The 144,179-nt window shown below is 35.9% G+C and overlaps 5 protein-coding genes and 1 pseudogene across 5 annotated transcripts in view; 4 read left to right on the forward strand and 2 right to left on the reverse strand.

Moving 5' to 3' along the window:
• The window catches only part of LOC142353326 (ras-like protein), an 11,938-nt gene extending 1,100 nt beyond the window's left edge, over positions 1 to 10,838 (forward strand). Inside the window, exons 1-3 of the mRNA XM_075405558.1 lie at positions 1 to 866; positions 3,112 to 3,192; positions 9,719 to 10,838. The exon at positions 1 to 866 is cut by the window's left edge and continues 1,100 nt beyond it. Coding sequence (XP_075261673.1) covers positions 735 to 866; positions 3,112 to 3,192; positions 9,719 to 10,078 — 573 coding nt within the window. The 5' untranslated portion in view covers positions 1 to 734 and the 3' untranslated portion in view covers positions 10,079 to 10,838. The remainder of the gene's footprint in view (positions 867 to 3,111; positions 3,193 to 9,718) is intronic.
• A 7,485-nt stretch (positions 10,839 to 18,323) lies between these two features.
• Positions 18,324 to 26,315, forward strand: LOC142353518 (GTPase KRas-like). The gene is made up of 3 exons (XM_075405774.1): positions 18,324 to 20,320; positions 24,576 to 24,796; positions 26,035 to 26,315. The coding sequence occupies exons 1-3, from the start codon at positions 20,021 to 20,023 to the stop codon at positions 26,246 to 26,248; spliced, it is 735 nt and encodes a 244-aa protein (XP_075261889.1). The 5' UTR covers positions 18,324 to 20,020; the 3' UTR covers positions 26,249 to 26,315.
• Positions 26,316 to 59,728: 33,413 nt separating this feature from the next.
• Positions 59,729 to 74,660, forward strand: LOC142353702 (uncharacterized). The gene is made up of 3 exons (XM_075406025.1): positions 59,729 to 60,056; positions 68,614 to 70,443; positions 73,268 to 74,660. Exons 1-3 carry the CDS (start codon positions 59,904 to 59,906, stop codon positions 74,585 to 74,587), a joined length of 3,303 nt encoding a protein of 1,100 aa, XP_075262140.1. The 5' UTR covers positions 59,729 to 59,903; the 3' UTR covers positions 74,588 to 74,660.
• A 1,509-nt stretch (positions 74,661 to 76,169) lies between these two features.
• On the reverse strand, positions 76,170 to 85,193 carry LOC142353579 (polypeptide N-acetylgalactosaminyltransferase 1-like). Its single transcript, XM_075405858.1, has 10 exons — positions 84,962 to 85,193; positions 84,235 to 84,333; positions 83,856 to 84,040; positions 83,116 to 83,266; positions 82,436 to 82,633; positions 81,415 to 81,554; positions 80,754 to 80,922; positions 80,253 to 80,386; positions 79,813 to 80,017; positions 76,170 to 76,699 (listed from the first exon to the last, which is right to left on the reverse strand). Exons 1-10 carry the CDS (start codon positions 85,145 to 85,147, stop codon positions 76,421 to 76,423), a joined length of 1,746 nt encoding a protein of 581 aa, XP_075261973.1. The 5' UTR covers positions 85,148 to 85,193; the 3' UTR covers positions 76,170 to 76,420.
• A 489-nt stretch (positions 85,194 to 85,682) lies between these two features.
• On the forward strand, positions 85,683 to 97,181 carry LOC142353265 (brefeldin A-inhibited guanine nucleotide-exchange protein 1-like). The gene is made up of 3 exons (XM_075405496.1): positions 85,683 to 88,509; positions 93,697 to 94,506; positions 94,893 to 97,181. The coding sequence occupies exons 1-3, from the start codon at positions 85,788 to 85,790 to the stop codon at positions 96,920 to 96,922; spliced, it is 5,562 nt and encodes a 1,853-aa protein (XP_075261611.1). The 5' UTR covers positions 85,683 to 85,787; the 3' UTR covers positions 96,923 to 97,181.
• A 37,828-nt stretch (positions 97,182 to 135,009) lies between these two features.
• LOC142352973 (sodium- and chloride-dependent GABA transporter 1 pseudogene) lies at positions 135,010 to 137,066 on the reverse strand (annotated as a pseudogene).
• Positions 137,067 to 144,179: the final 7,113 nt, after the last annotated feature.

Genomic DNA, 144,179 nt, shown 5'->3' on the forward strand with positions numbered 1-144,179 from the left:
TCGAACTCAAAATTTATTTTTCTCAATTTTTATTGCTATTAAAATTGTTGAAAGTGTTTATCAATTCGATTGGTACAAATCTGTTTTCAATTTGTAACAAATATCAACTGCCTGGCACAAAAAATAATCGGTTTTCTGCAATTACAAAAATTTACCTCGCTATTATTTGTCCGATTTTTTGGCAAACGTGAACTGGTTTATAAACTACACATAATTACCTAAATTCGGAGTTTTTAAAACTGGTGTAGATTACTAATGTACCATTAATTTGGTAACCTTGTGCTGTTTGCTAATTCAGTTTGGACTGTTAAATTGACATTGAAAGTGAAAAAGATACCAGTGCCTTCCTTGTTTCCGTTTTCCCAGTTCCTTCGATTCAAGTTCACCTCATTCGCTTACTTAGTGTTCTTTAATATATCCTGCCTCTGTACAACATTTGATACTTAAAACGATTCTTCCCTCTCTAATTCCATGTCCCCTACGTGCCTAGATCTGAAACGATTGTCATCTTTTTTCAATGACGATTAGTAAGTATTGCAAAAACGAAGCATTCTTTATAACAGAAAATTAACGACATCAAGGTTTTTGCAGTAAGTTATATTTCTTAGATTTGTCAATTTTTATTGACATAGTAACTCTCTTTATCCCGACAAAGTTTAGAAATTGCCTATTTTTCTTGATCATACTGGAACGTTACTCCGTTAGCACTGATTGGTTATTACTGGTTGTAAGTTATGACCGTGGAGTATAAACTGGTGGTCGTGGGTAGTGGTGGTGTGGGCAAAAGTGCCCTCACAATCCAGTTTATCCAGCATCATTTTGTGGACGAGTATGACCCCACGATAGAGGACAGTTATCTCAAACAGGTTATTGTAATAATAAATCTCTATACTTATTATTGGACAAAGTTTTGGTATTTCTGTCCTTATGTTCTCAGGGGAATCTACTGAGAAAGTCTTAATTCTAATTTCTGAGAATCGGTCAATTTTGGGTCCGTAAGAGTAATCGGTTGAAATGAAAACCGGGGTTCTCTCCCCCAACAAAATTATACCCCCCCCCCCCCCTCGAAACTAGAGATTATAGCCCCCCACACGAAAGTATAGCCCCTCCACCTCCGCAATTAAAAATTATATTCCCCATTGTGGTATGTTTACTATGATTGGGGGGCTATAGGTTATCTGACCACTAAGCTGGGGGCTATAATGGGAAAGATCCGAAAAACGTAGTAATAGATGTAGAAGAATTTTAAAAATGAGAAATTGTCTGAACTGAGTTTGTACGGAGTGGAATTTAAAAAAATGGACAATTATGTATCTACTTCCGTTGCATATCTTCATTTATTCAGCTTTTTAGAGGCGTTTCTTTATATTGTTTTTGCGTTTAAGTCTACTCCAATGATATGAATTTTTAAAAGCTCGTGCAAAATATTTGATAAAATGTATGTTGATAATAAGTGATTAATAGCCGCCCTCATCTTCTCAGCCGGCTATTATAGCGCTTCTATTACAATTCAAAGAATTTGAATTGTATTGGGGCGCTGTCTTTTTTTTTTAAGATCTGTTCACACATTTTCATGATTTTTGAAGTCAAATTGGAGTAGTGATTTTGGTCACGCCGAAACAGGAAGTGGAGCGAAAAAGCGATTGGTTTTGCGGTGTGAAATTTTTTCGCTCCAAATTTAAAGTAGAGTGAGAAAACTGTGCTTGAACAAAAATTCGCTTTCTCGCTAGGGGTTTTTTGTTCACATGCGGCAATTTCACTCTGATTTTTACTCTTTTTTCGATTTTTCGGATCAGATTTTTTAAAATGGTTTTTCGCAATCCATTCACAGCTCATTATAGGCCTAGTTTTTTGTTTGAATTAAATTTTCATTTCTCCCTAGTGGTTTTTTTGTTCACATGCGGCATTTTGACATTGATTTTTTGTTTTCTTATTTTTTGATCTGATTTTTTTAAAAAAATGGTTTTCTCAATTCACTTATTGTCCATTCTAGGTCTAGTTTTTCTGTTTAGTCAATGAAAATTCTTTGAATTGTACGTCAGGACTTGTCCTGTTATGTTTTTTTTACGTCGTCGAACTTTTTTTGCTTTACCCATTTTGCCGCTTTTTCGAGTGTGAAATCTTTTTGACTTCTCTAGGCTAGTTTCACTCTTCTGTCATTCTGCTCAAAGTCCTTTTAAACAGCAGCTGCTCAGCAAAGCAATTCAAAATGAAGAGAGTCAGTATAAAAAATCAAAGTCAGAAAAAGAAACGGGATAAACCCATAAAGCCCATTTTTAGATGCCCGGTACTTGAACTTTGTTATTAATTGCTCTCAAACGAAGTTTGTAGCAATTATATTAGTCCTGTCGGTCTTTTTTTAAGCGATTTTTCGCTTGACCATTTTTTCGTCTGACGCTTTTGACTTTTCGTCCTCAAAAACGGGATAAACAGGTAGCGCCCAGCGGGCATTATGTGCTCTTAGAGCCTTTCAGGTCTGTTTCAGCTCAAACTGTCTTGGAGACTTATACTTATACTTATGGTGTGAGGGGCGGTTCTTTGAGGTTGACACCCCCCCCCCCCCCACTATTGGCTCCACCCCCCCCCCCCCACTATTGGCTCCACCCCCCCCCCCACTATTGGCTCCACCCCCTCACCGCGCTTTTGCCCCCCCCACCCAGTGCTGCCCCCATCAGCCCCCGGTGCACCCCCCCCCCCCCCCGTGGCTAGCTACTGACCAAGCCAACCGCTCGCCGGTCGTTTGAGAGCAATTCGCCCGACGTTAGTCGGTTATGTTCATAAGTTTTAGTTACTATCTGTAATGCTTATTGGTGTTGATACCTTGTAGCCTCTCATTGAGAGACAGGAGTATGTTCAATTACGAAATGACATCAAAATAAATCGCACTTAAAAATGTTTTTATACAAAAATCAATTTTTGTGGATATTTTTTTTCTTTCAATCCCAATAGAGTTATGGGAATCAACGGCGGCTATTTTCCGGCAATCTGCCGGGTATGTTTAGATTTCAAGCAATTAAAATTCGTCGTCTTATCAGGTTTTTTTAGGATATAAATTGTGATATCAAAGGGTAATTTGACCAATCAGAGTTTGATTTTTGATGTTGAAAACAGGTTGTGATTGACGGGGAGACTTGTGTGCTAGATATTCTGGACACGGCTGGGCAAGAGGAGTATTCAGCTATGCGGGATCAGGTTAGTCTTTCCATTTTCTCACTTTGTTTTAATTTCAAATTATGACATGATTTGGCTAATGTCACTTTAGTTGGCAAGTCGTAAAAATGGTTACCGTTTAAGCGAAAACATTAAAATTATCACAGCAGAAAAGAGATTCGGAAAGGATATGGAACGGGAATATACAGCCCTTATAATGTCTGCCGTAAGCACTCTTAATTAACGACAATAAACATTCCAACAATTTGATATAAAATAGATAGAAGGCCACATTTTTAGCTCATTTAAAATTTTTGCGCTTGTCTATATTTTAACGAGGGATCTCCTGGGTCTCCTCTTTACATTTTTAAAACTATTTGTAGGAAAAGTTATACTGATGGTCAAGCACAACCAGTCTCTTTCATTCTGCCTTGGCTACTCCAATGATGCTTGAGAAGAAATTTTCTTGCGAAGAATTTTTTCAGTTTAAACAAAAAATTGCGATCTCTCGTCTTCAGAGTTTGCTGGAGTGGCAAATTTAAGAGCCAAAATCAGGACTATTTTTGGTAGCCTATTCGCATGCAGGCAAGGGTGACGCGAATTTAAATAACTATTGTTCCGATCCCACTTGGGGGGGGGGGGGACTATATACTCAAATGGTTTTTTTGTTCAGACAATTTTGGCCGATCAATATATTCATCGTAGAGAAATGTGAGTGGTGTCATTAAAAAGCTAGTCCTGCGTAGAACTCGAAACTAAAAAGATTTTTTTTTGAATTTCGTTCCGTTTTCGAGGAGTTATCGAGGATTGAAGTTTTGTGTGAACACGGGATATTTGGCATGATTGTTCACTTTTAGTGTAATTTTTCTTCAGATTAAGATATTTTTTATTAAAATGTTCATTCAAAATTACATTTCAGGCCACAAAATGAAACAATTCGATGTTCCTAATAGACGAAAGGCGATAAAAAGAATAGTTCTAGTCTCATAGGGAAGTTAACTAAAAGAAAAAAAATTGAATTCTATTTCAGAGCTCTTTTTTTTAGAAAACTTTTCATATTTTTTTTGGGTCACCTAGCGACTAGTCACTTTTAATATCTAGGTTCCGTTACTGACAAACCTGGTTTACGGTCAAAGCCTAATGAACAAACAATTCGTTTCCAAGTAATTGCTCGTGCTTTTTTTTCGCTTCGACTCTGAGTTTTCGTAATTTTAAATAAAATTTTGATTTTCTTTTTGAGCTTTACTATCTTTTGGAGTCCTATGCCATTGTCTCGTTGATTAAAAGTGCAATAGGTTTTGTTATAAGCATTAAATGAACCTATCTAGAGCTTTCAGTGGTCAGCTAATGGCTGTTAAGCCTTTAAAAATGATTTTTCGAGAAATTTTAAACCGATCATAAACTTATTTTCGTGAAATGTAAGTCAGTCTCTGTAGACAGGTCCCCATTCCTTTCTACTGCAACACAAAATAACCTGGTTAACAGTTTTCTATTTTAAGTATTTGTTTTCTGAATTCGATGCGACAAGTTTTAAAAATTTTAAAAAATATTCAAAATTTTTTAGATATTTTATTATTGGTTCCTCTTGAAATCTTATCACATTGTCCTGATTTTGGTCTCCCATTGTTTTAGAAAAGACGTTCACTGGATGATGGATAAGATTTTCAGAGAAAATCTTCTCGTTTAAATGGCTTCGACACTTTCTTCTTGCACTTTTCTACTGAATTTTTGGTTTTTGCCTATATTTGTTGCTGTTTCCATAGTCATAAAACTTATTGTCATGTCTTTTTGGTTACCTATGCATGCCAAATATCCCTGTCCTTGAATTGAGGCTTGCGCTGCAAATGAGTGTATTTGGTGACTTCTGTTGAAAGCTATTGAATTTAATGGCTGTTAAGTCTTTTAAAATAATTTTTCGAAAAAATTTCTGAAAATTAACCCATCTTAAACTTATTTTCGTGAACTGCAAGTCAGTCTCAGTAATGATTGGATGATTGGACCCCCTTTTCCAATTCAACCAAAATTAATTTATCCAGCGATTTTATCTTCTAAATATTGGTGTTATGACTTCGATGCACGGGTTTTCCTACATTTTTTTAGTTTTCGGTTTTTCGTAATTTTGTTTCCTTTTGGAATCTTAACACATTATCATAATATTGACAGCTGCATTGACTTCGAGATGACGCTTAAAGTTTCATATACAAAGTTTTTAGGGAAATACTTTTGGTTTAAATTGCTTCGACACTTTCTTCTTGCTTTTTTCTACTTAATTTTAGGATTTCTGTATTTTTTTGTTTTCTTTATCTATGGCTTATTGTAATGTCCTATTGATGACTCACTAATGACAAACAGCCTTGTTGTCTCATCGAGGCATAACTTAGCGAATTTATTAGCTTCTGTTGAAAGCTATTCACTCTAATGGCGTTGATACTACGGGTTTTCTCAAACAATTCGTGGTTTTAATGTATTTGTTCATCTTTTTTGATCTTTTGGAGTCAAATTAAAAAAATTGCTATTGCTGTTAAAAAATTATTTAAAAGTAGAAAAGTTCCTATCGAAAAAATCAATTTGCAATAGTTTTGACACTTTTCTCGCTTAATTTTTTTTGAACTTGCTCTTTTTTTGCTTTTCATTCTTTAGGTAGCAATAAAAAGTTTACCCCATCACATAAAAAGGTGCCATTAGCTTATTTATGAGGATTGAATGAATGATGTTACTCGAAGCAGTCAGTTTACTGCAAATAGTCTCAAAGTTTTTGATATACATTTCTATGATTTTTAAAGGATTTTTCAGGTTTTTCAGTTTTGTTGTTCTTTTCGTCAACTTGTAACTTAATCTCATCATTGGTTAGATTACAATTCCTTGTATTTTAAAAATTAACATGTTTACTGATATTATGACGTAACTGATGTTTTGGTTATTGACCAATATGCGTCTTTTTGCGTTTTTATAAAAGTTATGTGAGTGGTATGTTTTTGTTTCTTTCTCTTCTTTTAGCACAATTGCGTAATAACAGATCCGAATGATTTTCAAATATGGTCTAATTAAACTTACTTTTTCATTCAGTATAATGTTATCTGAATTAGTATAAATAGAAAATGAAATAAAAACACGTAATTTTCATATAATAGCTAATGATTTTAATGGCTTCATTAATTTGTGTTTTCGCAATGTTTGTAATTTTTTGTTCGCAATTTTTTGAGTTTTTTTCATTTTTAGTCCGTTCCTATGGCTTAGTCTAAACAGAGACCGGTGCTATTGGCTTCATTATGACTAATTTATCAAGAATTATTTTGTCAAAAGCTAATTATTTCAAGACTTTTGAAATTATTTGGTTTTAAAAATGTTGATTTTTGTTTCGCCTCCTTATTTCTTTTTTTTCGCCTAGATACCTAGTCTGAATAATCCCATCTGAGGTGTCGTTAGGAAAAATAATTTTGTGTAGTTAAGATTTTGTCTGATTGTAATTTGACGTTGTTACTAGGTGCCTTAAAATTAGGATGTTGAGTTTTTGCCGTGAAGTGTTGTTTTTGTTGCTTTTTGTTGTTGTTTCTTTTCTTGTAGACTTTTTAGTGGAAATTTTTTTGTAATGAGGCATGGCATTATTTAATTCAATTATCATCTTGGTTGTATAACAATTTTGTAAAACTCAAACATCTTGTTTTGATATCTGTCAAAAATGTAAGTCAAAAGACAGTTAAGTCAAAAATGTAGATAGGCGCGGGTCGGAACATCATGTGCGAACACAAATTAACAAGCCTCCTTGTTCATTAAAAATCTTTAAAAAGTTTGCATCTGTCTTCGGTTGCCAATGTTTGCGATCTTTAATGTGGAGAGTTCTTAAAAAATAAAGTTGCTTTTCAGTTCATTGAACTTTTACAACGAAAATTACTTTGTCAACTTTTACTCAAAATTTTTTTTATGAGGTAGTCTGCTTAATGGCTCTCAAACAAAGTTTGTAGCAAGTAACTTAGTTCTGTGGTATTATGCAATTTTTCGCTTGACCGATTTTGGTCAACTCTCCGCCCACCTCGAACCCCCCTCCACCCCAACTCCCTTCTTCCACCCACCTCCGCCCCGGCGATTTAGACTCCCTCTCGTCCTGCTCTTCCTCAATCCTACTCCCCACTCGCTTTAACCCCATCACTTGACCCTCCCCTTCAGATCGCTTGAACCCCAACCCCTGTTTCTACTCACACCCACCTGATGCATCCCTAAGCCCCAGCTGGCTACTACCGAAGGCCACCGCTCGCCAGTCAATTGAGAGCAATTCGTATGAGGTTAGTCAGTTATGTTTTTGATAGCCTCGAAGCGATAGCGGCTATTATTGGGGACATCATGGTTTTTACAATTCAAAGAATTTGAATTGTATTGGGGCGCTGTCTTTTTTTTAAGATCTGTTCACACATTTTCATTATTTTTGAAGTCATATTGGAGTAGTGATTTTGGTCACGCCGAAACAGGAAGTGGAGCGAAAAAGCGATTGGTTTTGCGGTGTGAAATTTTTTCGCTCCAAATTTAAAGTAGAGTGAGAAAACGGTGTTTGAACAAAGATTCGCTTTCTCGCTAGTGGTTTTTTGTTCACATGCGGCAATTTCACTTTAATTTTTACTGTTTTTTCTGGGTATAGTTTTCTGTCTAGTCAATGAAAATTCTTTGAATTGTACGTTAGGACTTGTCCTGCTATGTTTTTTAAATTCGTCGTCTCCATCGATGATTCTTACGACCTGACTTCTTGGAATTGACTTTTTCACTAACTTCTATTGCTTTGCAGTTAAAATGTGTGTGCGTGACGTCATTTCTGTTATTAGGCGAATAGCGTGGCTTACCTCACTCAAAAAAATGACTTCTGAACTCATTTATGGAACTATAAATTTTATGAACATTTTAGTTAAAGGTCGATAGTGTGCATCTAAGTAGTGCCAAACTTATACGCCCTAATTCTTGAGTATTAGTCTTCAGTTTTTGATTTCGTATATCAATTTTGAAAAAGCTCTGAGCACTTGGAAAGCCACAGGCGTCTATCGCGGCTATTTTCCGGCAATCTGCCGGCTATGTTTCCTTTTTTTAGCCGATTGTGTTTGCTTCTGTTTATAAAAATGATGCAGCATTTTTCGAAGGTTTTTGCTGAAGTTCGTTGCTTGTGAAATTCGCAAGAAAACCTGTCGCCACCTAATTTTGCTTTAATTTCCAACGTTTATCGTAATTTTTGAATTCAAGGTTTTTCGAAACGTTTGACGGAACTGTCATGGCATCCTTCGGCTTAGCAACTGGATTAAAACCAGATTATAGACTCTCTTCGATTCTTTACAATTTCTTTAATTTTACGTATTTTCGAAATTGGGTGAATTGGTTGACATCATCATCATCTTTTGTACAATAGAATGAATGTGGATTGTACTGGTCTATCTGAAATGTGTTCACTTTTTTTTTGAGGACTTTGAGTTTTAAAACGAGATGAGCATGTAAAGCCCTCGGCATTAACTGGATTAGTGACTCTCAGCAGGCTTTTAAGTGAGTGGAGCGTGTGTTGAAGCTACTGTAGAGCATAAATGTAAGGTGAAAAGGTCACTTTGAAGTTCTTTTTAGCCCAGAATGCTGTTTTTTGTTTTTATCCGTTTCAAGTTTTTTGTTTACAAATTGATCTTCAGTAGACGTTGGTGGAATTGAATAGTACTTTCTGCAAGTAAAGATGTCTGCTTTGTGAGTTATATCTATTGGTAATGCTAAATTTTTGAATTTTTTAGTTTTAGGAGCCAATGAAATTTTGACATTTGGCTTTGAAAACATCAGGTACAAGAATTTTAGGTACGTTTAATGTTTTGCCATTTTATACAATTTTTGCCTCTTTGTCTATTATATGTGCAGACAGGCTTCCGCTATCCTGCAAGCTAGTTAATCTGTAGATGTTGGCTGGTATAATTGGGTTTTTGAGAACATAGTTTTACAAACTACAATTTTTTTATTTTGCTGTTAATTATATTTTGCCTATTTGTCTATTGTATGTGCAGCCAGTATTTTGCTAGCCTGTATATTAGTTGTGGCTAAGGAGGAATTAGGTTCGAAAACATAAAAAATGAAAGCTCAAACAAATTAGGAATGGTTTTTTGCAAATTTCTCAGGTTTTTTTTAGGTTTTGTTTTTGAATGGACGTTGTAAGAGAATCTTTTCTTGAGGTGGCAGCTAATTGTGCGTTGTTTCTTAAATTTGAGTGTTTGTATCGTAAATACACTCTAAGAACCTTTTGTGAATCTTTAGTCAGAAAGTCCGAGTTGACTTCCTTTCAAATTGACTTTTACTCACTTCAATAGGACGATTTGAAATCATAACAATTTATCACTCGATGTAAAGGCTATCTATGTTCACCGTTTCCGTGCATAACTAATTAATCAGAAAACATCGCATCTATTTTCTGGCAGTATGCCAGCTGTTGAATTCACCTAGCAAGCTTATCGCTTGGCTGCTGCCCCGGCTGAAGCGGGCTACAATAAAGCGGGTCCGCCTTGTCTAGACAGATTTTTCGTACTTTATTCGGTTGTTTTTTTTAATACTGAACTTAATGTTTTAGTATATGCGAACGGGAGAAGGCTTTCTCGTCATGTTTGCCCTGGACAATTACCCCTCATTCGAATCGGTCTCAATCTACCGAGATCAAATCAGAAGAGTCAAAGATGCAGATGATGTACCAACAGTCCTAGTCGGCAACAAGCAGGACCTTCCGACACGCGATGTCGACTATGAGAACGCATCTCTCCTCGCTCGACAGTTTTCTATTCCTTATGTTGAGACGTCGGCCAAAACGCGTGTCGGAGTTGACGACGCATTTTACACGCTTGTGAGAGAGATCAGAAAAGCGAAATCGTCCAAGAATTCAAAGAGTGGCCGGGGATCGGGTGATGGCAAGAAAACGAAATGTACCATCTTATAGAAACATTTTTGCCGACACCACCATGACTGCTGCGCTCGAAAGGTTGATGATCAATTTTGAAGTCTTCATTGTGAATGTTGAGACTGTTTCCACAACCATTAAAAACAAGTTTTTAATTCGGTGCCCTTTTGAGTATTACATGGACGAAAATGGCTAGCAGTGTCCTGAAAGTGGCTGACTATGAAATTGTTCCCAAGTTTTGCGCAAGTTCTTAACTCTTTCCCGGCGCCTCAGCACAAAAATCTCTGCTTGTCTTGAGACCTAAACAGAAAACCAGTGGAACCCATGGAGAATGTACCTTAAGCGAATTTTCCATCAGCTCAACCAAATTTTCTGTTCACCTGGACGTTTGGAGGAGGAATGAATGTTCTGATATGCTGAAATATTTTTGCTTGGATCAGTTTCTTTTCCTAGAAATAGCATACATGATAAAGATAACATTAAAAAAGCGTGTGAATAATCTAAAGTGTATCCTTTTGCGTTGATAATGGTTGAAGCAACCAATATTTACGGTTAAAAAACTAACTATAACTATTTGTGTTCAATTTTGAGTTGATGGTAATAAGTGGTATTAAATTCCACTGATGGTTATAATTTATTGGGGGAAAAGGAACAGTTCCAAATTTTGTACATTTGTGCAATTTACAAGACAACTGCTATTGGCTGCCTTGAATTGTTTTCTGCTTATTAAGATGATCCAATGGAGTGAATGCAAAAAAAAATAAATTCATAAATTTGTGGGTTGGTATAGTGTTTGATAAGAAATGATCACAATTAAATCATGCACTTTAATCAAGGTGACACAATTTATCATTCTATATGACCTCTCTCTTCTTTTCTAAAAATACAATATTACCCCCTTGTTTTGCCCCAGTTACCCTCAGTGTGTAGATGAAGTGGAATAATTATTGAAAGCAACTTGACTTGGCTCTCAAGTTTTCTCGAATCTATTTTCAAACAACGCTGAAAACTCGCTAATATAAGATCAGACGTTTGATGTATTTCGGTTTAAATCGTGAAATTAATTCGAATACATTTTTTGTTGCAGAATTGAGTTGAATTGGTTTTTTTTTCAAATATGAGATGTGTGAGCCAAGCAAGATGATGATTAATTTGTATATTGATATTTGAATTAAACTTTTCCTTTTATAGTGGTTGTAGATTTAGATGAACTGACATGCTTTAATTTATCTTTCAATACGTCACCAGCAAATATGACGTCACTAGCAGTCATAAAGTGAATACAACTCACGTCGGCACATGGTTAATGAGTAGACTCCAGAAGTCTGTAGAAAATCTTTGTTTTGCGCCAACTGTTTTCCGATGTTGGTAGGAGGAACAGATAAGGATATTGCTTGTTTTCTTGGCGTCTGGATGTTGCAGGATCTAAATTGCAATAAAGGACTTAAATCGCGGGTTTCCGAATTTTCCGCCTTTGCTGTTCCGAAGAAAAGGATTTACAAAGACAAAGCCCCTCAAGTGTAGAGTTATTTAGTGCACGTTTTTGTCATAGAAAGATAGAGGTTTAGGACTGCCGGTCGAATTAGGACTCAAAAGTGAGTTCTGGTTCTCTAGAAGTATGTTGCCTTAGATTACCGGTTTCAGATCGTTTTGTAAGCACTCGAAGAAGAGTCTGTTTTTGCTCCGGTTTTCGCGTGATCTAAGTTGCTCTCTTCAGAATTTCGAGCAGCTGAAGTGTGACGGCAGTTTTGTTTTTAAGAGTCAAATGAAAAGCAGATACTGGTTTTATTTTTTATCACTCTAAACGGTTACCTACCCCGTCAGTGATTAATTGCTATCAAACGAAGTTTGTAGCAATTATATTTGTTCAGCTGGTCAGCGGGACAACCATCTGCGTTAGACGTAACCATAACTTCCCCACTGCAGCCCAGTCTAATTTCAGATGCGGCGAAGAGGTGTGGTTTTGATTTGACAAATGCTGAAGATAGGAAATATGAACAATATGCCCAAAAATGTGCCGAAATAGGTATCCAGTTTGTACCACTCGCGTTTGAATCTTTCGGGGGCTTCTCAGATTTGGTTCGGAAAACTTTGAAGCGTATAGCCTTGCTTGCCGATAACCGAAACTTCCAACCAGCTGGTTTATCAATTGCCTACAATCGGTTAGCTCAAGGAGTCTCAGTGACTCTAATGAGACGTTCAGCCACAATGCTGATTGCCAGAGATCCCCTGTTATGAGACTCATTCCTGCGACAACACCCTCAGCCCCACAATGGTTAATTTACAGTCTTGGCTCACCCAATTTTAGTTGCCCAGTTATTGCTGTGCGCGAATTTGTTTGTCACCCAATGAGTGGGGACAATGCTCATTTCTTCCGTTCAACCCGATTGTGTGGGTTGATGATGACGAAATTTTGAAGACCCGATTGTAAGGGTTTCTTGGAACAATTAAACGGCAAATACTCAATTGCGTGGGCACCGTGGTGATATGTGGGCACAAGGCTGATCGCAAGAAAACCTTCCGAGAATTGACTGAACTTAGAAATGATTTCAACCATGATTTCCCCAACCAAGCATACCTTAAATTTATGTTATGAGTAAAAAGATATATTTGTCCTTTGGTTTTTATGCAATTTTTCGCTTGACCGATTTTTCGTCTGACACATTTGACTTTGTCCTCAAATAAACAGGTAGCGCTCGGAGGGCAATAAGTGGCCGAGCAGCTCTCTTAGAGCCTGACTAGTATCTTACATAATAGTAATTACAAGTATGTAAATCACTGTTTTGAAACTGTTTCCAAACTGTTTTGAGGAACAATTTCAATGTGTGAGGAGAAACCCTCACCCCCAGTCCACCTTCTTCCAACCTGTCAATTTGGTCCCCTCTCCAGCTCTTCCCTACATCCCCCCATCAATCGCCCCCACCCCACTCTACTCCGCTCACATCCACTCTAATTCTAGCATCCAAACCCCAGCTGGCTATTACCGAAGGCAACCACTCACCAGTCGTTTGAGAGCAATTCACTCGTCGGTTATCTTTTGAGAAAGTAATTTGTCGGACATGCTTTATTTGGTTTTGCTTTAAGATTTGGTTTTTGCAGTAAGAGTTGATGCGGTTTTTAGAGGTTGATAGGCAGTTATTCAAATCATTGTATGCACTCTCACTTTTTTTAATAACTTTCTGCGTTTAATTCAGTTGGTTTGCTTTTTCTCTGGAGAATTCGTCTATTATAATTTGCCTAAATCTTTTGAAGCGATGTATGGGTTTTATTGGTCCGCTCAGCTCTTAGGAAGGTTCCAATGCAATGTTTTATTTGTCATCTCTTCGCTAATTTGTATTTTGTGCTAATTTTTATAGTTTGTAATTTTGCTTACTCTTTCCTTTTCAACATTGATACAGTTTCAGTAGCTATGTGAGTTTTGCGCTTTATTCCAAATTTTATTATATGCAGATTTGTTTGGTTTTGAAGTTCTAATGGTTTGTGATTAGTGAAGCTTTATTGTTTTTTGTGCTCTTTTTTACCTACATTTTTTGTACTGCTCGCTTCTATTATAGTTAATCGTTCTGCGTTGTTTTGCTTATCCTGCTGCTAGTCACTATTTGGGCAAACAAGGGATTAAAATTTTCAGTAGGATTTAGTGATTCCAAATTGCATCTTGTGGAGGGTTTTGGATTTTTTTCATATGGGTAATATGGGAAAATTTTAAGGCTTCAGTGAGTTCCGACATATGCTTCACGTATTCGGAGTAACCATACTCTTCCGATCTATATCTACCCTCATTCTTCCATCCCCTCCCCGCATTTATATTGAGTTCTTCTGCGCCCCTATTACTTAGGCTATCCTGCTTATTCTTCCTTGGCTACATCAAGGCCAGCTCTAATCAAAATTTTGCTAATTTGTATTCTGACATGGGTTCGATTATTTCAAACCAGCTTCGTACGTCGAGTTGTTTGCGGAATTTTTTCGGCTATGTTGTTTTGATCGACAAATTTGTTGACGTATTTACAAAAGAAAATGCTGCACGTGAAATTAAGTGTATTTAGGTCAATTTGCTAAACAAAATTGAATATAATAGAGAAGAGTGTGGTTTTTATGTTTATATCGCTTTTATATATATATATATATATATATATATATATATATATATATATATATATATATATATATATATAGAGAGAGAGAGAGAGAGAGAGCGCAAGGAAAGTATGTGTAAAAAAGTTTCGCAAAAAGTGCTAAAAATTTCTTGCGGCATTTTTGAGGAATCTGTTTATATTTAGCTCATTTTAGGTTCTCATGTGCAGTTTTTAAGTGCTCTCAAACGAAGTTCGTTGCAATTATATTAGTCCTGTCGGACTTTTTAATGCGATTTTTCGCTTGGCCGATTTTTCGTCCGACACTTGACTTTTCGTCCTCGACAACGGGATAAACAGGTAGTACCCAGCGTGTATTAAGTGCTCTTAGAGCCTTTCAGCTCACTAGTCTCTAAATATGCGATTCACAGAAACTGTTTTGGAGACCTATACTTATGCTGTGAAGGGCTTTTCTTTTTCATGCGGCATTTTGAGGAATCTTTTATATTTAGCTCATTTTAAGTTCTCATGTAAAGTTTTTTAATTGCTCTCAAACGAAGTTGTAGCAATTATATTAGTCCTGTCGGTCTTTTCTAGTGCGATTTTTGCTTGACCGATTTTTTGTCTGACCCATTCGACTTTTCGCCCCCCCCCCCCCCCCGCCCCACAACACCCCTCACATCAGCCACTCCCCACTTCACCCTCCATCCCCACCCTGCACATCGTTCATGCCGTAAGGGCACAGTGCAGCCAAGAACCGCCCTCCCCGCTGTTACCCTCAACACTCCCCCCCGCTGTTGCCCCCACCACCCCCCTCACCTCCGCTGTTGCTACAACCCCCCCCCCCCATCAGCCCCCGGTGCGCCCCCTCCCCCCGCTGCGCTCACAGCACGTCTCTTCAATTAAGCTAAAGCTAGCCTCACTAAACCCTGGTTAGCTACTGACGAAGACAACCGCTCGCGGGTCGTTTTTGACCGAAGTTAGTCGGGGATGTTCTAGTATTTTTGATCTAATAATAGATGTCCTCTGTTACCAATTCTTACGTTTGTCTTCTATGATAGTTTTGTCACGTTTCAATCCAATCTTTTCCGTTTTTATACGTGAATTGGACTGAGTGCCGTTGTACATCCTTGGTACTAGAGTGTTAGTGTTGTGCAGTTTGAGGAGTTTTGATTTTGTTTTCCATATCAGTCCGAACTTGTATTTAAATTCGATTGAGTTGCAAGCGTATATTTGATCTTTTATGTTGCGGATTTTTCTGTATTGTTATCTCTGGTAATAACCATTTAACAGCTTTTTTTCAAAAGAATGCTTTGTAAACATTTTCAAGGTTTTTGTTTACGATTTTTTCTATTTTGCAGTTCTTTGTTGCAGTAAGAGGATCTCTTGAGCTTTTATGATATTTTCATCACCAGTTAAAGCGACTATAGTTAAGTTTAGTTGCCGAGAAGAAATTGGTGACAAAATTGGACTGCTGTTGTTTTTCTATTTTTGTTCTAGTTTCCATAAGTTTATACTGTTTCCTGTACATTTTGTCTACTGCAGGTTTACTGTCCGGAGACAATTTAAGTTCGTAACTATGGAGATGGGGCAGATTTTCAGGTATATTCTCTGTGTTTAGGTATTTTGGCTTTGTTCACTACCTGTCTAGGATCCTTTTCCTTTGGGTGATTAATTGCGACATCAAAATTAGTTCGGGATGGATTTTTTTGCTCTGTTCGGTATCAAGTTCAATCGTTTATCTGGACCTTCGAAAATTATTTTTCATATCAGAACTTGTGGTTACTCTTAATAGCTTTTTCTGCGGAAAATTAAGAGAAGATTGTTTGATTCTGATTTTTTGAGTTAGTTTGCCGTTGTACTTCCTTGGTACAAGAGTGTTAGTGTTGTGCAGCTTGTGGAGTTTTGATTTTGTTTTCCATATCAGTCTGAACTTGAGTTTAATCATTTTGTAACAGGTTTTTTTTCTGTCGAGGTTGATTCTTCAAAAAACTACTGGAGATTTTGGTTTCTGTAAGCTATTTATACAAAATAGACTAGATATCTTAGCAATAGACAATTATACAAATTAAATTGTTACTGTTTATTTTTGATGTTGTTAGAAGTAATTTGGTCTCGCCGAAAAAGGACATCGAGTGAAAGTTCGAGTGGTTTTTGCGGCGTAGAATTGTTTTTCCAGATTTTATCAGGTTTTTTAGATGGTTTTCCAAATCCATCGTTAGTTATTTCTCGGTCGGTTTTTATTAATTCGATGAAAATTCTTCGAATTCTAGTTCAGAAGTTGTTCTGCTGCTTTAAAAAAAATTTTGTCATGTTGCTGAAATCGCATTCAGAGAACGCTTACTTACCAATTTGGCATCTGCTGTAGCTAATGTTTGATGGTGACGAGTTTAATAGTTTGCCTCTAATATTTCATATAAGTCGAGGATCTTTTCGATGAAAAGTTTGCCTCTTATATTGCATGTAAGTCGAGGCTTTTTTCGATCGAGATTTTTGTTCTGTGGACCCAATTGATTGCAGTTTAATCAATTTTTGTGCCCATGATTGCATGGCTCACCCTCTTCCTCTTGAGTCATTCCTCCTTTTTCATTGCATTCTTTTGTTTTTCATTCGGCCGTTAATTTTTGGGAAAAAATGGCCATCTCTTTTAGATTGAAGCGTTATTTTGTTGGGCAAATTGCTCTCTGAAAACTAACTTCTCTTATTTTAATTTTATATCGTAAAAGATTGTAGTTAAGGCTTCGCGTGTTGGATTCCACAAAGCAGCGTATCGATTGCATCATTCGTTGAAAGTTTCCGTCAAGCCGGTAAAATGGTAAAAATGATATGCGAAACGAAGAGATGCCCAGCTATGCAAAGTTAGGGATTTTGAAGTATTGTCGGAGCTTTCGAAACGGATTCAATCATAACGGTTGTAGCAAGATAGCTTCGTAACTTGTCAAGGGTATCTTTACAATAGCATATTGAGTTTACGCTGATAGCAGCTTTGAACGAGTCCCTTAAACGGATCGTCGAAATGTCTGAGATGCTTCCCAGCGAGTCTTAGGTTACGTTTTTCTTGACTGAGATAACGTTTGTTCTCGAAATGTTTTCGCGAATATGAGAAGCTTGCTTTCATTTTTAGTTCTATTGTCCCATTTTGAGTCAATAGAACGGCTAAAAAGCTATTTTATGACTTTTAAAATTTTATAATATGTTGTTTTAAAGGATATTGTCGTGTAGTCAGGAGGTTCTCTTACTTTGACGCTACTGACTCCCAAAGATGTTCTGATTTTTGCCTATTTGTTTAGTTTTTGTCTGCCATTGATTCCCACAATCTTGTATTGTGTACACAATCGAAGGATGAGTAAAATCATTATTTCCATATTTATAATTCCATGGTAGATCAAATTATTGATATATTTTGACTGCATTACATCACTGGGTTCTTATATTTGTATGTGAGTTCTTGAAAACCAGTGCCCTTGTGTAATTTTCGAGGAATTTCATACTTTACTTCAAACTGTACCGCAGAAATAGTTTTAATTGCTTTGAAACATTCATTTGGGCCAAGTTTTGACGTTGTTTTTCTCCTATTATTGTGTGGAGATTTCTCAGAAACGTCTTATTGGCTACAGTTTTTTAAATGTCCAATCCAAAGCGAGCCTACAATAGTTTTATTAGAATAATTTAATTTGACCGAAATACAGCATATTACTTTATGGACTAGTTGAATGCTACAATGTGAAGGAACAATTTTCGCCCGTTATGAGTTGGGTGATGTATAGGACGCCTATGGCGATTTTTAATGTCTGAAACACTCATGAGCATGTATGCAAATGTCTGAAGCGTGGATCGTCGTAATCGACAACGTGGTTATGTTGATAAGAAGAGTTATTAGCTCTGAATCCAGGTATTTAGTTCAAATGTTGACATTGGGATAGTTTCAATTTGTCACAATGTAATTTGTGTTTGTACTCTGTGGTCAAATCAGGCCATTTAGATGCCTTTGAACTTGCACGCGACAACTTTTAAACTACTCCTGATGACAATTGTAACAATTCCACCAATTGGTTCGGTTTGAGCGAAATTTCATCTCCAAGTTGGTGTAATTTGTAGTATTGCATAATGTTTGTGTGACCCTTATTTTGGTCCCGTGTTATTTGGTATTTAATAACTAGCTAGTTAGTTTGTTAGTTAGTGGTAGTTGGTTTAACTTCTAGGAGTTCTAGTAGCTGTGACCAAAATCAGATGATTTTATTCTCTTTCTCTTCAAGCTGTGATGTCTTGAAAGTTTGTTACCATTTGACTTTGACGCAAATATTGTTTGAAATTGGTGATATTTTGCAGCAGATTTGCGTGTATGCTTCCATTTTGCACCACAGATCGAGGTCTCAACTAGTATTTCAGCATTAACTAACAAGCAGACGTCTCTTTGAAAGATAGACGACTCATCTCTAGTTAAAGTTAGTTAGTTAACTAGGCGAGCGAACTTCGCTATTATCTCAGGTTGATTTAGATAATTTTGTTAAAGCATCGTACGTAATTAGCATTATCGCAGTATACTTTGTGTCCTGCTCAAAAACTGAGATCGATAATTGTTATTAGCTAATAAGAGAGCTTAGTACTAGGTGGTATTGTAATTAAATATTACATCCTTTGTTATAATTTAATTAGTCAGTACTTTCCCAGGAACCTGGATTTTGTGGTTTTCAAAAATTATTTTGCTCTTTTTCTAATAATAGTTCCTTATCTTATCGCCTGATTGTCCATTTGTTCCTGCTCATAATTGACATTAATTCGAAGAAATCGAATTCTGCTCAAATTGTCCTATCCTCTTAAATTTACCGATAAAAGCAAGTCGAATTGTTATAATCTTTATTGTTATTTCAGATAGAAACCTAAATATGACACAATTATTGTAACATTTGCTGCGAAATTATTGAAAATATGTCGAAATTGCTGTTTATAAAAAGCTGCATTGCAAATTATATCACAACAGCTTTTCGAAGAAAGTCAAAGCTCGTTTGAATAACACACGCGAGCATTTTCTGCGCAAACAGCTGAAAACTACGCATCATAAACAGCAATAACCTCAAAATTTAATATTTTCACTTTGGTGTCTGCAAGTTTCAGCATCGAGAGAATACGTATAAAGTATTACTTATCTATTGCAATTACCAGTTAAATTATTACTCATCGTTTAGTCACTCGATTTCGGGACATCAGACAATTAGTAAATATCGATTTGAATCAAGAAATCAACTTGAAATTGAGGTGGTCGATTCGACCGTTTTAGAACAAGTCATTCTCTGACCGTATTTGGAGCCGATTTGGTGCTCGATTGTACGGTTTGAACAAGAGAAAGCGCAAATTTGGATAAGGGCTATTTGGTTAGCTATCTACGCGTTCTCTCAGCTTTGATTGGAACCCTTTGATAGCCGGTTTGAAACCCGATAATTAGCCGCCTCCTAAGCAACTCGCCCCCGAGTTGGTGAACGTCAAAGGGTTAAAGGTTAACTATCAGTTCCTCGTGACGTATTATCCAAAAGTTTACACAACTTTGTTCTGATTAATTAGCAGATTAATCGCCTCCCATTAATCGTTCGTTTGAAGTTACTACAAATCTTTTTGTTTCATTTTGTCCGTCCAGGTACAGAAACGTAACAGTTCGTGTCAAGTAGCGAATACCCAAACAAATCGCGCCCAAAAGTCGACCTTCGTTTGGTGCTAAGTAAAATAAAACTGTTAACCAAAGTTTCCGGTTTCTTTTTGGGCGCAACTTCAGACCTTCGAAAAACCCTAAAAAACAACGATCCGGAATTGAACGTTAATCCGAGTCCGGAATTGCTGACGGTCGTGTATACACGATTCCCAATTTTTCCCTTTTACCCCCGATTGGTGACCTCGTTTGAAGAGGTGTGAAGCGTTGATGGGCGAAAACAAGATGCAAAGTAGTGGTCCTTACGGTGGTACCTCAATGGGGGGTGGTGCTAGTAACAACAGTGGTGCTAAGAAACAACAGGAGATGAAGTTAGTCCTGATTGGTCGACAGGGAGTGGGTAAAAGTTGCCTCATGATGCAGTATATCAGCCACTGTTTCGAGGAGAACCATGAACCCACTTTTGTAGAGGAGACCAGTTTTACCCAGAGAGTTGTGGATGGACAGCCGTGGAGATTGCAAATCATAGACACGGCTGGTCAGGAGGAATTCCAGTACCTCGTAGAACAGGTTAGCTATCTATCTCATTAGACGATCACACAATACAATCTAATAATTGAGACATATTTTAAATCCCAACTGCCTCTTACAAAACAGGTCAAAACTTAAGACACAATTTAGCAAAACATCCAACCAATGAGCTCATGTAATAAATGGGCTGGTTTGAAGAGTGGCAATATATTGAATATGTTTAATAGCCGCACAGCGATAGCTGGGGCTATTATTGGCCTTCTATTGGTTTTTTTCCTTGTCGCGATTTTCGTTACGATCATATGACGTCACAACCACTTCAAATCAGCTTTTTGTTCATTCGTTCATGCAATTTCAACTGAATTGCGTGCGTGACGTCATTTTTCGCTCTTAGCGGAGCGAGTTTTTTCATTCGCGTGATTAATTTTTTGGTCACACTTGACTTACCTCACTCTGAAAAATGACTTCCTCACTTTAAAATTGACTTTTATTTACTTTAATTCAAAGAAATAAGGTCAAATGGGTGTGTGTCACTCTAAATGAAGGTTATTTGAGAGCAGCTAATAGAGGCAGCAAAAACTTATACAGGTATTTAATCAAAATTCAACATATCAGCCTTCAATGAAAAGACTAATTCAACATATCAGCCTTCATTGAAAAGACGAATGAAAAGCCTTCAATGAAAAGACGAATGAAAAGACGACAATCTGCTAGCTATGTTTATTTAATTAATAGCCGCGATAGCGGCTATTATTTGGGACATCGTGGTTTTTGTTACGACTCGAAGAGGAGTATTGGTTTTCTATCGGTCTTTTGTTTTTTTTTTACAGGAAGTAGTTTTGTTCACGCGGCATTTTGACCCAAAAGCGAAAGTGAGAAAAGCTGTCATGGTGAACAGATTTTTGGTAAGCGGGAGAAGTTTTTTGATCATACGCTACGTTCAGTAAATGACTTTTTGACTCAAAATTGTTGTTGAGAGAACTGTGCATATAGATTACCGTTTTTAGCCTGTTTTTCGTCCATTTGGCTCAATTTTTTTTACATGTTATTTAGTTTTTTTGTAGAAATGGTTTTAGATCGATAATGCATTAATATATGAGTTTCTGAAAAGGATGCCACAAGGTTTTACAGTGCCTAATAATACTTTTCAGGTGTAAAACGGGGCTCAGTTCTCAATTTTAAAGTAGATTTTTGGATTTTTTCATTAATTTCGTCCTTTCGAAACGTTGAGTGGACTTTTTTTCTGAAAAAAATCAGTTTATATGGCAACGTTCGATTGGCAGTTCGTGCAGTGAACAACACTTTTGAGCGTCAGTTCTTTTTTGTTTTATCAAACTACACACGCTAAACCATTTTTTGCATATTTTGTCCGATTTTTCTTCAATTTTCGTCTTTTATTGTTATTAGTAGAAAAATTCTTTCTGTGCACAGCCAGAGGTGTAATATTGTGTTATTAATGACTGATTTGTTTTTTGACGCCTAATCTTTACAATTCATTCAATTTTGATTTCTTAATTAACAATTTTAATATATTTTTGTATATAGTTTTAATATTTGTAAAGTATTATTCTTTACGAATTTTGGTTGCCTTTCGTTTTTGTTTAGACATAAGTGAGGCTGTGTAATGTTTTTGAGCCATGATTGCTAAATAAATATACGTAATTAATTTTGGATCGATATTTTTTGGAGTGTATTTAAAATAGAATGTAAAAGTCAATGCTGCATGTGTCAAAGCTAAGTGTTTAGGTCAAACGGAAGAACGAATCGAAAAGCTGAGGAGAGTGATTTTTTGTTCACATCGCTGAAGACCTCTTTATATATTAAGAGAGCGAGAGAGATATGTAGGCCTGAATTATCTGAACTCGTGTGTTTGAAAGCACTTTTAACCATCTAATGCAAATATTTCACATTTAGTTCCAATCCTCATCTGTTTTAAGGTTTTTCTAGCATTTTTTGTTTTCTTCTTCAGTTTTTATAGATTTTGTGACTGATATGGCAGAAAAAGTTATGATTTTTTTGGGCGAATAAAAGTTGAGAAGAACCTCGAAGAATGCTTAACAGGGCACATTTCACTTAAATCAAATAAAATCTTATTATTTTAGGTTGTTTTGGTCTTACTAAATTTTAATTGTTTTTTACTTCTTCGTCAAATTGTGTTTGAGTGATTGATGTACGAGAGATTCTACGTGGTTCGGAAATTGTATTTACCGTTTGCACAGGGTTTTAGAGAGTATTAATTTTTGGTTTTGTCGGTCATCTCCTTTCCCTTTCGAGTTTCTCTTTATAAACTTATTTTATTGGATTTTATGTCAATTGTTAATATTTTGTTTTAAGCTATCTGTGTATGAGGTTTCTTTACCAATAGGTTCTCTAAGATTGCCACTAAATTTGAATTTTTGTTTAAGCGAGTTTGAAGGACTTCTGAACTCGCTTAATGAACTTTAAATTTTATAAATATTTACTTGTTAAAGGTCAATAGTGTGCATCTAAGTAGTGCAGAACGTATTCGCCCTAATTCTTGAGTATTGATCTTTGATTTCGAATATTAATTTTGAAAAACCTCCGTTAGCTTTTTTCCCTTATAGAGCGTATGTGTCTCATAAAAATGACAGCCCGAATCTAACCACAAAGTCTAGTGGTCTGTTAAAGGACTGGTGGCCAATCTGTCTATCTTATTTCTTTAGTTGTCTCAATTCAAGGCCACAAGCGTCTATCGGGCCTATTTTCCGGCAGTCTGCCGGCTTTGTTTATATAGTCGGCTAAATAATCTTTCTAGTAATTTCAATAATAGGCTAAATGAAGTCGGCATTGGGTAAAATGGCATCGGGTAAAATGGCAGGTTGGTGTAATTGCATTAGGTAAATTGTCCTGACACCATTTTGAAGTCATGATGGACGTTTTTAGAAGTGTTCAAACATACTTCAAGATTGTTTTTTTTTGGGTAGTAAATTTGAGCAAATAACAGCGAAATTCGTGGAAAAATCCTTAGACTTTCTTAGGCTTTTGAAATATTTATGGGCAGCCGTGTTGCATTTTAGGAAACATTTTTTCTAAAGTTTTAAGTCAAATTCTAAAGCAGTCTAGTTTAATTGAAAGGTTAAAAAAACATGGTGCATGAATCCACGATTGCCTTTTTATATATCGTTCTGCAATATAGATTTGAGCGAGAACTTTGCGGAAAGTAAAATTTTTTTGCAGAGATCTTTGCAGAAATTAAGTTTTTTTGCACACTGCTCAAAAAGGACCTCAACGCCGACGACCATCAAACAAATTTCCCTACTATTTTAAATATCGCTCTGCAGTTCACCGGAACAAAACTGAGTTACGATCGATTTTCGTTTCTTTCTGAATATCAATTTTAAGGCAATTGCTCAAGATTCTTTTTTTGAGTCAAAAAAGCCAAATTTGGGTCTGAATAAGTTAAAGTATAGTAGGCGTAGGTAATTGGAGCTCGGAAATGGGAGCAAGTAGCTTCGGCTCTGAGCTCTCTAATTGCATTATGTTTCTCAGATCTATACTCAAATATAAATAGTTTGATTACTGTACAAAGCCCTGTGAATAGCGGATATCTGACGTTCAAAAGGCAAGATCATTTATTGTCTTTTTTTCTGACAGCATCTGATGATGAAAACTTTGGGGTTGATTGGGATTGTTGGTATTGAATTCGCGACCCCCTTTTTGACAGAAAAATGGTAACCCGTACCTAATCCTCAGAGATCATCAGTACTGAATCAGAACAATTTCAGAGAAATTTAGGTTTTCAGTACTGAATCAGAGATAATTCAGATAATTAATCGGGAGCTTGCGATCACAAGTGAAACAAGGCGTTTATTTTCATTCTTTTTGTTTCATGAAAGAATCCATAGCTGCCAACTCCGAATGCTCTATATGATCTTTTCTTTGGCCGGCTGTTTTTTAGTTGCTTAGCCGATTATACAATCTACCAGCATATCTTCAGATGCAATTTTTTTCTTCACTTTCTGCGTTTTCTTTTTTTCCTGCCGATAATTCAAAAATAGCAATCTTGTGTTTTATGGATTTGAAAAAGGTAGGTTGAAATGTTTATCATTTTGCATTTGTTTTCTATTTCTGAGCTAATAATTGAGGCGCCTTGTTTTTAATGTTTATGATTTAGAGAAATGAACTCTTAATTGGATTTGATATCGAAAAAAGTACCCTAATTTTTTCCCTGCTTGAACATTTATTTTAAAAAGTGATTGCTACAATATATTCCTTTTAAGTATTGTTGTCTTCATTTCTATCATCAGTTTGATTTGTTTTATTCTGATTGCAGTACTTCCAAAGTGGCCATGGCTTCCTGGCCGTGTTCGACCTGTGCAATAGAGAGAGTCTAGAGGAGCTGCAGTCTGTGTTCAAGAGGGTGGCCAGGAGCAAAGACCTGTTAGACGAACCCTCGATGCACATGCACGTGCCCTGTGTCATCGTGGGAAACAAGAACGACCTCCCCTCTGACCTCTGGCAAGTCACCCTCGAGGAGGAGGTACACACATTCGTGTAAGTCTTCTTCGATTGTTATCAACTAGTAGTGTGAAAGGCTCCGTATTTTCAGACAGATATAGACAAATATAATTAGACAAATCTAAAGATAGTCTTTTTTCACCCATTTTTGAATGGAAGTTTACAAAATTGACGCCGCTATTGTCTCAATGAACATATATGTTACTTGGCTTGATTTCTTGTTGTAATGATTAATACCGCAATATTAGGTTGAGTGCAGTTCTTATACCTGACTAGATTGTGTCCGTTTGGGTTAAAACGAACTGAGATAAATAATCACAATCGAGTTCAATGATTAAGAAAGAAGTTTTCACCGTTGTTGCAGAACTTTGCTGAAATAGTATTTTCGGGTATCTCAGATCAGAACTACCGTATTTTTTTTTCAGTTTGAAGATGTTGAAACAGTTCTTGATGGAGGGTCTTGAGGAGGGGGAGAGGGGGCATTTTTGTTAATCAGGAAAGGCATAAACGTTATTCATGTTATGAATATCGTTTCAGAAGTAATAATTATTAATAGATTTCTCAAAATTTTGGGTAAAGTGTTTTGATTACTATTGAGCTCGAATGTGATCAATTACTTTCTTGGGAAAAACAACAATGCTATTGATTATCTGACCGCAGGCTTAAATCTGAATATTCTGTACATGTATGTCTAAAATATTCTGGTTTTATAAAAATTAATCTGGTCATAAATTTTTCATAGGGTTTGTCACCGTTTCTTTTTTTTTTATCAACTTCGGCCTGTGACAACAGAAGAACGGGCAACAGACTTCGAAAGGTTTCTGTTACTATGTGAAATATTTACCTTTATTTTCTATTCTGCAAGTGAACAAAGCTTTGGTAAGCGACGTACGGCTACAATTTCCTAAAAATATAAATACGTAAGAACAAAGAAATACTTCAGAATACATATAAAATACATAAGCATAAAGTTATCATTTCCAACTATGATCTCTATTGGATTTTTTGACTTAATCGTTTTTTCTTTCGATTTCTTTTTCGAAAATTTTAAGCTCCTTTCTGGTTTCTTGGCCGCGAGACTGTTTTTGGAAAACATTGTGTACATACCTGTTGTATTTTGATCCAAGAAAATCCCCCCTCTTAAATCGAATTTGATTTTTTAGCACATAAGAACGTGCTCTATAGTAGCACATATTTTGTCACTGCGCTCAATACCCATTGAGCGACTAGAGATCCCATTTTTAAAAAAATTAAGGGAATATTGTATATTTCAGACGCCAGTACGAGTTTCCATTCTTCCAGACCTCAGCCAAAACTCCATACAACGTCGAAGAGGCCTTCGAGTGTCTTATCAGGGAAACAGCGCGAAAGGTATTCAAAACCAACTCAGACTCAGAAAAGGACGGGTGTGGGGGGAGCAAAGGCAGCAAAAGGAAGAGCAAAGACCATAAAGGGAACCAGAATAAACCACAATGCGTGATCTCCTAAAACAATCAATCAATCAATTAATCCAATCTATCAACCTCTCTTAATTGTAATATATTATCCAATGTTAGATCTGCATTTTCAATCAACCAATCAAGTCTACTCTTACTACTACTACTATTCCTCTTTTACAAGTAACAAAAAAATACTACTACTACCACTCTTCTTTTCAATATCAAAACAAGCTTTCAATGTAATCATTCAAAACATTCGATTGATAGCCGCCCAAAGAAATCAACAATGCGATGCTAAATAGCCAAGATTAGATAGCGGAGAAGTGTTGAGCGATGCGCAAATTGTAGAAATACAAAACTATTTCATCTATTTGGAAACTTTGCCTACCAGTCGATATTAAAATAACAACTTTTATTCGTAATGTGGTCGCGAGGATTCTAAGAGCGACATTTTCTATAAAATAGCGATTCGATTGCCGTACTTTTGTGACGTTTTCAAATGGTTACTTAACGCAAGTTTACACAGTCGTGGACTTGAATCAATTAATCGAAGATATGCGACCAGAATAAATCTCTCGTGTACTCGACTCTGTTCGGTATCCTGCAATTGAAAACACCAAACCAAGTTCAAGAATGCGAAGACAAGAACAAATCGGACGTTGATGGAATTTCTGGTCGCTGAATTAACAACTATCAAGGTTTAGAATTTGACGACGGCCTAAGAAAAGTCGTACAAATGATAACATTTTTCTACTTGGGACGTTTTCCATATTTTGCTGATAATTTTGATTGACTTACAAACAGTGGCTCCCAAATGTCGTCTCAAAAAGTCCATTTTCCGCTTCGAATTGCACGCCAGGAGTCGAATTTCCGGCATTTCGAATTTTCAGGTGGCGAATCAATTTTCAGGCCTTCTCATAACCTAAAGCTGAGGTGTTTGTCTGGGCCTAAAATGGCGGACCGCTGACAAATTGTATTGGGAAAAAGGCGGTTATTGTTCGGCGCCAAGTTTACAGTTGAAGAAAACGAAACTAGATGCTGTCGTGAATGAGACGTTTTCGCGCTGAAGATGTTGTGAAATCATTAATTTTGAACACAGCAAAGAAAGCAACAAAGAGGTGTTTCAAAGTTTTGACTAATAAATTTCTAATATTTACGATGTTGGTCAACCGAGCGATAATGAAGGGAGGGATTTTTGATCTACAGACGTTGTCGAAATACCTGTCTGATAAATTTGTGATGATTATTTCTCAATTTTGCCATCTATCGCTTATAGATAAATTTGAATGTTAATTTACTGTTGAAACTGATAACAAGTGTAATTGTACCAAATGTGTATGACCTATTGAGGAAAAGCGGGTTTGAAAACCAGAGCGACTGAAAATTAATTTGACAGAATACAGAGAACAGAAATTATTTTGCTATTTTTATGACACGACCTTCAATCGGCAAAGTTTTTGCCTGATCTTTTGTCTTGAAAATAAGAGCAAACTGAGTTGAACTTTTCAGCCATCAATTCCATGGGGAACTTTGACTGGTTCACAACTGTTTTCTGCGATGTTGAGTGACCGATTGTTCTTTTTTTTAAATCTTTTTAACGGCCTCGTTTTAAATAACCTAGCAGAACAAGGATTCTCAGTAATGTGCATTTGCACGTAAGGTTGATCCGTAGCTCCCAATTTTTTGTCATGAGATCGCTACAATAGAACATAAGATTTCCTTTAGCAGAAATGGTATAGACAACAACCTTTTTTTTGGCATATAACCCCATTGTCGCCTTCGTCAGGAATGCGAATGCCAATTTCTCTAGATTAGGAAATTTTTCAAAAAAGTAAATTTTTCTATGCTTTGTTTAAGTGTTCGTTGTTTAAATATAGAAGTAGACCGGGAGGCTCAGAAATGTGCGTTCGCACATAATGTTCCTACTCCACCAAACCACGTTTTTGACTTTATTATCCGCCAAATGAGGAAGAGATGGAAAACTTTCTTAAAAATCACACTGTTCGGAAATAATTGGTGTATCCATTTAAAAAATCGCTTTAAGCTCAAACCGCTATACCCGTTAAACAAAAACGCATTAGAGCGCCATTGATGCCTGGCATGGAAGGAGAGCAAGAGACAAGACAAACAACAAAAACAACAAGCATTACTTACGACCAAGACTCTAAACCAAGTCTATTTTTTTTAAATTTAATGAAAAGATCAAAATTGCATCAGAAAAACTACACTAAACCAAGTGACTTAATTTTCACCCGAAAAGAAATGGGACCTGGGTAGAAATAGAGGCTGACTAGAGGAACAACGGGGGGACGAACATTTTTTGTTCCTCTAAACAGCCTCTTACTACTGACATGTTTTCATTGAAACTAATTAAAAAATAGATAGAAAACAAAAACGGGCAAACTCAGAACATACTTACTTTTTGAAAACGATTAAATTCAAAGTCATTAAGGCCTTAGCTATCAACTGAAATCATTCAATCGCTTTTATGCTTTCATACAAAATCGTTGAAGTGTTTCAGTACCCAGATTAACATTCGGCTACAAAAAAAAACAAATATAGGCAAACAACATTCAGGTTTCTAACGACATTAATGTGCTATGAATTTTTTCATTAATGTGCCATTACTTTGATGATCGGCGAGAGAGCAAAGGAGAACCTCAAAAACAGGAAATTGTCTAAAAAGTTTTTTAAAAAGTAAAAGAAATCGTATGTCAACACCAAAAACTATTATTTTAATAAGAGGATTGAAGACAACATTTTAATTTATTGAAATGATTGTAAGTCCTCTCTTTGCTGAGGATACGCTAAAAATTGGGAGAAATAAGATTGAATGTGCCGAATCTCGCAAAAATATTTCAAACAAGTTTTTTAAAACAATATGACAAAACTGAGATTCCCAAGAATTCTAAATCGAATAACTGTTTGATGTTTAGGAAGCCAATTGTACATGTTAGTGAGACTAAGTCAAAAGTCTACAGATTAACAATGAATACAGAGAACTCAAAATTTTAACAATTTTACGCAACTGTGTTGAAGCCGAAAAACATATGCTTTTAAGAGGAACTACCATGTTTGCTCATTGGCCTTCAATTTCATGTAAATTCGAATTCTGAATATTTGATTTTGATTTGAAATCATTCTGATCTGTAACTAAAAACATTAATAAAACAAAAATGCAAAACTAGTTCAGTAAAAAGTATATAGCTCGACATTACAATCGGAGTAATTTTTGAACTATAGAATACAACAATTGGACGAAAACTAGTCCTGCTCTTGCTGCTTCTCCATCTTCATCATTAAAGCCACCAACGTTCCAAATTTAACCGAAATAGCTCATTTGACTAAGAAGTCAATATATCAAAAAGATGAATTTGGTTGCTTATCGAATAATATTACTGAAAGAACTAGACAGTTTGTATGAGATCCTGTAATGCCGATTTAACCATTTGATTAATTGATTCAGTTGTCATAAATTTAAAAAAATGACTGCAAAAAGGACAAACATTCGGGCAAAACAAAAAATAATTTTAAATGAAAAATAATTTTAATTTTTTATATATCTGTCTAAATTAACAAAAGTCCGCTAAATTGTTATTTTCAGAAAACTTTCTGAGAAACCGGAGGTGCAATAAGCCAATCTGAGCAAAGAAAGTTTTTATGTCTGCACTAATGGTTAAACTGATAAAGCTGTACAAAAAGGCATATTTGATGCCTTTTTTAATGATTAGATAAAATGCTGAATTTTCAAAATTTCAGCTGGGAAATATAGAAAAGTTTAGTTGGTGGAAAGATTTCACCAGCTCTCTTTTATCTTTAAACGTAAAACCAATGAGACTATCGTTAACAATTTTATCATATTTTTAGCGAACATTGAGGAAAATTACGAAAAAGGTAAACAGAACAACGGAAGTTAGGCCAACGTTCACACAACTCTTAACCCCTCGGAAAAACGAAATTCAAAAGAATGCTTTGTTTGAATTTCTACGCTTGAACAGCTTTCTGATGATACAGCTAACAACCCTGTAAGACCAAAAGATCGATCGGCAAAAATTGACTCAACAATAAAACAGTTGAATGTATTTGTTCCCCCCACTAAAGTGGTTCGTAAATTAAAAATCTTACCGTGAGCTTTCTAAGAACATAAGAAAATCGAGAGCTACGTGATGAGTTCTGTAAAATTTAATGAGAAAATTGAGTCAATTTTTGACCAATTCCAACGTAGCCATTCTTAGTCAAAATTTTGATCACATTTTAAGACCAATTGGTCTGTTGCTTGTGTGTCCGATATAAACTTTTTTAATACTTTCTATAAATCAAGTGTTTGAAATTGTATTTTTGGTTCCTGTTTGCTGAATCCCAAAAAACCTCTAAAAAATCTCTAGGAGTCAAATTGATCAATGATTTTTTTGATGAAAGACAAATTTGGTTTGAGAAAATTTTTAAAAGCCATAATGAGTTATGTTCGGAAAAAGTTCACAAGGGTGCTGCAATACTTAAAATCTGTTAAATCATCTATTACATGTTTAAACTTGTTTATCTTGCTGAGAAAGGAAAGCAGCTAAAGCCTACGATTCAAGCAGCAGTTTAAGTGATTTTTTATCCTCATGATAGTTAGGACAATAATTTAGCCTTACTTTCATCCTAATAAAAAAGTGCCACTGTGGTTAACCACCAGTTTCAATTTTCCAGTGTTTCAAATTTTTATAGTCGACTTTTGCGACCCAAACTTTTGAAACGACACAAAAATGTCAGCTGCAATTTAATTGCTGAAGTGCAATATCCTTGTTTAGTGTGTTACTTTTCTTTTTAACATGTCAAGTTAACAAGATAGCCTAGAAATGGTTAAATACTTTTTTTGGTTGTTAAATGCTCTAAGAAATATGAGCTTATATTCCCAACTAGAAGGCGAGTATAAATTTGTGCGACCAGTGGTGAGGCTCACTCAAGGTTAAAGACTTTAACTTTTGTTTTTAACTTATATATCATCTGTTGCGAGGCAAACACTTAGGAAAATATTTCAATTTGTCTCAATTCTATGTTCTGACTTAGAAGTTGATCTTAAAATTTTATGTTTTCGATTCTATGTTGAATTTGTATCAGCTACTTCTGAACAATGCTATCTCTCGTCAGTTATCTGACTTGAACAAAAGACTTAGAAATAATTCTAAGTTAAATAAAAATAAACTGTAACCTGAGAACGTAATTCTTAGACTATCTAAAGTCGTCTCTGGCTCTTCCAAAAAGATTTAATTTATAGAAGGTAAATTGGCAACGCTCAAGTTGTTTAAATAAAAATGGCTGATGCTCCTATTTCTTCGTGTAATGTATCTTTAACTACATTTTCACGTAACAATCCAAGTCCGAGTGCTTTTGACTTCTGAAATTCTATTGATCAAAAATTGAATTTTTCGCTATGAGTTGTTCCTACTGATGCTGATAAGAAAGAGTTATTGAAGTAGCGAAAGATCACCATTTGGGCCCCTTTTAACTGATACTGAATTAGAATGGCTTAACTCTATTGATGAGACTAAAGTTTTAACTGATTTAGAAGACGACTTCCTTGATTGATTTACTGACGATCGTGATAAATTTAAGCATAGATTAGAAGTAGAAAATGCTCCTAGACAAGAAGGCGGATTAATAAAAAAATTATTTCACTAGATTCAAGCACGCTGTTGATAAAGTTTGGACAGAAAATTTAACATAGGTAGCTAATGCTAATCGAGCGCAAGAGGCAGAAATGCAATCTAGACAAGGAGAGCAAAAGTGTATTGATTTTGCTATTAGGGGATTACAACCCCCTCACTCAAGTGGAGGGCTCACGAACGACGTATTAAGAAACCTAGCGAAGATTGGGATTATTTAAAAGAACATTTAATAACACAAGACTTAACTTGCATAGTTATTAATGAAAATTCGGCTAAAGAACCATTGGACAAAATATCGTCTTTGGAAAAAATCTTTAAACTCCTTCTTTAAACTCCTTCTTCAACAAGACCCTCCTTTACACTAATAAAGTCGCCGAAGAATAGGATTAGCACATCAAACCCGAAAGCTCAAATGTTCTCAATTCTGTCACTTTGCTACCGGAGACAATAAAAAACATAGTGGCTTAGAAATAGAGTTTATGATAAACCCAGGATCAACGTGCACTAATAAATTTATTAAACTTAACCAATTGGGACAACAAATAAATATTAAAACTTCAGACAATAAAACAAGAACTTATAAGGGCTCCAAAATACGTATGATAGGTTACACTATACTAACGTCATACTTTGACACAGATTGGAAACATAAAGCAAATCAGAGTATGAGTTACTGAGAAAACTTCTAATTTATTAGTAGATATCTGTCATAGTTTTCTTTGAGAACCATACTTTGATATCCCAGCAGTAGAACTGAAAGCTAGCGCTAAAGGAGTTCTTACATGTGGCTCACTAAATAATGAAAAGAAATGTCCGAAAGTCTCTAAAGTAAACGCAGTTATATTACTGTACTACATCAACCTCTATATATTTCACCTAAGTCTACATTTCTCTACAACCATTAAGCAAGCTATCTTTCCGTAAGGCAGTTCTTTTCTACCCAATAGGACTACAGTAAAAACCGAATTGTGCTTTATAAGTACTATTTTTACTAAGAAGGGAAAACCAAATCCCTTGCTTATTGAAAACCATAAAAATCATCAAGTTATACTAAATAAAGGTATTATTGGATTTATTATAGGTGAAATTTCAAACAATGCGCAAAAATATAGTATTCGCGACTGTAACGAATTTACTTAGTTATCAACAAATACGAAGAACTCGATAGCTGTTTCATGCTTAATACAACTGCAAATACTGTATCCGAGTCAACGACCTAACAGCTGAGTGCATTAGGTATATTAATTTTGTCGAGCAATTCAATATTCGACAGTAATATGCCCATTGTTCATACTATCTCCAGAGACTTAGTATTAGAGACATGCTTCACTGCCTCCTTCTTGAAAAGATACCCCAACTTATAGAAAAATATTGTACAATATTGTAAAATGTTGGATCGGAGAATGTAGCTAATCACAAGCTAATACATTTTCAAGATGAGTATGGTCAGCAAATAATATACAGTCTTATAATGAAGGAATATTATAACTCTTCTCCATACGAAGCAAGCAAAACTTGTTCTTTATTTTGAGAATTACAAAAGACACTTATGCTGGACGGAATAAGATGTGTTGCTATGCCTAAGATAGCATGTGGCGGCAACCCCAGATTATGGAAAAGAATAGCCCAAGAGTTAGAGGAACATTTCAGACATACAAGAATAACAATTTATGTATGCGTCAGTGGCAAAGAGCTGAAGTTTATAAATAAAATAGGAAATCGTCCTCCTAAGGACGAACATATTGCCGAAATAATGGAGCTATCTGCAGGAAAAATAGTAGAGAAATGTTAAAGCGAGTATGAAAACGCAACAGACTTTTCTAAAGAGGCATAAAAAGTTAGGCCTACCCAAGTCGAAAGAATTTCCAATGTTTCCCTCGGCTTATCAAGTAAAAGTATTTATAGATAAATTGACCACGAGTTTGCATGCTGGACAAAGTACTCATTTCAATAAAACGGAATTTCTACAATAATTTGCTTTCACAAAAACAGATTTAACTGAGAACTAATTCTTCCGACTTGCAGATATAGTACCCACAGATAACGATGTAATTTATATCATAAATATGACATTGGTCGTACTAATTAACAGTTCAATATATCCCTTATTGAAAATGCGAATTCAAAAAACAAAGACCTAATAAATGCCTCTCCATTTAAGGGACAAACTCGAATCACTAATGGACGAATTAAAACAAGCAAGGATTATAAAAGATTTATATGAACACGTCGATATGAATAGCTGGTTCGTCAAACCAATCACAATTCTTCCAAAGAAGGATTACGTGAAACTATTAATAGATGCCCGCTATCTGAGTTCTATTACTGATACTAGTAATTCGAGTTGGCGGTTAGAACCATTACAAGTTCTAATAACCCGAGTAAATAGCTCATACTCAAAACACAAAAGTACCTTAAGCACTTTAAAGTACTTTAAGCACTTTAAAGTACTTTAAGCACCGGACTTTTAATAGGAGGAAGACAGTATACATATCCAGTCGGCTTTTACGGATTAAAACCACTACCCAACTTATGTGTTTAATGCATTTACTTTAATGCGTTATGCATTTGGACACCATATAAAAGAAAAGAAGGTTATCACATATATCGACGACACCCTACTACAATCTAATATTAAAGAAGTGTTTGATATAATAGAAGAATAACATTCTCTATTAAGAAAGGCGAAGTAAAAATTCTCGGACACATTATATCGGAATTTACTCCAGTGATATCGCGTATTGAAGATATAAAAGGTTCAAAAACCCCGGAATCAACGTTTGACGTTCTTAGCGTATTAGGGGCTCAAATTATGTTAGAAGTTCTCGTAAAGATGGGAAGATTAAGAGAAAGTATTTATTATACTAACAGAAAAATTTGCGCATATATCTTTAGCAATTCCAAATGCGAACTACTCCTTTCATATACACGGTGACTCGTCTAACTTGAAAGTACTGGTTGTATACTTATACAACAATTCCCCGATAGAAGGAGGATTGTATCAGCGAACTCTCGAGTATTCGACAAAGCTGAACAGAAAATGTCCCTACAGCATAGAAAATTATGCGGAATAGTATCCGCACTACAAGCATACGAATTCTATTTAATAGGCTCCCCATTCCTATATATCTCTTTCGCGACCATAGACCAATACTATTCCCGTGGTTCAGGCGTGGACAACTTTTGCATAGATTCTTCAAGTTTAAAGTCGTTCTAACTTAATTTCAGAACTTGAAAATTATATACAACGAAGGCAATAACCTAGCATTTTCTGATTTACTGAGTAGATAAGTCACAATAGAGGAGGCAAAGAGATTTCAGATTGAACATAAACCAATACCTAAAGATATAAATTTATAAACTTCGGAATTAAAACCTGTCTCTTATTCTGTTACACAAAAGAAGATAAGACAAACTCGTCTAACGTTTATCCTGTACTAGCACAAGGACAATGTGTGACCTGAAAAGTAATATATCGGATAACGATTTTAGTATATCGACGCACCCGATGGATTCACAGACTCTTGTGATGCTATACACAATGTAGCCGACTGTTTCAAATTTGGCAAAAATATAAGCCAAATAGTTAAACTTACAGATAATAAACAATCAGATACATATTGTGAGATACAAGAAGTAAACTATGTACAGTTGGACGACTCAGGATATAATGAGGACGAATTTAATGACGTCTTAGATAACTTTGTCGATTCATCTTTAATACATGCACTAGAGAAATCAAAAGAAGTCTACAAAGAGCGTACAAAGAACTACCATCATAGAGTCGACAGCACTGCATAATGAGAATGTCAAATCAGATTGCTGTGATTTTTTTTAACGAAGTTAACTTAATTTGCTAACTAGATTTTGGCGCAACTAGATTTTGACACAATTCTACAAGAACAAAATAAAGACCCTGTATTACATAGTACCGAAATGGATAGATTTAGGCAAGGAACCTGAACGCTACTTTATGACTCGACAGCGCGATGCACTAAATTCTCACAAGTGTGTATATATATAAGTTACTACTACTAGATGAGAGCTATTAACGACCATGTTACAAAAAATTATTTCGAACGGTTCGTTCGAACTAAAGATATGTAGTCCTATCGAACTTTTTCTTGCGCGTTTTGATCTAGCACATAGTAATCCTATGAGCGGCCAACGTGATGATGCCAATACCTTAAATAATATATCCAGATTATTTTGGCCTTTAATGTATAAATGGGTTACAATGTTAATTCACGATTGCTTAGATTGTCAGAGAAATAAAAGTAAGACACGATTTAAACGAATCACCCTTACATCAATGGGGCGAATTAGAAACACCGCCTTTCCACATATTGTCTATAACGGACCCTCCCGGTCTTCTAGCAATAAGGAGCCCTACTGTCTTGTAGTATTAGATTCATTCTCCAGATATGTACAAGTAAATGCTGTAAAATCCGCAAATTCGGACGAGTCTAAAACAAATGGAGAAATTCATAACTAGCTTTGGAATACCCAACATATAATGCATGATAACGGTACTGCTTTTGAGTAGTGATTTTGTAAACTGGACTTTCGAGCTTAGAATTACACTGAGGCCACGAACAGCATATTCCCCTTGAACTAATGGGAAAGTAGAAATTCAAAATAAGCATCTTAGAAACTACCTTAGGCACTTTCTAAATAGTACTGGAAACAATTGAGCAAAATTGGTTGACAAATTTGCATTTGCGCATAACACAGCAGTAAATTATAGTACTGGTTATAAACCGTACGAGATCATATTTGGAATAAAGCAACAAATACCTATTTCAATTAGACTCAGATTGCTGCGAGATATTAAGAAGAATTGTATATCTCAATATTGTCAGGACCTGCCTTCACATACACGATGTAAAAATTCCTGTAAAAACAAAATGTACATAATTTACTGCAAAATAGATTATCTAATACTGTATTACAACACGAGACAGATTTTAAGAATGTATTGTAATACTTATACCCGTTGTCGTCAAGTTACAAGTAAAGTCCATGAATATAGAAATAGATTTAAGGTCGGATGACCAATCAGCATTGGGAGCAAAGTTTTACTGGAGAATCATTTTACAAGTTTACTTATATCTAATAAACTACAGTCACTTCCGGCCGGTCCATACATTGTTACAAAATGTAACTAATACAACATATGAAATAAAAGGCGACCAGACTCAACAAGAAAGAGTAGTGCATAGAGTTCAAATTTTGGAATACTTTCCAAAGGAGAAAGAAATACAACGCTTAACTGCCGATTATACTACTGTATATGCTGAACCTGAACAATTTTATGATAACTATAATAGACAAATTTAACACTGCTCAACATACTAATAATATGCACTATATGACTTGGCTACTAATCAATAATGTTGAAACGCCGCCGCAACTCACAATTAGTAGACCTACTATTACTGCTACTGCTGATACTACTACTACTACTAGATGTAGTAGCGATAATCCCTCGGTTGATTCTGGCATGGAGACAGTAGGCCTCCGAAGATTATTTAACACGTCGCAACAAGTTACCTCACCTAGTAAAACATTTTGACCCCGGCATAAATCCACCCCGTATCCAAGAGGGCCTCTAAGTTAGCCACAAGCACCTCATTCCCCTCCAACCATTGGCATTTGATATAAGTCCCTTTAAAGTAGTTCACAAGTTATTACTACACAACCTACAACCCCACTAGCTAATAAATCGGTAAATGAAAAATTTTATCCTTCTGAACCTAGAAGGTCAGGAAGACAAGCAGTTGCCTATCGTTGTTTGGTTATTCATTAATTCATGTCGCTCTTTTCCCAACGCAGAGTTGGAATATAAGATTCCGATTTGGCCACCAGACGTAGCCGAATTAATCAACTGTAGATTTCTTGTCGAATGCTGCTAACTGCAAATGAGCAGACGTAGCTTAAATAAGTATAATATCTCAGCCCCGATCTTCTCATACTAAAACAATAAATAATTAAATATAGATATGAACATATAGAGCAATTTTAGTGTATTTGAATAAACTCTTGTTGTTAACCATTAAAGCGCTTTTGTCTCTTGGTTAATACATGACGTATTCATTATGTCAGGACTTTTTTCAAATTTGAATCGTTCACGAGGAAAAATGATGCTTTCCATCATTCTTATGCAGAATGTTTTGTCCGTAGTATAGCTGGCGCTCATAAACATCTGTATTCCATCAGTTGTTAGCTCCTGTTGCCCAACCTCAGCTCTTCTGAACGTGTCCGTATATGTGTTCATCTTGGGACAGAACAAAGTAATTTTATTATAAGCAATTCAAGTTCTAGTATTTACAAAAAAAAAGAAAAATCTCTAATTCTGAAAACCAATAAAAAATAGAAATTTGAAAAGAAAAATGGAAATATTCCCAATTAATGAAAAGCAGTCAAGTTAAAACAGCCAAGTGCGATAAAACAGCCCATTTTCTACACTATAAATAGGAAAACAAAAAGTAGAAAATCATTCTTCCTTCTTCATCGATTAAATGCTTATCAGAATAAACGGCATATTAGCCAAACTGAAATCTACTTTCTTCCCCGCGTACGAATTGAGCACTATTCACGCTTCTTTCCTTTTTGCTGATCTATCAACAGAAACATTCCTAGTTATAGACACTTTTTGAAATTTTTGAAATTATTCGCTTTTTGAAATTTGCCTTCGAACATAAAATTTCTTCACACTTCCTCAATTTAATTGAATTTTAAAATGAGTTCAGAACAGAGCACAAGCGAACTAACCAACTTTGAGTTTCCGAGGCAAATCCAGAAGTGTTGGACAAAATAATTGAAGAAAGTTAATTTATAATTCTCCTCTTTTCTCTTTCAGCAAATTTGTATCCTTTTAATTTAAGAGTACCTGTAATTGTACCCCTAATAATTTCCACATTACTCTAGATAAAAGGAGCACACGCAGACTCTGAATGTAGCAATGCTCTAAAGCAAGTAAAAGTAGGACGCTTTGATTTTTCTAAAATGGATTCTAATAAAGTATTCAGTAAACAAAATAGCTCCGTGTGATATAGAACCCAAGAAAATGAAACGAAGTAGAGCAACTGCTACTATTATGCAGCTTAATTGTAAGACTAAATTGGAAGCCACGATATGTAAAGCTGCACATTAACGACTAAAGTGGTTTTGTGATACTTTTGACGATAGTGGTTTATCCGCTACACAAGCAACTATTAGCTCAGATATTAAATTGACCGCCGAGCAATGCCTCGACGCTAAGAAAACAGGCTCTGCAACTATAAACACTCACAAATTTCCATTTACTAAAACTGTAAGGAAACTAACAGTTTTAAATAAGGAGGACGTTAGTGACAAATATAGTAATGACTGCACAGAAACAGGATGTATTTATCACGATACTTATGAGACATATACGCAAGATATTAAATTGCTTGTGAATTTAGAAGATGGAACTGTTAATCACTAAACATTCCTCTGTCTTGTAGCCTAAATAAAATTGGCTGTGATAGCGGATCAACTGATCCCTACGCATATACATGGGAAAATAGAGAAAATTGTTTAGTGGAAGAATTACACTCAGCTCCAGTAAAAATGATACAAATAGATGAAGAATATTATATATGGTAAGAGATTATGAAACTGAGCCTGATTCACACGAAACCGTTGTGAGACTGTGCAACCGTTCAAGGGGGCGCGAAACACTTTTTGAGATTTTTTAAAATCCACAGTCAATTTTTGACAAACAAAATGGTTTATCCTACTCCTTTTAGTGCTCTATACATACATTATGAAGGAGGATTTGATATGGATACAGGAAATGCAAAAAAGCCAATTCCGAATGATTTCAAAAATACTTATATAAATAGTACAAACGTGAAAAGGCTTGTAAAACAAACTTCATATTTAAATTGAGAACCAAATGTTGATATGCAATCGGGAATAAACTTTGAAGCTCATATGGAAACAAAATTTGACTATTACGAGAATACTTATATACCGAGACTAGTTTTTGGATTTACAAATGATAAAAACTGGTTGTGAGTTAGAACGTGCCATTAAGAGAACAACTTTAGTCTACTCACATAGGAATCTACGTATGGTTAGATTCCTAATGAATAACCGCTCAATGTTCTTAGAGACAAATGCTAACGTTCCGTGGCTGTATCACAGCCCACATTATTTTTCACCATTACAAATAATAGACAAATGTTATAAAAGAATTCTAATCATGTATCAAAATCAAATACACTTTGTTGATCCAGTAACTAAAAAAACGTATAATTGCGCTCGTTTGTAGATAAAAACGATAATTTTTTTCAATGAGGTATTGAAGATAATAACTCCTGGGCTGAATTATTACCAGGCATAACTAGTGTCAAAGGACCTCACATTTTTGAGCCTAGAGTTGCTCCACAAAGATTGAAAAAATACAAGTTCAAAATAGTGATGAACTATTTTTATTCACTGACAAAGAATTAAAGAAATTCTGGCGCGAAATTGATTTAATAACGAAATGAAAAGTTCTATACAAACTTTCTCTAAAGCACTTGTTGTTTAACAAGATAATTTAAAAAATGAGGAAGGGCCTTGTCTAAACTATCCAATGAGAACAGTCTGTTTAGACTCTTATTTCTCCTAAGTTCTTTGATAACTGCTAAATAGAATATTTCGGTTTCACAATGTTTATCTTAGAGCAATGCGAAATCTAATTTCCGCTTTTCTTTTCTTGAAGTGTATTATTCAAATTGTTGTAACAGTTATTAAAGCCCTACAAATACCTAGAATAACCGGAGCTTTGTTAATTTGGGCAAAATCTTTTTATTTGCCACTTATTCAATTCTTTTGTGAACATTTGTTTCACTTCTATTATGACTTCTATCTTTAAAAATGAGACAGCCAATGAAAAACAGCCAAATGATGTTTAACATTGAGTTACTCAGCTAAAAGAAACGCACTTCAATCTATACCCTCATATTCGAATATTCGGCGCCCATTGTATAGTCCAATTAGTAATGAAAACAATGCTGCAAGAGACGAGAATGGAGATAATCCAATTTTTCTCGTCTAAACGAACTATACATAACACAAATAACTGTATATAGAACAAAAATACAAATAATTAGTTTGTTTTATATACACATCCGATCTATAATACGTATGTTGTTTTGTTTTTTTAAAAAAAGATAGGTTACGACGCAGACGACATGCCTGATTTAGAAGAATTTATCCTACCAGACACATTCGAGGAACTGATGGCAACCCAAACAGCGGAATCTCAATGACAGCCAACCAACGGGAGAGGAAAACAAATTGAAAATTTAATTTCTTCAGGGAAACAGATCGAAAATCTTGCTGAGATGGCTGAAACACCAACCAACAGACAGCAAGAGTCCAACCAATTTAATCACGATTTCTCACCATGAACCAACGCCTGGAACGACAAAAACTTGGTGAGGAGAAAGCAAGAAGCAGACCATTCCGTTTGCACCCTAATTACGGCTGGGGACTGCAGTACAGGATCCTATCCGAAGGGAATGTGTACAAAGTACAGTCATATAATCTGAAGCTGAAAACCTATCGCTTGAAGAACATCCCATTGGACAACCAAAACCTCCCAGTTCACTGCCAGTTCATCACAACGGATCGTAACAACGAGCGAGACACTTACACTTTTGGCCTCGAACAAAATTTTTTGCATGAAACAGAAGAACGCAAATCTGCAGAACAAAATCAAATTCTTACAAAAAAGATAAACGAACTAGGAGGAGTACAGAATTAGTAAAATTTCAAATTTTGATTGTTCTGCCCTTCAACTCTTATTGTCGTTAATCCTATCTAAAATTCTTCAGTATATTAACATCATATAAGATTTTTATAATAATTGTTAAAAAGTAAACAAAATATCTAACCTGTTTGTCAGCTTTACAAATTTCTATCTAACTAGTTTCGATTACATAGTCGAGGCCGCCGGATAAGATGTACTTAAAAGGAATAATAAAAATGGGAACTTTTATCCCCAAATGGAAATTTGGAACTATGACGTAGCTCATTCAGTTCAAACTTTGACCTTTTATTGTTATTTAACTAACTCTTATTATGCCAGCATTTTGTTCAAACTTTGTTACATAATTGAACTTTATTAAGGAATTCCAATCATTTATGGAAAAATATGTCTAAGATTTGCCTATATTTGAATGCAAATAACGAGATAATAAAATTGTAACACACAAAATAGTTGCTCGCTGATTAACAGTTGATCTACTGAATTAGTTTTTTTTACCGGAGGAGTTCTTCAGTTGTAAAAGTGATTGTCGACTCACCCATTCCAAGACCCAAACCGCTAGAGCCATCCAACAGTTGATAATGAAACAGCAAAAATCGTTTAATTGTAATAGGTGCTCAGCACAATTTCGTTCGCTAAATTGTTCAAGCGGCATTGCTTTAGAATCAACCATAGTAATTTCAGTAATATATTCTTCTTGCAAGAAACCTTTGTTGTTCGAGATTGTTTACTCGAGTAAACAAACCAATTTGGTCAATTAGAATTGCTTTCAACCAAAACGAACAATTACTAGCGTTTACACATTAATTGAGCGCATGAACCTAGACTATGGGGGTATCGCACCCAGACCGAATTATCATTGCCATAGTCAAAGTAGACGCAGAAGTCTGCATCCATCAGATATGCCAACGCCAAATACTAAATGAGACCAAGATAAGAAACTAGACCAAGCAGTTTGGTGAAAACTTAAAGAGATAGGCAATTACCCAGTGGTCTCCGACAGGTCCCGTGCCGTTCATGGAGTCATAAATTTCGAACGGGTTAATTTGCTATTTGAGCCAATGAAGACACATTTTTTCGAAAGTCTTGAAGTTTTGCGTGACCTTCTGCCCACTCGCTTGGCGTTAGCGAAAGCCCTTCGCCTTTTTCATTTCTTTACCGTTCATTTCTACAAAAAAGACAATAGATTGACAGGAACAGACGAAGATGACAAACAATAGCTGAGAGAGTGTTCTTACTTGATACTTCGCCAGTTCGCAAGTAGTAAACACTGGCAAACATGCATAGACCGTGCTCATCGGCCAGTTTTATTGTATTTACGCCTAGATCAGGCGTTCCTAGCACAACGGGATCCGTTGTGTGCTCGCTAAGGTTTGCCCTCCATTCTAAATCGAGCGTGGTAAGGAGGTGTTTTCGTCGACGTCTACTCAAACTCGTGCAAGGAGCTTAACGTTACGATGACTATCCTTGTAACAAGTTGGACAAGACGCTATATACCTGCAAACATCAGAAACCACTGTTTAGTGATAGCCCAGCCTAGATGAACTTAAATAGCAATGGAGCACAACAAACTTACTCTTTTACTGCTTGCTCAAGGCCTCCGGTGAAAGGTGGAACCGATAGGCCTGCAGCAGTTAACGCCGTCACCAATGGTTTAATCTGATCATGGTGAACTCCGTTCTTAATATGTGCTACATCGAGCACTTCCGCAACGCTCTCAACAGTTGCAACCTTTTTCCCACCACTCTCTAACACGCCTTCGCCGTTCAAACAAGAGCGCTTGAACCGCTTCTCCCAACAATCGCGGTCCGCTTGCGAAGTCAAGGCAGCATCTTTTCCTAACATCTTGCCTTTTTTGATAAAATTTACGTTTCTCAGCATTAGGGCTCTAACTATTTCGTCTCTGAAATAGATTTTTACCCTTTTGATACTTTGGAAACAAACTTTGGCAAAAAACTACGACCTATTGAGGCTGACACTTAATTTTGCAACAATTGAGCATAAGAAATAAGTTATTGTACTATCACGAAGAGGAAAAGCATAATAGAAAACGTTTGCACTATCACAATTACAAATAATGTCTCTTCGCCGCTCACAACCGAACACAGAGGTGTGAACTCTAAAAACTAAGAAGCAAACTAATAACTTAGTTTTTAGACCTAACGCCACAGTCGGCGATATAGATTCAAACTGAATTTTTTATACTTCAGACATGCATGACTTTCGCAACTAATGGTTCCTACAACTAACGCCACAATCGGCGGTACAGATTTAAACTGAATTTGTTATACTACAAATATACATGACTCTCACCTAAAAGTTCCTACACCTAATGCCACGGGCGGCACTGTTTACTGAAAATATTGTTTTACAAACATGCGTATATTTGTTCTCATACTAAAACCTAAAATAGTTGCCATAAAACTCCATTCCTGAAACACAAATCCCATAATTGTTCACATGTTTAGAAAGATGAAGTTTGCCACGTTAATGCTTATTATCATCTTATTCTGTATTCATTCCGCTGAGTCAGCAAAAGAGCGAAACTTTGATGACGTACTAGAAAAAGCAATAATTTTTAACGAGGAGACCAAAATTCTATTGGCCGAGAAGTTCGTACCTGTTCAATTCATGGTGCCATTCCCATCGTACAATTTTTCCTTGAAACCAGAGTTGAATACATTACTCAGACACTTGAATGACATGTGGAAATTACATCATTCCTCTGCCCACTTGATTTCTTATCCAGTTTTAGTGGAAATGCCTCATCTTTCAATGTTAATTGGATAATGTCAAAGATAGAGAAAGAAGTCAATAAGTCACGTCTTAATGTTCAACTCATTCTTAACGAAACCTCAACCTTTATCCAAAACGTTGATGAAATCAAAGGAACAAACAACCGTGTTAAACGAGGAGCACACGTCGCAGTCGCTGCTAAGGCTGGAATAAGGCTCTCTGGCTACGGTGTCCTCGTGGGAAACGGAGGCGGATGTGGTCTTTCAGGCATTTTCGGATCATGCCAGGATATTGCTAGAGAAAATGCAGCAAATATTGATCGACTATACAATTTTACTTCTTCGCTAACGGACTATGTAATGCGAGTTAAATTAGAAACTGATGAAAAATTTTTCTTAGTCGGAAATGAGCTGAAAGAGATAAGAGAGACACAAGACCAGATGACAGACAGAGAATACAAACTGCGCCATAATCCTGGAACAATTCAAAGTATTTGCAACCAATTTTCACATTCTACGAGACTGCACCCAAATGCTGTTCTCGAACCAACAGCTCAATTTTAACTTCGACACAGCAGCCGCTGAAATCTGTCGCTGCTGACCAGTCTCTAAGTGGTAGCAGATTGTCGTTAGCCATACCTCCAACAGATTTATTATCATATTATGACGCAAAACTTCTTCGAGATGTCGTGACTCTGGATGAAGGACTAGTTCTTACACCTGCCATTCCGTTGGCCTCGCGACAAACTGTTTTTTCTACGTACCAGCCTCAAATAGTTCCGATGCCACAATCAGAACCTCGTATGGCGATCCGGTGGGTCATTGAAGCGCCCTATCTTGCCATATCAGAGGATCAAATGGAATCTGTAACACTTACAAAAGATCAGTTCGAGGCATGTCTAGGATCATCTAGATACTGAATATGCCATGAGACTATCACTACCCAAACGAATCGTCCTTCTTGCCTGGCGACTCTTTTCGTTAGCTCAAACCTGAAAGCAGCGGAAACTTGCGATACGGAAGTATTTTACCTTCCTACTCAAGTGAATGCTGCTAATTTAGGATATGGCATTTGACTAATCACTTCGGCTTCAGATGCTTATGAAATGCGTGAGTACAGTCTTGACTCTGTACATAAGTCATGGAACCGAATAATTCCAGGATGCAAGATATGCATTATAACAGACGAATGCAACTATCAAATAATTGTTGGAGAAAATTTGAATATTCGATCTGATCTCGAGAGCTGCGACCGAGTTGAGGCGAAACTTATCGACGTTAAGCTACCAAATCCCTTGGAGCACTTGATGAGCGAAATACCACAAATTGATCAGATGCCCTACTTCGAGTCACGAACAACAGCGGGAGTAGAGCTTCTGAGAAAAGTGAGAGCAGAGCTGATTCGAAGCCCCAAAAATAAAGTCAAGTGATGACTTAGTTCAGATTGCGAGACCAATCACTGCTGATATGAGAACGTTAAAGCCCAACCCTTGTGTCTGAATTCAAAGAATACGTCACATTGCAATTGCTTTGTCGCGTACAGTTATTGTTTTTATTGGGAACATCATTTTACACATTTTGTTTATCTTTATCACAGATTCAAGATCATTCGTAAATTTGTTCCTTCATTTCTCAAATCAAAAAATGTCGACATTGCTGTCAAACCCTTTATTAGTGTGAAGGATAACATAACTGCTGATGCCATTCAACAAAAATCACAACTATCACATCGTGACTGAAAGACAACTATCACATCGTGACTGAAGCCACTAGACCGAGGAGTAAATCTCGCTCACGCGCATCATTATGTACGTTGAACAAAACCGTATAATCAATTTCAGACCCATGTCTCTCACAAACTTGTTTTCAACGCATTGAAACTGATCTCTGAATTAGTGCAGTTGTATTGTAAAGTATAATGTGTCCTACCAAACTGAAGAAGCATTGGAGTACCCTTGCAGGAGACCAATGGTTCCTCCAATACTACGACGGATGACTTATTCAAGAAACTATCATTGGGTTGGAGTGGAACAATTTACTCGGATATTATTATATGCTACTAGTTTTGGACGATTTATTCTTTTCTACTCGCATGTATTCTTTCTAACTGGCAGGGAACTGTGGCAAACTTCTACTCTTTTACGGATTTGAGCTTCGTCACTGAATGATGGATACCGAAATTTTTTCGAGCCTGGAAGTCTCCTTGAGGGGAGTATGACGTAGCTCAAATCCAGTTCTGACCTTTTATTGTTATATAACTAACTCTTATTATGCCAATATTTTGTTAAAACTTTGTTACATAATTGAACTTTATTACGGAATTCCAATCAATTATGGAAAAATCTGTCTAATATTTGCTTATATTTGAATGTAAATTACGAGATAATAAAATTGTAACACACAAAATAGTTGCTCGCTAATAAACAATTGATCTACTGATTTACAGTTTTTTTGCCAGAGGAGTTCTTCAGTTGTTAAAGTGATTGTGGACTCACCCATTCGAAGACTCAAACCGCTAGAGCCAACCAACAGTTGATATTAAAACAGCAAAAATCGTTTGATTGTAATAGGTGCTCAGCACAATTTCGTTCGCTAAATTGTTGAATCCGCAATGCTTTAGAATCAACCATAGTAATTTCAGTAATATATTCTTCTCGCAAGAAAACTTGTTGTTCGAGATAGTTTACTCGACTGAACAAATCAATTTGCATTAGATGTGCTTTCAACCAAAGCTAACAACTACTAGCGTTTACACAATAATTGAGCACATGACAGGAGCTTTCTCCCAAAAAGGAAAATGGGAACTTCTATCCGAATATGAAAAATCGGAGGTTTTATCCCTCAAGGGATCATTTTCCAACTTTTATTAAAAAGCGGAATATTATCCCACTTCGGCGCCTATAAATAGGAGGCGTTTTTTTACCCCTTCAGTCTTCCAAAATATTCTTCATCTCTTTTTTAAAATAGTTTTAATTTTCACCTCTTTTATCTTAAGAACATCAAAGCTAAATTTCCTTTGTATACTCCCAACTAGAAGGCGAGCATATCTTGTTAAAGCTAAAACTGTAATGGAGGGGTTCTTTGGTTGTTGATGTTCATAGACGTGTAAATGGATTATCGACTTGTTGTTGTTGATGATATTCAAAGCCTTTTTACTTCAGTGCAGAGTTTTTGAGTTGTTGATATTCGGGGTCTTAAAAGTGGAATAGATATTTTTGTGGTTGTTGATGTTCAGAGCCTTTAAAATGGAATAGATACTTTTGTGGTTGTTGATGTTCAGAGCCTTAAAATAGAAATGAGACCTTTTTGGTCATGTTCATCGGCTTATATCTGGAATAGATATTTTTGTGGTTGTTGATGTTCACGAGCTTATAACTGGAATAGATACTTTTGTGGTTGTTGATGTTCAGAGGCTTATATTTGGAATAGATAATTTTGTGGTTGTTGATGTTCAGCGGCTTAGCTGGAATAGATACTTTTGTGGTTGTTGATGTTCAGAGGCTTCAATTTGGAATAGATACTTTTGTGGTTGTTGATGTTCAGAGGTTTATATTTGGAATAGATACTTTTGTGGTTGTTGATGTTCAGAAGGTTTAATTTGGAATAGATATTTTTTTGGTTGTTGATGTTCATCAGGTCATATTTTGGATAGATATTTTTGTGGATGTTGATGTTCGAAGGTTCATTACTCGAAATGATAATACGGCAGCTGTTGATGTTAAAAGGTTTTTTAGCTAAAAGTTTTTGTCATTCAATAGTTATTAAGTACAGCACTTATTTACTTGACCTAAAGTTGTCACTTTACCCATATTGTTCAGCCGATTTCCGTGACTTATAAGTCCCAATAATTGTAGGCTTTATTGACATGTTTATCTGGTTAAAGCTTGCAGTTCTTTTAATTCAGCTCTTAAGGTTTGTAGGTAACGATATGTTAAGATTTTGTAATGAATTAACGCTAACAACCTTGTAGCTCCCAGGTTTTACTTTTCGTTTTGATTGGCTGTCAGTTGTCTTTGTATCAATTGAAAACCTTATTTTGTGATTGATTACATTTTATTGAATAGCTTATCAATTGAATACCATAAAAGAATATTTCAAAAAACTTGGTTTTAAAAAAACTTGACCAGAATTTTTGTTACTCTAGCAACCCTGCCCGTTACTATTATATAAAACTCAAATCCCTTTATATGCATGAGCTCGTGTTGATGTTTTTAATCAAAAAGGGTTACCAGAAAAATCTCCTCGCCATGTAAAACACATTATTTCACTTAGATATTTTTCTTTGTGTTGGTTTTAGTAAGAATTGAACTTAAAGATTTGAATTGAAAGCTCCCGCTTAGTATAGAGTCTGAAATCAGAGCACTGTTATTGAAAATTATATATTATCCAGTTAGAGAGTTTTTATGCTTCGAAAGATTTCCACAGGTTTACCAAAACGCGCTCGCTGTTGGACTTGAATGAAGGCATTCTAATAGAACGAACAATTTATTTTTAACTACCAAGCAATGAAGCATCAAAAAGGAAGAAACTAAGCAAATGTATGGCTGACCTGAGTCTTGGGTTGTTACACCTCTCCCTTCCAAGAGATTACGCACGTTCACGTGCTGTTATAAAACTTTGTAAGTAAATAATAAGTTGCACACAAGTACTTTCAATTATAATGAGAATATGGAATTCGATTAACAGTGCCAACTGCTATGAGGATTGAGAAAGGAACGAAGAGTTACCAAACTCTATCATTTTTTGATTAATTACGTTTTGTTTTCGTCGGAGGAAGAAGACGATGATTGGCTGGAGGCAAGACTCCTCCAAGCGTTTTCTTTAAACCTGGCTTCTAGGCTTTTTTGTTGTAACTACTGCCTAGTAGACACTGTCGACTTTTGGTTCTGGCAGTTCAAACTGCCTTTTGTTAGTGGAACAGTTAATGCCCGACGACTCCAGTCTTGCTTTATTTCTTTCCGTTCGTAATCGATCATTCTCTTGCTTCAGCTTGCCTGCTTCGTCTTTTTCAATTTTTGGATCATCTTGTAGTTTTTGATTACTCTGTCTTTCCGCTGCCAAAGAGTACTTAGGTTGAAGGATTTTTTCATCTTTATTATTATTTTTGTGATTTCCATTCTTCCATCCTTTTCCTTCAGTTTTCTTTGTGGGTTTGTAAACGTTTCATTTCCATAAGTAATGCCTCCTTTTCGGCTGACCACAGCTGTTGGGTTAATCTTCTTGCCTTTTGAAGACCATGTCCTTTAAGTTTGCATTTCCTCTTTAAGGCACTAGCCTTCTTGGGAGTCAGAAATCAATCTAATTTTAGGAGTACCAACTGGTGATTTCTGATTCTTGATTGAGGATCTTTCTGCAGGACACCTAGCGTTTCCTCCAACTAGATTCTTTTGTATAAGCATAGGTGTTAGATCTATCAAACTGAATCCCTTATTTCTGGCTCTACTTCAACTTTCTCAGGAAAATCAATTCTCCTATTTAGAGGACTTTTGGAATAATAAATTTCACTATTTTTGGTATGCGGTACACGCACACCGGTGTTTCATCTTCCGTTTTGTCCTTTTTCGGTGAGGGGGCGATTACATCGGCAGGTGAAGGAGGTCGAGCCAGGCACTCTCCTCGAGGACTGAACAGTTGGAACTGGAGGTGTTTCTGTTCGACCGAGCCAAGATTGATTTCCAGAATCTCTACATATTTCGGGACGCAGAAATCAGGAATATCGGCATCGAAAGGACCCTAGTCCTCTCGACCTCTTCGGCCCAACTCCCATCGTAAATGGGCTAAATAATGATACCGGACAGTTCCAGCGGGCTATGAAGAATCAATCAACGGGCTATGAAGAATCACCCCCAAGAGATCGGTTGTCGTCGTTGTGGTTGTTGTTGTTAGTGAGGTTGTTGTTGTTGAAAAATGCCATAAAACGAGACCCTTTTAGTTGGAGTGTTTAGTCAGTATCATTTCTGTAGGATTTAGGCTTGGAGATTTGCCTTCAGCAGTTATTTCGGAACGTTGCAAACAGGATCGTGTACTTGCATTAGCTCACGGAGACCATCCATTGCGCTTAGAAACGGAGCAAACAAATTTATGAGCGAGGCGACGGTGCGCAACGAAACGCGGGGTACGTTCAAGTTGAACAGAAAAAAAACAATTTTTTGACAATTTATGACAACGCCAAGTATTGCAAACATTGTTAACCCGGAGAGTGTAGCTTTCTCTTCCCAATAACAAGAGCCTGCGGCCAAATTTCCCAATCTTTCTAAGTATCTCCATGTTGGTAAGCCGGACAATTGAGCTCTTAGGTTGGGATTGAAATGGCTTAAGCCTGGATGTGAATTTGTTACCAGATTCTATGTATACCCCGACCAGCGAATGTCTTTCTAGAATATTTCAAAACGCTTGCTCGTGCACTTTTTCGTATGTTTTGATAGGAAAACAATCCCGCCGTATGCAGTGAAGGCAGATTGTCAGCAAAATTTAAGTAGCAAAAGTGACTAAACACACTCAAAGATTCCGGAATCCGAGCGACGGAATGATATATTCCATGGGGCATCCAAATGTCTTCAGCACGTTTATATATTTAAGGCGCAATTGGATCACAAGATGTTATTGTATAGCTAGGAAGAACTAATTGAGTGATTGGATTCATAAATTTTATTTTGGTTGAATTATCCACAATGACAGGTACTTCCTCAGTGCAAAAAGGAAAATCAAATATTTGTACTGCTACCTACATTTTTGCGAGACTATTTTTTGAGACACATTCACTGTCAGGACGATTCTCTGCCTTACAACGCTCCCGAGCTGTTATTATACTTTCAAGCATTCGTTTAGTACAGAACACTATCAGTGATATAATTCTAGCTCATATACATTCGCAATTGAGCTACTGATAAATCTTGCTGTTCCATCTTTTATTTTTAACATTCCAGTATGTGTTCATCTTGGAACAGAACAAAAAGATATTATTTTAACCAATCAAATTCTAGTATTTACTTAAAAAATGAGATGATAATCTCCAATTCTGAAAACCAATAAAAAATAAAACTTTGAATAGAAAAATGGAATAAATATTCCCAAATAATGGAAAGCAATGAAGTTCAAACTGGCGAAAGCAATGAAGAAATGCGAGTAAAAGTTCTAGCCAATGAAAATATAGAAAAGGACCTGAAACGAAGATTTCCCCAATCAATAAATCGAAAGAAACCATCACTACAACTAGAAACCATCACTACAAAATTCATCTATACATCTATAACACGGCCACGAAATGATATGTTATGTGGCCAATTAACCATTTGACGCGCATTATCAGGTCTTAAAGTGCCAAAAAACAGCGCTAAAAGTTTGAAAATAACTGAAAAATGAAGAATATGCATTTGGTTTATCTCCAATGTCAGCAAAAATTAACTTTAGATGACAGAAAGTTCATCCAAAGCCTCTACATATGTTGCCAAAGACGCTGAGAATCCAAAAGTGAGGGTAGTTTACGTAATATAGGAGAAAAATGAACTTTTTTCCAGAAAATAGTCCGAAATCGATACCATGAAGGTGACCCTCCAAAGTTAGAGCCCCTAGAAAGGCCTCCAGATGCCCGGAAATATTTTTTTTGGACCTCCAGGGATACAAACTAGGGTCCAGATGCCCTAGGAAAGAATCTGAGGCCATTTGGCTAAGAATACTGCAGACATGAATTCGTGGAAGTCAGACCTCTGTAAAATGGCTCAAAAATAAAAAACACACACACACAATTTAAAGAAAAAAGTATTTTGACAGATACTAACTACACCACCATTGAGATTGGCTTCCGTACTAATGAATCAGACCAAAAAACGACGCGATTGAAGAGTTTTTCATAGTTTTATACAGTCTGAATAGCCATAAATTCAATCTTTCAAAAGCTCTGAAACGATGAGAAGCCGCCTCCCTATTTAGTAACATCATTTTCCCCATCAGTAGTCATTCCTTCCGGGGACTACCTAAATGTACAAGACATTAGACAGATCAGTCTTCCGATACTGGAAGTCAACTTGGAGAAATAATAACTTAAATTTGTCAGCATAAACCCAGTGAAACGTGAGATTTTGCCCAATTTTAGATTAATACAACTTAACCGTGACTTATTGCGACAATTGATGAATTGTTGGCCACGGAGACACAACCAGCAGCTTTTTTCAGCTCAACTAGAAACACCAAATGAGAATGGGAGCGCTGAAATCGGAATTTAATGGCGCGTCAAATCGGTCTCTTTTTTGAAATTTAAGTTGCAACCCTCTTCTTAGTGTTACCTTTTCTACAAAAATCATTATACGGTATTCATCTTTTGGGTAGAGATGCCTTTGATGATAGTTCAGAAGATGGCAGAATTTTTTTTTTGAAAGAAGAGTTGAAGAAACAGAAAACGTCACTTTAATCAAGACAATCACATGCCAAATTTATCCCAAAAAACGCTATTATAGCTGAAATTGCTAACTACAAGAATACAAGCAACATATCTGTGTTAACTGTAAAAATACTATCGTGTTTATACTAGCCTTCCAAATTAGCAACAACTAAGCAAACATATTATCAAAACAAAGCTTTTAATTTACGTTTAACTGTCTTTCACTCTAATTCGTTCACTTTTCTTTCTGGGCGCAGTTTCATCGATATCATAAATAATATCACCAATCTTTGACCATCTAGCCAATTCGCTATCGGTAACTCAGAGTAGATTGAAAAGATACTTTATTGCTAGATACCTCCTGATGAGTTCCATTTGACGACCCTTGAAGATTTAAAAGCTTTCTCTTCTTTCTTGACGGTTTTTTTGGCGGTAAACTAAAAAAGCGATCCAAATCAAAAACAGCGAGAAATAACATCTTGCATTGAACAGTAACATTACTGCCGTTATATTAATCCAATAAATTGGACCCTTCGCATCTGAACGTTTTTTATCAGCCTCCCGATAATCCCTGGTTTTTAATAACCGCGTCAGGTAATTGTGCTTATGAAACTTTAATTTCATGACAAATGTCTCTCGCCCAATGTCTAACACAGTGATTGAAATGGTCCCTTCGACGGCTCCAGATTGTTGGATCAACTTCCTCGTAACCACTAACTAGGGACCAAATAAACTGCCCAGCTTGCCCAATCATACCTTCAGTAACAACAGCGTGAACAGCAAAGGCTGGCTGGATTATGCGATCATCAGCAGTCCCAAGATGATATGACTTATGTTCGGTCAAATAATGACCCTTTCGCTTCTTTGCACGTGTTTTAGAATCAACGGTTAGCAACTGAACTAGGGCATCGAATGATTTTATGCCATAAAAGTTCTGACTCCTTCGGGCAGTATAAGCAAATCACCATAATTTTGAGCCAGACAAAACGGCAGCTAATGATTCACCGCCCCCGTCAATGTGGGGTGCAGTATACCAGGGCCCACGAGCAGCAAGACATCCCTGTATAACTACCTTAAGCTTAAGATGATGAGAACAAAAGACACCTTGATTTAACTCAAATGTAATCGATTCTGAACTTTCTAAACCGAGATTGTTCCCATAACTGACTGCGCTAGTTATTCCAACTGTTCGGCTTCAATATTCCAGTCTTGACCAGTTTGTCGGACCACTTAAAATGTTCCTCCCAGTTTCACCGCGGATAACATAAGGCACCTTTGGGAAATCTTCTACGTTAAATGAATCGCGAACTTCTAATTTTTCCTACCCAAAAGTTCAAACGCACCAGTTCGTGCCAAACTGAAAAGCAACGCAATTTGCTTGTGATTAATAGACAAATCTGAAAAGAAACAGGCAATTAAGTTCATCAAACAACATGCACATGCGTTTTAAACTGTTCAGTGAGGTTGCTGATTAGACGCACAACACTGAGATTTCTGACTGTTAAATGACTAAAACAAACACACGATAGATAACACATGCTTTGAACCGGAAGCTGTGATGTTAAACAGGACGGTGAACACAATTTAAACAATGAAAAAAAAAACAAAGCAATTATCATGCTAAATAAGGTATTGCCTCGGCGGTTAATTTGAACCAATCGCTTCATATTCACTTACATTGGCAGTAAACTCTGCTGATCTATTTAACTATCAAAACACAAAGTAAACCACGTATATCCATTAGTTGTTACTACACTAAACTGAAAGGTTGCTGTCGACTTTAACTTTGGAGAACATCTCAGTCCAAACTAGAACAGTCTAGGATAGAATCTCCGCCATCTGATAATGGGCTGCAAACAATTAAAAAGTTTGCGAAAACGGAAATCGTATTACATCCAATCAGAACGAACAAGACCAGAAATGGTAGAAAAGCAATTGCAATTAAGGTACCAGCTCCAGAACTATTGGTTCGTCAAATTCATCATGGGCCAACTTTTGGCACTGAGGAATAATGGATTTAATCCAAACTCCGAACTTTGGATAATAAGTCCCATTTTTGCAACATGTTAGAGTGGAGTTGAAAATAGTGGTGTTAATACTGATGACCTGAAAAACTTGAAAAAACTTAGCCCTTCTTGCTTAGCATTATTAGCCGCAAATGGCGCAACCTCGACCCGTTTTGCTGGGAAATGGTGCCGTAAGAGGTTAATTATCCCCCCCACCCACTGGCTCATTTTTGAGCGCTGCCTGGACCCGTGCAGCTGGGAGAAACTATGTTTATTTACAAATCAAGCATCAACAGCACCATAATCTGCTTATAAATTGCTAGAGCAAGTTTTTACCATAAAATGAACATCAACTCAGTATGGTAATGTCAACAATTGAGACAAATATTAGTTGAACAACACAGTGGATCTCTATTGAACGTCACTTGGTTTGAATTTCGACTTATAGTAAACTTTACTTTTCTCACGATGAAAACACTAATTTGTTCATTTTTTCTCTTTTCTTAGTTTCTGAAATTGTTAAAAAAAGAGACCCCAACGAAATATTAAGCGCTTACTAAAGGAATTTTTTTCACAAAGAATCACAAATTCTACTCGCAGAGAAATTTGTTAACTTCGAATTCCTAGTTCCTTTCCCGCAATACGATTTTGTTCTGAAACAACAAATTGAAGATATGCTCGAAAAACTAGCATTTATGTGGACAGAACCGTCAATTTTGTGCCCAGTTGACTTCTCAGAGCCATTTAACTCATCTAATAAACTTTTCAACTCGGATGGGATGCTCACAGAAATCACAAATGAGACAAAATCAGCAGAAAACGAAGTGAAAAATATGCGCAACGTTACCGCGAAATTTCTAAACCCTGACGAAGAACGGTCAAAGAAGCAGACAGAAACGTGCAGCACCAGTAGCAGCAGTTGCTGGAAAAGCACTCTCTGGATCCTTTGGAGTCTCAATGGTCAGTTCTGAAAGATGCGGAATAACTGGATTATTCGGAAAATGCCAAAATTACTGACGCAAAAATGCAGAGAATATTGCAAGACTTAACGATTACGCATCCGTTCTTACTGATTATGTACTCGAAGTTGAGTCAGCCAGCAACGAAATTTTTTTCTTATCTCGATTAAAATTGCTAAATTTTTGAAGCCTAACAAGAAATGCAAGATAATCAAAATAAAAACTGGAAAGTACAGGATCAATTCGACATTTTCGAGAAAAAATTCCACTTATTACGAGATTGTACACAAATGCTCTTCTTAAACCAGCAATTTAATTTCAACCCTGATACTGTAGCTTCATTGTTATCAACTTTATACGCCGAAATCAAAAGTTATTGTTCAGTTTTATATGCCTATAGTATAAGTTTGTTAAATTCCTTACCCATTCTGTTAGATAAACGATTACCAATGTCATTAGTACTGCACGAATCTTTATTAGCTGTCTTAGATTCAGTTCATGATAGCCAGAAACATTCAAAAGAGCGTTTGTCACTGGCAATACTCATGAAGGATTGCATATCATATTATGATACCAAACTTGTTTACGAAATTGTCACCGTTGAACAAGGATTACTTTTGACTCTAGCGATTCCTCTCGCATCCCGTCGAACATCATTTTACGTCTCTAGCGCGAACGTCATCCCAATGCCCCAACAGGATCCTAAAGAAGCCCTTCAATGGATCATCGAAGGTCGATACTTGGCAATTTCGCAGGATTATGGAGACAACTACATTGACCCCACAACAGCTAGATAACTGTCTAGGATATTCAACTTATAGTATATGTCACGAAATTATGGAGACTCATCTAGCACAATCGTCTTGCTTAGCAACACTCTATTTTCACACGCCAGTCTTTGCACTTTCAGTATGCCAAACAGAAAAGGTATTGCTCCCAACGCCTGAAACCGCCAGAAATCTCGGTTACGGGATGTGGCTAATCATGAGCGCAAAGCCCTTTACGCGGACAGAATACAATTTGAACGATGACTCGTTGCCGACCAGTGAAGAGAAGGAGGGATGTCAACTTTGCATAATAACTCACAATGCGGAATCCAATTGATCAGCAAAATCATTAATATTCGACCGGACCTCTCGAGTTGCCAAACAATTGCAGCCACTCGAATCGATGTTAAACTTGCTGACCTTCTTCGACGCATGATTCATCGTTACCTGAAATTGAAAAACTTCCTTACTTTACGTCGAAAACCGATGCTAATATTCAATTGTTTCAACAATTGAGAGTAGAAATGATCAGTACAACTGATACTCTTGAACAAGCCGATTTAGATAAAATAGCAGCCCCTTTGGTCCACAAAATGCAACTCCTGAAGCCGTCCCTTATTGATTAGTTAGAATCTTATGATCCAATAAAGCTTGCCCTTACTCTGACTATTACAATCTTCATTGGAACTCTTCTTCACATTCTAGTTATGTATCTTTATCATAAGATCAGTTTTTTCCAACGAATAACCGCCAATCTTATAAAATTCTTCGATGGAAAAATCTCCCTCAAACCAGTAGTTTCAATTGCAAACAGCGAGTTGACCAAGATATAGTCCCTTGACTACAAAAGGAACAGTTTGATGACTATCGTTGGAGGAACAAACATAGATAACAATATAGATGCACGTCTACTGAAAATCGAGGAAGAAATTCAATACCTTGACAATGAAATATGCGCTCTGAAAACAACGACCGATCACAAAGCTGATATCTCTGAACCTATACAAAAGCTTGCCGATTAGACGAACTAAATCGACAATTTCCTTGAGCTCCAACCGAGTGAAACCCGAATTTCTTCAACAACTCAATAACGACTCTATGAAAACTGCTACAGACACTTAAGGGTGGCTCCTTATTAACATTTTTAACTGTGTATTCTATCAAAAATTTTTATCCAAATTTTTCATTAAACGTGGGTAGTGCAACGTCCTAAAGTACGTTTTATATAGTCTTGGATATATTTATTACTATATTTGCTATAATCTCAAGGCCATATATAGACTTCATTTTTCTGCCTCATTAAGATGAGAAATGTATATTTACTTTATTAATATCCTGTAAACTTTCTCAACCATATTTGTTCTAAAAACCATTTAATTATCTTTTGTTATTTGATTTACCCATAACTGAGGAATTTGTGATAGTGCTAGTTTTAGTAATTTTTGGATAAAATTTAAATGGATCTTTATGTGCAAGTAAAACTACTTCAGGCTTGAGACAGTGATACTGGATAGTCTGTGGAGACAATGAAATGTTTCTTAAGATATTAATTTTGTGAATTTAGCAAGATTTTGTTAAAATTTACAATTGTCTCCAAGTTTTTTCAATATTTTGTCCTTTTGTTAGTTTAACCACCATTACTGGCAAACGAAATTTTTGAGTCTCGGAGATGGGTTACCTGACAGAACTTTCGAGACAAATATTGCTTTTGAACTTTTGTTTACTTTGAAGTTGAAAACTTTTTAAATTTTTTGCTTTTTCAGTTTTTTTCTGTGGTTTATTTACTAAGAAGGCTAGAACACTAGAAGTTGCAGAGTCGAATCCCATCATGGAAAATATTCCTGTCTTTATTTCTCTCTGTCGGTTAGGGTTTCTTTCCTTCTCTTGTTCACGTTTTATCTCTCCCTTCCTCTCACTCTATCTCTCTCTCTCTCTCTCTCTCTCTCTCTCTCTCTCTCTCTCTCTTTCTTTCTTTCTTTTTGTTGATGACGCACTTCAGCTGCTGTTATGTGGCGTAATGTCATCATCTCTGATCCTCATTAATAATGAGTTATAATAAATGTTTTTATCATAAATGAGTTAATAGGCACTTTTTAGGAAATCATTGTTAATTGCTCTCAAAAGTAATTTATAGCAAATAATTTAATCCTGTTTGTCTCTCTTATGCAATTTTTTGCTTGGCCGATTTTTCTTCTGTCCCATTTGACACATCAGTCCCCAATCCAGTTTTGCGCCCACGCTGCGATGCACCCCCGCTGCGCTCACCTTACGCCCTTCAATTAATCTAAAGCTAGCGTCACTAAACCGTGGCTAGCTACTGACGAAGCCAACCGCTCGCCGGTCGTTTGGGAGAAATTCGCCCGATGTTAGTCGGCTATGTTTCTATTTAGCAGTCAGAAAGTGCTGCTGAGATTGCGTTGGTTTACTGGAGATATTGGGGTAGTATTGCCTATTGGACTATCTAGTATTGGAGATTTTGTCTTGGGAAACCTTTTGATTGCCTCGAAATAGAAAGCGTTGGTGTCAAGAAGAGTTTTGCAGATCTTATTTGTTCAGAGTTTCCTGTTTTAAAATCCTCAATTTTGCAAAATGATGCAGATGATCTGCTACACCACATGTCAATTCATCGGAGATGTGTTTTTTAAAGTCGATTTTAGTACGATCCATTACCTTACAGTCTTCATGTGAAATTTTTCAGTCACATTCTATTAATAAAAAGGTTATTGTGAATGTTTGTGTCGTTTTTCTAATGATCATTAAACACTCAATTTTTAGGCTTTTTATCACAATTAGAAATTGAATTTAATCGTACATGTTATGCTCATTGTCATCACATAATTAACTTCCCTTTCTTACTTTTTCAGTTGCTCTGGCTTCCGAATCATTTTCTACTGTAGTTTTAGAGAATAAATACTCTTACTGACTCTGTTTTTCACTGAGTGTTTTAAGAAGTGTAGCACTGAAAATAACGGTCGGTGTCCAGTTATTCACTCCTATTAGTATTACATCCATTTTTTTACCCAGACTAATCCACCCTTTTTAATCATCTCACCCCGATTTTAATACTGTACATAATTGGCACAAGTACGTTTCAAAATAAGAGTTACTGGAGTTTCGGTTGAAAAAATTGCAGGGTAAATTGATGTAGGGTTTAAAATACATGATAATCAAATGTGGGGGTGAAAAGATGTAGAACCGAAAATAACTATTCAAAGTATGGTTTGTTGAAAAGATTCTTTTCAGACAAATGACTTTTAAATTTGCTGCCAGATGCGTGGACTGAATGAAATCAGGGGTGGAGCACGCTGTAGATTTCCAGAACTCGCTCTCTGAATAATCTTAGAAGCTCTGTGCGGTGAGCTGTAAAATAGTCGCGTCCAGTTAAGGCTCCTCGATTTACAGTTTTGCTTCCCCTGGCAGCGATGGACGATTTGTTCCTGGACGAACAGTTCCCGAATATCGGGTCTAAAATGGACAATTCGGACGATGTTCCTCTTCCGGCCGAGTTGTCACCTTTGGATCTCTCTCCCGCATGTGAGCCGATTGTTGATCAGATGCTACAGGAATCTACAGAGGTACTTTTTATGATTATCTTTTTAAATCAAGATACGTTATTTCTAATCTGGCCTTTTTTCCTCAATTATATGCCGACGTAATACTATCCCGACGTTAAGGAGTGACGAAACTGAAAATAATTTCATAGTGCCGAAGATGTCACTAGAAACTAACTGTCAAATAAATGCCATGAGTAGTTCTTAATCACATTTGGTTGTGATAGATTGAAGTCGCACGGCGGGGGGGTTAAGAATAAGCAAACACTGAAAATCTTAGTGTTGATGGTGGATTTTGATTGGTTGCAAGTATTTACCCATAGTGCAGTGAAGCGTTATGATTGGTTGAGAAATTTTTAGCTTAAATGTAATTATCACATCAGCACCATATAAGACTCGGAAAGGATAGGGAACGGGGCTATAAGCCCTCACAATCCCTACTCTAAACACTAATAATAATAATAATAATAATAATAATAAATTGTTTACTGGTGTCTTTACAGAATCAATAGAGCACTTACACACTTGATCAATACACTTAAAAGAACTAGCACCAGAAAGATCGCCATTAGACCATAGGGTCCGTTTTCAGGCGTCTCATATTCGGAAGAGAAATTTCATGATATTTAATTCAAAAGATATTCAGTCGAGATCAAAATTAAAGTGATAGTGAGGAAAAAAACAAGGAAGATTATTTTTTTAAAAAATTTCAAAATTGGCCAGATTTTTGATGAATAAAGTTTCTAATTTAAGCCATAAATTAACATAGTGAGTTGTTCATTCAGTAAAAAAAAATAGTTTTCTAGCTTTTCGTGAGCAAAATTTTTTAACTGTGGACCGCTCAAATTTTTCACTTTTGTTACAAAATTAGAATCCAGTTTGAGTGTGGATTTTATTTGATAAACTGTTTTCGGAAAAAAGTGAATTAAGGGGGACATATTCAACACCTTTTTCGCTTGAACACAGTTTTGACAGTTCATTTGGTGTAATGAAGTGATTTATGTCCATGATACAATTTTCACGTCTTATGCTTTTAGTCATCAGTTTAAAAACTTCGTACAGGTGAAGCTCCTGGGCTGAAAAAGTTTAGTATTTCTCTCTGATGAGAGAAACTGAGTCAAGCTTTCGAATAAAAAAGATTACTCTCAGTATTCTATTTTTGCGTCGATTTTCTGCATCGTAGCTCTACTGGCTGTCCCTTAGATTATAATCCCATATTGAACCACTGGTTTAAGTGTTGAATATCTTGAATATAAGTGTTGAATATCTTGATCAATTAGCTGTGATTTAAAATTTTTCTCAATTTTTAGTAATGTCCGCAAAATTGTATCAATTTCTTTTCTACGCGTTTCGAGTGTTCTCTAAAATCTATTTTTTGTCAATCGTTATGCACAAGCAACCTAAAGAAGTTAGATTTTCACGGGGCTTTCCGTTCATTGTAAAGACATCGCTTCTGTCGTGCTTAGTCTTAAAGGTTACGGTCTTACTTTTATCCGTGTTCAGTGTAAGTTTGTTCGTTTTTAAGCCAGTTTTCTGTTTGGGATAAGATCTGTTGATGCTCGTGACGAGCAGTTGCTTTATTTGATTTAGTGTGAACTGCAGTATCATCGGTATAGAAAATGAAGTTCGAGTACGGGCTGTTCGTTTTCAAATCATTTATGTAAACAATGAAAAGAAGTTGACCTAATATAGACCCTTGTGGTACCCCGTGTTTCACTTTTGTCATTTGCGACTTCCTTTGTCCAGACTACGATTTGTTTCTATTTTTCAAATGAGATTCCAAAATTGTATATACAGGACCCCTTAGTCCATACATCTTACACTTTTGAAGCAGAATTTTTCTGTCGATAGTGTTGAAAGCTTTACGTAAATCTGAAAATGCGCAATAGGTGTGCTCCGTACTAGAATGTTGTGATGTTCATATTAATTCAACCAATTTGCTAACTGCGTCGACAGTTCCTCTTTTATCCCTAAAGCCGAATTGTTTGTTATTTAAAATTTCATAGTCTTTGAAATAATTAGAAATGCGATTTAAATAACTTTTTCTAAAGTTTTTCCAAGAGTTGGTAAGAGAGATAATGGGCGAAAGTTATTGGGTTCACTTTTTTCACCTTCTTTATGTAGAGGTACTACTGATGCTATTTTCAATGAGTCTGGAAAAATGCCTTCTTGAAAACATATATTAATCAGTTTGGATAGGTAGTGCGCAATTGAAGCTGCTACAGATTTTATTAAGATATAGTTGAGATCCATATAGTCTTCGCTGTATTTTGGCTTAGCCTCCTGAATGACTCTAAGCACTTCATTTTTGCCAGTTGGTAACAAAAACATCGATTGAACTTGTTGCCTTTTTAATGAACACTGGCTGTCTAAACTTTTTATCCAAATTTTTTGCCAATTTTTGCAAAGAACTGATTGAAATTGTTTACTTCCTTTTGATTGAGATTTTGTACTTTTTCCCGCTCATTACCGCTAAGATTTTTTTTATTATTTGAACAAATTTTCTGTGTGATTTTGCTGCATGCTTTTCTATTATTTTCTGATAAAATTGTTTCATATTTACTTTCCCCATATGTTTAACTTTTTTACGATTTTCTTGGTACTTTTCTTTGGCCTCAATTGTTTTTGTTTTCATACTTTCTCTGAACATTCTATTTTTTTGCAATTTCTTTTTTCAATTGGTTATCAACCCAGCTATGATGGTTTTTTAACCAACTGCGTGGGAAGGTATTTGTCCAAAATTGATTTTAGTAAATTTTGAAGCTCCTCAAACTTGTTATCAATTGTCTTGAATTTCTCACAGCTTTCCAGTTTTGATATTTCATGACTCAGAACAAAAAATTCTTTTCAAGTAGGGAGATATCTTTAAGTTTTTGCCAGTTTCTTGAAGTGATGTATTCAAGTTTGCTTTCTTTCTGTGTTCCTGTCTGAAAACCAAGAAACACAAAATAATGATCAGATATACATGATTTTTTAACTCTGCTGTAAAATCGCAAAAAAGATGTCTTAAGTTTGATTTTGAGCGTTCAGCTTCTCGTCTAATCGAATTTGTATCAATTATTATCCTACAACATCCATTAATTATTTCCTTCAACGTCTCTCGTTTTTGATTGTTCTTTAAGAAATTGATATTAAAGCACCACAGACGATGTTATAAGATTGCGGTTCTATTAACACTGTCAATATAATGTTCAATTTTTAAGGGCTTTCGCGTTAACTGAATTTGGAGGCATTTACATACAAGTTACATAGGTGACAGTCTCAGGAGTTTCAGTAACATTCATAGTGAGCGCCTGAAGTCCATTTAAGTTACATGAGTTAACAATCTTCGCTTGTAGAGATTTTTTTTAAAAAATTGCAGCTCCACCCCCTCTTTTTTCTGTTGATGTTAATGAGAGGTCTATAACCGTCTAGAAACATTGATTTTGTGTGGTGAAAGTCCTTGAGCCAAGTTTCCGTCAGACAGATTGCTGATAGTTTCTCACTTAGGCTTTCTAGCAGCACTTGTAAGTCATCAAATTTTTTGGTTAGCGAACGAATGTTTTGAAGCATGATTGTGAAACAATTCGACATGTTTTTCGATAATAGTTGAAGTTTTAATTAATTAACTATCTAGCTACGCAGGCCGCCAGACAAAGCCTAATGTCAAAAGTTTACAAATGGTTAAAAATAAGAGAAAAAAAAGAAAACGCAAAAGAAAAGCAAACAAAGATTTTCAGCAGATTAGTGGTATCAAAGAGAATTGGTTCCCGCGATTATCACAGGAAGATAAAAACAAAAGATCACAAACTGACTCTTCCTTAACACCTGTCTTTTCAAAAGACCGTATATCACAGTCCGAAAAGAGTACTTGCGAAAATCGCAAGCAGAGTTAAGGACAGAAAACTTTGCTAACTATAAAGTGTAACCAGCAGGTGGTTTTCTGCAGTGTCAGTTGCATTACTAATACTAATATTTAGAATCCTAAGAAAAAGATAAAATTGTTCTTCCGATTGAACATGATGGGAAATTTGAGTTATGGTAACAGATAGCACATTTCAAGAACGATTATTGTTTCAGTTATCGTTTCAAGTTCTCAAATAATTTTTACTATTTTTGTTTGGCAGCGGGAGATCTGACGTCTACATCATCGTCCATGACATTACGTTTTTAATGGTTGTAAGATTGTCTGAGTCTTCTATTTCGTTCACCCGTACGAATTGAGGTTTTTGTTCGTTGTTTGCGACGAGCGCGGAAACAATGCAATTGTGTGTTGTTGTTATGTAAGATGCGTTTCGTAGCCTCTGCTTTGATTTGAGCCTCACACTCAGGGAGTGGCTCGTTTATGTAGATATTGTTTCCATTGATTGGATTTTTCTTGTTTCGTAAGGGTATTCTTTTAAAAATTTCTTTTTCGTCAGCAAAATAGATGAACTTGCAAATAACAGTAGGCATATTGTTGTACTTCAGTTGGCCCGGAACAATATGACAAGCTTTGATGCTGGGTCTCCAGGTACACTCCAGGAAATTTATCAAAAAAATTTCAATGTTTCTAGGGTAACGTCCTGTACACTTCGACTATCAAATGGGGGGGGGGGGAGTTAACGATTAAAACGGTATCTTTCCTTGGGTACTTTTCCTGTGCTCTCAGCTTATCGTTCATATTTTTCTGTTTTTTTGTCAGCATTTGTAACTAGTATACTTCCGTTTGCATTTGTAACTGAATACTTCCGTTTGTAACTGTTATAGTTGTGATGTTTGTGTGTTGTTTTTACTCACGGTACCATTGGCCACATCCTCTGCGTCGGTTGGTTCCATTGTCCAGTCAATAACAATACAGAAAAAACAGAAGTTCAATTCAAATGGTTTTAATCAGTGAAAAAATTTTAGTAGTAGTTGAAGATTCAGTTTCAATAAGCTGATGCTTAAAACGGCCTGCGTAGTTTCGTTTTATAGATGTAGAAACATCAAGGTCAAAAAGAAAGAAAGAAATACAGCAACCACTCCTTGTGAATGCTTCTGTGTTCTGTATGAATGCTTCTGTGTTCTATTAATTATCAATTAACGATAGCAAACACTGGTAAATAGAAGGCAAAAAAATTTCAACTTCTGTAAAGTCCTTTTAATTTTTTTGAAAAAATCATACTGATGGTCAAACACGACCAGTGTCTTGCATTCTGCCATTACTACTCAATTGGAGCATGAGAAAAAAGTTCTTTGAAATTTCTTAAAAATTGATAAATTGCGATGTCTCATCTCAAGAGGGCGCTAGAGGGATCAATTTTTTTTATCAGGGCTATTTTTCGGTGGTCCTGGAGTATGCAACCAGGGTGAAGCAAATTTACATTATTATTGTAAATTGAAAATTTGTTTCACTAGTTCACTTCTGCGGAATATGAACTTTTTTGTGTATGATAAATTTTCGCAATTTGAGTTAACCGGATCAGTAACAATCATGGGAGAATAATTTTATTCAGTGTATTGTACAGCTTTGTAGCTCTGTACAGAATTGAATTCCGTTCGATCCTTCTCCTTAATAATGACTATGAAAGAGGCTGGGGTTTAGCTAGTCCGAATATTTGTGTTTGATTAATTTTAAACTTTTTATTTAAATATTATTGAGAATGAGCTCAAATAGCTTATCTTAACAAAATTTTAGCAGTTTATGTGTGTAATTCAAGAACGGATTTCGTTACCTTTAGAGGTATCTCAGCTTGTTTCTCGTTCCGAAATTAAATTAATTTCAATTTTTTACGAAATGCTGTTTTTCTGGGTACATAAGACAACATCTGGGTGTTTATTTTTTTCTGGGCACAATATTTTAAATTAGGAACTATACCACACTGCTTTCCAAGTCTTAATTGAACTCAATCAATGCGAGATGGATTAGATAATTAACTATTAACATATACACCATGATATTTTCATACAGGTTTGTTCTTGATAATAGATTTATTTGAAATGAAGTTCCAATTGGAATCACTTGCCTCTGTTCATTTGAACCGTTTCTTCACATTTAACACTAGTCTGTTTGCATTGAGCCAATCATTAAGTAAACACTGGTTAGACGTAATGTTATTGGTCTGAACATTAAGGCTGTTAAACTTGTGTCGTCTGCGAAAAGTAAAACTTTAACAGTCTAATAACATACTTGATGCAGATCATTTATGTACAGCAGAAACAACAGGGGCACAAGAATAGATCCCCGTGGAGCGCCAAATTTGATAATACTTGGTTCTGACGACACACCATCAGCTACTCACCGGACACTTTTGGAAAGATAATTTTGTAACCATTTTAAGCAGTTGCCTCTGAAGCCATATTTTTCAATTTTCTGCCGAAGCACCTATTAACAAGCGTGTTTGATTGATATGCCACATAAAACATTGCTGATATAGATTTCGAACGTTTTTTAACCCAAAATTTTTTTTTATCAGAAACAAAATTTTTATCTAATTCTAATCCACTGCTGCCTGAAAGAAACCAAACAAAAGTGCTTATGAATCGAGTAGATCACTAAAAATATAGGTTAAAATTGATTTGAAAATGTCATTTTTAACCGTCTGCTTTGCTTCACAGCTGCTTGTAGATGGTGGAAAAATATGTCTGCGCCTCATCATTTTATGATAACTGTAAAAGTTGGGCTTAGAAAATGATCAGACACTTCAGTCTTTGGGCGCTAAGAATCGCCGAAAGAGCATTTGTGTCCAGGGTAATAATTTTAGTCGCACGATTTAGAGAGCCGGTGAATTGGTAATCTAATAATACAATGGCAAACAATACAATTTGAAATGTGGTGCAAAGATTTCAGTCCTATTAGTCTATGTATTTGCTCTCGAACGCAGTTTGGAGCAATATTGAAGTCATCATATTGTGTCTTTATTTTTAATGCTCTCGAACGCAGTTTGGAGCAATATTGAAGTCATCATATTGTGTCTTTGTTTTTAAGCAAAATTTTTGCTCGACTGTTTTCATTTCTACCACCCTTCCTTTTTCGCTTTGCTTAATCTAAATTTTAGCAGCTTAACTCATCGGTGGCATTTTAAAACTACCTGCCAAATTCAAAATGCACCAAAATTGGTTACAAGTTTTTTACTTTAACTCAATGGTCATCAATAGCCTCTGAGGACAGCTTTTGAAACCCTTCAGTTAACTTTCACCCCGCCTGCAAGCCAACTATTCCCCCACGAAGTTACCAGGCTACAATATAACTGAGCCCCCGGGCGGTCGTTTGAGAGCAATTTGTCCGACGTTAGGCTGTTATGTTTTTAATAGCCGCACAGCGATAGCTGGGGCTATTATTGGCCTTCTCTTGGTTTTTACAATTCAAAGAATTTGAATTGTATTGGGGCGCTGTCTTTTTTTTAAAGATCTGTTCACACATTTTCATTATTTTTGAAGTCAAATTGGAGTAGTGATTTTGGTCACGCCGAAACAGGAAATGGAGCGAAAAAGCGAGTGGTTTTGCGGCGTGAATTTTTTTCGCTCTAATTTTAAAGTAGAGAGAAAACTGTGTATGAACAAAAATTCGCTTTCTCGCTAGTGGTTTTTTGTTCACATGCGGCAATTTCACTCTGATTTTTACTGTTTTCTCAATTTTTTGGATCGGATTTTTTTCTAAATGGTTTTTCGCAATCCATTCACAGCTCATTCTAGGCCTAGTTTTTTGTTTGAATTAAATTTTCATTTCTCCCTAGTGGTTTTTTTCACATGCGGCATTTTGACATTGATTTTTGTGTTTTTTCTTATTTTTTGATCTGATTTTTTTTTAAAAATGGTTTTCTCAATTCACCCATAGTCCATTCTAGGTCTAGTTTTTCTGTTTAGTCAATGAAAATTCTTTGAATTGTACGTCAGGACTTGTCCTGCTATGTTTTTTTATTTCGTCGTCATGATTTTTGTTGCGACCATATGACGTCACAGCCACTTTTTGTTCATTCGTTCATGCAATTTCAACTGAATTGCATGTGTGACGTCATTTTTTGCTCTTAGTGTAGCGAGTTTTTTTGTTCATGCGCGTGATTAAATTTTTGGTCACACTTGACTTACCTCACTCTCAAAAATGACCTGCTCACTTTGAAATTGACTTTTATTTACTTTAATTCAAAGAGATAAGATCAAATGGGTGTGTGTCACTCTAATTGAAGGTTATTTGAGATCAGCTAATAGAGGCAGCAGTAACTTATACAGATTTTTAATCAAAATATAACAGATCAGCCTTCAATGAAAAGACGAGTTTTTTGGTCTGTCTTTTTTACTGTTTTTTTTAAGACTGCCGATCTACGAATCTATTGCGGCTATTTTCTGGCAATCTGCCAGCTATGTTAATTGTTGGCTGACCAGTTGACACTTTTTTTCAAAGTTTTGTCTGACTGGCTGTTGCGTGATCTAGTTGATTTCACTCGAATAAAGTTATCGATTTTTTGAAACATCAATTTTACCCTATATTTTTAGTGATCTACGTAATTCATGAAGTGATTTGGTTATGTGTGCAAAAGGAACTTTTTCTACTGTTCAATGCCTAGTGGTGCTTCTGAGATCTTATTTGAGCTGTTCCTCTTTGAAAGTTCTCTTAATATCGACTTGTTCTTTTTGTTGATAGGTAAATTCAGCGGTGCCCCCTAGTTTCAATATGACAGAACAACCCACAGTTCCGCTAGAAAATGACAGTGGGCCACCCGAAATGAATAATTCAACAAATGTAGCCCAGGAATCAAATACCGCCCAACCCGGCGAAAACAGTGAGGAGCAAATGGCCATCGAAAAGGAATCTGTCTTTTTACAAAATGAGGATGTTCAATTTTCAAGCAATAATGAAGATATGCAGAACGATGTTCCACCTACTTTCGACAGCCCTATGGGCGCAATATTACCCGAAATCAATTGCAAGGAGAATAAAATGTCTTCGTTTGACGAACTGCAGCAAGAAACAACCCGAAATGATATTAACAATGTTACTAGTGAATCTGGCATTGGTATGTCTTTTGATACGACTTCCAACAATACAGGTACAGATGTTACAACTGAAATTTTCGCAACCAATCAGAGCGAGTTTCCTCAAATTGCTTCTGTTCACTCTGTTCGAAGTGTGAATGACCTCGAAATGGACGATAACGTTGAAAACATAGTCCAGGGATCTAGTCAAGTGGAGGATTTGGACAATAGTGACCCTAGTTTAGCAGTACCCGAAACCCAACAGGACCCCAATGAACCAGGCACTGATTCGGTTTCTAATATGAGCAACCATGAGACAACATCTCACGATAATGGCCAGGCCAGTTTAGTAACCGAAATTGAAAGTTCAATTGAAATTGAAACGCCTGTCGAGAATTCCGAAACTACTGATGCAGAAATACTGACCACCAATGAGCAAGAAGACAGTGCAAGTCAACAGTCATCGTCTAACGAAGCTGGAGTAAATGCCTTGAGTTCTGAAGTCTCAGAGAAGGACGGAACGGAACAAGAAGCCATGAATGTCACCACCGAAGAAACCCCTATAAAAAGCAATATAACGGAGAACAATGAGCAGGCAAAAGAGCCACAACCGATCAAAGTCAAAAATGAATTGTTGAGAGTTGATACAAGTATGACAGATGCTGATGATGACGATGAGGATGATACACCAGTCGAACTTGACCTAAGAACAGCTTCGACTAAAGCTAAACTTGTCCAGTTTTTGAGTCGAGACTCGGACGAAGAAGATTTTGAACTTATTTCCCCTCGAAAGAAGAGACCTAAAATAATCGAAGAAGAAGAAGATGACGATGATGATGAAGATTATGACCCGATGAACGACCGAATCGTGGACACTGAAACTGACGAAGAACGCGAACTTGACCTTTCGATGAAACCCAAAAAGAAAGCGGGAAGAAAACCGCTAAAATTGAAAATCAAAAGGCAGAGAATTATCAATGGCCCGATGGTTGATGACGATAATGTGACCATTAAAGAAGGACCCCAACCAGAACCTATTGATTTCTCATTTGTGCCCTCAAAAGCGAGAGGTGGGAGTAATTTGATCATAGGTGGGTACCGTTTTAAACGAAACAGAACTACACCGCGTGCAGTATACTTCAAATGTGTTCACGGTGATTGCAAATGTCACGTGACCACGGACCCAGATGTTAGTGTCATCCTTAAAAACCAGGATAACCACAATCACGACCCGGACCTCCAGCAAATCGAGGAACAAAAATTCAGACAGCAGCTGTTTGATAAAATTGACGAGGATCCGACCCTAGCGCCGAGAGATCTGTACAGCATGGTGGTACAAGCGTGGGAATTGCACAATGATTTTCTACCTCCAGAGTACAATAAGATTAGAAGCTCGTTGCACAGAAGGAGAAACATGTTACTGGCACCTCTTAAAGACCCAGAGGCCGAGTCTAGAGTACCAGTTGTGTGCACCTTTTTGTCCCGGAAACAGAAACGGGTAAGTATTATCGAATTTTTTGCTCACTCGGATTAATGAACTTGATGATTTTATTGTCTATCAGTTTCTTTTAGAATATGTCTTTGAAGGTCTCCGGTAATATTGAAATTTGCATAGAACAACAAATAGGTGGCACATTGCAGGCTCTTCGGTGTTATATCCACGAATGAAGGGGATCAACTTTTTAAATTGCTCTCGAACGAAATTTGATGCAGTTATTATAAACCTGTCTTTTTATGCAAAAATTTTCAGCTCGAGCGTTTTCTTCTAGCATTCTTTTGATTTAATTTTTCGAGAGACTTTTTCACGCTTGACTTTTTTATTCTCTTTTGAGGGATTTGAATTGCGCGCTTTCAGAAATTAAGTCTGTTGCTAAAATAAAACCAATTGTGAGCGATGAGTGTACATAGCTCCTGTTACAGAGCTCCTGTAGCGTAGTGGAGAATTTGCCAGGCTATCACCTGAGACGTCGTGGGTTTGAACCCCTACCTAGTAAGTGGTTTTTGAGCCAGGCAATTGAATAAAAGAAAACATGAGGTTTTGTTCCCTCGTTCTTAAATTTAAGATGATTTATAAATATTAACGAACATTTATTTTGTGTCGGGGGTTTGGAACCAGCCCGCTTTTCGTTGAAACTGAATTTTTGATCGATTATTTATTTTATGGGGTTTTATAAACTTTCATGGAATAGTCTGCCAAAAATTGAATCAATTATTGAACGAGAAGATTTTTCAACGTTTTCAGGTAATGAACTTTAAATTTTCTAAAATTTACTAGTTGAAGATCAATAGTGTGCATCTAAGTAGTGACGAACGTATATGCCGTAATTCTTGAGTATTAGAGCCTTGAGTTTTTGATTTCGAATATTAATTTTGAAAAAACTCGATTAGGGCCTTTTCCTTATAGGTCGTTTGTTTCTCATAAAAATGACAGTCTGAATCTAGCCCAAGAAGTCTAGTGGTCTATTAAAGGATTGGTGGTCAATCTGTCTATCTAATTTCTATAGTTGGTGCAATTCATGGAAGGCCACAAGCGTCTATCGCGGCTATTTTCCGGCAATCTGTGGGCTATGGTTTTCATTTTGTTTACTTTAAAAGGAGAAGCAAAATTTTATATGGATTTTTATCATTTTACAGAAGTGTTTAGTTAAATTTTTTTGAAAAAGGTACTGCAAAGCCATTCGTGAACTGCTCTCCTGCTACCGTTTAAAGACACACTTTTCAATGTTTAGAATAGAATCCTTGCGAATAATTAATTTTTCTGTCGAAACTAAGCTGAAGTCAATTTATGCCTATATTTTCTTATTTATATCGCCTATACCAGAGAACCTCTTTAATAACATGTTTCGTATTTATGCTGGTTTAAATGGCGTAAGTCTGCAAGGCTATTATTTAGAAAATGATTTTTTGGAAAAAGATATTTTGATGTTTTCTGTAAGTAGTCTTCCGTGTTGCCTATTCTCAAATCTCATAGAGAAAAAACATGAATAAAGATAACTTTCGCTTGTACGTTGTATTAGAAAATGTCAATCAGGGTTGAAATTTCTGATGCTTTTTGCAAAAAAATGAGCTCGTTCCTATCTTTTATTGAATTGGGAAATTGGTTTTTCAAATACTTTTTATTTCTTTCGTTAAAATTTAATAATTGTTGAGTTCATTGCGCTTCGGTTTGGCTTATGTGATCACTGAAAATTGTCATTATCTTGATGGTAAAATCTAAGTGAACTTATGCAAGGTTTTCAGTTTATATATTATATATTATATCCGCATTATGGTTTCAGTTTAAATATTAGTGTTTTTGTAGTTTTGTTTGGCTTTCCTCTTGTCACGCAGTCTTATTAAGAACATGTTTCAGGGTTTTCTAATTAGGCATAATTGAAATTATTGCACGGTTTCAGTTTTGAAATAACTATTTTAATGACTCGAATTCATTTTTTTAATTGCTCTCAAACGAAGTTTGTAGCAATTATATTAGTCAAAATTGTAGCAATTATTTGTTTGTAGCAATTATGTCTTTTTATGCAATTTTTTGCGTGGCCGATTTTTGTCTGACCCATTTGATTTTTCGTTCTCAAAAACGGGATAAAAAGGTAGCGCCCAGAGGGCATTAATTTCTCGTAGAGCCTTTCAGGGCCGTTCTCAAATTTTGACCCGCACAACACCACCTTTACCCCTCTCCCATATCACCCCTTCACTCCCCCCACCAATCCTCACACCTGCACGCCCCTTCAGTTAAGCTAAAGCTAGCATCACTAAACCGAAGCTCGTTAATGACGAAGCCAACCGCTCACCGGCTGTTTGAGAGTAATTGGACCGACGTTAGTCGGTTATGTTCTTCAAATTTTAATTAAAATTTTAATTTGTCATCTGAAAAGTTGGTAGTAGTGTATGCCATCTAATAGTGGTTCGAATAGTTGATCTGATATTATTCGTTTTTACATAGGTTAATGTTTTATGTGCATGTTGAAACATTTTTTCCTTGAATAAACATTCATTATCTATGAATGGTTTCCTTTCTTTGACAGAAGATTTTTATTCACTATAGTTGAATAACTTACGAGACAAGATCGTAATGGGATGCTTAGAAGCTTGATGTGGGGATACACTTAATCATTTGTTCGGCTAGGTGTTTAGGCCAGTAAAGATATTTGTTGTAAATGTGGGATTGGATTATAGAATTTTGTCATTGGAGTAAGGAGAAAGATAGAATGCTAAGATAGAATGCTAAGGCCTTCATTTAAGATTACTGCTTTTCCGAAGAAATGCTGGAATAAATTCCCACTAAATGAGTTATAAAACAGTTTGTATTGTGATATTTGTTTTAGCCCAAATATATGCAGACGGATTTTGCAATAATTCCTTCCAAAGCGAGAGGCGGAACCAATCTGATTGTAGACGGATTCAGGTTCAAACGGAATCGATCCACCCCAAAGTCAATCTACTTCCTCTGTGTCGAAGTGGGATGCAAATGCCACATCACCACTGATGCTGCTCTCACCATAATTGTGCGAAACGAGAACAATCACACACATGAGCCTGATTTGATTTATTTGGAAGAGCAGCATTTCAGACGCGAACTGTATGCCAAATTAGATCTGGATCCTACTATGCAACCCAAAATGATATATGATAGTGTAGTACAAGCCTGGGAGGCAACCCAAGAGTTGACGCCCCCTGTCTACTCCAAAATTCGAAATACCTTAATTAGACGCAGGAATAGACTACTAGCACCTTACCCTGACTCTAAACTGCCCAACGGCTCTATTAATTTAACTGCTGAAAATCTTCACTTGTTGCTAAACAGAAAGGTCTGTACATTTGTATTCTCACTGGCCAGGCATAGAAAAATTGGCTGGGTATTCGCAGGACCAAAAGTCAACATTAGCAAAGAAGCTCTGGCCGCGTCCAATAAGCCAACTACTTCTGGCAAGTCATCCACGCCGAAAAAGAAAAGCTCACCAAAGAAACCACGCAATTCAGAAGGTGCCGATTCTTCCCAGAAAATTGTACAACCCAACCGCAAAGTTCAACAATCCAGGAAAAGTCTCCAGCCTCCCCAGGGACCCCCTGTGGAAGCCTTGCAACCCAAAGTGGAAATTATCCAGCAGAATTACATTAACCCTCAGCATCCGAGGGAATTTATCCCGCCCTCAATCTCCAGTATACAGACGTCACTCACTAATATCCAAAACTCACTTTCTACTTTACAAAACACTCGCAACAACGTCACGCCTGCCTCTAACGATAATGGCATTCAGGTCTCGGTTAATTTTCAACCTCCAAATAGGAGTAACCTTATTCAGGCGCCTCGGAACCTTGTTCAACCTTCGCCCGACCGCGGACAACCCATGTGCAAGAACTTGCAACCTTTATCCGAGAACATCCAACCTCCGAGGGATCTGATCAGAGACAACATACCCCCATCTCTGGAATTGATTCGGGATAACATCCCACCTCTCCGCAATAACTTACAGCCAGCCTGTGGAAATTTCCAGCAGCAACAACAGCAGCCTTGTGATAATATTCAGGCCCCGAATTTCAACGAGATCAGGAACTCGTTTGACAACATTCAACAGCAAGCTGGGATCCAGCAGAACAATTTACAGCACCACGTTGGATTGCAACAGCACTACCTTTGGTATTAAAAGTAGTTTCGTGTTTTTAAACTGCTCTAGAATCAAATTGGCCCAATACGATAATTAGTTTTTCCGATCAGATTTTGCAATATTTTTGTAAATATCTACAGCACCAGCTTAAAAGGAGCTCTCTTAACACCCAGAAACGAGAAATTTATAAATGAGATACTACTGTGGGAAATGGGAGAGCATGCAGAAACTTTGGTTAATTAAGTTGGTATCAGAGTTTTTATAACTCGAGTCAGTTAAATCTGTTGTGCTTGAGGTTGGATTAATTATTACCTTCTGAAGTCGGATCTTTTCCGTTTTTGCCCCCCCCCCCCCCACCCTGCACCCCGTTATGCCTCCGTTTTTTGCTTTACGTTACGCACCCCCCACATGTCATTACATAATAAATTCTCGCTAAAAATACCGCATGTGCGATTGGGGTTTGCAATTAATATGGGGGGGGGGGCACAAAGCGGAAAAGATTCCTGAAGTAAGATGAAGTGTCTACCAGATAGACAAAATTTTACTCAATTTTTGCTGAACTACCAAGATTTTATGAATTGTGATCAGCATCCGTGTACCATTCGCATGTAAGTTTGGGCCATCATTTTAGAGCAGTTTTGCCGACATTAGTTGGCGACCTTTATTTCACCTCTCGTCTATTGTAACGTTTTCTACTCTCGTTTAGACTTGTCTCGATTCTCTTGATTTGTGTAATTTAGAAAACAAGCGCAGTTTAGTTTATTCCAGTTTTGAATAAGATTCGTGCTCGGAAAGAGTAGCTGTGCCGAATGCTGTTTTCTCTATTCGATTTTGCTATTTTAAATAATGCGCATTTCAAACTGTTTTTCTCACATAAGTCAAGCTTCGGGCTGAGGTTTTGCCGGAAAAAATTACCCGACTTTTAAAGTTGGTAGTCATAGCATGACTTAAATTATGCTAATCTATAGTTTTAAGGTAACTACTATTAAAACACTCACGTGCACATTTTAAAATGCCGAAAGTCTGCAATGCCAGAAGTTAAAATGCCAGAAGTTGCTACTTAGCCAGAAGTTGAATTTCGTTGACTTTCGTCATTTTAGAACGTGCGCGTTCTGTATTTTAAGCATAGTTAAGTAACTCTGCAGAAGTCACTTCGAAATTCTGACTGAATATCTCGAAATGCTTCGCGTTTCTCGATAAACGCCAGAAGTTCTCAGTGACTTCAAGCAGAGTCACTTAACCATTACTTCTAAATGATGGTTTGCTAATTTTGGACTTCTTCATATACCCCTTTAACAAAATGTCTGCTTTCAATATCAGGTGTACTGCTTGTGAGCTGATAGGGGTTTGTAAAGGCTGATGATAGGTGGGACTAGTCATCATAATTTATACATACAATTATAAAGTTGTAAAAATATTGATTATCGAGGGCGATTATAGAGGGTCATAATCTACTTGGACTGGAGGGGAGGGGGTACTAATTCTCTTGCCAGCGTTTTCTTCTTGCACAGTTGACCATAACCCTATTTTGTGTTAATTTCGTAATCAGCTAAAGGTAACCTATATTTGCTTACAACTATTTACCCTGTCGTATTTATTAAACTACTGAAACAACAAATAGGAAAAATGTAGTTTTCCGTAAATTAAAGAAGCGTAACATGAAGTGATTGACATCCTTTAATGCTCCTGAATTTTGGTCGGTAGTATGTTAATGAGCTAATTTTAGCCCGAAGCTTTTGGGACGTGAAACGACCAAGTACTGTTGTTTTGTATTTTCGATATGAATTATGTTTTTCAAATTGCATTGCATATTTATAACGAATAGATTTACTGAACGAATAATAAACATTATTTAATACTGTTATCACTTTATCAGTCTCTGAGTGGCTTTCGATCAGAGAAGGTCCATAATTGCTGTTGATTTTCAGTATCGCAATCGGCTAAGTAGACATCTGCCTCGCTTCCCTCTTTTAAGGTCATGCACTGATTGGTTGAAGCGTGAACTATTTGCCCTGGGTTGTGGTCCATAACCCATTTTTGATTCGCATTCAGATTGCAGGATCTTTTGAATACCTGTGTTCCGGCAGATGTGGCCTCCAGGCAGACGTCCGATAGCATTCTTAGTTCATTGGCGGTTGTGTACTCAATTTGCTAAAATGGTAGAATTAAAATCGGTAAAAGTATCAATTTAAATGACTATCAATTTAAATGAGCAAGATTTTACTAATTATTTTTTTTCAGTCAATGTATAAACGTACAGGCCTAATGTCCCTCATTTTTAGACATTAAAACTGTGAGACAATTTGGAAAACTTCGTAATTGCAGTTTTAATGGTTAGCTGCAAAGTTTTTGCATTGTGGTGTTACTATGTGATTGTGAAGAGATAATAGGTATTCATATTGTCTGGCTATCAAATTAAGTGCCGTGGAATTGATTGCCTTTAAAATATAGCTATTATTTTTCGACATTGCGATTTTGCTTCAACTTATTGAGCATAGAAATGCACAAATTTTCTTGTTGAATGGCGGAAATTGCGGCCGAGAGATTTTGTCTGTAAAATCTAACTTACTAAATTTTTTAATGGCCATGAAACGAAGTGGAATGAAGTCTTTATTGGCGACATAACGGCAATTTGTCATCAAATTGTTCTTCAAAGTTGTTTATTATCAGAGTTAGGAGGACGAATTTTATTTGTCAGGTTATTGTGTAGTGAATAATGAACGAAATAACAGTTCCCAGAGTCCCCCAACTTTTCCGTGCCTTTTTGCAATTCCTCGCCAAATCTCTTACAAGCCTCTTCGTTCAAATACGTCAATCCAATTATCGAGGAACCAATTTTAAAAAAAAATTTTTTAAACCGAAATTTATTTTAAAAAATACACTCTTAGAGCAGGCAAATGCATTGGTATAGAGGATAGGAGCAAAAACAGATCTGATGTGCTCTTTGCTCAAAAATTGATTTTGACTTTCTGAAGAAATAACATTTTAGCAATTTGTTTGCTTAAACCGCATAGCTAGCATTTTTGTATCATATATTCCTCCTGCTGGTGTTTTTCAGCTCATTGTTCAAAAATTAGTTTTAAACGGTTTCGAGGAAAAATTTAAAAAAGAAAATTGCAATATTCAAAACTTTTCATGAATATCTTAAGTTTATTTTTTGAGAAATTTTTAGCGGATTCATCAAATGGTTAACAGATTCTGGCAGCTGGGTATTTATAATAATAATGGCTAATTTTTACCGCGGCTAAATTTTTCAGCCTCCAATTCTGGGCTAACCAGATATGTTAATCTACCTATTTGTTTAAATTTGCTTCCGGGAAAATAAAAGTTAAAGTAAAGCGGAAAAAACGTTGAAATTTTCGGTTAATCATTCAGCTTAAACAATCATTTCCTGAAACAAGTGTTTATAATCTTTGCTATTTTCTAATGTTTAGAAATTCAAAACATATCCGGCAGATTGCCGGAAAATAGCCGCCGTTGATTCCCATAACTCTATTGGGATTGAAAGAAAAGAAAATATCAACAAAAATTGATTTTGTATAAAAACATTTTCAAGTGCGATTTACTTTGATGTCATTTCGTAATTGAACATACTCCTGTCTCTCAGTGAGAGGCTACAGGGTCTAGTGTCAATACCAATAAGCATTATAGATAATAATTAAAACTTATGAGCACTAAGTTCAAGTACCGGGCATCTAAAAATGGGCTTTATGGGTTTATCCCGTTTCTATTTCTGACTTTGATTTTTTATACTGACTCTCTTCATTTTGAATTACTTTGCTAAGCAGCTGCTGCTTAAAAGGACTTTGAGCAGAATGACAGACGAGTGAAACTAATCAGTTCTAATCTAATGAAAATGTTTACGCAAACTACGCTCTTCATTTTTCAAGATATGAAACGCGTCTCTAACTTATGAAATAGAAATAATTAATGCATGCAGCTTTTCATTGATCATGCGACTTTCTACTATTTTTTATCAAGAAGCTCCAAGTGAGAATGTCTTGTGAACATTGACTTGGGTTTTCCATGTTTTTGTTTGTTTGATTCAAATTTTTGGAGCCCCGATAGAATATGGCAGTACTAATAATCGTTTCCTATTGAAAGTGCAAAGAAATTGGCTTCATTTTCGACTCAAATTACTGTAGATCTTGAGGTACACTATAGTAACAAAAATTTACGTGCATCTAAATATTTTTGAAAGAATGTCAGAAAAATCAATTAAAACAATAGTTTGAGGTCAAATCAGTTCTCTATTAACGCGTCTGTACGCGTTTTTTTGCTATAAGATCTGGTAGATGCTTTTTTTTGTTATCGTACAAGTTTCTGACGACATTTGCGTCCATTTCGTTTTAATCGTCTGTCACTAGCTAAATATTGCGAAAAATTTTTTAGTGTTCTAGATCGCTGCTTCAAAGTTGCTCCTAAATTTTTCTTTGTATTCAGATTTGCACTCTGTGCTGATCATTTCAGTACCTCTCAGCCCTTTTCTTGGAACAAGTTGGCGACAATCGCTGATTCAAGTACAGCAGCCTTGTATTGTTGAAATATAAGGTCTTAAAATGCATTTTTATCTTCACTATTCCTCAATGATTCTAACTACCTTAAATCGTTTAGCTTGTTTGAATTTCGAATAATCACCTTCCGTCCACCTGATTGCATTGGACTCCAAAATGTTTGATTGCTTATCGAACTTTTTTTTGTGCTTTTGGTAACAAATCTTTTTCCATTTCCTTGAAGAACTCGCACAACTCGAACATGTTGATTTTTTTAACGTTTGTATGCGCGCTGTGTAATTGATTTTGATTTTAAGCTGAGTTGCAATTGTATTTTGTGCATTTCGAACTGTAAAAGCTTGGCACAGCAAAAGAACAGAGCAGTTCAACCTTTTTGTCTATGCAAGAAAAAACGAGAATGAGATGTCGTTTGAAACTTCCATTTTGCACGTTTCTTACACACTTTTGCGCAATTCAAACTTATTGAGCGAAAATCGCGCTTAAAGGAAACACATTGTGTTGTATGTAGCTTATATTTAGGTGCAATTGTGTCTGAAGTACTGAAGTAATAGCTCAGATACCGACTCAGGCTGCGATCGACTCCTTTTTTTTAAACAGATCCGATTTTGATACCGATTTACCTTTAAAAAGACTTATATTCTAGTGACAGATATCGGTTACCATGTCGTTTGGAGAGTCAATATACTTAAAATGGTAATGACTTCAAAGTTTTCACTGTGGATTCAACTTTACATTCGGGGTTTTTTTTACCTGAGAATGCATGTAGTGACAAGGATATGTTTTGAGTTTCCCATCGTGTTTTTGGAAGTGATCAATGCACTGTTTGTTGCCCAAATAGGGCACTTCTAGCACACCCTTATTCTTGAGAGTGAGAGTGGGAATGTACATGTCCTGGACTACATTCTCTAGGTACCATTTGAAAGGCTTGCAATCCAGACGTCTCTTCAGTTCAAGCCTAAAGTTGATATCTCTTCTGTCGCACCCTCTCACCTCCCATTTTTTTTCAATGTAGTGACCTTTTCAAGATGAAAGAACTCTTTTATTTTGATTCAGCAGTTTCAAGACCTTTTGAGACAGACACACAAGCAGTAATTTTAAAATGCCGAAATGTATATTTGACTATCTCGAATGCCAAAAATTCTCACTGACTTCTTCGAAGTGATTCACCCTATACTTCAGAATTAACTAACCGGTCTCGAATGTCTCCAATGTCATATTTCTGTATGCTGGGGTTGGCCTGTGCATAGAAAACCTGTTTGTAGTCATCAAGCCACACCTCAGCCAATCTCATTGCGTTTACTGTGAAGGCGTTGTCGGGTCCTTCCTTGAAAAATGTACATCTCAATGTAGGTTTGAAGCTTCTTTAAAATGCTGAACGACCAACGAAACAGGACAATTTGTTCAACACTTGGTTTCGACTCAATGAATTGTTTAGTGCACATTAGAAACCATTAGAATCTGACTTACGATTAGAAGGAGTCTTATATGATAGCGTTTAAGATATTTGACTTCATGTTATGAACGCAAAATTACGAGTGAAAATTATTTCCTAAGAAAGTACTCATTTATAGTAAAAATGTAGCGGATTTAACTTAATTTTGTACGCGACCGGCAATGTGTATACAAAATTTAGTTCAAGATCTATTCCTTCCTTATGAACATTTTCCGAACTTTTACAACCTTTGACAAACCTTGTACCAGTTGTAGGGGTGTTTGTTTCTGAACACATGTGCTATGATGGAACAAGGAGCAATCACTACTGATCCTCCGCAAAGCCAGCTTTTGAAAGAGATCTCTAAATTCTCTCCACCCCACAACTCGAACCCAGGGTCGTACTTCCCAAGGTATTCCCACCAACGCCTACGCAAATTAAAAGGAGCCATTATCGTTCCTCGAGAACTACGACGGAGGTCGCGTTGTAAAAACTGGAATAATTTTCTTTAGAGTTCTATTTTGAAACCAGTTCAAACTGCTGGATTCTGATTTGTTTCGGTTCCATTTTTTGCTTTTCGTGTTGTGCCTTATGGTCCTTATTTTAAATTTCTGTTCGTCCAAGCAGCGGTAATCTAGGAAAATGAGGCGGAATTAAATTGTGGTAGTATATCTTAGTTTAGCAATTAACAATTTCTGGATCTTTTCCGTTTGTGCCCCCACCCTCAGCTTAGTGGGTGCATATAATTTGCACCCCCCCCCCCCCAGACGCGCGTGCAATATTTTTACATAATAATTAACTAGGGGCACAAAACGTACGGGGGGGGGGGGAGCACAAACGGAAAAGGTCCCACTTTCTTATATATGTACTGGGTCAATTTGGTAGCAATTCCGAAATTTTGAGCGGTTTAAACTACTAACTTGCTGATTCCAAATAAACCCCCAGCCATGACCGGAGTTCTGACTGCGTCTGCTTTGCTCTTTATGAATTTGCGGTCGTGGGGTGGAATCGATCGCCACTTGAACAGAAGTGACCAATCAAATCGTCCGGCACTGTGTACCTGTTTGTGTGCATACATAAACAAATGCAAATTGGCTGGATGAATTTTTTGCAAGATTTTAGTGCGGTTTAACTTTAGTAGTTTAATTTTTGTAGCAAGATTTGTTGCCCTGAGTGATCAGAAAAATTCAAGAAAAAATGAAGAATGTATTTTGTTTATAAAGAGTTATAAAGGGCAGATTTAAAGGCAGAACTATATTGATCTAACATCTGTCCGCGTAACCTTGCGATCCGCAATTGATCAGAAATAAGTTTTTTTTTGTAATCTGAATCTGAATTTAGCGACTCCTAGTTTTGGATCTTGAATACAGTTAAGGTGAATTTAGACAGTGCGGTCTAAATTTAAACAGTAATATATTTAGTTTATTTCATTTATACTCTGACCTACAGTGCCCATTTAGTTGTTTGCCGTTAATAACTTAATGGAAATTCAATGTGTTTTTTTTTTTGAATAATTTGGAGCTATACGCTGCTTCATGCTCGAAGCGATTTCAATCGATGATTTCAAATCGAATCTGTAGTTCATACTTTGAGAAAAATCTTCGCAGATAAAAAGTGGGCATTCTTGACCACCTCTTAAGCAGTCAAAAATCCTCTCTCCTCGGATATGCAGACTTCTGATTGTCCTTTAGTAGAAAAATTGTTGCTTTGTTTAGTTCTTCAGGTGATTTTAAAAATAGACAAGACATCAGACTGCTCAAATTTTGATCCGAAAATGAAATACTATTCGTCAAACTTTCAATCAATTCCTGGTAAATTGAGAAGCGGTTTTTTGAAACGTTTTAAATAAACAAAAATGATTTGAGAAAGAGGAATCAAATTTGTAGTTTCTACTAGCGGTTTTTTTGAAAATTTTGAAACTAATTTGTGTGAAAAATTTACCTCTGAGGGAGCAGAGACTGAAAAGGTCTGTTGGCTGATCTGTCCAATTGATGGTTGTATGGCAGTGCGGTAGTCCTTGGCAATCTCGTACAAAATGGGTTCAGCCCAACCCTCAGTGCACTCACAGTGCGAGTCAAGGAACACTAAGGCCTCCCCTTGTGCGTAGTTGGAACCAAAGATGCGTGCTTTTATTAGACCCTGAAAATTGATGGTTTCAGATATCAATACTGATAATAACTTTAATTATTTTTTGTGTGACCAAAACGCCAGAAGTGCTAGCCATTCAAATTTTAAAGTTATCAAAATAAATATTTGAAATTTAGCGATTTTATATATAAATTCTGGTATCAATTTTTGTTTCCGGGTTGCAAAAGGGGATAATTTTTTAACAATCATCATTCAAGAATATTTTCTTTTAATCATTCAGATTTAGCATTTTTTGTTTCCATCGCATTTTCTTGCTAGTCTTTGGCCAAAATATATATTTTTTTCAATGTAAACTAACTAACGTTCGATGAGTAACTTTTGTCTTCAAATAACCAGCATTTTGTATCAATTTCTGAAATAAAATGCATCCTTTTGTAGCTGTATCTGCATCAATCAGAAAAGTTCTGTTTAATTTCACGTAAAATAAATTGTTCATTTTTTTCGCAAGTTCTTGGATCGAATTTTTCGCTGACCTGTCTGGTAGGTGGTCGAACTATCTTCACTTTTCCTTGAAATGATGAGTTGATGTGTTTTGGCAGCTCTTGTGTGATGTCTGCTCTGAATGAAACGTCGTCTACTAGAATGATGTCCTTCAGCAGCACTTGGTTCACGCGGTAGAAACAACTGAAACGTGATGACACAGTTTATATATTATGTAGTTTCTTTTTGAAAATTTCTTATCGTTTGAGCAACGAATACTGGAGTCTATTAATGTCATCAAAATCCGATAGGTCAAGTGGTGTCTGAATATTCGAAAAGTTTCGTTTAAGAAAAGCGAAACGTGAGTTTAAGCGGGAATAGACTTTGGTTCCGCCGTTTATCCAACCGTGAACCTTTTCATTATTATTATAGTTAGTCCCATAAAGTTGCAATGCTATCAAACGTTTCAAAGGTCAAAGTTCAATTTTAAAACATTCAGAGATCGCCATTTCGTTGTTCGTTTGCATGTCGAGAGTTTTCCGAACGTTCGCTTGCGTTGCAACTTTATGGGACTTACTATAATTGCAAGAATTCATTATTTATTCATGGTAAACGCGCAACTATGATCAAAAGATTTTGCTAGGAAACATCATCAAGTGTCCCCTAGCTCAAAATGGATGAAAATCTCAGGCAGGTTATCGAACCCTCAAGCCTCCAAATATAAATGTGATTTAACTATTACGAGTGATATACTAATAAGTGATAATAACGGGGGGGGGGGGGGGCGTGTTACCTGGTAACAGTGCGCATGAGTGTAGAGAGTGCCTCGTTATGGAATATGATGATAAGAGAAACAGTGGGGAGAGAGGGAGGGTACTTGAATGCCTGGCACTGACTGTTTCTGAGGTCTCTCAACTCTCGATAGTGACCCACTTTGTCAGAGGCTACCAGGTTGAACTCGTTCAGGTGATAGCTCTTCTGAAAAGGCAGTTTCGATGGTGCTTGAGATTTTGGGTTAATTTGAAATTTTAAGAAAAGTCACAGTACGTAATTTATTAGTCCCCCGCCCCAGGGATCTGAGATAGCAACTGCCAAAGTCAAACCTTGCAAATCGTTAGAGATCAATTCGAGATCAAATATTATACCCCTTAATCAACCAATGCGACAGATACCTGTCCTTCTGTCTTCTCCTCATCGGTTAGAGAGACTGGAACTCCTCCTCTTCCATTATCATTACTTTTCAGATTGTCTGGAACCTCGTCTTTCTCAAACTAGCATGGAGAGCACACTTCAGACAAATCCAACCAATTTGACATCCGTTAACATTTTCGTGTGATTTTGATGACTGGACATACTATTTATTCGTTGTTAAAAAGTTTAATTTGGTTGCAGTCAGTGTTCGTTCTTAGAGGGACTTTAGATCCCATTTTGGAGTCAGTTTGCTTAGAGATTATTTGAAGCACTGAATATTGAACTGGTTAAGAGTATACAGCTTTTCAAGACAGATACTGCTTTTTATCGTAAATAAGTGGAGTAAAATTTGGGGGAAAATATGTATTGAGACTGAAAACTATGGATGATAGGTCTCTTTACATTTTTTTGTGATCAAAATGGTAACAGGCGATTGCGATCATGCTACTCTTCAAAATTACATGCTACTCTTACAGTGGCAACATTACAGTTTATGCAATTGAAAACTATTTTACTTGTATCGTAATTTAGTAATTTCTAGTAGTGTTTAATCTCAAATCTGCTGAATTTTTTATTTAGTGTGAAACGATTGATTTAGTGTGAAAACGCTACAAAAATTGAGAAATATTAAAAAATATTGGATAAATCTTTTTTAGTGGAATTTTTTTTATCAATCGGGCTCTGAGTCTTCAGGTGTTTGAAGTGTGCCTTGATCTCCTTTCGAGTCCGACTCTCGTCTTGTAACAGCATTGACATACTGTCCGTGTCATATTCCTGAATGGCAACGTGTAATAAGTAGAGTAAACCAATCCAAGTTATGATTACTAGGGATAAGTAGATTACACCCAAGCGTTTTGGCTGCTGGCCTCGACTGTATAGCTGAGCATAAAACATCCTAACACCGAAAATGGAATTTTGGCTGAATTGAACTGTTTTACGCGTTAGCTTGGAAAGTAGTGATATATTTTCATTGTGTGTTTTGGTATATTAGTGTTTTGTGTAACTATGGAATTATAGTTTGTTGGTTTGGCCAATATGTGCTAACCGAAAGGGAATTTTGTTGTCTTAAAATTTTATAAATCACAAACCTCAGTCAAAAACGAACTTGAAGCTTTGTTTGTAAAAATAAAGACTTTTGAATGATGTGAATTTGTCGTTTTTGAAGATTTTGTGCTCTGTGAAAAATTTTAAATAGCCTGGTTTAATTTTCTTTCAGTAGTATTAGTTCCCTTTGTTAGTTTTTTTTTGGCGAAAAATTATCTGTTTCTAAAGTTGAACCAGAAAAATTGAGGTTAAATAAGTGCTCATGTGAAACTGAATATAGGTTTACTTTTCCATCTTTGTTGCTTAACCTTTAAAGAAAACTAATTTTTTGCTTTAAAATTAGATATTATTGATGGTCAAACGCCATCCATAAATTAGTGTTCTTTCTTTGAATTTTTTGTTTTATTTTCAGACTTAATGGCATCCGATGCACGTGTAAGGCATCCAAACATAGCTTCACCGTTTCAAACAAACAGCTTCCTAACGTGCAATGGAAAAGTTCTATGAAGGCAGAATGTTCTTGCAGAAAGCGTTTGAGAAGATCCTCGCGGACAAGGACATCAAAAAATGTCCAGAGCTGCGCCAGAGTTGCGAAGAGTATCTGGACCAGTTGAAGGTCGAGATCCAGTCAATCCGAAGCTCAGATCCATCATCTAAAGTCAACGATGACGCGTCCAGTCTTGCTTCACCCAAATCAACACATTCCGAGACTGGAAGTGTTTCGTCATCGGCACTGCCCGCGGCGTCCAGTGAAAGCGACTATGTAAATGCGGACTACTATTTCGAACCTTTCAAGCTAGCATGCAAAGCCAAATCTACCCGAATCGTAATCACAGCACTTGATAGCATACAGAAACTAGTAGCTTATGGACACCTTCGGGGACAGATTGCGGACCCCCACACACCTGAGCAACCCTTAGCCAATACGATTGTAGATACAATCTGTGAGTGTTTCATCGGAGTACAAACTGATGAAAATGTCCAACTTCAAATTATCAAAGCCCTCCTAACATGCATGACGTCATTGACGCTAGAAGTCCACGAAGGGGCTCTGTTGCAAACAGTCCGCACTGTTTATAACATCTACTTAGCAAGCAAGAGTTTGGTAAATCAAAGAACAGCTCAGGCAGCTTTAACTCAAATGCTAAATGTCTTGTTCTCAAAAATGGAAACAGATTGCGCTCCTGAGAAACCGATGTTGCCGCAGGCTACGGACTCAACAACCTCAGTTAACAATAGTCTACAATCGCCTCAAACAAGAAATCAGGACGGGACTGCGCAACAGGATAAATCACCGCCCGCGAACCAAAATGATGATTCAATGTCGCAATCCTCGAAGCATTCCGAAATGTCGACAGGTGCCTCGGAACAACACACTAACTCGAAATCTGATACATCGTACCTAACGACAGATCAAGCAGATAATGATTCCGAAAACACAGATGGAGTCTCAAACATGACAATTGTTTCCGAACCGACGACCGAACACGGGGAATCGAAATCAGATGAACCGCAATATAGTGAAACTCCTAACGCGGAAGTCCCAACTAAAATCCAGGAATCTTCTGAAGCAATAAATGGACATGATAATGTTCCAGAAGAACGACCAGAGGAAGAGAGCAAGGAAGCAGCTGTACAATCAATTTTAGATGATATTGTCACCATGGCCACAGGAATCGCATCCGCGGACAAAACCGTCGTGAACGGACCTTTAAACGGCAGCACCGGATCCTTGCCTACAAACATCGAAGACGATGAGTCATCAGTCAACACTGGCGCCGTTTCACCTCCAAATTTTCTGCACATATCACAAAAAGACGCTCTGATTGTATTCCGAGCACTCTGCAAACTGTCAATGAAGCCTCTTGGCGAAGGTCCACCAGATGCTAGATCGCATGAATACAGGTCGAAAGTCTTATCTTTGCGGTTGTTGCTTGCCGTCCTGCAGAATGCTGGACCGGTGTTCAAAAGTGCACGTTTGTTTGTCGAAGTTATCAAACAGTACCTGTGCGTTGCGCTGTCCAAAAATGGAGTTTCACCTGTCGCAGAAATTTTTGAGCTTTCTTTGAACATTTTCCTGGCTCTGTACGCTAATTTCAAACAGCACCTCAAAGTTCAAATCGAAGTGTTTATTCGAGAAATATTTCTGACTATTTTGGAATCCTCGATGAGTTCTTTTGACCATAAATGGCTTGTCATCGGTGCATTAAAAATGATCTGTTCTGAGCCACAAAATGTCGTGGACATTTATTTGAACTATGACTGTGATCTATCCTCAGCAAATGTGTTTGAAAGACTGGTCAATGACCTCTCAAAAATCGCCCAAGGTCTACATTCCATTCAACTTGGTGCCACACCTTTGCAGACGAAAAGCATCCGAATTAAAGGACTTCAATGCTTGGTCGATATTCTCCGTTGTATGGTCCAATGGTCCCATGATTTATACTACAACCCAAATGATCAGAGCCAAATTGGCGGAAAAAGTGATAAAATTGCTCCACAACATCGATCGAGCATCACGAATTTAAGCATAAATCCGGCCAGCTCCGCAGGCGATAATGAAAGTAACTTGGACGTTCCATCAATTGCGTCAACGTCCGTAACGGTTCCTACAACTGACGGTACAGAAAGTCCGTCAAAATTGGGAGGAAGTATGAGTTCTTTAAACTCGATCGGTAACAACTCAACAAGTGCCGACAATCCGGCAGTGTTTGAAAACATCAAACAGCAAAAAGAGGTGCTGGAACAAGGTTTGGATCTCTTTAATAAGAAACCGAAGAAGGGTCTCCAGTTCTTACAGAATCATGGACTGCTAAGTTTGAGTCCAGAAAAGGTCGCTGAGTTTCTACACCAACACGAAGAGAAACTGGATCCAACAATGATGGGTGATTTTCTGGGCGAAGGCGACGATTTCAACAAAGCTGTGATGTACGCGTACGTTGACCAGTTCGATTTCCAAGAAAAGGATTTCCTAACTGCCTTGCGACAGTTTCTAGAAGGGTTCCGGCTCCCAGGAGAAGCGCAGAAAATCGACAGGTTGATGGAGAAATTTGCAAGCAGGTATTGTGAGACGAATCCGCATCAGGGAATATTTGCGACTGCAGACACGGCGTATGTGCTAGCATTTTCAATCATAATGCTGACAACTGACTTGCATAGTGATCAGATCAAAACCCACATGACAAAGGCTGACTACATCAAGATGAACAAAGGTAAATAATTTCAACTTAACATTCGAAACATTTTTCATTTTAGTTGTTCAAAACACGTAGCAATTGGCTTGAGGTAGCTGATGAATACAGAGCGAGATAAGTAGGTGTGAAAAACAAATTTCAACGAGCGAGCAAAGTTTTTTGATCATGTGCGGCTTTTCAAAGCAGTTTTTTTAGTTTTAACTCAAATATTTTCAGTGAAAGCTATTTCTCTGAATTACCTAAGGAGATAATAGTGCGTTTGGAATAGTTTTTGACCATCTGAAGCAAATTTTACACGTTCAGTGCCAATTTTCATCTATTTTTTAAAACCAATTTGCCTTGTTTTAATCTTTTTCAATTTTGTTTAATTTTTGAAAGCATTTGCGGGAGTTTTTTGTTCTAGCACTTTTGTTTGTCTCCAATTATGTTTGATTTTAATTCACAGTTGTTTTTGTTGACAAAAATTGATTAAATTTGAGCAGATTTTGCAGAATTTTGTCTCTTTTTAAGGTTATTTGCCTATTTCTTATTTTATAGTTCTCGCTGTAGTTTTTTTTGATCAATTCTTAATTAAGAGCATTTTTATAGGTCGTACTACTATGAGTGACCCTTGAAAGCTATACATTGCTTTTTTCACCGAAACAAATTATACAATATTCTAATTTTTTCAGGTTTTTCTTATTGGTTTTCCAGAATGTTTTTAAATTTTTCTCTGCAAAGTATTGGGTGGGCGACTGATCTAGAAGAAGATTAATTCTGAAAATTAAACTCAGAATAATTGCTGAAGTTTTTTATCGTTTTTTGCAGAATTTCATGCTACCTGTATTCTTGTGTTCCAAGGTCCTTTTCCATTAGTTTGGACGGTCAGTTTTCCACTTTGAGCCGTTTCCAGAATTCTTCCTGCTGATTTTTTATTTGTCCACATTTTTTCATGATTTTTGAAGTCAATGCGGAGAAGTGATTTTGGTCACGCAGAAAAGGGAAGTCAATTGAAAAAGCGAGTGCTTATGTGGCGTAAGTTTTTTCACTCCAATTTCAAAATGGCGTTCTCAATTGTAGGCGTGTGTGAACTGCGTGTGTGGCGTCATTTTTCACTCTGTGGAGCAAGTTTCAGTTCATTCGCGTGATAATGCTTTTGGTCACACATGACTTACCTCACTCTCAAAAATGACTTCATCACTCTCAAATTGAGTTTTTTTACCATGATTAGTTTGTGTCCTTCTAATTGAAGGTTATCTAAAAGCAGCAATAAGTTGTTATACAGATTCCTAATCAAAATATATCATCTATAGCATTTAATGAAAAGAAGTAATGCCTTCTCGGTCTGTTTTTTTGTCTTGTTTTTTTTAGACTACAATTGTTAGTTATCGCGGCTATACAAAACTGTCGCGCTATTTTCTAGCAATCTGTACTATGTTTTGGTAATTGCTTGCAAAGTTGGTAGCGATTATTGGCCAAATTGCTTTGTAGTGTAATTTTTTCTAGGTTAATCTGTCTTCTTGACTAATTATTAAAAACAGGATGAACTGGTAGAGATCAATGGCTTTAGTAGAGGTTTATTCGGACCTCACTTTCTGGCCTCCATCCTCTTACCAAGTGAGACGCAATTCTAAGCTTATGCTTGCTACATTCAAAGCCAACCTCTCACCTGTAGTTTGAGAGTTCTATCTATTGCTTAGAGTTTGCAAAGGCGTTTTCTAGACTTTTTGAGGGCACTTTTTCGGTTTAGCAATGACAAAAAATCTGATATCAAATGATAGTTTAACCTTGAATTGCAGAAAATACGGGCCGTCGAAACTCCAAATTGAATATAGATTTTTAAAGGACAATACTATTTACACCTTGAAAATTAAACAAGAATTGAGTTTGAAATCAGAAATTGTAGTTGTTTTGCATGGGATATTTTTTGGGTGTCTCAGTCGTATAAAAGGAAGTTATGTGTTAGTACGGGGGTACTGTATAAAAACCCCGATTTTAACGGATAATGATTGACTTTGTATAGGTATGTCTATACATAACTTCAAAACTACCTAATTTTAAGAGGCAAAATGAAATTTTTCAACTTAAAATTAAGGAGTCAATTTTCTACAGTACGCAACCCAACAGTACAGTGTATTAATTCCAATTTTTATGTTTGCTACTGGCCTCAGCGATCGTTTTTGCGTAACTAGTGGTCTGACTGGTGTACTTTTTTGATATTTTGTTTAGGGATCAAAAATGATGGTATATGGAAATGGGTTTTGTTTTTGGCAGTTTAAAGCTGCTGCGATACCAAGACCAAGGTTTTTAGCTTAGTTGCGTTTTAATGTCTGTTTTCATAGAATTTGTAGAATTTCGTGACCGGTATCGATAATTTTGTAGAGAAGCTGTAATACGAAATGTAATATTGTACTCGTAATCTGGCAATTTAGCCAACACTCTGGTATTTTGTATAATTGAAGGTGTGCACCTGATGTCTGTAAGGTCAGACATTTATTTTTTTAATTAATAAAAACCCTCTTTGTTGCAATTATTGAAAAACTAGGTGAAAAATTTAATGCAAACGATACTACGTAACTAGAATTGATTGGGTAAATGATATCTGATGTTAAAATTAAGAATGTCAAAATTCTATTGATTAAACAGCCGCTTATATGCTGTATCTTAGGTTTGAAATAACTCAAAGATAGTTTGACTATAAACAAAACGGCTCTTGTGCGTGACTTTGCGAAGCACAGAATGTTCCAGCATACGTCTCAGGATACTTTAAAAAAATTTTATTTGTTGGGACAGGGAAAGCTTTTTTGACTATCAGTTTTGAAAAACGCAAACTCAAGAATGAAGGACTTTTCTAGAGCACCCTTGATTGCAACTTTATCTTTATTAATATGGAAAAAAATCACAAAACCTCATTTTGATTTAATTTTAACAGATTTTAGAGCACATATCAATAATTGTTTTTGAGATGAAACAGCATCTAAAACATCTAAGTGAAACGAGGGCAATCAGTCGCAAAATTTATCTTAAACTGGCGCGGACAGCAATTTGCAAACAGAAATCTGATCAATGAGTTTATACGCTAGAAGTAGCAAACAACCAACTGATTTTTTCTCATACAATCTTTCGCATTGCACTGATAACAAACTTTTGCATTGTTCAACTGATAAAGTCTTCACAAATAAGTTAAATTCGAGATGCATTTGCAATTTTCGATGGATATCAAGAATTCGACAAGACATAGTATTAGTAATTATCTCATGTTTTGTCTTTTTGGTCAGAAATCTGTTTGAAGTTGTCTTCAATTCTGTTGTCCTTTCTTAGGACAGTTTCTGACTTTAAGCAATTAAAATCAAACAAATTTTTAAAAAATTCGTTGAATATTTTCGTGACAAACGGAAGAAAATGTCTAAAAATTTTTTGTACTTGATAACCGAATTTCATTTTGCTCAAGCAGGTGGACTATAGATATGATGATTCAATCAGTTCTCATTAGAATGGAGAAAATATATTTTCATCACAAGCGAGCATGATTTGAGAAGACGGTTGCAGTGTTGACGAAGATAATATTCTACGTTTTTCCTCTGTTTTTCGTCTGGTTACAGATTCCCCACACGCGATCAATTCGGCTGAGAAGACCTAATAAAAAACATACATGATTTTATTATAAAATTACTGATGATCAATGGAGACCAAAGCAAAGTCAGCATCCAAGAATGTTCAAATCTGAAGTAAGGAAGATATAAAATTTTGTTCGTTCCTCAAGTAGTTGTCTTTCCTGTTATGTTTCTAAATGTCCCTTAAAGAACGAAATGCGAAGAAGCAATGTTATATATAGGACAGCTAGTTTATGTCATTTTAAAGCATAAAATGGCGGGTTAAGAAGCATAGCATGAATCTGTGCAAAAGCTTGCGCACAAGATGAAAAAGATGATTTTCTACTTCTCCAGAAAATTTTTCTTACTTGAGGATCTTATTTGAAGTGAAAAAATACGCTGGATCTATTTGCGTCCTTTACCATTTATTTGGACCGAAATTGATGGCCAATTAAACATCAACAGGAAGTCGTAATTCTAAAGTCACCTGAAGCACCGGGAGCAATAAAAAGAATGTAGAACTGAAAAAATGACACATTTTTTGTTCTCATTATATTGTATTCGAAAATACTTGTCCCAGATATCCCATATGAGGCCAATTTTTCACAATTCCCAACAAATCATTTGAAAGACCACATAAAGGAGTTCAATTTGAGGCTAAGAGTAGGTGCCAACAGAACATTACAAATTTTAATTTATCTTTAAAATTTTTCTGGTTTTTCTTTCTTATTCCAAAAAACGTAATCATGATCACATATTTCTGCTGTTCATTTAAATATCGAAAGAGAGTCCACCATAAGGATGCCCTAGTTTGCACGGAAAACAGTTTATTCGAGGGGCCGGAGAAATCACCAAAGGGACAAACGAAATATTTTTACTTTGTTTTCTTTTTGTCTCTTGGTTTTCTTTTTGTCATTTGTTCGATGGTTTCTGGCACAAATATAGGATCACAGGTGTTCATTTGGATACGGAAAATAAAATCAGAGTATCTAACTGAGACAAAATCTCATTTAAAATTTCAAAGAAAAAAATGTGTTTTCTCGCTCTTTTTCATGAAATTTATTTTTTGATTAAAGTTTATTTTATTTGAAGTTTATTTTTGTCGGTTTCCATTTTCTATGAAGTTTTGGTCAGATCAAATTTTGTTTTGAAATAAAAAACTAAAGCTTAAAATGGGTGTCATGGGAGAAGAAGAATTGCTCCCGAAAAGTGAAAAAAAATTTTTTGTCTTTTGGATATCTAATTTCTCAAGGAATTTTTTTTGTTTTTTTTTGTCATACCAATTTCATTGTCAACCCCCCCCCCCCACCAACACCCAAAAGTTTTGCTTTTCCTGTTCGCCTTTCAGTCATTTAAACAGCTCCCATTTTTAAACCTGCAAAAAAAATAAAAATCCACGGGCTTCAAAATGATGTCTTTTTTTTCTCTACGATGCGTGAACAAAAAAGTGAAAATTTAACCGAAGAAAAAGGAAAAAAGCCAGCCTGGCATTTATATTCCCGTATAGAAATGTTGGAACAATAAGGCATTGAATGCTTACTCTGAAAATACTAGATAAAATAAGTTGCGTGAAAGCGCCACTTTTTTGTTTCGAATGCTTTTCTTTTGGTAGATAATTTGAAGCTTTTCTTAGGCATAAACGACAGCCGAGATCTACCAGAGGAATACTTGTCATCCATATATGACCAGATTGCCAGGAACAAAATAAAGATGAGACACACCCGAGAACAGAAGTCACTGAAACCAGCCGTGGATGTCAGTAACGACAAAGTGCGCAGAAGTGAGTACGAGAAAGAGATCCAATACATGGCAAGAACCGCAATGTCGCTGTTAGAAGCTGCAAGCACAGTGCAAACAACGTACACAAGCGCGACTCATTACCAACACGTGAAGCCAATGTTTAAAATTGCATGGACGCCATTACTTGCTGCGTTCAGTGTCGGGCTACAAGATTGTGACGATGTCCAGATCTCAAGTTTGTGTTTGGAAGGAATCCGTCATGCAATTAGGATATCTTGCATATTTCGGATGGACATAGAGAAAGATGCATATGTACAAGCTTTGAGCCGGTTCACACTACTAACTGCAACTTCAGGACTCCACGAAATGAAAAGCAAAAATATAGAGACTATCAAGACTTTGATCCACGTTGCTCATACTGACGGAAACTACCTGGGAACTTCATGGGGTGAGGTTTTGAGATGTATATCCCAGCTTGAACTGGCGCAGATGATAGGAACAGGAGTGAAACCACACTATCTCCAGGACAAGAAGCCAGCGAGTAAATTGAGTCCAATTCCGAGGATAGATGGGAGTATAACAGGTCCAGGAGCGCTGGAGATTCTTGGAAGTCTGGATCAGAAGAAACTGATGCATATACAGGAGTCAGTGCAAGAGACCAGCTCTCAGAGTGTGGTTGTGGCTGTTGACAGAGTATTCACAGGTTGGTTTTATCGGAGAAGAGTGGGATTTTAGCAGTAATCAAGGAGTGTTGATAATCTCTGAAGTACGTTTTTCCAATAATGAAATGAGTTGTAATATTAGCTGACAAGCACTCGTGGACAGGGGTGGGGGGCATATTGACGTTTTCAGGGTCATGCGCTTTCATCTTTGAACAAATGTTAGTCGAAAGATTTGTAAGCAAAAATTGTTCAAGTTGCCCCCCTCCATATATGTTGTACTTATCAAGTTTTTCACTCTAAGATGTCATCTTTTCAACAGTTTCTTTTTAACGAAATATACGAGTTGTTTATTTTTTTGCTAACATAAATCAAGACTGTTAGTTGAGAGCAACGGTATCATCTTAACGTAACGTTGTATTGTATTTAGGTTCCATTCGCCTTGATGGTGACGCAATTGTAGATTTCGTCCACTGGCTTTGTCATGTCTCAATGGAGGAACTCCAACAACCAAAAGCACCTCGTATGTTTTCACTCACCAAACTTGTCGAGATTTCCTACTACAACATGGGCAGAATCCGATTACAATGGTCCAGGATCTGGCAGGTTCTGGGAGAACATTTCAACCGGGTTGGGTGCTTTCCAAACGAGCACGTGGCATTTTTCGCTGTCGATTCTCTTCGTCAACTGTCAATGAAGTTCATTGAGAAAGGCGAACTCTCAGGATACAGATTTCAGAAAGAATTCTTGCGACCGTTTGAGTACATAATGAAGAAAAACCGATCGCCGACTATTCGAGACATGGTTGTTAGATGTATTGCTCAAATGGTACAATCACAAGCTGGGAACATCAAATCGGGTTGGAAAAATATTTTTGCTGTTTTCCATTTGGCAGCTTCGGATCCTGACGAAACAATAGTTGAGCTAGCTTTCCAGACCACAGCCAAAATTATAACTTCAGTTTTCCAAAGTTGTTTCGGATCTGCTGTTATCGATGCATTCCAAGACGCGGTTAAATGTTTGTCCGAATTCACTTGCAGCGCCGCCTTTCCAGATACGAGCATGGAAGCAATCCGGTTGATACGAGAGTGTGCCCAGATTGTTAACGCGAATCCCCAGGGTTTCTCAGAAAATTGGAATGAAGAGTTTGTTACGGTACCAGAACACGATAGAATTTGGGTTCGTGGATGGTTTCCAATCCTTTTCGAGCTAAATTGTGTTATTACCAGGTGTAAGTTAGATGTGAGAACCCGAGCTTTGACTGTCATGTTCGAACTATTGAAGACGTTTGCCGGGAGCTTCAAGCAAAATTGGTGGAAAGATTTGCTGCAAGTAATTTTCCGACTGTTTGATGTCAATAAAATGGAGGAAAAGAAAATCGACAAAATCGAGTGGTTAACGACAACCTGTAACCACGCTCTGTACGCTCTGATAGATGTATATTCGCAATATAGGTCAGTTCTTTCTGAAATTGTGTTCGAAGATTTGCTCTCTCAAATTATCTGGTGCTGCAAACAGCAAAATGAGCAACTGGCTCGAGCCGGAATCAACTGTCTTGAGAACTTTTTGATCTCAAACGGAACCGAGATGACTGAAATTCAATGGGATATTGTTTGCAAAGCGGTTCAACAATTATTTAGAGACACTTTAGCTCACGATTTACTAACGTGGGTTCCTCCTAGTCGGGGTGGGGTGGGTGCTGAGTTTGGAACACCAAGTTTTGCGTCATCATTAATATGTTGCGTGGTCCAGTTAGAACTTATTCACGCTATAGACGGTGTTTTGTTTTTGCCCTTGACGAGTCGAAGGGAGGACGAATGCTACTTGCAAGCTGCGAAAGATGTCGAAATCCTGGCGCCTAATCGAATTGATGAACATTCGGACGGAATGATTCACACTTTGAGTTCTCGTCACCTCGTATCGCTCTTGGACAGCTTGATAGAATCGCACAAATTTGCAAGAACCTTTAATTCAGATAATGAACAACGTACATTGCTATGGAAAGCTGGGTTCAAGGGAAAGAACAAACCAAATTTGATCCAGCAAGAAACGTCCAGTTTAGCTTGCGCGTTTCGACTTTTGTTCAGTATTCTGAATAACGACAAACATGAATCGGCCTGGGACGACTTAGAAAACCGACTCAATACGTTATGTAAGGAAGCATTCGAGTATTACATAACACTTTCAAACGGACATCGTGATTCGTGGACGAGTTTGCTAATTCTGCTCTTAACTAAAATTCTGCAAATGGATGAAGTCAAGTTTTCACAGCATTTTTTCAGATTCTATCAGCATCTGTGTGAAATGATAGCGATGGATTTGAAACCAGAACTTAGAGCAATTTTGAGGAAGGTTTTTCTGCGGTTGCCGGGGTCAAGCAAAAATCACTTTAATTTGTCAGCTTCAAACTATAACACAGCCAACGGAATTTCGGAAGATTCCGATTTAAACTTGAGCTGAAACAGGTTATTTTTAAGAACTAAAAATTAAATGTTTCAATTGTAACGCAGTTAATTCCCGATTTTCTCATTTATTTCTGCTGTTTTGGTGCTCTCGAAGCTGTTAGAGATGTGTAATGGCTTCGACTCACTATTTTTTAAAGGTGTATGGATATGATAATTAGCAAAAGCTACAAATTTGGTTGCATTGCTGCCTTGGTCAGGGGCAAGAAATCAACTCTCAAGCAAACATCGACCCTCATAGATAAGCTGAATCAACTTAAAAATGTCTTTCAAGGTAAAGTTCGCTTAGGAAGATTGTGTTCGTTTTTTCGGACCCTTCATAAGCCCGTTTTGTCAAACTATAGCATCAAAATACTGACAAACAGAATTATAGCTCAGTAATTTTGGAAGAAATAGTTTGTTCATTATTTGGCCTTGAGTTGAATTAGAAAATTATAATTCAGGAGACATTTTTAAAAGTCCTTATGACGTAGCTCAAACCCAAGTTTAAACTTTGACCTTTTAGTGTTATTTAACTAACTCTTATTATGCCATCATTTTGTTCACACTATTACATAATTGAACTTTACTACTGAATTCCAATCAATTTTGGAAAAATCTGTCTAATATTTGCTTATATTTGAATGTAAATAAGAAGATATTAAAATTGTGACAGACAAAATAGTTGCTCGCTAATAAACTGTTGTATTACTGAAATAAAGTTTTTACCAGAGAAGATCTTCAGTTGTCGAAGTGATTGTCGACTCACCCATTCGAAGATCCAAACCGCTAAAGCTATCCAATAGTGAATAATAACAGAAAAATCGTTAAATTGTAATAGGTGCTCAGCACAATTTTCGTTCGCTAAATTGTTGAAGCTGTAATGCTGTGAACAACCATCGTTAATTCAGCAACGTATTCGTTCTTGCCAGAAAAGTTGTTATTTGAAAGAGTTTACTCGAGTAAACAAATCAATTTGATCAACTAGAATTGCTTTCAACCAAAATGAACAACCACTAGCGAATACAAAATATTTGAGCACATGATATGGTGACAGAACGGACGACAATCGACAAGATAGTGAGCCAATACCTTCAAGAAGATCCTCACCACTGTCAACTTCGGAATTGAAGGGCTAAAACACAACCACGAGAAGTATCCATTCAAATCAGTACAGTGAGAAAGGCAGCTTGGTGGAATTGTGATTTCACGTGACCAATATCCCTGTGGCCAGAGCTGACGCTGATAGGCAGACGCAACAACATAGTGACTACAAGGGTTCGTTAGATTTCACCTTTTGTGCAGTGAATTAATACAGTGCTTTTATGATAACGCCACACTTATCTGTTCCTGATTTCATTCTGTTGATTTGAATCATCAAAACTGATTTGAAACATAGATCACAGTAAGGAAATATGATTATCAGAAATAGTCAAGCTTGAAACCTTTACATTTACTCAAATCTTGAATCTAAATAAGTCTAAGGCCATCAAAACAAGAGACTACACTAAAAATTCTTAATTCCTCGGCAAGTTGAACCACTGTCCAACCAACTCAACTACACTACAAAGCTAAAACACTTAAATTTAGAGCACATAAAATGGCACAACCTAACATTGCCTTAAAACCGTTCAGCGGTACAGATAAAGAAAGTTTTCGAGAGTTCGAGCATCTTTTAAGAAGCATTATAGGAGTTGCAGCAGTAGCAGGAGCCCAACAGGCTAACTTTTTGCAATTGCATCTGAGAGATGCAGCTCTAAGATATTTGCAGACTTTACCCGAAGCGACACGCAATGATTTAGCTCTAAGTTTAACGGCGTTAAGAAATCATTTCTGCAACCCACAGTTGCAAGAGTTACATGTAATCAAGTTAGAAAACGTTCGTTTCGACCCAAAAGCTGATTCACCAGAAAATTTTCTTGTTTCCCTGCAAAATATGACTTTGAAAGCTTATCCTGATCCCATACCCGAGGCGTATCCACCCGGAGCGGATCAGGCGCTCAAGATGCTGTAGATGCTAGAAATGATGAGAATTTACGTTTTGCACAACAAGAGAGACAAAATCAGACGAAGCGCTTTTTCAAAAAATGTATGCCTAGCTGGCTTAGAGCAAAGTTGTTGGAACAACCAGACAACACAACAGTTGAGGATTTATGCCTCTTGGCTAGGAAGCAACTGACCATCCACGATCTTTGCAAAAAAGAGGACTATATTGACGGAGCTTTTAACGAAGTGAGTCCAACAGTTTCAGATAATTTGATAAATGCTTTATCAAAACTTAGCCAAACGCAGGAATCTATGGAAAATAGAATGAGCGCTTTAAGTAAGCAAGTCGAGGAGCAATATAAACGTTTCGATGAGCAAAAGTTTTCACAAAGTCAGAATTTTTGAAATCAGTTTCGGGGAAATGGTTTTAGAGGCTATAACTGTGGACAAAGAGTTTCATATAACAACTCAAACTACCGAAGTCGAGGAAATTTTCGAGGCTATGGTAGATCGAGAGGATACAGAGGTTTCAATAACTTCAACACTCAGTTCCCATTCCCTGCTCAAAATAATTTCCAATATACTCCAAATGCTCCACAGTTTGCGCCGACAACGCCGCAAAAATTTCAACCGATCCAAGAACAGCGAACAGCAAGTAATGAGCAACCAGTTGTTCAAGTTTTTCAACCAATTGAGGAAACACATGTTCCTGTTACTCAATATGCCCAAATCATTTGCCATATCTGCGGTTATCCAAATCATTTGGCAACTAATTGCTCAATGCGATCACGTGGACGCAGAGGTGGAACAAATTTTCCGTTTCAACGGTCTTCAAAAAACTAGATAAGCCACAAGTTCCATTAGATACCAGCTCATCAAATCAATCTTTACATGTAAATACTTCATTAGACTCAGACATGCAGATTGAGGATAATATTTGCGCAGTAATCCCTCTAGAAGGAGAAACTCTCTCCTATGTTAGAATAAAATTTGATAAGTCTTCGCCGAAGAGCTTTAATTGACTCAGGATCTTGCTCAAACGCTATCCCATTATGCTTATTAAAGGAGCTCGAGGAAAAACAAATTTGTTTTGAGGTAGAAACTCCCACTTATAACACTGTTAATTTAGCTTCAAGTGCCCCAGTTGTAGTAAAACAGCAAATCAAAGTAAAGTTCACAATTGGCAACCATCATTTCAGTGATAGTTTTTTAGTTCTTCCAACAATGAATACCGTCATTTTAGGAAACCCTTTCTTCAAGAAAAATTTTATCGACATTAGTCCCGCTTGTAATTTATTGAAATTACCTGAAATGACAATACAACTTAATGAAATAAAGCCAAAAGATGAAAAGAGGCAAACATCTAAAAAACTGAAGAAAATTCCCATATTACTGAGTTAAAAACACGAACTACAGCCCAACTCACATCAATTGCTTGAATGTTATCTCGACAAGAGCTTTCCTAATTTAGAAAATTGCAGTGGAGTAATAATACCTTGCACTCAGTTTGAAAACGAAACGGAAATAGCTCTAACGTCATCCTTGAGTACATTAGATGAAAAAGTAGAGTTTTTATTTCAGCACTTAATATAACTGACCACAAAATAACCCTATGTGTTGATTCAAAAGTCGCCTTTTTTTAAAAATTTGAATGAAAAACAAACAGAAAGGCTAGTTAATGTAGACCCCCAGCTTATTGCCTTGGCAAAAATGAAAAACCGTTTTAACTTGGAAGCTGAAATTAATCAACTTGTTCAAACAAAAAACTTTCAGCCTCTGAATCAAACCAGACCAAAACCAGAATATGAAAAACTTTGGTTTCCGACCCCAGAAACCTGTGACAGTCCCAGCAAATTGTCTCCTTTGCAGCGTGATATTTATGATCAAATTCTGCACTTTCAAAATCTTGAAAAAATTGACCCCAAGAATAACGCAAAAGATCGTGACCTTTTTCTTGAAAAGTTCGGTTGGCAAAATTCTGTTTTAACCTTTGAGCAAAAATGTCAGGTAGAAGAGTTACTGGTGGAATTTTCTGATATATTTGCTAAACACCGTTTCGATGTAGATTATAACACAGAGTTAAAGATCAAACTAACACCTGAGCATAACCTTCCTGTTTATGTTCAAAGTCCACAAACGCCAATACACCTGAGAGATGAGCTCACAGTAGAACTTGCATTGATGCACTACTATAATTTGATCACGAGTTTATCACATTCAAAGTACAGTAGTCCAATATTTGCGCAACGCAACGATTCTGGCAAACTGAGAATTCTTATTGACTTAAGACGTATCAATCATGTCTTAAGAAATGACTATATCAATAGTAATTTTCCAATCTCAAACATGAGCGATGCTTCAAATCACTTTGCAGGGAAATCCTTTTTTACAAAACTTGATTGTTCGCAGGCATACCACTGTGTTCAAATGGCGGATGATCTTTCAGTCCAACTTTTAGCCTTCAATTTTTCCTCTCGCACCTATGCATACAAGTGTTCAGGACAAGGTCTAAGCAAGTCCGTGACAGGATTCAGTTCATTTATCAGGCACTATTTAGATTCTTGTCTTGCAGCAAACATCTGCACTCAGTATATGGATGACATAGGAAGCGCAGTGAAAAATTTTGATGCGTTGATTCCAAGTCTTAGAAAAATATTTGAATGCATAAGAACATCAGGTCCTAAACTCTCACCAAATAAATGTACATTTGCCACACAAAAAGTCAAGTTTCTTGGAAAAATTATAACACCAGAAGGTATACAACCAGAATCCAAAAGAATCGAAAGGTTTCTCAAAACAATCAAGTTACCCCGAACACCAAAACAGGTAAAGCGTTTAGTTGGTTTTGTCCAGTTTTGGCGTGATTTTATACCCAATTTGGGAGATAAACTCATGCCCTTCTACAAGCTACTGAGAAAGGATATTGAACCTGTCTTAACAGAGGAACACGAAAAACATCTTGAAATAGTCAAAACCGATCTTGTAAAAGCAACCGATTTAACGTTAAGATTAGCTAAACCAGGAATGCAGTATGTTCTACTCTGCGATGCCAGTTATTTTGGCACCGGTTTTGTACTCATGATTGAGGATTATGTTAAGAACAACAAAAATGAGAACAGAAAAACTTATGCGCCAGTGGCGTTTGGTTCAAAACTGTTTAATAACGCTCAGCTCAAATTCTCAGTCTACTATAAGGAATTTCTTGCACTTTATTTTGCCCTTGAGCATTTTTCTCATTATCTTTGGGGTACGGAAAAAGCTGTAATAGTCCCTACTGACAACAAAATTTTAACCCAATTTTTCCAAGCAAAAAGTATTCCACCGTCGCTATGGAATTTTCTTGACCGTGTTTTGTCATACAATCTTGTTATCGCTCACATTCCTGGCAGAGCAAATTACGCTGCCGATTTCCTTTCGAAGTCGCAAACTGACCCATCGCAAACAATGAAACTAAAGTTGACGGATAGAATACCAATTAGAGAGATAGAAATTGAGTCAACAGCCAAAACGCCTGACGTATCACTCAGTTCATTGGCAAATATCGAGTGTTTACTTGAACAAAAAGCAAATGTCAGCATTGAAATGCTTGATAAGTTGAAGCAATCTGGAAAACCAGATGGAATTTTAAAGCAAATTGAGGAGCAAAGTTCAAAAACCGACGACGATGAATTACAAACTTTCATTCGATTGAAACCAAAGATTCCAAAATTCAATGCAGTTTTGATACATGTTCCTGCCGATTTTTTGCAGGACTTGACTGAACGCTTGAATCCTATCGACCTTAAACATGAGCAATCATTAGATGAAGTTATGAAGCGTGTTATCTCTTGGAAACAAAATAACACTGTTGAGGATATCAAGTACGCATCATTTGCACTCAAAAAATACGCTAAGCAATTCAATAGACTAACAACTGAAAACGATGTTCTGTATCGACAGTTTTTTGATGACACTGGCTAAGTTCTCTACAACCAGTACTGCCTGCCTAAACACCTTTGGAAAGAGGTAATCTATAGATTGCATAATTCAAAAGTTGCTGGACACATAGGAATAGTTAGAACTGCCTTTGAGTTCAGAAAAAGATTTTATTTTCCTGGGTTTACAGAATATCTTCTAAATGCTGTCAAAAATTGCCTAACATGTATACAGACAAAACTCATTTCCAATAAAGCGCTAAAAACATTTTTGCAACCCTTATCATCACTACAGTCCTTTCCCGGGGACATGCTTCAAATCGACCTAGTTGGTCCACTTCGTGGAACTATTTATAAGTATGCTTTGACTGGTATTGATGTTTTTTCCAAATGCCTTTTTGCTGTACCACTCACTAATGTAAGCGCACGAAGAGTAGCACATGAGCTCACATCAATATTTTTCCAACACAGTTAAATACCGCATACGATTTTGTCAGACTTAGGCAGTAGTTTCGTATCCGATCTAATGCACGATTTAGCACAATTGCTTGAAGTAAAGCTTAAACACGCCACACTTAAGCACGCGCAATCTGTAGGTGTTGTTGAGAGAGCACACGGAGCGCTGAAAAGAATTCTTAAACTCAATACTAATGAACAATGGTCCAACTGGCACAAATATGCGACTCTAGCAACCTACATCCATAATACCTCATATTATTCGTCAATAGGTTGCACACCCACATCAATTTTTCACGGTCGTGAACCAATTAAACCCTTGGATGTGAGGTTCAACAATAAAAATCTGAAAAATCTTGATCCGAAATCTGACTTTGTTATCCAATTGCAAGATGCTATGCAGCAAAAATTCTCCGAGAATAAGTCAAAATAATACACGCTTATCATAAGTATCGAACATACTATGACGAAAAGGCACTTTCAAGCCCTCTAGCACTTAATTCGTTTTGCCTGCTACTTAACCCAAAGCTCATGAATCAATCTGACTTTGGATATAAATCAATGACTGTTTGGCTGCCGTTGTATCGAATTGAGAGAGTACTAACAAATTCAAACTACCTGATTCGAAAGGTTGGCACTTTGTTCACACAATGCGTACACCGTATAAGACTTCGACCCTATACAACAAACGTGAAGCCATCAGATCTTGATGACATTGATCCGAACAAATTCGTTCCTGATCCTCTTTTGGGAAAAAGCAGACAAGAACCAGAATTTTTCGATGAACAAATTCCAAAACTGCTTGAACACCACTTTATTGACGACGTGCCACAAGAAAATCAAGAAGATCAAACAGCAACAACCTGCAACAGTCACACTCTCTTTCCCAATAGCCGCAGCAGGAGCACTGCCTGCAACTGCTGTAGCCCCAGTAGTTCCCCATGTCCCTGCTCAGCCTTTTCAACCGGCAGAAGACGCTGGCGACCTACAAGGAGAGCAGATGGCTAACATTCCAATAGAAGAAAATGAAGTCGTAGACAACTTTGCCAAACTTCCATTTTTCCCAGAAGTCAATAATGAAAGTGAAACTGAACAATTCAACGGCCAAAACGCAGACAGAGAGCCACAGCAAACCACGACAGAGCCCGCCAATACGCAAGAGGAAGCACAATCCGATGAGTACGAGCAAACAGAAACACCAATATCAATTAAGCGTGAAACGACGCAATTTATTTGAAGACAATGAGAGACAATCAAAGACCCAACCTCGAAAAGTACAATTCAAAAAGGGAACACGTTCTCCACCACCTGCTAACAAGGATCAGCCGCATATGGTTCGTACAATAGATGGAAAGATGTTGATTCCACATTCGCACTTGAAGAAATCGGAAAAAAACAAAGTAATATTAAACAGTCATATAGAAAAAACATGGAACGTCTAATCAAAAATCCTAATGCAGCTGAATCTAGAGCAACAAAACTGGACGTCAAAAGAAGCACAGAAGTGAAAAATCAACAATTAGGTGAAACTGATACACCTGGAACAAGTACTTCAACTCCGAGAACAGCCGCAACGGCAAAGGAACTGTCGCCGATCACAAAAATAGCAGTTGGTTGTAGAACCAGAATAAGAAAAGCGAAGGAGCAGAGTAGTTCTAACAACATGAACACACTTGAGGCAAATAAATTGCAGGTTTATTACCATACATCAGATATTCGACACTTTACAGACACAATAGTTCAAACAACTTCTAATGAAAACAAATTTCACAACCTAGAATTTTTCAAAATCAATTCTTTTGATAACGTAAAAGACACAATAAGTTACGCCAAAGGATCAGTGATATCTGTTTTTGATAACCTTCAGAAGCGGTTTGTCTTTGCCCTCATTGTTAGAGACACAGAGTTCGAACCAGGAAGTTATTCAAACTTGATAGCAGGCTTAAACACATTAAAGTTTCACATTCAGGACAAAAATGTGGAAAGAATTGCCATGAAGCAGCTTGAATCCTACTCGGGTCTAGATTGGGCTCACGCCTGCAAGATTATTCTAGGTATTTTCAGCTCGTTATCACTTGAAATTCATTTCTTTGTTTGAGAAAAAAAGAAAAAAAATTCTCAAAAAAAAAAATTCTCCAATTTATTTAGTCTGCGACCTTATTTTTGCATGTAGATTCGATTCCGATAAGTTTGAACTGATTTGGAAGAACTTTTTTTCTGACCTTTATCTCATTGCGCTTTTTATATTCACCTATTTCGTCGAGAAAAATTGCACTTTTTGCCACTAAAAACCGTCGAAATGATCACCTGCAAAGCTGTAGAGAGAAAAACCGATAAGGATTGAGTATTCTGAGATGTCTTCAGTGTTTCTTCGCAAATGTGATGAGATCAAAACTGTTGAGTTCAATGAAAAATTTGAATTCATTCAATATGAGTTTCTCAACTCAACTTTCAGTCCGAGTCACTCCTCAAACGCTTCGCAGCGCCAGGACCAATTTCTCCGTTGACTCCGGAGGAATCAAATTCACCTTCAGTACTTCAATTCAAAAAAAAAAATGATTGGTTTTTCAAAAAAAAGAGTAAAAAAATAGAGAAAGACATACTCTCTTGACGGGAACTCTAGTAGGGGTTCACAATGGTAAGCATTGTAATGCTCATTGTGTTTAACATGGAGAAGTGCTGCACCCCCACTTTGACTTGTTGGAGAGTGCATGTAGCTCTCCCAACACGAAACAGAAGAATATTCCCAAAAGACGTAAATGTCTAGCCCCAATAGCCAAGCCAGATCAAGAATCTAAATTAATCACCAAGTTCAGTGAGCTAGAATGATCAAATGAAAGCAAAAAAATTTAAACTCGAACCCAATGTTCTACTACAAGGCCTACATTATCCCGATTGTGGGTGATCTCGAAGTCATTGCATAACACATGGTATTTGAGAGCACAAAAAGATGAAAAAGCCTTGCTCTCCAGCATAAAAGTCCCTGTAGCAATCCTCAATTTATTGCAGGGAGAGGATTTCGTCTTCTTAGATTTTCCTGCACTCTTTGACATCGCACCTATATAAAATGTAGAATTTTCGAAACAATGATGAATTTAAAAAAAACAGCAAGCTGATTAACCTGAACATTTCCCCACAATCAGATAATAAATGCTAGAGAAAATACACTCTCCATGAACCTCAGCATATTTTGGTTTCCCGGCTGGTTCCGGAGTCCCGAGCTCACGAACAGAGTTGGTGTATTTAACTGCATCTTTCACAAAAGTAAAACCAAACTGTTCCCACCAAGCTCTCTTGCGATTTTCCGAAACAGCCGTACAAAGAAACCGCCTTTTTTGGTTCTCCTCAGTGTAACAATGAGGACAGGTCCTGACAAACCTGAATAATCAAAGCTCCAGTTTACGCAGATAGTCAACGCTTTCTCTACTTTTAGAACAATTTCCTTAACTCTTTTAATGCAGTTACTTTTTGTTATAAAATATCAACTTGAAAGAGAACTCACTCTTCTACAAGCCGAGTGAATCCCCCAAGTTTCGGTGGGTAGGACCAAGATTTTCCCGTCAACACCTCCCGGAGAGACGAACGAGTCCTCAGATGGCTAAACCCCTTGTAATGCTCGTCTCGGAGAGCTGCTTCAACTTCTGCAAGGGTGGGAACCACCGAATGATCGCTTTTTGCGACCAATTGGCCGTCTTTCTCTTCAAAAAAAACGACACAAGTCGCGGAACTCCTTTCGTTTTTCATTCGTCGTAAGAATGGCGCTGTTAGTTTTGCATGTACGCAAAAACAATATTATTGCCATAGTTAAGAACTCTTCCATTCCAACTCTGAAGAATATACTCTGTTGAGTTCACGTAGCCTTCTTGATTAAAAATTATAAAAACTGCACAAATTAATGCACAACTGCATATTTTGAAACTTGTTTTTCACCTTACGCCACAGTTGACGGTATTGCTTTGAACTGAATCAATTACCTTACAAACCTACATAATTTGTGAACCTGATAGTTCCCACACCTAACGCCACAGTCGGCGGTACTGTTAACTGACAATAATATGATAAAAACCTGCATATCTTTTCTCTATACTAAAACCTGTAACACTTCTCATATGACTCCACTCCTGAAACACAAAGTCACAAATGTTATAATGTTTAGAAAGATTGCCACGTTATTCTTTAAACTCATCCTATTGTATATTCAAACTGCTGGATCATCAGAAGAGCGCAACTTTGATGACGTACTCGAAAAAGGAATAATTTTCAACGAAGAAAAGAAAATTCTCTTGGCTGAAAAGTTCGTCCCTGTTCAATTCATGGTTCCATTTCCATCGTACAACTTTTCCTTTAAACCAGAGTTGAATACATTACTCAGACGCTTGAATGACATGTGGAAATTACCATCAATCCAGTGTCCACTTGATTTCTCATCCAGTTTTAATGGAAATGCCTCATCTTTCAATGTTGATTGGATCTTGTCAAAGGTAGAGAGAGAAGTCAATAAGTCGCGTCTCGATGTTCAACTTATTCGAAATGAAACTTCAACCTTTCTCCAAAACGGTGATGAAATCAGAGGAACGAACAGCCGTGTTAAACGAGGAGCACACCTCGCAGTCGCCGCTATGGCTGGAATCGGGCTCTTTGGTTCTGGTGTCCTCATGGGAAATGGAGGCGGATGCGGTCTCTCTGGCATTTTTGGATCATGCCAGAACAGAGCTAAAGAGAATGCAGCTAATATTGATCGACTATACAGTTTCACATCATCACTGAGGGACTACGTAATGCAGATAAAAACTGGAACAGATGAAAAGTTTTTCTTAGTTGGAATGAATTGAAAGAGATTAGAGAGACACAAAACCAGATGATAGAGACACAGAATAAAAATTGGGCTATCATCGAGGAGCAATTTAAAGTTTTCGAGGGCAACTTCCACATTCTACGAGACTGCGCCCAAATGCTGTTCTCGAACCAACAGCTCAATTTCAACTTCGACACAGCAGCTTCTCTTCTCTCAATGCTCTATGCGGACGTCAAAAGCTATAGAACAGCTCTCTACACGTATCGCATGAATGTCCTAAATGCCATCCCAACGTTACTACAACAACATTTACCAATGTCCTTGGTACCCAAGGAATCTCTACTTGCTATACTGAAATCTGTCGCTGCTGACTAGTCTTTAAGTGGTAGCAGATTGTCGTTAGCCATACCTCCAACAGATTTATCATATTATGATGCAAAACTTCTTCGAGATGTCGTGACTTTGGATGAAGGACTAGTTCTTACACTTGCCTTTCCGTTGGCCTCACGACAAACTGTTTCTACATACCAGGCTCAAATAATTCCGATGCCACAGCCGGAACCTCGTATGGCGATCCGATGGGTCATCGAAGCGCCCTATCTTCCCATATCAGAGGATCAAATGGAATCGGTAACACTTTCAAAAGATCAGTTCGAGGCATTTCTAGGATCAGCTAGATACCGAATATGCCATGAAACTATCGCTACTCAAACGAATCATCCTTCTTGCCGGGCAACTCTTTTCGTTAGTTCAACCCTGAAAGCAGCGGAGACTCGTGACACGGAAGTTTTTTACCTTCCTACTCAAGCGAAAATCACTTCGGCTTCAGATGCTTATGAAATGCGTGAGTACAGTCTTGACTCTGTACATAAGTCATGGAACCGAATAATCCCAGGATGCAAGATATGCATTATAACAGTCGAATGCAACTATCAAATAATTGTTGGAGAAAATTTGAAGATTCAATCCGATCTCGAGAGCTGCGACCGAGTTGAAGCGAAACTTATCGACGTTAAGCTGCCAGATCCCTTAGAGCATTTGATTAGCGAAATTCCACAAATCGATCAGATGCCCTACTTCGAGTCTCGAACAACAGCGGGAGTAGAGCTTCTGAGAAAAGTGAGAGCAGAGCTGATTCGAAGCCCAAAAATAAAGTCAAGTGATGACTTGGTTCAGATTGCGAGACCAATCACTGCTGATATGAGAACGTTAAAGCCTACACTTGTGTCTGAATTCAAAGAATACGTCCCATTAAAATGGTCTTTGTCGCTTACAGTTATTGTTTTCATTGGGAACATAATTTTATACATTTTGTTTCTCTATCTTTATCACAGATTTAAGATCATTCGTAAATTTGTTCCATCATTCCTCAAATCAAAAAATGACCGACATTGGTGTCAAACCAGTCATTAGTGTGAAGGACAACATTGCTGCTGATGCCATTCCACAAAAATGGAAAGACAACTATCACATTCTGACTGAAGCCACTAGACCGAGAAGTATATCTCGCTCACGCACATCATTATCTACGTTGAACAAAACCGTAGAATCAAATTCTGACCCATGTCTCTCACAAACTTGTTCTCAACGCATTGAAACTGATCTTTGAATTAGTGCAGTTGTATTGTAAATTATAATATGCCCTACCAAACTGAAGAAGTATTGGAGTACCCTTACAGCAGACCAATGATTCCTCTTATACTACGACGGATGTCTTTTTTATGAAACTATTATTCGGTTGCAGTGGAGCAATGTCTCCGGATCTAACCATATGCTACTATTGTTGCACGATTTTTTATTCTTTTCTACTCGCATGTATTCTCTCTAACTGGTATGGAACTGTGGCAAACTTCTACTCTTTTACGGATTTGAGCTTCGTCGCTGAATGATGGATACCGAAAATTTTCGAGCCCGGAAGTCTTCCTGAGGAGGGGAGTTTGACGTAGCTCAAACCCAAGTTTAAACTTTGACCTTTTAGTGTTATTTAACTAACTCTTATTATGCCATCATTTTGTTCACACTATTACATAATTGAACTTTACTACTGAATTCCAATCAATTTTTGGAAAAATCTGTCTAATATTTGCTTATATTTGAATGTAAATAAGAAGATATTAAAATCGTGACAGACAAAATAGTTGCTCGCTAATAAACTGTTGTATTACTGAAATAAAGTTTTTACCAGAGAAGATCTTCAGCTGTCGAAGTGATTGTCGACTCACCCATTCGAAGATCCAAACCGCTAAAGCTATCCAATAGTGAATAATAACAGAAAAATCGTTAAATTGTAATAGGTGCTCAGCACAATTTTCGTTCGCTAAATTGTTGAAGCTGTAATGCTGTGAACAACCATCGTTAATTCAGCAACGTATTCGTTCTTGCCAGAAAAGTTGTTATTTGAAAGAGTTTACTCGAGTAAACAAATCAATTTGATCAACTAGAATTGCTTTCAACCAAAATGAACAACCACTAGCGAATACAAAATATTTGAGCACATGATAGTCCTTCATTAACATTAAAAACTAGAGCAGGATTTCCTTTGACTATGCTGATTTGGTCAAGAAATATTATTCACACAATGATACCAAAAATTACTACCGTGACGCACACTTAAAATTTTATAAAAAGATAGGTTCTTTAAGAGAGCGAGAATAAAATGGAGCAAAAAATTGCAATATGCAGAGTCGGGGTAGGACAGGCACCGTATCACGATTCAGAGGCATCTTTTCCGTTTGTGCCCCCCCCCCAGTACGTTATGCGCCCCCCAGTTACAGAGCATGTGCCAATAAATAGTAAATCACTGTGTAAAATAAAAAAATCGCACGTGTGTCTGGGGGGTGCAAATAATATGCGTCACTAAGCTTGGGGGGCACAAACAGAAAAGATTCAATTTTTGATTAGTCAAAGTTCAAGCAAGAATATGTTTGATGATAAATTGATTGTTAGTAAGTTCTTTAGCGGAGGGGTGCTTGATTAGGTCTAATAATTAATTGCTCTCGTAGAGAAGCAATTATCGTAAACGTGTGTGCATTTTTTTGCAAAATTTTTGCTTGACCGTTTTGACTTTTTGAGAGACTTTTACGAGTGACTTTTATGATAGCAGCAAAATTTATAGTTGAGATCAACACCAAAAAAAACTTGAGCTTAAACTACACAGGACTCACTCACGCTCTATTTGAAAATGTTTATAAAGCAGTTTGTTCAATTTGCGCTAATCCTCTGCGCCACTACTCGGGCCTATCGACTCTCTTCTACTCATGCGTCTCAACAATTTGACAAAAATAGCTGATAACAGCCACAAACAAAACACACTACTGTTTTTAAAGTTCCCAGCATTTGTGCTTCCCTTGTCTGAGATCTTTATTGGGCAGATCTTTATTTTTCAAGTGGTTTGAGCAGATTATAATAGTGCCATCTCTGTCAAGCTGGCGAAACTTTTTACTACAACAAAGGAACTTTTTGCCATTGATTTTTTTACGGCTATAGTACATATTTTATGCATGTAGATTCATATGTAGATCTGACAGTTTGCATTCTATTTTAATCTGGTCTTTAAGAGATGTTAACTTCTTTGCTTAAAGTTTTCTATGAATTTGAATATTTTCCAAAATTTGAATATTTTAGTTTAGACTATAAGCATAACGAATAATTTATACAAAAGTTTTTTGACATTCTTGATGTGCACAACTATTACTTTCATATATCCATTTCCTTTTTATCCATGGCGGAGAGCATTCCTCAAGTGTGGTAGTGTGATATCCTAAAATGAAAATCCTTTTAGCAATCATTTATGTCGTCAATATTTTTTCCGACGATATCACTTGTTAGTGCGACTTCGTTTAACCAGATTTTTACCGAGAGTGTAGCGATGGGTTAAGTCGGAGTTTAAGACACTGTTACATTTATATCCGTGACAATCACTAACACTGATAACTAAGCAACAGTAATGGTTGATAATTTGAAAGTCCAAATACTTACTTTTATATCTATACATGCGTCTCGAAGAAATGTTTGAAGATTGTCGACCCATCTCCGATTGTTTTCTTTGGATTGGAACCCTCAAAAACGTATCAAAATTAAGCGTCCAGAAGGTTAAAACCTTTAATCAACAATCTGATTAATTACTTTCATCCAATAGTTAAGCATACGCTAATAAATATGAAGGCCCAGTGGCACAAGCAACTCAACTACCTGAAAGTCGACCTTGCCTAGAAAAAACATATAAAAGAACGAACTGATCATGTTCATGAGTCAGTTAAGAATAATGTTGATATTTTTTTCGTTTAACTGAAGTGAAATTCACTCAGGCAATTCAAAAATTCAGCGAATTACATAACTTTAACCACGAATTTTGTCTGTAAATTAAGATTGATCCTCGTAATCATAGGGAAGTGGGGAAATTGGGATCACAATTTTTTCTATAAAGTTCAATATGTTTTTGAATTGATTGAATAAGTTAAAACACAACTGAAATCTCATAATCTCGCTAACTAAAACTTTCTGAAGTAGCAAAGGTCAGCGGAACAAAAATTCTTATCCATTTAAAAGTCTAACCTTAAATTAAATTATATGATTAACGTGACTCATATATGATCTTGAGTGAAAACATTAAAGTTGTATGGTGGGCAACCTGGGTACTTGTTTTAGCATGCGCTCTGTGTGATAATTAATCCCGGTTCAGATTAATGAATGGTTGAGGTCGATGGGAGTTGTTTCTTGAAACCCTACCTAGTTCATTATTTGGTGATGGTTTAGTTTGACGTTCTGGAATGTGTTGTAAAAGCGCTTCTCCATCCTGAAACTGAAAATAACAATTGCACTTCATCGGATAAAGAACAGTTTATTAATAGCCGCCCTCATCTTCTCAGCCGGCTATTATAGCGCTCCTATTTTTTTTTTACAATTCAAAGAATTTGAATTGTATTGGGGCGCTGTCTTTTTTTTGGCCTTCTCTTGGTTTTTACGACTCGAAGAGGAGTATTGGTTTTCTCTCGGTCTTTTTTTTTTACAGGAAGTACTATTTGTTCAGGCGGCGTTTTGACCTAATAGTGAAAGCGAGTAAAATTGCCGTGTGAACTGATTTTTTCTGAGCGAGAGAAGTTTTTTGTTCATGTGCTGCGTTCAGTGAATGACTTTTTGACTTTCAAAAGAGTTTTTGAGAGATTGACGCATATAGATGACAGTTTTTAGCCGTATTTTTCGTCCATTTGGCCTACTTTTTGAAATTGTAACTTAGTTTTTTGTAGCAGTAAATTTTGTTCGATACCGCATAAAAATGAAACCATCTGAAATCGATGCCACATTGTTTTTGAGAGCTTGATAATGCGTTTCAAGTGGAAATTTGGCCCATTTTTCTCAATTTTTTTCCCCATTTTTGGTTTTTTTTTCGTTAATTGCTTCATTTTTGGCTTTTTAAGCGGTTTTTATTTTACCAGATTAGTACATATGTCAACCTTTTTTTGATAATTCCTGAATTGGATGCCGCTTTTTGACGTGAGGTGTTTTTGTTTTATACAATTGTACACATACTAATCCAATTTTGGCGGTTTTTATCAAAGTTTTCAAGTTTTTGTTTGTATTTTGAGTTTATTTACCATTAAAAGTCTTTTGGTGCACCATCGTTGGTTTTGGTTTCGTTTTTTTGCTAATTTAGTTGTTTTTGTCAACAACTCTTTAAATTTCAGTGACAATTTTTATCCCATAATTTAAACATTTTTTTTTTGCAAATTGTTCTACTGTTTAGCAATTGCGCTCTTTTCACTTCTTACTGAGATAGGAGGATGGTTATGTAATGTTGTTAAACCTCGATTGCTTATTAACAAACAAAACCATGTTTTCATTTTTTTCATTTTGAATTTTAATTAGATCTTCCGATTTTCTTTTTTCAGAAATTGCGAATTATTTTTTTCCATCTGTTTCAATATCTCTATTCTCCCTATTCTAGCACGTTTATTTCTACCATTTTCCTATGAATTATAGTTTTATTTGTCCTATCTGTTTTTATTAATTTGAAAATAATTGATTTGAACTAATATTTTTTGTAATTTTCCTTCGAATTTTTTGTTTGATTTGAGCTAATATTTTTTGTCATTCTCTTTTGAAGTTTTTTTCCAAATGATTTTATTTAACATATGGTACTGAGGTTTTGCTGCCTTCACTTTTACAATTTTTGAGCAACGCGTTTTTGCGAATTTTCTAAGGGCTTGGTTTTGGTAAAAATACGAATTTTTGCGTCTGAATATTCTGTCTCTTTATTCTTTTTCATTATTAATTTCGATTTCATTAATTTTTTGTTCATTGTTTATTTTTATTGCGTTCATTGTGATTTAAAGCGACAACTATTGTTTGCATTTAAAGCGACAAAGTTTTTTCAGTTACCAATTGATTTCTGTTTTAAATTGTAAAATTGTTTGGATTGAGAGTTTACGGAATTTTATAAGTTTTGTAACAACTTTCGGCCATTTCTTGCAGTATTCAACTTTTTCCTATTAAATAACATTTTGGGAGCCTAACATGGCTTGATTTTTGCTGCTCGCGTACTTTGATGTTTTCAATTGCGTAGAAACAATTGGATTGTTTTATATACAGGAATAAAATTTTCAGTTTAGTTGGTTTTATGTGCTATCTCCATTTTTTTTGACGAAATTTTTTCTGTTGTTAGTAGTCACTTTATTAGAAAACAGTTGATTTGAAAGGTAATTCTCTCATGAAGACGACTCCTCGAGTCGTTTCCGGAATTTTTCCGGCTATCTTTTACAATTCAAAGAATTTGAATTGTATTGGTGCGCTGTGTTTTTTTTTTTTAAGATGTGTTCACACATTTTTTCAATGACTTTGATCTTTCAAAACGGGATAAACAGGTAAAGCCCAGCGGGCATTAAGTTTCATTAGAGGCCCAAAGTGGGCTTTAGTAGTCCTTCAAGTGCGTATAGTGGTGCAGCTGCTGGGATGGCCTTAATTTAAGGTCAAAAGGTCATTTTTAGGAGTTTTTCGGCTCAAAATGGTGCAAATTTTAATGTTTTTTGTAATTTTTTTGAGATTTTTTGTTTGATTAGTCTTAGGTTGAAGTTATTAAAAGCTGATGAAGGCCTTTTGCGAGGCAAAATTGCTTGTTATGACCATTTTATGAGCTATATGTCGTGGTTGTACAAACACAAACACACAAAATAATACTAATTTTTGCAATTTTTTTCAGGTTTTTTGAAAATTTTTGTTATTTTTTGAGTTTTTTAGCGCTTGGTGTCTATGAAAACTCATCTAGGGTTTGATAAAGGGTTTGATGATAGTTTACCGCACAGTTTCTAGTTGTAATGGAACGGTTTTCAACTTTTTGACATAATGAATTTTAGCATTTTTTGAAAAAGTTGCAAATTTTTCATGTTTTTTGACATATTTATTGTCATCATTCAAGTTGTTTGTGTTCCAGGAGAAAGAAAACCTCATTAGGGGTTGGATAATATGTTATTGAAAAATTTTTAGTTGCCAAGGGATAGGTTTCAACTTTTGAATATCACAAATTTTATCAATTTTTTTGAACAAATTTGCATTTTTTTTTTCAGTTTTTTTGTAAATTTTCATTTTTTCAGTTTTTCCAGTTTCAGGGACCAAGCAATCTCCTTTAAGGTTTGTTAATAAGGCACTGAATAGTTTCTAGTAACAATGGAATGCTTTTTATCTTTTTAATGTCTCGAATTTTAGCATTTTTTTGATAAGATCTTCAATTTTTTTTATGTTACCTAAAGTTTTTGTCAGTTTTTGATATTCGTCCATTCTCAAGTGCAAGAAAACCTATTCCAAGTTCTGATGAAAAGTTACTGCATGGTTTTTAGTTTCAATATATTTGTTTTCAACAATTTAACCTTTCGACTTTTAGAAATTTTTTGATAGAATTTGCAATTTTTTTAAAACTATTTGTTTTTTATTTATTTTTTCTTGCCTCAGTAGCTAGGTAACCGCATCCAGGGTTTAACAGTATGCTATTAATAGTTGCTAGGGGGCAATTGAATAGCTTTCAACTTTTTAATAGAACGATTTTCTGTTTTTTGCAATTTGAAGTTTTTTTCTAGAAGTTATTGCCTATCGATCTATGAACCAATGAGTTTTTTAAGGCTTGCAATTGGGTTACTGGATAGCAGCATCTAGAGACACAGAAATGATTCTGAAGATATTTATATGATTTTTTGCAACATTTCCTTATAATTTGCAATTGATTTATTTAAAAATTTTTTGGTCATTTTCGAGTTAATCGATCTTCAAGGGCCTATGAATATTTTTCAGGTCTTGCAGATATAATACTGGACCGATTTCAGAAACAAAAATTGATTTTGAACATATTTTTGTAATAGGTGTTTTTAAAGGGAAAAAATTTTGCCTTAGGTTTAAAAGCTTCGAGAGTTTTAGCAATGAGTGTTTTTGTTTAGTTTTGATTCTTTTAGTTTCTCAATTCTTTGATGATTTTTGTGTTCTGGCTTGCATTGTTCAATTGATCTGCTGGTAACGTAGAGTACGTCTGAGTTTTTCATTCAATTCTTTGAATTGTATTTCAGGACTTGTCCTGCTATGTTTTTTTATTTCGTCGTCATGATTTTTGTTACGACCATATGACGTCACAGCCATTTTTTGTTCATTCGTTCATGCAATTTCAACTGAATTGCATGTGTGACGTCATTTTTCGCTCTTAGTGGAGCGAGTTTTTTTGTTCATGCGCGTGATTAAATTTTTGGTCACACTTGACTTACCTCACTCTCAAAAATGACTTCCTCACTTTGAAATTGACTTTTATTTAGTTTAATTCAAAGAGATAAGGTCAAATGGGTGTGTATCACTCTAAATGAAGGTTATTTGAGATCAGCTAATAGAGGCAGCAATAACTTATACAGATTTTTAATCAAAATATAACAGATCAAACTTCAATGAAAAGACTAATTTTTTTGGTCTGTCTTTTTTTACTGTTTTTTTAGACTGCCGATTTACGAATCTATTGCGGCTATTTTTTTTAAAGATCTGTTCACACATTTTCATGATTTTTGAAGTCAAATTGGAGTAGTGATTTTGGTCACGCCGAAACAGGAAATGGAGCGAAAAAGCGAGTTGTTTTGCGGCGTGAATTTTTTTCGCTCTAATTTTAAAGTAGAGTGCGAAAATGGTGTTTGAACAAAAATTCGGTTTCTCGGTAGTGGTTTTTTGTTCACATGCGGCAATTTCACTCTGATTTTTACTGTTTTTTCGATTTTTTGGATCGGATTTTTTTCTAAATGGTTTTCCCTTTTCTAAATGATTTTTTTCGCTCTAATTTTAAAGTAGAGTGCGAAAATGGTGTTTGAACAAAAATTCGGTTTCTCGGTAGTGGTTTTTTGTTCACATGCGGCAATTTCACTCTGATTTTTACTGTTTTTTCGATTTTTTGGATCGGATTTTTTTCTAAATGGTTTTCCCAATCCATTCACAGCTCATTCTAGGCCTAGTTTTTTGTTTGAATTAAATTTTCATTTCTCGCTAGTGGTTTTTTTTGTTCACATGCGGCATTTTGACATTGATTTTTTGTTTTTTTTTCTTAATTTTTGATCTGATTTTTCTCAAATGGTTTTCTCAATTCACTCATAGTCCATTCTAGGTCTGTTTTTTCTGTTTAGTTAATGAAAATTCTCTGAATTGTACGTCAGGACTTGTCCTGCTATGTTTTTTTACTTCGTCGAATAAAAAAATGTTTCGCTTTACCTCATTTTGCCGCCTTTTCAACATTTTGCGTGAAATCTTTTTGACTTCTCTAGGCTAGTTTCTCTCTTCTCTCATTCTGCTAAAAGTGATTTTGAACATCAGTTGCTCAGCAAAGCAATTCAAAATGAACAGTCAGTATAAAAAATTGAAGTCAGAAATAGAAACGGGATAAACCCATAAAGCCCAATTTTAGATGCCCGCTATTTGAACGTCGGTCCTATAAGTATTAGTTACCTCTCTCTAATGCTGATTGTTATTGATAGTAGCCCCTGTAGCCTCTCTCTAAGAAACAGAAGTATGTTCAACTACGAAATGCCATCAAAATAAATCGGACTTAAAAAAAAATGTTTTTGTACGAAAATCTTTTTTTTTCAATATCTTCTGTTATTTCAATCCCAGTCATGCTTATTGGAATCAACGGCGGCTATTTTCCGGCAATCTGCCGGGTATGTTTATCATTATTCTTGATTAAAATATTCGGGACCAATCAGATCAAATCACTCTTAAATAGCCGTGTAAGACTATATGTTTGAAACATCTTTTTAAGTTTAGCGTTGATAATGAGAAATGCTGGGGCGCAAAATTGGCCCAATTTCGGAACATCTCCGTTTTCACAGGGAGCAATTTTATTTCTCATAAACATGTGCGAACAAATGAGCTAACGAGTTTTCACGTCGATAAATTGATAATGATCTATGAGCATAATAAGATGAGGGACTAGCCATTGCAACGTTATGTACAAATGAAAATCCTGATGGTCATGCGCTGGGGGGGGGGGGGGGGGTTTCTGAAGTTAAATTCCCGAGGGCTGTACTGGTTAGCAAAATAAGAAACAAAACTATCGAACACTGTTCTAAATCTATATGAAGTGTGATTCTGCTAAATAAAACACTTAAAGCTTTTCTGCTTAATGAGCTGACGTGTTGCAATTAGTGTAGATATCGAAACAATCTCTGTTATTATAAGAATGCCCATTAGCTTTTTGCTGGTCAAAAACTATCAATTTTTATCTCTACTTGCTTGGAACCCCCTCTCCCAGCCCCAATTTTAGTGATACGAATAAAAATTGCCACAAATGTTAGAATTATTTAAATTTATGACCTGAATCAAAGGGTTTCTTCAAACGTCGACCAAAATTGGGCCGTTTGTGCCCCCCCCCCCCCAAAGCTTAGTGGATGCATATTATTTTCACCGCCCAGAAGCACGTGCCATATTTTTACATAATGATTGCTATGTAATGACACGTGCTCTTTAACTGCGGAGTGCATAACGTACCGGGGGGGGGGGGGGGGGGGTTTGGCAGAAACGAAAAACGAAAAAGATCCCGAAATTGTTGTAATTATGGGTATCCTTCAATATTGAGTATTGAAATTGTAACTTTGACAAAGTGAATTGTATCTTTCATTGAGCTCTTTTTCCACTCCTGTGTGTCAAAAAAACCGACAATTTAAGAAAAACTGATCAGCTTTCTAGAGAAAAAATTGAATTGTTAGATAATTTTCGAATTATTAGCTTATGATAACCTACTAAATACAGGTAGCTCTGCTTGTTAATCCATCGTTAATCAAACTTGCTACCAAAATCATGCCTAAAGAATTGTGATACGTTTTCTGACATTAAAGACGTGCTATTGCTGGGTCAAAGAGCGTGGAAAAAGAGTGTTTGCCTTTTTTCGTGTGATTCCTATAACTTTGCGATGTATATTTGCAACAACCATAATCTGTTATGCTTTAGATGCATTCGAATTATACTAACTAGTGTTTTAGACTGTCAGCGGGCTCAAATATATACGAAAGCCCTTGTTTACCGCGCGTATGTCATTTCTGCCCTTAAGTTCAATCGATTAGTTGCTATTAATTTTGTTTCATAAAATTTTATCAACTTAACCTGTAATTCCTGTTTTGAGGCTATAATTAATATTTGCTTCATTGGTTGTAGTGACTACATGAAATTCCTTTTCATTATAAACTTGTTAAATTTGACCTAAAAAATTCCATCAGACATTTAAGTTGTTTCCCTTTATTTCAATTCAATTCAATCAAATACTACATTTGTCAAAGGTGATCTATTCGTTAGAATATTATCTTTCATTCTGTAATATATATACATTTAGAGTAATGTTGTAATTGCACTGCAGTTGAAATGAATACGTGAAATCATATAGATATAAGGATTGTAATGTATTTAAATAATTACCATAAATTGTGACAAATATACTGTTATGAATTTTTGAATGGTACAATCTGGCCTTCAATTTACCTTTTTTATGTTCGAATACTGTTTTTAAGTAACGCCCAGTTTAATTCATAACTCAGGTATTTGGATCTGAAGTTTTACCCCTTAGGCCTACACCTTTTACAAGAAAAGTAAAACGAAAGATCATTATTGTAATAATTGCTCTCGAACGAAGTTTGAAGCAGTTACTGTAAATCTGCTGGTTGTTTACGACTCAAGGCTTTCTATAGGTTTTTACCGGAAGTTCTATTCGTTGAGACGGCGTTTTGACCTAAAAGAGAAAATGAGTAAAATTTCCTTGCGAACTAACTTTTTCTGAGCGAGAGAGTTTTTTATCGTGCCTGGCGTTCAGTGAATGACATTTCGACTTTGAAGTGTTTTTTGAAAGAATGCTTTTTATAGATAACCGTTTTTCGTCTAATTGTCCCAATTTTTCGCTTGTAATTTGGTTTCATGTAGAAATAAGTTTTATTTGATGCTGTATTAGTATGTAACCCTCTGAAATTGATACCAAAGTGTTTTTGAGAGCCCAATACTTTTTTTCAAAAATCAGTGCATATGTCAACTTCTTGTTGATAATTCATGCATTGATTGCCTCTTTATAACACGAGGTTTTTGTGTTTTTAAATTTGCTAGTCTGATTTTCCAGTTTTCGTCCAATTTTGCCCAGTTTTTGGTTTTTATTTTAGAGTTTATTTACTAGAAAAAGTCTTTGTGCAAGATCAGGGTATTTAATTTCCTTTAATTATTAATTGAATTTTTTTGGCGTTAGGTCTTTCGGATTCAATGGAACGTTTTTTGTAAGTGTTATTTCAAAAGTTTTCTAATCAAGATATTGTAATGTTTCGAATCTTCGAATTCTGCTTTCACTTTTTTAAAATCTATACAGCAGTATGGTATTTAAATGTTCCAAGCCTCGGATGCTAAATGAGGAAATTTGGTTGTTTATATACTTCATTTTTTTCGATTTGATATTTAGCTCCCAAAAACCTATTAAGTCCTTGGTTTTTGTTTTAAAGACTGTTTACAATGTTCGCATTTTTGCATGTATCCTTCTCCTAAGACCTACAGTTTTTTTTTGCTCCGCGTTTATCAGTTGTTACAGGATTTTTAATATTTTTTAGTTTTTTCTTAGATTTTCTGGTTTGCGATTGATTTCATTAGATATAATGCAGCTCTGAGAATTTGCTGGAAATCTGTTTGCGTTTTACACTGAAGTTTTATACTGATTATTTTTTTTCTGCGAATGTTCTTGCGGCATCGGATTTGGGCCGAGAGGATTTTGCGCTTTTGAGTATAATTCTGCTTTTTTCTTTTTGTCGGTTTGTTTATATTTTGCAAATTGTTTGAACCCATTTTCTCTCTGACATCACCAATGAAAATTTGTTTTTCTGGGTCCTAGCTTTTAATATTCTGGTTTTTGAAAAAAAATCAGGATCAATTTATTTTTAAGAATATTATCTGCCTTTAGCAGTTCCATTTTTTAAAACAAGTTTCAATCCTGAGTTTTTTTTCTGACAAATTTCAGCCCTGTCATTTATTTGAGACTATCAGTATTCGCTCATCCTATTTTGGGTATTTTTCAACCGTTACCAAAATTTTTTAATACTGTGAAATTTTGATGTTTCACGATTTCAGTTGTTTGTTTCTGTCAAATTAATAAATATCTTATGTTGATATCTGTTCGGTTTCCTGCATTGTTGCTGTAAATGTTCTTTTTGAAGTTGCTCGAATGACGTTAATTTTCAAATCTTTCGTGTTATGCGTTTTTACCAGTTATTTCAATCTTGATGACGTGAGGAGTTTATATTTCAAGACAAAATGTAATAGCTTCCAAAAGGAATTCTTCCGGCTATCTTTTTTTTGCTGAAACAGGTTTGTTTTTTACGTGAACATTTATTTTAGAGAGTTTACATCTGTTTGCGAACATTGGACTTTAACAGTAGCTTAGTTACTAATGCATAGTAATTAGGCGCTTCTGGAAAAGTTTCAGCTGGATAGATAATTTTGAGAAGTTTTGTTCCCATAACAGTCCCTCCTCCCTATCCTATCCATAGTACTACAAACATCCCCACCTACCTACCAATCCTTCCAACCTAACTACCAACCCCCACCTACCTGCCCACCCCCTCAAATATATACCCTCCCCCACATACATGCCTCCATCTCATCAGCTTTTTGCTGCCCCCCCATTCAACTACCAACCCCCATCCTTAAACTAAAGCTTGCATCTACTTTTTGTTCAAACACTTAAGGGATCTTTTCCGTTTGTGCCCCCAGTACGTTATGAGCTCCCAGTTAGAGAGCACGTGCTATTACATAGTAAATCATTATGTAAAAAATTTGGAACGTTCGTCGGGGGGGGGGGGGGGGTGCAAATCATATGCGCCCACTAAGCTTGGGGGCACATGGAAAAGATTCCACCTTAGTTCTATTAGGTAATTTTTTTTCGCTTTCATGTTTCCGTTTTAGGTGTAACACCGGCTCTTCTTTCATATTTTTGATTTCGAGGTTGCATTGTTTATTATGCAAAATTTTTGACTTCTGCGTTCTTTACTTTTTCGTTTTGCGTGATCTAAATTACTCTTATTTAAAATGTATGCAGCTGAACTCACGTGATGGCAGTTCACTGCTAAAAGTCAAATGAAAAGTGCGCCAAAATTGGTGTAATTTTTTCACTTTTAATTTTATTAGTGGTATATAATCACCTCTAATGACATCATTTGAAGCCCCTTTAGTGATTTTAGTCCCCCCTAACCGAAATAGGCTGCAATGGATAACAAGTCTCACTAGGGGTGAAAATTATCTTCGGACAGTGGTTTTAAAAATTTTGTTTAGTCCCTACAAAATGCAAATGCACAGTAAAATTTTGACAACGTTAGCATAAGTTTCAAAGGAGTAGCTGGAGATAAAAGAGACAAACTTAGGATACCGAAACTAGAAAGAAAATGAAAGAGGGAACAAGGCGAAGTAGCTCATGCTATTTAAACAACAGAAATTATTCGATCTCGTGCGTTCTCACAAAATATGTTGCCTCACTCTAAATATGAGCAGCCCTTTTTAAAACAGCTGACAGGAGGCCAAACACTATAGTGGTTGTTTTGTCAAACTATAGCGTCAAAATACTGACAAACAGAATTATAGCTCAGTAATTTTAATTTCGCAAGAAATAGTTCTTTATTATTTTGTCTTGAGTTGAATTAGACAATTGTAATTCAGCAGACATTTTAAAGGCACTTCATTAACATTTAAAACTAGAGCAGGATTTCCTTTGACTATGCTGATATAGTCAAGAAGTGTATGATATTATTCACACAATCATACCAAAAAAACTTTAAGTGTGCGTCTCGTACTGCCGTGACGCACGCACACATAAAACTCTATAAAAAGATTGGTTCTTTAGGAGAGTGAGAATAAAATGGAGCAAAAATTTGCAATATGTAGAATCGGGGTAGGACAGGCCCTGTATCACGATTCAAAGAATTGCTGTCAAGTAGACTGAAAAAATTTTATGCAAGAAATCAATTTTAAAGTAAAGTAGTTATAAAAAGCTAGCCACGATTCAGAAAAAAAGTGAAAACCGAGTCGCTGCCGCAGGAAATAGTATCTTAAATCTACTGGTTCTTCGCTACCTAACTCCTTTGGTATGAATCATATCATGGTTTTTGAATAATTTTGCTGAAATTAGAAAAAAAAACGTTGAACCTTAACAAAGCCCTAGACCACTTCAATCAAAATTTGGATACTTATGTCGATTTTACTGTACATAGATCTTTAATGTTTTTTTCACCAGATCTAATCTCAACTTTGGCGTTTAAGTTCTAAGAAAAGAAAAAAACTAAGAAACCAAAAAATTGATCTCATCAAATTGGCTCAGCTTTCAATTTGTCAATCGATAATATTCAAACTTAATGATGAATAAAAATATTAAAATCTTGATTTTTGAAATATGAAATCCATTTTTTTCAAATACAAACATAATTGAGTTCTTATTTTCAAGCATGCTTTTCTGGCACTGCGGAACACGTATTGATAGGATGGGGCATCAAAAAGAATAGGGTATCAAAAAGTTTTTGTCTTTGTAGAGATTTGCATCGAATAAAATTTCCCTTGCCAATAGAGTGACTGCCTTTTTCGCGCAGGGCCTTGTCAGTTGCTTTTGTCGAGGATTTTTTGGTCTAAGACGTTTGGGATAATTTTTTTTTTTCGGAATCAAATTTTTCAGTCATTTTTGATTTCCGTCACATATAAATTTTCCGTAATAATTGTTATTTGCCCCTTTTTACAGCTCTTTATGTTCCCTTTATAAGCTGAATAAAGGTATTGCATTAACGTGTTATTGATACAACAAGGAGGCCCGGTGATGTGCTTACGCACAATGTTCCGACCTCCCTCAGCTTGACTTAATGGTTTACCAAATGAGGAAGTGATAGAAAACTTTCAGAATCTTACTTTGTTCACCGAACCACTAAATGAAATTAGAAGTTTGATGAAACCTGCGAATGATGAGATAACGAGACAAGATAACCGTGAAACAAAGAAAAAATAATTACACGCAAATCTGGATGTCTGTTTTAAAAAAACAGAATAACCAATCAAAATGGCGCTAGATAACAACGAACTAAACTAATTGGCCTCTACGTCACCAAGAAAATATGAAACATCTCCTTAATGAGACTTCGAAACAATTAGAAAAACAACAGCAGAAAGAGCAAAATTCAAAAATAGTTTCCCATTTTTTAAAACCAATATTTTCTAAGGGATTAAAACCATTAGGTATCAACTGAAATCATTAGGCAAGTTCATTTCTACTTCTTGATGAATAATTGAGGAAACAATTGAAATCTGATAATGTATGTCTTCTTAAGTTAATCTCCTGTTAAATTATATCTGCTTGATTTATACCTCCTTAAGTTCTTGATGTATAATTGAGGCAGCCATTAGTTAAAACAAAACCATTAGTTGAAAACAAAAACAGTTATAAAATTTGAACTCGGGTTTGCTTCAAAGAGAATACGGCCTGTCTTTGCAGAGACTAAACTACCTCTGAAGGAAAGAACATAAAAAGTGACAAAGCTGAAAAATCAATTGATGTTTCTTAAAACAAATATTTTAGAAAGTCATGACAACAGTCAGCTTTCAACTAAAAACAAAAAAGGATTGAATTCAAACTTTTTTGGAATGCAATTGGGCTCGTTCTTAGTGAGACTAAGTTCTAAAACTACAAAAAACTATAATAACTGTCAGAACTCAAAACTTTACAAACTAGTTTTTTAAACCACAGTATTGAAGCGATTAAACTTTGATATAATGAAACAAATAAAAACTATATTCAAATGGCGGTTTTTCACTTTTTACGTGGGTCTCATTTGACCATCAGTTGGACTTCTTTGTATAGTGTCTATATAAAAAAGACAAAAAACATGAAAATTTTAACCATTGAAGATATATTATAAAAGTTTCTCTGAAAACAAATTTCTTAGATATATAGACATTAGGTAAATAAATATAGCTATCAAAAAATTAGTGTTGGCTTCAGAAAAATATTGGTAGTACCGATCAACAATGAAACTAAATTAAAACCAAATGTTCAAATATCCTTTTTTTTTCTTTGAAATTGTATTTATCTGAAAGTCATTTAAACCATTAGCTATAGTTTGAAATTATTGAATTGATTCATTTTTACGTCCTTTCATGATCTGGAATGTTTTGAATGATTACAAAAACTACAAAAAACAGTGGTAAAATTTGAAAGATCTTATAAGTTTTACAAGAGATCTGTTTCACAGCCGTTGAGACCATATGTTTCATAATTAATTATAAAAATTAAATTCTATTTCATATGGAAAAACGATTCAACTGTTTTTACTGAGACCGGGCTGCAGGTTGACAGTAGTATGATATGAAAGATGCATAGTTCAAAATTTCACTGATATTTTCTCAAAATAAAAATTACGAAGTAATAAGAGCCTTCAGATATCAATTGAAATCACAGTATAGTTTTATTTTTATCAATTAAAGAAGCCAATTAGAATCTTTGATTATTGATACTAAGTCATGAGTCTGCAAGAAGAACAAAAAGTGCAGGCAAAACAAGCTTCTCAAGTTTTTTTGAAACGCTTTGTCGAAGCCTTAATAACCATGAGCTCAAACTCAAAAGCTTATGTGATGCGTTAATATTAGCTCATTTTTTTTGTAATGGTGACCTGCTTCAGTTAAATCTTAGTATGAATATAATTCAGTCGGTAATTAACATACAAGAACAAAAATTGCAAAAAATTTTCGAAAAAAAACATTGCGCCTCAATACAATCCGAAAATTTTTTGATTATAATAATAGATTTTGAAAATAGTTGAAGCATTTGGATACATATCGAGTCAAGCTAGCAAAAAACAGGCAAAATTTTGATTCAAGGAGACCCTTATAGGAAGCTGAAACAAAATTGTGTTAGCGTTTCTTAGGTCTCTACTTCTGGCAGAATTGAACAAAAAGGGGGTATGAAAGCATTTTTGTCCAAAGAATTTTTCCAAAATTGACAAAAATTGGGGCTAAAGTTCCGGAAAATGTGAACAAAAACCACGACAATCGGTCTATTATTCACAAAATTTTAAACCTCGATATCTCCCCGGAAAAAGCGCAATTTAAAAAATCGTTTTAATTCTACATTGTACCCTGAGCGGGCTTTTGTGTGATACCACACACAACTCTGTACGATGAACATATCGATCGTTGACAATTGACTTAACAAAAAAAAACATTTAAGTATATAGTTCCTCCCTCCCCACTAAAGTGGGGTCGTAACAATTAACTGATCCATTATATCAGAACTGACACGATACACATTCAACAATCACGCACACGAGATGATTGGGGAATCGAAGCGATGAAATTTGGTCACGATATTTTCATCCGCTTTTATTGTTTGTTTTTTTTGCTAAAGACAAAATTTCCATTAATTTGCAAAATACATTTTCTCAAGTTTTTTTTCTGGATCAGTTATAACATTTATTTGATCAAAGCTATTTCCTAGATTGTACTAGCTGATCAATGTTTATAATAATATAATATAGACGGTTGAAAGACAGAATTTGGGATAAAATATTTTTTATTTTATAAAAATAGGAAAACACCATGTTAGTTTCATTTCAGTGTAATTGATAATTTTCTGTCTCTTCTGTTTCGTCTTTTTTGAACACGTTCACTCCTTTTGATACCATTTCCTTTTCGATATCATCAAAATTTTCCTCAGATTCCCCCGGCATCGGCCACAGTTGCTCGTCTGTGCGGTACGGTTGTACGCTTTTCCCATGCACCTGTTGGGGTTGTAAAATTGCAGTTTTATAACCCTCTTTACTTTTTCTAAACACCCACAGTTGAAATACGCCCAGAACTAAGGTCGAAAGCCAAATCGGAAGTGCAATAGCCCCTCCCATTTTGATAGTCCAAGAAGGGAATTCGTAATTCCCGTACCGAAGTGGTTCCATGTCGAGGCAATATAGAACAATCGCCGCTAGCGAAAGAACAGGTGTGAATAAATACCAGCAAGCAGTCAGAATGTGGCGATAAAACCCAATTTGGGTTATGAATTGAACGTCGTTTAAGAATCGCCGACCGCCGTAGCCATAGGCTATGGTTATAGTTTGACAGAAACAGAGAAATAGTAAAATAACTCCACTGACCGAGTAAAAATCGAAAATTTGGAAGTAATAAATGCCACCGTTTGTAGTGAAAAATAACCCAATAAGGAACAAAATTAAGCAAAGAACAGCTGAGAGTGTTATGGACCTGAATCGAGTTAAAGATGTTCTTGGAACCCATTTACCAATTTGGTATTTGAGATCATCAATCAAAATAACTTGTTGTTTAACGCCTATAATTATACAACCTGAGAAAAACAAGAACGTCATCAACTTTGCAGCGCCTCCCATGAATGATAAAATTATAGGGTAAGTTATAAACATTAACCCGGGCCCACCATCTGTAACCTCGGATATTGTCACGTTCTGTTCATGTGCTAGATAGCCCAAAGTCGTGAAAACACAAAACCCTCCGAAAAAACTTATCAAGAAATTATTTAATGATAAATTCGAAGATTCTCGCATTAAATTTGGGTTTTTAAATGCGTTGAAACTTGAGATAGCAAAAACTTCGCCGCTACCTAAACCCAAAGTATACATAATTTGTGTAGCGGCGTCTAACCAAATTGAACCGCTGTTGAAGATTTTTGACCAATCAGGTTTGAGATAGAAGATAACCCCGTCTTTAGCACCGTTAAGGGTCGCGCCTTTTATTATAATAATTATCAGAATAACAATTGGAAAAATTGGTATTATAAAATTCAAAATTGGAAGTACAAATTTGGATGTTGTTTTACAGCACTTGTCAATTTTTAAAACCCTTTTAGAGAGATAACGCGCAATTTTTTTGTGCTCGTTCTCGACGACCTTGTCAGTAAACAAGAAAATAACAAACCATGATATGAACAGACAAATAGCCAGGTTCCACTGTATGGTTCCTATTGAACTAACACCGTTTGAAATATTTAAAACCTCACTTTTCCAGAAAAATTCAGCCGGATCGCGTAACTGCAATTGTGAACCGTTTAATAAACTTCCGTTTGCGTCGAGATTTTTTCTATCTAAGCAACTTGAGCCGTAAATTTCTTTACAGTAGGTCCATGGTAAATCAGTTTCAAACATTCTGTAAAGATAGTAAAGTACCCAAGTTAGTACCATAATTAGTTGTAGGTTTAAGTAGAGATTAATAATAAACGAAGCGAAACCCAACCCTTTAGCTAAAGGGTATAAATTCCAAACTTGTACCCCCGAAAAAGACATGAATTGAGCCAACGATGATTGGAGGAAATAAACGGGGAAGGCGATGAAAATGAAGGAAACAAGGTAGGGAATATGAAATGAGCCACCGCCATGTTTGAAACATAAATACGGAAAGCGCCAAAGATTTCCAGTGCGAAAGCTGAAACCGAAAATTGATATTATTTCACTAAATGACATTCGTTTGCTTCTGAAACCAAAGTCAACATCTTCTTCAGAAACTGACATTTTGGTAAATAATAATACCAATTTGTATAATGATTTGGAATTGAATTTGGAGTTGAAATCTATAATTTTTTAACCATCAAATGCTTTAGCTGAAGACACATTGAGAAGTGTCGTAGGTAAATTTGAAGCTAAATGGTTTAAGTAACTCAATTTTAGTTATGTAATTTTAAAATCTTGTGTCAAAATAACAACTGAAGAAATGCGCTCCTGCGTTTTTTGTTGATAACCTTCACCAGATATTATAGAATGAAGACAAAAAATAACGACACGTGGTTCAAAATTTTATTACGAGGTAGAGTGTTATACATATACAACTGAATTAGCGAGCTTCGAGCGATAAACTCGCGTTTAACACGCATACTTGCTGTGTTTGCTTCAGTTTCTTATCAAAGCGTATATTATGTTCAATGCTACAAAAATGGCAAACAAACTTCAGTTTTCTGCATAAATTTGAACTATCATGCAAATGGAAATTACGTCAGAGATATTTTACGCATTTTCAAATTGTAAGTGAATAAGCAAAAATCGCTGCTTTGCACAAAGTGTTATGGAATGTGGAGTTTTAGTAAATGCATATTGTTCACATATGTTCACGTATAAGATAAGATAAGACTTAGCTTTAACAATATGTTAAAACGTTTATAAATGGAGGTGCCCAACTAAGCGGTGGGGGGGGGGGGCGCTAGCACACATCCAAAAAAAACTAACTTAAAACATTTCTTTATTATGAACAATGAAGTAGGCAAATCAATATGAGCGTTGTCGAACCATTAATTTACCTTTGAGGGTCAATTTAAAACTGTTCCCATCCCCACGTGAATAGTAATTTCATAAGTTTCATAAGCATGTGAACAGAGCAATGGTTTCAAGACGGTAAATATTAGCGGTGTCTCCCTTATCCAACCCTATTTATTTAACCCTATGTCGTTTCAACCCGATTTTAGTCTTTTATAAAATTGTGACTATTAATGTTGTAATAGAATCACAGGGATGCCTTGCGGGAAATGTCCTTGACTCTGTGGCCCATGATATTTGATTAAAAAAACTATCATAACCGAACATGGGATTAAGTTATCTGTTTAATTATGACAAAACATGCCTTTAATGTCGGCTGCAAATTGGCGGGATGAAATGACTGCGAGTAGTGAAAAGAAGTAGAACCAGGTTTGCATAGCTTAAGGAGAGTTACAATTTCAGGATATTTTCTGCTAGCGCCCCCAGCCTTATATAGCCGTTAAATTTGCCCCCCCAAAATCTAAGTTTTCGCGAATTGTGAGAGGGATATTTGCATTTCATTGAAACAAGAGTGTCTAGGTAGATTGAAGGCACTTTTAGAATTGTTTCCTTAAGAAGTTTTAAAAAATCAAGCCCTTATTGTAGCCAAAAACACCAAAAATGATCTAATACAGAAATTTTTATTGATGCTTATGTTATATGCAACAAATTGGTTGAATACGTAATACTTTCAGACCATAGCTGTGCTAGTTTTTAGTAGATGCATATTGTTCATATATGTTCACGTATAAGATTACGTAGCTTTAACAATATGTTTACACATTTATAAATGGGGGGTGCCTAACTAAGCGGGGGGCGCTAGCAGAAAAGATCCCAATTTTTATACGCCCAATCACAGTCAACACTCAATTACAATATTCTGCCCTGGATGGGGCTTCTAATATTCCAAAATTAGGAAAAATTCCGAAAAGTTCTTCAAACGGATTTTTGACTTGGGAATCAATTTGTTATTCAACGTTTATTTTACAGACCCTCAGACGTTTTGTTCCAGCCTGTCATGAAATGACGGTAAGGAACAGTCATATTATTTTCTATGCCAAATTTGCTTGACGGTTATCTAATGCGGAAAGATATAAATTTGGTACCATTAGAAAAACGGCATCAAATGTTTAGAAAGCTTTTTATCTTATTGATTTTTCGTGCAAATATTGATTTATAGTTTTGCAAAACTGTTTCACTTTTCTCCGGTTTTCCCGTTTTTAATGCGCGTTTCAGATAACCGAATTTGAAGCAGTCAACGGATTGTACTTAGTATTCAATAGTTCATCAATTTGAGGGATCACTTGTGGATTGAATGATTGCTCCAACTCTCCAAATTTGTCATGAGTTTAAGAATTTTATGCTAATGCGACTTTTTTTGCTAATTCAACTCCGGTCAATCAAATTCATTTGGGGAGAGATGAAAAAGAGTACATTGAATAGCCCTTTAAAAATTGAATGGATCTATGAAGAGAGTTGTTTTGAATTTTTGTTCGCTCGACAAAAAGCCTTAAAATTCATTTTTTCCATTTAAGATTCTTTTCATGCCATAAAATCGATTAAATCACTTTAAAATTTTGAACCATTCAGTGGCAAAGGCTAGTGCTGTAGGTCTGATGCTTATGTTTTTGTGAGGCACAAACGAACAAAACCCGAGACGTTTTGTCATTTCAGAAAACTGAAAAAATAATTCTGCTATGATGAAAATTTGTTGACAACACTTGATTGTTATTGATTAATTGTATCATCACTTTTGTGTCCTGCGGTTTGGAAATTCTGTTAGAATTTAATTTAAAAAACGACAGGAGCAAAAAACTTGTATAGGTTATAATGCATCCGTATTAAGTGCATATTTATTATGAATTCTTTTTAAAAAAAGTGAGTAGTAGAAAAAAACATTAAATAAGTTGAAAATAACAGCGGAAAATTTTGCAAAAACGGCGAATCTGTTAGTGTTTATAAGAAAATACCTTATTGTTTCATTCTAAAACAAAACCTCGTTTGTAAATTCCAGTTGCAGATTTGCAGATGTTAACTCTTGGTAGAGTAAATTAGAAAATTTTCCATATTAATCATGTTTTTTAATGTTTTTAAAGTAAAAAAGGCAGAGATGCTTTTGGCTTTTTCATTGTGAAAAAGTTGAATTAATAAAAATTGATGCAAGTCGCGCTTTTATTGCTTTCCTTTACCCTTTACTTTGACGAGGAAGAGGAATTCGAATTGGGCAGCTATTGTTGGCAAGCAAGGTACTAAGGTACTTCAATACACACAAGACAGCAGCGACTTCCATAACACTCGAAAGAAAATTTTTAACGTCTTATTGTCTGTCTATGTTTTTTGATCATTTCACACCACATAATTTGTTTTGCTTCTCTTGGAACCTCTAAAATGTAGTCGACTTCTTTATTTGATTACTTAGAGGAAATTTTATTGCACGGCTGTACGAATAAATTTAACAAACAGATTCATCTCAACTGGTAGGCTGCTTTTGTAATTTGTTTAGCTTTGATAAATGTATAAGCATCAGAGTATTATACATAACTTACTAACTTACTATTGGTGATAGGTGTCTTTATTAATTGGCAAAATCTTCTTTCTCAAATTACTTAGTGTTCTTTCCCGGATCTCAAAAAAATTTGAAATTCTTCAGGAAATTCAGCAACTTAGTATTCTTTTGGAAATTTGAATTGCAATTTTTTTAATTAAAAAAATTCTTGCGCTTAAAACATCGTCAGCTGTAAAGTTATTTTTAGTCGTACTTCGTAAAATGAATGAATTAAGCTACAATGAATGCTTTACTGGTTTTTGAATTATTTAAAGCATTTGGAAACTGCGCCAAAATTTAAAAGAAAATTTTGTCTAAAACAGACATAGCTTCCAATTTTTTTAAATTTAAAAACACCTGTCATTTGTTTACTTCTGAAAAACGCAACAAAGAATTTTCACAGAAGAAAAACAGGGTAGTATTGTGGCAAATACTATAAAAGTTAGTTTTTGTTGATCTTGTTCCTTTTTGTCATTTTCACAGATGACAGTTTAGTTTCATTTTCACGCATAATTGTCGATCGTCAATTTTAAAATCAAATCTTATTAAAATAAACATTTAAATTTCTGTTACTACACAGAGTGCTGACTTATGAAGGCCAGCTACTTTTTGCGCTACTTTAATTATTTGACCCGATCTGACCAAATTTTGTCATTTTTCATTTCTTACAGGTTAACTCACAAGGCTCACTAGGCTACAATCACTGGTTCAGTTTTTTTTAGTTCGTACCATTGTTTTATCTTCAATCCTGACACTAATTAAACCCTGATACAGATATTCTTATGCACATTTTCATCGTTCTTACATTACTTGTTGTTTCGTTCCTAATTGAATGGTCGGGATATATCGCAATTTAAATTTATTTGTGGGGAGTTTATAGAGTTTTGTTTAGAGCTGTGTCGCCTAATTTTCCATTATTGTATATAATGTTGCTTGATGTTTAATGTTAATATTTGTATGTTCATTGACTGAACCAGACATCAATCTTTTTAAAAATTGTTTTCGAATTTTAGCAGCCAAGTTGATTGAAAATTATTTAACGATATTGAGTTCCTTTGATTTTTCACAAAAAATATCATATAGTTGCTACAAAGGCTCCGACGAACCTCTTAGCAAACCGACATCCAGGTTGAATAACGTGAACAAAGCTACAATTTTTGACATCGAAAAATTTTAAATTGGCAATGTCTTACTGTCCATGGCGAGGTCTATTTAGTTAACATATCTTTTTAGAATGCTTTGGCATCTTAAATATATTAAAGAGAGTTATAGTGACACCAAATATATTATATAAAAAACAAGGCAAAGATACTGGCCAACTTTTTTGGTTTTACGGTTGAATTACGAAATTTTATCCAGAATTTGAATTTTAATGAAGTGACTCCTGAATAGACGAGTTTCGAGCGCACACATATTCCCGGTGCGCTCGAATTACATGGTCTGGAAAAGGCTTCGAGCGCACTTTTGTCTGGACAATGGTCTAGAACTTGTCTGATTACAGGCCACTTGGTTCTGGGACGGTAGGATCAGAGGCACTTTCAAGCGCACACTAGTCTGATCAGAGGCCAATTTGAGCAAATGTTTGCTTCAAGTTCTTTTTGTTTTCATACTGACTTTTGTTGTCTCTGGTAAGAGTCAACAATAAAACAGCATTCTGATCAGAACTTCATCTGAAATTCTGATCGGTTTGATCAGAACCAAGGGGTCCAGCTGATAACAACTGCCGGTCCCCTCAAGAAAAGATTTTGAATCAAAGTAGATCAAGACTTTTTGTTGCAAAGCTGTCTAAGTTCATTTATACAGTTAAAAGCATAAATAAATGGCATGCTCGGTAAATTTTTTTGATCATTTTTTTTCGATTTGTTTTCATCAGCAATACTTTTTTTGTTAGTTGAATATAAGATTGATAAAATGATAGATGAAATGAATATATTATAACGATATTGAGAGATTTGTACATGCTAAAAATCATTCTCTGATCAGACTATTACGAACGCACTTTAGTCTAAACAGAGGCAACTTCGAGCGCACTTTTGTCTGATCAGAGGTGATTTCGACCGCACTTTAGTCTGGGACTATATTTCGAGCGCATTCTAGTCTGGACAATGGTCTGGAACTCGTCTGGACAATGGTCTGGAACTTGTCTGATCAGGGGTCACTTCGGTCTGGAACTCGTCTGATTAGAGGTGGCTTCGAGCGCACTTCGAGCGCACAATGATCTTCGAGCGCATACTCGTCTGATCAGAGGTCACTTCGGTCTGGGACGGTCTGATCAGAGGTCACTTCGGTGTGGGACGGTCTGATCAGAGGCGATTTCGAGCGCGATCTCAACCTGGGTTATTTTAGATTGCATTCTATTCATTCAATCGCATTATCTGCTTCAATAAAACCGCGCAGTTTTATGAGTTTCGATCAGTTTTATGTATATTTTTGTGCCTAATTTATGATTGTGCATAATACACATAGAAGATGCGGTTAATTGAGATTAATTGAAAAGATGCCACCGTTGATAATCCATTCAGTGTTTCAAAAGAGAACATTGAATGTGTGCATTTAGATTATCCGATGGAAGGATATCGATTTGCAACTGCACATTTTTATTCGTTGAAAAATGTAGAAAAATATATTGTGTAATTATAAATTGATTTTTTAAAATTATGATAACGTTGTAATTTTATAAGTTTATAAAAATGGTTGAAGAAATTACTATGTCCAAAAATAATATATATTTTCTAAATAAAAATTGAGTAGAAGTTCCGTTCATAAAGAAGAAACAAACAGTTTAACACTGTTCTTCGCTTGTTTGATTGTCAGTGTATTTTTTGTTGCCTTGATCCGCATTTCCATAATCATTAGTTAAGGACACTACAGTTCGCGGGTCAACTATCTGATAAGGCTGCTCAGATTTCGCATGTAATTGGTGGGCTCTCAAAAGAGCAGCCTTATAGCGACCAGTTTCATTTCGATTCTTGCATAACTGGACAACTCCAGACACAGGTATCGCCAAAATTGTCGGAAGAGCAATTAGCCAGCCCAAAAAATCACTCCATTTTGGGTAAATATAGTCGCCGTAAGTTAACGGGGTGAAATTAACCCAATATATTACAGCAATTACAAGGCATAAAATCGGCGTTATGAAATACCATGTAATTGTAAGAAATGGTCGCATTAACCCGATAGGGTACATGTGTTCTATATCGTTCAGAAATCGTTTACCCCCGTAAAAATAAGCAATTGTTACCGATTGACAAAAACATAAAAACAATAACGCAGCCCCACTAGCCGAATAAAAATCCAAAATCTGAAAGTAGTACATTCCGGCGTTAGTTGTAAAAATTAGCCCAAAACTGAAGAAGGTAACGCACAAAGTTGTTATCAAAATTTCACGGGCAAATTTGAAGTTAAAGAATTTAGGGAATGCGTCCATAATTTGTCGGCTCAGACCCTCAACTCCTACAAATTGGCCGTCCATTCCCAGAAAGAGAATCATAAGGAAAAAGCAAATTGTGAACAATTTTGAGCCAATCGGAATCAAGGAAAGCGCGGTGGGGTACGCAATAAAAGTCAGCCCTGGACCCCCCGCTGAAACTTCCGAAACAGAAATATTTCTCTCATGAGCCATGTAACCCAGAGTCGAAAAAATACAAAACCCGCCGAAAAAACTGGTTAAGCAATTTACAACGCAATACACTAAAGCGTAATGAATCGAATTGTCATGAAAGTTATTATAACTACCTATAGTTATAATATTCCCGTCACCCAGTGACATCGAATACATAATTTGTGTTCCGGCATCAAGCCAGACTGAACCCAGGGTTAGTTTGGAAAAGTCGGGTTTCAAATAGTAAACGATTCCGTTCCAGGCACCTTTTAAAGTTACACCCCGTATGAACAAAATTGCAATCATTACGTAAGGAAAAATACCGGTAAACCAAACAATTTTACTGGTCCATTTTATACCTCTTATTATGCAAATGTAAACAATAATCCAAGATACAAACAAACTTAAAGCTAAGTGTGGCTGAATGGTACCAATATTTTCCATATTTTCAGATAAGTTTAGAACATTTTTGGTCCAAAATAGTTCGGCCGGCTCTTTTAGCGATTCGTTTGAAAATTTTGTCTCTGAATTGTTCGAATATTTATCGAAACAGGATGATCCAAAATTTTCTAAGCAGTAAGTCCACGGCATTTCGTCCCACGAAACCGCGGAATAAATGTAAAATAAAGACCAGCTTATCACAACAATATAATACAGTACTAAATAACCATTTATGATCATAGTGCAAACGCCCAAACCTTTAGCCAGAGGGTACAAGTTCCAGGCGCTAGGACCGGACCGGGACATAAATTGACCTAGGGTAACTTGAAGCAGAAATATGGGAACACCAATTCCAATTAAGGAGATGAAATAGGGAATTAAAAATACACCCCCTCCGTTTTTGTAACACAGGTAAGGGAATCGCCATAAATTTCCAGTTCCAACGCTGTATGCGATTAGGGTTATCAAGAAATCGAAGCGACCTGTCCATTTTTCACGACCGTCCTTGTCAACGCTGTAATTTGATTCCATTTTTGGAAATTATACCGAAGTAAGTACTACTTTAGCTTAACAGTGCAAAGAAGTAACAAGAATTACGCACAGATAAAAACAAACAAACAAACAAGATTAAGCTGGTATGTTTTGCAGTTCTTAAGTAGATTAATTAACTTAGTTGATGACTATTACTTTTAGTTATTACATTTGTTAGTTATAAGATTATAACAAGAGTTTGCCGCTGTTTTGGATTTTATTCAATAATTTTTTTTGCTGTTTCATAAAAAAAAAACAAACCGCGTCGAGTCGAAATTTGCTACTCATGGTATAATTGAGATTCTCAGCTCTACTAAAATGATCGAAACATACATTTGTCCTCCAATTTCCTGAAATTTTCTTTGTTGGGCTGAGAAAATTGATTGAGAAATACTAATTGGTTTTCCGATTATCTGAACATCTGTGAAACTAAATGGGATATCTTTCAACACGTTATTTTGTGTACGAACCGCTGACGCATGACTCAGGAGAGCAAATATTAAGAAATAGAAACAGTTTTGTTTCTGCTTCATTGTTCCGACCCACTTGTGGGGGAAGGAAATATATACTCAAATGGTTTTATTTGTTCAGTCAATTTTGGTCGACCGATATATTCATCGAGAGTTGAGACTGGTATCTATAGAAAGCCAGTCCAGCGTAGAATATGGAATTTAAATAATTTTTTTTTATTTTCGTTTCTGACACGGAGTTATCGAGGTTCAAAAGTTTTGTGAATAGTTTATAGAATTCCGCTGCTTTAATTGACATTTTTCCTATTTGTTGACCAAATTTTGTCAATTTTGCTAAAATTTGTAACAATTATTTAAAACAGTGTTATTGGGTATACTTTTACGAAAAGAAGAATATTGTCGGTTGGTTTTATTCTAGGTTTTTTATGAATAATTTTGCTAGATATTTCGAATTTCCAACTTTTTACTCAAAAATGCTAAAAATACGTTTTTTTTATTCCATTTTGTTTAAGTATTCCGGATTTAGAGATGTGACATCTTCTGTAAAAATCTTTGCAAACTCCAAAAGAGAAGCAAGTTGTGTTTTCGTTTCCCATAGGGGTCTTCTGGAGTTAATATTTCGCCGTTTTTTCGAAAAATTAACTCAAAAATTATACAAAGTGCACTATTCGTTTTTGTTTTATTGAAATAATTCATTTGCTATTTGATCCAGTTTTTGAAAATCTGATTTTTTTTGTTTTTGTTGGACGCACAGTAAAATCAAGGCCAGGTCTGTTTGAAAGTATTTTGTTTGTTTTGTTGTGGTTGTTACTTTTTAAGTTGGTTACTGACGAAAAAGATTTAAAATTAAGGCCCAATTATTGAAAGGTCCTATTTACATCCGAATGAGGCCAAATCAAAATATTTTAAGTCTTCAGAGAAAAGCGAATTGTTTTCATGGCTGTGTCTTATGGCATGCTTTTGTTTTCTTTCTCATTTGTCATTCTTTTTGAAGCCTCATGGTTTCGTCCAAACAGGTTCCTTAGGAGCTGTAGATTAAACTATACGACGTCTTCGATTGTTACCTAATGCTTTTTACGGCTCTAAATATTCAAGATTTAAGAAAACTTCAGTGAAATTTGGAAGCGTGCCCAGATGGTATTTCTGTCAGGATGGTATTTTTGTCAATATTTAGCTTAGTATGAATATCAACAGGCAAAACTCTTTCCAGGTGAAGTAAAAAGTACTCTTTATTGTTGCATTAGTTTTGACTAATGGTTTCTAAGCCACTACGAAATCTCAAAAAAGTTTTTCGATTTTTGAACAATTGCCAATAATTGAGGTTGTTATGTGTTCACTTTGGAAATCAACACATTAAAGATAACTCTGTTTGTCAATGAAAGAATACACAAGAGAACGTATTTCAAAAATAAAATGAATAACTTACAGTTTTAACGTCTGCAAAATTGTTCTCTCGCAAAAATATTAGAGTTTTTTGCTTTCGCCTCTAGTTGTCGTTCTTTTTGTTGTGGTTTGGCCTGTTCTTGACAATCAAAAAAACTTAAATAATTCTATGGATGTTTCAGCAATTTTATCATCTGACTTCAGAGTGTAACTAACGGTTTTAATGATTTTCAATTAGTTTTTTAGGTTTTCGCTACACATCAAAATTTGTGGTCATTTTTGATGTCTTTTTCACAATTACAATTTACAAAGAAAGCCCAATCAAAATTGAAAGAGAACCAGGCAAAAATTTCAAACTTTTGTTTTAAGTTTAAATTTTCAAATCGCTTTCAACGTCTTATAGTTTTAACTACTTCAACACTGCGGTTTCGTTGTTAATTGCGAAATTTTGACTTCTCTCTCTATTTGCTCTTTTTGTCACCTGATGAAGCACTCTTTGTGATAACAAGCGCAACTGGCGCCCTGAGCAGTTGCAAGTCAATCTGTTTTAATTTTATGATAAGGTCTTATGGCTTGTTTGGTTTTTGAAATAATTTGTTTTTAAAAATTAAATGGATTTTTCAGCTTTGAGACTTGAGTCCTATTTGTCAGTTTTGTAGCTTGGATTCTCTATAACGACCGCTTGCATCCTCTTTCCAGTGAATCAAGTATTTTCAGTCTTTAGAATTGTTTTTTTTTTCTACTGATATTTCCTTAATTTTGGTCCTACTAATTTTTTTTTGAATTGGCGTTGAAAATATATGCAGTTGAAGATATTTTGTTTTTTCTGCGTCGCCTTTTCGGTTTCAACTGTTGCTTTATTGTTAAACTCAATTCATTTTGTGTTTCGTTTTTGCCGTTCTTTTTGTAGTCGTCTGACTTTTTATGGATAATGAAATTGGTTATATCCAAAAATAGAAAAGATTTTCGAATTTTGCTCTTTTTGTTCTTCTTTGTCGACTTACTACTGAGTCTCAAATCTTATCTTAAAAGTACAGGTTAATTTGATTGTTTAGTTGAGGTTTTATCTGATTCCGTTTTATATTGTTCTGAGTGTTTTTTATTTATAGACATCAAGTTTTGGCCGTAATTAATGTTTGCTATGACTTGTTTCGTATAATTGTCTTGTCCGGTATTCTCATAAATGACAAGTCTCATCGGCCCTCTAATACAACAATACTATTTCACTCAGCTATATGATGAACGATATATGAATTTTTGAAAGTTTTCTATCTCTTCCTCATTTGGTAAACACTTATATCAAAACGTGGATGAAAGGGATTGGAGCAATATTATATATATTAAATGGAGCAACATATATTTCAAGTCTAGATGTTGTTTATTGAGTGGTCATCACTTACAATTTCTTCACTACCAGTTCAATTAAAAAGTGCGTTTCAAATACAGGACAAGATCTTGAGAACAAAATTTATAGCAAATAGTCTTCAAACAATTAACGACAGGAACGACAAGCTGCACCTCAAAATAGGGAAACTTTGGTTGTTTTACTCGACGCAATCTGCGTCAGTCGTCGCGGTATCTCTTTAACTACCCAGCGTTGATTCCGCCTTGTCAAATTGCTAGCCTAAGCTTATTCCAGCGAGACATCGAGAAATACTATAATGCTGGAACCTAAAAAGAAATACTAAAAAGTTTTTCAGGTGAAATTAGTTTTTCTAGAGGTCTCCCGAGGATCTAACGTTGAAATAGTTTTGCGAAGTGAGCGTTTTTATGGCGAAGGAGGCGATGGTTTACTTGTCAGAGCCAGCAGTTCCCTATTGCCGCTAAATTTCTCTAACGATATTTGCATTCTCTTGTGCAAGTTCAAGTCTAAATAATCAGAAATTTACTTCCTTTCCATTTTTATTTCGCCATTCATTGCGCTTGGCATATCAAAGTTTTCTTTTGTTTGAATTCTTTTCAAATTTATCATCAAGTTCTTGACAAATGCTTTTATATGTGAAGAATTCTAAAAGAAAAGATTTGGCTTGAATTATTTTTCATTTTATCAAGAATACTACACTGATTCGCTTGGTTTAACCTACAGAATTGGCAATAATCAAAATCATGATCATTTTACCTGTCACAGAGGAAAAGATTTTGGATATCGCTGGATTAAGCGTAGAAGCGTTTCACGTGGCATGAGTGATGTTAGTATGTAAGATCACTAAGTTCTTTCAAGATCACGTTTAATCTGGATTTGAGACGTTTACGAGATTTGGATACCATTTTTAAGCAATTGGCAATCAATCTTCTCTTTTCTATTCAAAATTTTTTCATTTTAAAAACAATGGTAGCTACTTGCTCTGATATGGAAGGAATTTTTAGTGAAAAGGACAAATTTTAGAGAAAATGTCATCTTTTGATTCGAGTTATTGTTTTTGTTCAAACTTAAACATCGAAACCGATTGCGCTTTTTTCTACTTTTCACCCAACATGCATGTAATAAACCTGTCAATATGCTTCTGTGACTCATCTTTTCCGTAAAACCACAAGGAAAGATTTAAAAACATTTTTTTTTCGTTTTTTTTCGCTTTGAGTAAATTTTGTGGTTTTTTAATTATTGCTTTCCCTTTCAAAACAATCAAGCAAATATGATTTTTTGCTTAGAGAGATCAAATTTTTCTACCAAAAAATTGAAAGGAAGAAATTATTTTAGCAAAAATGATATCAAGTTTTGTTTCTTTGGTTTTGAAAAGAGGGACTCTCAATCTTTTTTGTTCTCGCCTGCATTACGTATTGGTTTTCCTTGTTGCTTTGACGGTTTTTTTTATCGGGATCCAGAAAAAAACTAAAAACTTGAATTTGAGAAAATACTTTTTTTTGAAATCTTTTATTCTTAGTGAAGTAAGGTTCTCATATTTGGAAGCATTTGCAAAACAAATGTATTTTTATTAAAAAAATTTGCAAATCTCTTAATTTTGCTAATTGGCTGTAATTTTGGCAATAAAAACTGTATAAAGCAAGGCAATAATCTGGTACCCATATTTTTAGTTGCCAAACGAGTTTTCTTTGGCTTCTTCATTTAATAGTCTTTTACTGCTCCTGCCAATGACATCTTATATGATCATGAGTTCTCTATTTGGACTCACTCATCTATTTTATAAATTTGTCTGTCTTAGAAGGATCTGATGGATGCTTCTCCTTGTTTGCTCCGACGCAGATCCACACATCAGAAATAAATACAATAATTTTACTCTTTTTTGAAACCAGAATAAAAGAATTTGCCAAATTTCTTTCTAAAATATGAATGGTTTTTGATAATGTACACGGTGTTGGAATTAAACTTTTTTTCCTCATATTTGGAGAGCTTCCAATTAATCAATGTTATCAAATATAGATTCGTATTTGTTTATTTTTTCTAGCAACCAGTAAAACGAAGACCATTTATAAATAAATGAATTTGTTTCTGCGTAATCGCAGCGGAGCAGCATTAGGCTTTCAATCTGCATTGTATTAACAGTAGCTTGTTCTCAGCTGTCCTTTTTCAATTATTCCCCACATCTCAGACAGTTCATTTGGTGAGCATGAATGCTCTTTTTTGGAGAATATAGCCAATTTTTTTGCGTCTGAAACTTTCACGTGGCACCACCATTGCAGCCAACATTGGTCAGGCTATGGTCAACCTAAAGCTATGATTAAGTACGAGCTCATCCCTACACAGACAGCTTCACGAAGGCAGAGGATTGAACTCTGAATCATTGGCGGGTGAATCACACACCTTACCTCTCGGTTATCACGCCATTTGAAGCACCTTTGGAATAAATTTGAGATATTGAAAAACAACTTTCATAAAATAGAATTTTAGAGTTCCTCATCATTTTTAGAGTTGGTCTGAGCTCAAAATATATTGTAGCTCTAGAAAAACGACAGTCAAATTTCAGGTTTTTTGTGTGTTTGAAGTAGAAAACAGAATGTTTCATTATTTCTATGTTTTGAATTACTTTTTGTTTCTCTTTAAAAAATAATTGATTATACATAATTTAAAGTCTTTTGATAGTTGAGCGCAAACTTCATATTCTTCCGATGACATCATTTAGTTGTTGTTTTTAAGTTAAAAAAGAGTTTAGATTCTAAATTTTTCCTTCTTTTTCTCATCAACGCCAGTTGACATCCAATTTATTTTATTAAGCCTCAGTAATATATATCAATTGGTGCATATATTGGAAGAAGTTCTTGTTACAAAGTTTTGCATATGGAACTAACAATGCTTCTTATGTATATTTTTTTCGAAGTATTTCATAATTTTTTAACAAAAATGTTTACAAATTTGTTAATAAAGAACTACACGAACAATTTCCTCAGAGATATTAGTGCTACCAGTCAAAATTTAAGTGTTTACAAGATCATTCAGAGAACATTGTTTGAAAAGTAACCTTTTTTAAATGAATTGCTATAAATTTACAAAAACGATTGTGTTTCTACCTGAACACGTGGTCTTAAATCTGAAAAACTGGTGCTGAGACAATACTTTTTTAAATAGATAAGGTTTTTTTCGTTGTATATACGTGTTTTAAGTCAAATGAAGTTTTTATTTGTTCCAGTTATTATTGACTGGTTGCTTTTATTGTGAGTAAATTGCTGTAAGTCATGTAAAATGCATGTAAAATTTTTTGACAACTGATGGCTTTAATTTATTGAGGCGACCAAATGTTATAGAGCTTTATGTGCTTCAGTTCAATTTTTCTTTGTGACTTTTGAACTGAATTTGAAAGTAACCTCTATTATCTAAAAAATAGAAAAATTCATTGTTTTGATGGCAAAAACAAACTGATTTGTTATGATTATCATACACTTTTTTTCTTGCAAAAATTTTGATCAGTTTTTTTCGTTCTTGATAGCTTGCACAGTTTTTTGGTTTTACTGCTTTTTTACACCGTTTTACAAGCTTTTAACAATAATCATGCGTTTCTGCAAGGAGCAACTTATGACATTACGATGTGAAGTACATTAATAATTTCAATAAATAATACTAATTTTGTTTCACAGTTTGTAATAGCAGCCAAGCGATAGCTAAGGATAATATTAATCACATCGTGGCTTTTTTACGAATGGAGGAACACTAATGATGACATTGAGTTCTTTTTGGTCAACTGTCAGGGAAAGAGGTAAAAGCGCATATTAAATAAAATGCACTTTGTCCGAATAAAACTATACCTAAGAAAAAAATGGTGAAAAGGGGAATTTTTATTGCTCCAGAACCATCAGGAAATTATAAAACAAAGTTAGTTTTTAAAAAGTTTCTACAGCAGACAAAATTTTTTGTAATTGTTTCTCAAATACTAATTTAGTTCTTATTCCACGACCTTAAGAGAAAGCATTTACAT

The sequence above is a fragment of the Convolutriloba macropyga genome, chromosome 14 (assembly GCF_964194025.1).
Source record: "Convolutriloba macropyga chromosome 14, txConMacr16.3, whole genome shotgun sequence".
NCBI classification, from domain to species: domain Eukaryota; kingdom Metazoa; phylum Xenacoelomorpha; order Acoela; family Convolutidae; genus Convolutriloba; species Convolutriloba macropyga.

Coding starts and splice junctions, on each gene's coding strand:
- LOC142353518 (XM_075405774.1), top strand. CDS start 20,021: ATGGGCGAAAACAAGATGCAAAGTAGTGGTCCTTACGGTGGTACCTCA. Junction 20,321..24,575: donor TCCAGTACCTCGTAGAACAG/GTTAGCTATCTA, acceptor TTCTGATTGCAG/TACTTCCAAAGTGGCCATGG. Junction 24,797..26,034: donor GAGGAGGTACACACATTCGT/GTAAGTCTTCTT, acceptor TGTATATTTCAG/ACGCCAGTACGAGTTTCCAT.
- LOC142353702 (XM_075406025.1), top strand. CDS start 59,904: ATGGACGATTTGTTCCTGGACGAACAGTTCCCGAATATCGGGTCTAAA. Junction 60,057..68,613: donor TGCTACAGGAATCTACAGAG/GTACTTTTTATG, acceptor TTTTGTTGATAG/GTAAATTCAGCGGTGCCCCC. Junction 70,444..73,267: donor TGTCCCGGAAACAGAAACGG/GTAAGTATTATC, acceptor TATTTGTTTTAG/CCCAAATATATGCAGACGGA.
- LOC142353579 (XM_075405858.1), bottom strand. CDS start 85,147: ATGTTTTATGCTCAGCTATACAGTCGAGGCCAGCAGCCAAAACGCTTG. Junction 83,267..83,855: donor CTCATGCGCACTGTTACCAG/GTAACACGCCCC, acceptor ATCACGTTTCAG/TTGTTTCTACCGCGTGAACC. Junction 80,923..81,414: donor GGTTTATTTGGAATCAGCAA/GTTAGTAGTTTA, acceptor TAATTTGCGTAG/GCGTTGGTGGGAATACCTTG.
- LOC142353265 (XM_075405496.1), top strand. CDS start 85,788: ATGGAAAAGTTCTATGAAGGCAGAATGTTCTTGCAGAAAGCGTTTGAG. Junction 88,510..93,696: donor CTACATCAAGATGAACAAAG/GTAAATAATTTC, acceptor AGCTTTTCTTAG/GCATAAACGACAGCCGAGAT. Junction 94,507..94,892: donor TGTTGACAGAGTATTCACAG/GTTGGTTTTATC, acceptor TATTGTATTTAG/GTTCCATTCGCCTTGATGGT.